Below are 144179 nucleotides of genomic sequence, written 5' to 3'. Positions count from 1 at the left end.
AAAATGCAGCACCTCGCATTTATCTGAATTAGATTAGATTACTTACAGTGTGGAAACAGGCCCTTCGGCCCAACAAGTCCACACCGCCCCGCCAAAGCGCAACCCACCCATACCCCGACATCTACCTCTTACCTAACACTACGGGCAATTTAGCATGGCCAATTCACCTGACCTGCACATCTTTGGAGTGTGGGAGGAAACCGGAGCACCCGGAGGAAACCCACGCAGACACGGGGAGAATGTGCAAACTCCACACAGAGAGTCGCCTGAGGCGGGAATTGAACCCGGATCTCTGGCGGTGTGAGGCAGCAGTGCTAACCACTGTGCCACCGTGCCACCCACGGTGAATTAAACTCCATCTGCCACATCTCAGCCCATTGGCCAATCTGGTCCAGATCCTGTTGTAATCTGAGGTAACCCTCTTCTCTGTCCACTACACCTCCAATTTTGGCCATATGCCTCCTTTGTTTTCCTGACCAAAGCCTCAATTTCTATCGTCATCCAGATTTCCTCCATCTGTTTGACTTGTCCATTTCATGAACAGGAACATACTGTCACTGGACTCTTGTTATCTCATTTTTGTCATTTATATAAATGATTTGGATGGGAGCATAAGGGCTATAATCAGTAAGCTTGGAGATGACACCAATATTGGAGGTGTAGTGGACAGTGAAGAGGGTTACCTCAGATTACAACAGGATCTGGACCAGATGGGCCAATGGGCTGAGAAGTGGCAGATGGAGTTTAAATCAGATAAATGTGGGGTGCTGCATTTTGGGAAAGCAAATCTTAGCAGGACATTTCCACTTAATGGTAAGGTCCTAGGGAGTGTTGCTGAACAAAGAGACCTTGGAGTGTAGGTTCATAGCTCTTTGAAAGTGGAGTTGCAGGTAGATAGGATAGTGAAGAAGGCGTTTGGTATGCTTTCCTTTATTGGTCAGAGTATTGAGTACAGGAGTTTGGAGGTCATGTTGCAGCTGTACAGCACATTGGTTAGGCCACTGTTGGAATATTGCGTGCAATTCTGGTCTCCTTCCAATCGGAAAGATGTTGTGAAACTTGAAAGGGTTCAGAAAAGATTTACAAGGATGTTGCCAGGGTTGGAAGATTTGAGCTAAACAGGGAGAGGCTGAACAGGCTGGGGCTGTTTTCCCTGGAGCATCAGAGGCTGAGGGGTAACCTTATAGAGATTTATAAAATCATGAGGGACATGGATAATGTGAATCATCAAGGTATTCTCCCCAGGATAGGAGGAATCCACAAGTGGAGGGCACGGGTTTAAGATCACAGGGGAATGATTTAAAAGGGATCTAAGGGGCAGCTTTTTCATGCAGAGGGTGGTGTGTGTATGGAATGAGCTGCCAGAGGATGTGGTGGAGGGGCATCTGGATGGGTATACGAATAGGAAAGGTTTGGAGGGATTTGGGCCAAAATTAATTTCAGATATCTGCTCAGCATGGACAAGTTTAAGCAAAGTCTCTGTTTCCATGCTGGAGATAAGGTCACACAGTCCGAGGGGACTATCAGGCTCCTCACATGAGACGGCTCATGCTAGTTTAACCAGAGGGTTCTCACACCTAAGGTGAAGGAAGAGGTTCCGAAGGAGATTTATTTCAGGGTAACCTCAGCTGGTAAACCCACACTGTTGGTTTTAGATTGTATCAGAAAGCAGCCACCTAGCCAATTGAGCTAACCAACTGCCAAACCAAAGGAAAGCACAAGCAGAATGGCTAGTTAGCATAGTATTTCAAAAGACAGAGAGAGAGAGAGAGAGAGAGAGACCATGAGAGGGGAAAAGAGAGAGAGAGAGAGAGAGAGAGACCATGAGAGGGGAAAAGAGATAGACAGAGAGACAGAGAGACAGAGAGAGAGACCATGAGAGGGGAAAAGAGAGAGAGAGAGAGAGACAGAGAGACAGAGAGAGAGACCATGAGAGGGGAAAAGAGAGAGAGAGAGACAGAGAGACAGAGAGAGAGACCATGAGAGGGGAAAAGAGAGAGAGACAGAGAGACAGAGAGAGAGAGCATGAGAGGGGAAAAGAGAGAGACAGAGAGACAGAGAGAGAGAGAGAGAGAGAGAGAGAGAGAGAGGGGTGGGAGTAGGGGTAGTGGTTCAGAGAGGTATGGAGGTTTTCTCATTGCAGTCTGAATGATTCAGCTGTTCTGTCTATTCATAGAACATTGAACAGAGAACATTACAGCACAGTACATGCCCTTGGGCCCTAGATGTTGCGCTGACCTGTGGAACAAATCTGAAGCCCATCTAACCTACACTATTCCATTCTCGTCCATTTGCCTGTCCAATGGCCATTTAAATGCTCTTAAAGTTGGTGAATCTACTACTGTTGCAAGCAGGGCTTTCCATACCCTTACTACTCGCTGAATAAACAAACTACCTCTGACATTTCTACCTCCTGCCCAAAATCCACAAACCAGACTGCCTTGGCCAACCAGACTGTCTCAGCTTACTCCTGCCCCACCGAACTCACCTCTACATACCTCAACACGGTCCTGTCCCCCTTCGTCCAAGAACTCCCCACCTGCGTTCGGGACACTACCCACGCCCTCCACCTCCTCCATGATTTTTGCTTCCCCGGACCCCAACGCCTTATCTTCACCATGGACATCCAATCCCTATACACCTCCATTCCCCCATCACGAAGGAATCAAAGCCCTCCGCTTCTTCCTATCCCACCGAACCAACCAGTACCCTTCCACTGACCCCCTCCTTCGACTGACTGAACTGGTCCTCACTCTGAACAACTTCTCTTTCCAATCCTCCCACTTCCTCCAAACCAAAGTAGTAGCCATGGGCACCCACATGGGCCCCAGCTATGCCTGCCTCTTCGTAGGATATGTGGAACAGTCCATCTTCCGCAGCTACACTGGCACCAACCCCACCTTTTCCTCCGCTACATCGATGACAGTATTGGCGCTACCTCGTGCTCCCACGAGGAGGTTGAACAGTTCACACACTTTACCAACACCTTCCACCCCGACCTCAAATTTACCTGGACCGTCTCAGACTCCTCCCTCCCCTTCCTAGACCTCTCCATCTCTATCTCGGGCGACCGACTCAACACGGACATTTACTATAAACCAACCAACTCCCACAGCTACCTAGACTACACCTCCTCCCACCCTGCCCCCTGTAAAAACGCCATCCCATATTCCCAATTCCTCCGCCTCCGCCGCATCTGCTCCCAGGAGGACCAGTTCCAAAACCGAACAACCCAGATGGCCTCCTTCAAAGACCACAATTTCCCCTCAGACGTGGTTGACGATACTCTCCACCGCATCCCCTCCACTTCCCGCTCCTCCGCCCTTGAACCCCGCCCCTCCAGTCGCCACCAGGACCGAACCCCACTGGTCCTTACCTACCACCCCACCAACCTCCAGATACATCATATCATCCTTCGTCATTTCCGCCACCTCCAAACAGACCCCACCACCAAGGATATATTTTCCTCCCCTCCCCTATCAGCGTTCCAGAAAGACCACTCCCTCCACGACTCCCTCGTCAGGTCCACACCCCTCACCAACCCAACCTCCACTCCCGGCACCTTCCCCTGCAACTGCAAGAAATGCAAAACCTGCGCCCACATCTCTCCCCTTACCTCCCTCCAAGGCCCCAAGGGATCCTTCCGTATCCGTCCCAAATTCACCTGCACCTCCACACACATCATTTACTGCATCCGCTGCACCCGATGTGGCCTCCTAAACATTGGGGAGACAGGCCTACTTGCGGAACGTTTCAGAGAACACCTCTGGGACACCCGCACCAACCAACCCAACTGCCCCGTGACTGAACACTTTAACTCCCCCTTCCACTCCACCAAGGACATGCAGGTCCTTGGCCTCCTCCATCGCCAGACCATGGCAACACGACACCTGGAGGAAGAACGCCTCATCTTCCGCCCAGGAATCCTCCAACCACAAGGGATGAACTCAGATTTCTCCAGCTTCCTCATTTCCCCTCCGCCCACCTTATCTCAGTCCCAACCCTCGAACTCAGCACCACCTTCCTAACCTGTAATCTTCTTCTCGACCTCTCCACCCCCCACTCCCTCTCCGGCCTATCACCCTCACCTTAACATACTTCCACTTATCGCATTCCCAACGCCCCTCCCCCAAGTCCCTCCTCCCTACCTTTTATCTTAGCCTGCTTGGCACACCCTCCTCATTCCTGAAGAAGGGCTTATGCCCGAAATGTTGATTCTCCTTGGATGCTGCCTGACCTGCTACGCTTTTCCAGCAAAACGTTTTTTTACCTCTGACATCTGCCGTATATCTATCACCCCTAAATCTAAACCTATGTTCCTCGTGCTAGCCATCACCATCTGAGGAATAAGGCTCTCCCTGTCCACCCGATCTAACCCTCTGATTATCTTGTATGTCTTAATTAAGTCACCTTTTAGTCTTCTTCTCTCTAGCAAAAACAGCCTCAAATCCCTCAGCCTTTCTTCATAAGACCTTCCCTTCATACCAGGCAACATCTCAGTAAATCTCCTCTGAACCCTTTCCAAAGCTTCCACATCCTTCCTATAATGCGGTGACCAGAACTGTACACAATACTCCAAGTGTGGCCGTACCAGAGCTTTGTACAGCTACAGCGTAACCTTATGGTTCCGGAACACAGTCCCTCTTCCAATAAAAGCTAACACACTGTATGCCTTTTTAACAATCCTATCAACCTGGGTGGCAACTTTCAGGGATCTATGCACATGGACACCGAGATTCTCTGTTCATCTATACTACCAAGAATCTTACCATTAGCCCAGCACTCTTTACTTCTGTTGCTCCTTCCATGGTGAATCAACTCACACTTTTCTGCATTAAACTCCATTTGCCATCTCTTAGCCCAGCTCTGCAGCTTATCTATGTCTCTCTGTAACCTGCAACATCCTTCGTCACTATCCACAACTCCACCAACTTTAGTGTCATCCGCACCCTCAACCAGGCCATTTATAAAAATGACAAACAGCAGTGGCCCCAAAACAGATCCTTGCGGTACACCACTAGTAACTGAACTTCAGGATGAATACTTCCCATCAGCTACCATCTCTGTATTTTGTGCAATAGCCTACTGTGGGGAACCTTATCAAATGCCTTCCTGAAATCCATATACTCCACATCAACCGGTTTACTCTCATCCACCTGTTTGGTCACCTCCTCAAAGAACTCAATAAGGTTTGTGAGGCATGACAAAACTATGTTGGCTATCTCTAATCAAATTATTCCTTTCTTGATGATTATAACTCTTATCTTTTATAACCTTTTCCAACACTTTCCCACAACTGAAGTAAGGCTCCCTGGTCTATAATTACCAGGGATGTCTCTAATCCCCTTCTTGAACAGGGGAACCACATTTGCTATCCTCCAGTCTTCTGGCACTACTCCTGTAGACAATGACAATTTGAAGATCAAAGCCAAAGGCTCGGCAATCTCCTCCCTGGCTTCCCAGAGAATCCTAGGATAAATCCCATCCGGCACACTTTCCAGAAATGCTACTAACCTCCTCCTTGTGAACCTCAATCCCGTGTAGTCTAGTAGCCTGTATTTCATTATTCTTCTTGACAACATTGTCTTTTTCCAGTGTGAAACTGATAAAAAATATTTATTTAGTGCCTCTCCTATCTCCTCTGACTGCACGCACAACTTCCTACTACTGTCCTTGACTGGCCCTAATCTTACTCTCGTCATTCTTTTATTCCTGACATTCCTATAGAAAGCTTTAGGTTTTCCTTGATCCTTCCTGCAAAAGACTTCTCATGTCCCCTCCTGGCTCTTCTTAGCTCCCTCTTTAGGTCTTTCCTGACTAACTTATAACGCTCAATCACCCTAACTGAGCCTTCAAGTCTGATCCTCACATAAGCCTTCTTCTTCCTCTTGACAAAATATTCAACTTCTTTCATAAACCACAGCTCCCTCACTTGACCACTTCCTCCCTGCCTGACAGGTACACACTTATCAGGACTCTCAGTAGCTGTTCCTTGAATAAGCTCCATATTTCAATTGTGCCCATCCCCTGCTTTTTCCTTCCCCATCCTATGCATTGTAAATCTTGCCTAATCGCATCATAATTGCCTTTCCCACAGCTATAACTCTTGCCCTGCGGTATATACCAATTCCTTTCCATCACCAAAGTAAATATAACCGAATTGTGGTCACTATCACCAAAGTGCTCACCTCCCTCCAAATCTAACACCTGGCTGGATTCATTACCCAATACCAAATCTAATGTGGTCTCGTCCCTTGTTGGTCTGTCTACATACTGGGTCAGGAAACCCTCCTGCACACATTGGACAAAAACTGACCCTCCTAAAGTACTTGAGCTACAGCAAGCTACTCAAACCTTCAGAAGGCTTTAACCATCTGGCCAGGAGCCAATCAGGAAGCTGTTGCTGTGCTGAGCACTCCTGAACCCACAGGAACTGGTGCCAATTGAAAGCAAGTGAAATGACTGTTACTGTGTAGAATTACCTGAAAATACATAGAATGCTGATTTGTGTGATCTCTCCCATCACCATTTAAATGAGGTGATGGTGTAGAAACAGCTCACAATGTGTTTCCCAAAAGTTCCTGTCACAATTAGTTCAGTACGCGTTCCTGCTCACTCAATGATCCTGACTCTCCCCAATTACAATGAAGATTTTTTGAGGTGTTGCTCTTTAATGGTCAGGTTGAGCACTTTCCTCATGACACATGGGGAGTGGCCGATAGTTTCCCATACTCTGCCTCTCTCCCTCCCTCCCTTCTTTCTTATCACCTCATTAGCAACCTCCTTGAAGATGCTAGTGAAGTCCACCTGGACCCAGAGACCTGTCAGTCCACAGCTCCACTCGTTTCCATAGGACCACTTCCCTCATGATTGTAGTTTCACTAAGTTCCCATTTCCACTTCCTGACTGACCGTTATGACTGGGATGTTTTGTTTCATTTTTATAAACTCTTCCTTATTCACTTGTGGGATGTAGTCATCACTGGATAGGCCAACACTTATTGCCCAGCGACCCTTCCTCATACCTGCTGAGCTCTGCTAGCAGCTTCTGCTTTTTGTTCCTGATTGACAGCATTCACAGTTCTTTTGGTTTTTATTTGTTTTCATATTGGTTCAGGACCCAAGCTGCAGATTTAACCTTTTCACTCTCTGTGTTAATGAACAATTCTATCATCATAAGGTTGTTTTCACCAACAGACCCCAGATAGCAAGATTGTTCATTAATCCTTTCTCCTTGTACAGTGCCCAGTCTGGGATAGCCTCTATCTTGCTGGTTCTCCAGTGTATTGGTTTAAAAAAAACATTATTACCTACTCTAGGAAGTCTTATTCCACAATACTCTGATGGATTATTTTGTCTAATTTACATACAGGTTAAAGTCACCAATGATTACAGTTACACTCTTATTGCATGGATCTTTAATCTGTTAATTAATGTCTTCACTTACATTTCCATTCCTATTTAGGGACGCGTCAACACCTATCACCAATATTTTCTACCCATTAATATTTCTTAACTTGACCAATACAGATTCCACATTGTTCATTAGTAAAGTGTAGGGTTATGTAGAATCCAACAGTTCCGACAGTGTAGGAACAGGCCCTTCAGCCCAACAAATCCACACCAACCCTCCGAACAGGAACCTACACAGACCCATTCCCTGAACCTATTACTCTACTTAGATTACTAGATTACTTACTTACAGTGTTAAAACAGGCCCTTCGGCCCAACAAGTCCACACCGACCCGCCGAAACTCAACCCACGCAGACCCATACCCCTACATTTATCCCTTCACCTAACACTATAGGCAATTTAGCGTGGCCAATTCACCTAACCTACACATTTTTGGAATGTGGGAGGAAACCCACGCAGACACGGGGAGAATGTGCAAACTCCACACAGTCAGTCACCTGAGGCAGGAATTGAACCCAGGTCTCTGGCGCTGCGAAGCAGCTGTGCTAACCACTGTGCCACCGTGCCACCGTGCCGCCCTACATTTACCCCTAACTAATGCTCCTAACCTACACATCCCTGAACACCATGACCAATTCACCTAACCTGTACATTTTTGGACTGTGGGAGGAAACCAGAGCACCCGGAGGAAACCCACGCAGACACAGGGAGAATGTGCAAACTCCACACAGTCAGTCGCCTGAGGCAGGAATTGAACCCAGGTCTCTGGCGCTGCGAAGCAGCTGTGCTAACCACTGTGCCACCGTGCCACCGTGCCGCCCTACATTTACCCCTAACTAATGCTCCTAACCTACACATCCCTGAACACCATGACCAATTCACCTAACCTGTACATTTTTGGACAGTGAGAGGAAACCAGAGCACCCGGAGGAAACCCACGCAGACACAGGGAGAATGTGCAAACTCCACACAGACAGTTGCCTGAGGCTGGAATCGAACCCAGGTCCCCAGTGCTGTGGGGCAACAGTGTTAACCACTGAACCACTGTGCTGCCCATAGGTTAGTTTGATTTTAGAGTAGGATAAAAGGTTTGCACAACATTGAGGGCCAAAGGGCCTGTATTGTGCTGTACAGTTCTATGCTTATGTAACTATCCAAATCAATGTCCTTCCTTGCAGTTGCCTTGAATTTCCTGCTTTATCAACAAATTTACTCCATCTCCTTTCATAACTTTCTGTCCTTATTTAATAGTAGATTTTCCTGGATGGTCAGTTCCCATCCTTGGCCAACCTGCAGCATGTTTCTGTCATTGCACCTATATCATAAAAATTCATATATATTTGCACTGTTGACACATCTATCTGACTGTGACTGCTCCAATGTGTTATAAGACATGGCTAGCAAGTGGAAACAAATTAGTCTCATTGTCACTGGATTCACAACACAATAACATTAAATCATTTGCTTACACTCACAATCACTCAAATGTTCTTAACCAGACTGTACAATTAATAGATATTGGATGTCAAGTTTATAGCAAGCAAACATTAGCAGAACACAGATGAATTACAAAGTAATCTAAATTAATATCTACAATCTCAGTCCAATGTTCTTGATCACAAGTTCCCACTCCCATACTGACACACGGAGAGATACAATTAAGCAATAATGTTTTTTTAGAAATATAGGAATTGTAAATTGTCAGTTTGATAACTGTTCCAATGATGAATACCAGGCCTTCATGAAACCTTTGGAAAATGGGCTGTATTACAGGCAGATAGGATTGTGTCTCCAGGCAACACAAACAGCTTCCATAGACCTCATAGAACATAGAACAGGACAGCACAGTATAGGCCCTTTGGCCCACAATGTTGTGCTGACCTTTTATCCTGTTCCTGAGACCTTTCTAGATTTCCTGGTAAGGAGAGTTCTTTTCATCAAAATTTTTGACAAGTTGATTAGAACAGAGAACCTTACAGCACAGGAATGGGCCCTTTGACCCATGATGTTGTGTTGAACATGACACCAAATGCCTTTTGCCTGCCTTTTATCCATGTCCCTCCACACCTCAAATGTTCATGTGCTGATCTAAAAGTCCCTTAAATGCCTCTATCGTATCTGTCTCCATCATCAACCCTGGCAGTGTGTTCAGACCCTTACCATTCTCTGTGTAAAAAACCTTGTCCCTCATGTCTCTTTTGAACCTTCTCCCTTTCACCTTAAGTGCATGCCTGCTAGTATTTGACATTTCAACTCTGACTACCAACCCTATCTATGCATCTCAATTTTATAGATTTCGAGCAAGTCTCCCGTCAGCCTCTGCCGCTCCAGGGAAAACAACCTGAGCTTTTCTAGCCTCTCCTTATAGCTCATACCCTCTAATCCAGGCAGCATCCTGGGAAACCTGTTCTGTACCCTCTCCAAAGCCTCCACACCCTCCCTGGAATGTGACGACCAGAATTAATGCAATACTCTTATGTGTGGCCTAACCAAAGTCTTTTAAAGCTGCTACATGAATCCTGACTCTTTTATCAATGCTCCAAACAATAAAGGCAAGCATGCCATACGCCTTCTTTCCCACCCTGTCTACCTGCCTGGCCACTTTCAGGGAGTTATGTACTTAAATCCCAAGATCCCTCTGTACAGCAATGCTGTTCAGGGTCCTGCCATTAACTGTATACTTTTCCTTAACATTTGATCTTCCAAAGTGCAACATCTCATACATACCCAGATTAAACTCCATCTGCCATTTCTCCACCCATATCTACAACTGACCTCTATCCCACTGTTTCCTTTGACAAACTGTCTACAATATCCATAATTCCACTGATCTTTGTATCATCTGCAAGCTTACTAACCCACCCATTTACATTTCCATCCAGATCATTTATATATGTCACAAATAACAGAAGTCTGAAAGCTTGTGCTTCCAAATGAACCTGTTGGGCCAAACCAAAACTGAGAAAAATACAAGTAATGATGGTCTCAGCGCACGCATCAAGACTGAAAACCCTGAGTCATCTTACCTTTATTTTCGACTATGGCACAATTGCTTTTGACTCCTAAATAAAAGCTGTAAGAACTGCAAATGCTGTAAATCAGAAACAAAAACAAAAATTGCTGGAAAAGCTCAGCAGATCTGGCAGCCTCTGTGCAGAGAAATCAGGTTAATGTTTCAGGTCCAGTCACCCTTCCTCAGACCTGGTCCCAGTGACCCAGTCACTGAAATCCTTACTGCCTGCTTGAAGTGCACCTACAGGGGGGTATGAGCACCTGTCTGAATGTGCTATCAGTGACTTTACTCAGCATCCACAGTGAATACTGCACAGTGACTTCACCTCCAGCTCTGAAATGTGGTTGGCCACTTGCTAAGGTGAACAGCAGGGATCTTTTCCCGAGGTTGGGAGAGTTCAAACCTCTAGGGGCATACTTTTATGAGGAGAAAAGTTTAAAAAGGACATAAGGGGCAACGTTTTTATACAGAGAGTGGTCAGTGTTTGAAATGATTTCCAGAGGAAGCGATGGATGCAGGTACAATTACAACATTTAAAGACATTTGAAAAAGTTCATGAACAGGAAAGGTATGGAGGGATGTGACCCAAGTGCAGGCAGTTGTGCCTAGTTTCATTTGGGACCATGGTGAGCATGGATCAGTTGGACCAAAGGGTCTGTTTCCATGCTATATGACTCTCTGACTCCTGCACACATGATCACCAGGAACAACTGAAGTTTCGATGGTTTGCCACATAGTATAGGAGGAACATATCACGAGTGTGAACGGAAAATAGATAGAAGATACCTCCCAGTCTCTTGGCTGTAATGGCACATGGGTCTGGTCACTCTCTGTTTGAGAACTGCCCCTTTCCCTGTGGTGGAGCAAAGACTAATTCTTACACAACAAGATGGTTGAAGGATAATATCAAACACAAACAGACACCTTTCTCCCCACTCAACCACATTCCTGATTGAAGGGATTATCCCCGAAATATCAACTTTCCTGCTCCTTAGATGCTGCCTGACCTGTTGTGCTTTTCCAGCTTTTCAACTAACTCCTGAATGAGCAAACCTCAGAAATGGGTGCTTGCTCTTCAGTAACATTCCCGCATTTGCAGAGCTGCACCAAGCTCCCACGTTTCGATTTGACTCAGACTTGAGCTCAGCTTCGACAATGTCCTATTGGGACGTTTTCCCCAGTTCACAACCAGAACCCACTGCTCCCACAGCCACACCGGCATCTCTCTCAGCTAACCTGCCTTAAACCAGTTTGTACATGACCCCGATAATAAAACAGTAAGTATGACTTTGACGGTTCTGCTGGTTAATTTGATGCTAAGTCATAAAACTGACAGTGCAAAGCCTCCTTCTTTATCCTAACATTGCACCGATGTTTTTCTTATTCCTTCATGGAATGTGGGTATCACTGATGGGCTATCTCTAATTGGCCAGAGGGCAGTTAGGAGTCAACCAGAATACATGTCAGCCAGACCAGATGACGATGACAGATTTCCTTCCTTGAAGGACATTAGTGATTCAGATAGATTTACAGTCATCATTAACTCTTAATTCCAGATTTTTAAAAACATTGAATTTAGATTCCACTGTCTGCTTTGACAGGATTTGAACCCAGCTGCCCAGAATATTACTTTGATGTTGGATTAATAGTCCATTGACAATGACACTCACCATCACCTCCCTAATGGGGTATGATGTCTGGATCCTCCCTCTCCCATTCCAAGTTCCTCTCCAGCCCTTTGCAGATATCCCAAAACCTGGCACTGGAAAGTAAACAACAATACAGAAGATTCCTAACCCTTTAGGTTTATAAGTATGTCCTCATTCTGTTCTAAAGGACCAACCTCTTATCCGGAGAATAAGGTCCTCGTGTTCCAGATTCTTTAATGAGTTACAGTACCCTCTGTCTACTTATCAATTACTTTCTGATTTGGAGATGTCAGTGTTGGACTAGGGTGTACAAAGTTAAAAATCACACACAACACCAGGCTGTAGTCCAACAGGTTTAATTGGAAGCACTAGCTTTCGGAGCGCTGTTCCTTCATCAGGTGGCTGTGGAGGACACAATTGTAAGGCACAGAATTTATAGCAAAAGTTTACAGTGTGATGTAACTGGAATTATACATTGAAAAACACTTTGATTATTTGTTAAATCTCTCATCTGTTATAATGACCATGATAGTTTCACTTCTTTCATATGTAAATCACAAAACGTTTTTTTTAAAAAGTTACATTCTCAGGTTAACTTTAACAATTGGTGTCACCACAGATAATGTGTTAGCCCCCTGTGTGCTGTTGTCTGTGCCATAATGTTTAGACTGATTCTAATCGAAAAAAATGAGTTAACAGAGTCATGCCTGGATTCATGCAGTTTTTGAGCAAAGTACACTGTAACACTGTAAGTACAAATTCACCCCACAAACGTATGTGTGTGTGTGTGTGTGTGTGTGTGTGTTTGTGTGTGTGTGTCTGGGGTGGAGGGTTGTGATTGTCTGTGAGAGAGTATATATGTGTGTGTATGAGTGTAAAGGGGTCTAAGTCTGTACCCATAGGGAGGGCCTCAACCGACCTTGGGTTCATGTCACCCTACAGGTGACCTACCTCTACTCCTGATGAAGGATTTCCCTGCTCCTCAGATGCTGCCTGACCTGCTGGGCTTTTCCAGCACCACTCTAATCTAGACTCTGTTTTCCAGCATCTGCAGTCCTTGTTTTTACCTATTGTTAAAGTTAACCTGAGAATGTAACTTTAAAAAAAAAATTACATATGAAAGAAGTGAAACTAACATGGTCATTCTAACAGATGAGGGATTTAACAAACAATCTCGGTATTTTTCAATGTATAATTTGAGTTACATCACTCTGTAAATTCTGTGCCTTACAATTGTGTCCTCCACAACCACCCGATGAAGGAGCGACGCTCTGAAAGCTAGTGCTCCAAGTAAACCTGTTGGCCTATAGAGGTAAAAACAAGGACTGCAGATGCTGGAAACCAGATTCTGGATTAGTGGTGCTGGAAGAGCACAGCAGTTTAGGCAGCATCCAAGTAGCTTCGAAATCGACGTTTCAGGCAAAAGCCCTTCATCAGGAATAAAGGCAGTGAGCCTGAAGCGTGGAGAGATAAGCTCGAGGAGGGTGGGGTTGGGGAGAAAGTAGCATAGAGTACAATGGGTGAGTGGGGGAGGGGATGAAGGTGATAGGTCAGGGAGGAGAGGGTGGAGTGGATAGGTGGAAAAGGATATAAGCAGGTAGGACAAGTCATGGGGACAGTGCTGAGCTGGTTCACCACATGGTTGAAGAGCTTCAGGGCAGAGGAAATGACCTGGGAGTTGCAGTGGGAGAGGGACTCCCTGAGATTCCTGTAGAGAGAGGAGAAAAACTTCTTCAAAGCAGGCATCGTTGCAAGAGGATTTGCAGTAGGGTTAAAATCAACGAGGTGAAAACAATGACTGCAGATGCTGGAAACCAGATTCTGGATTAGTGGTGCTGGAAGAGCAAGTGTTGTGTGATTTTTAACTAATTATTTTCTGAATCTTGTATATTTTAATCACCTCAGCTCTCAGTGTCTAAGGTAATCAGGACTGAACTTTTCATACTTGGCAGAATATCAGAAATAAATAATTGTTTGTGTCTCCCCTACAGGGATGTGCAGTGTGGAAAAGTCCAGTGTGAAACTGCACAACAACATCCCCTGCAGATGCAAAGAACAGATATCAAAGACATTGAAGTTTCGGTGATGCAAAACGTTTATCGCTGCAAATCGCCAAAGTTAATTATGAATGAATTCAGAACTTCAGATTTAGTTCACGATGGAACCAAGTGTGGAGAACACAGGGTAAACATGCAATCATACAGTACAGAAGATATCCTCTGGTCCATTGAATCTGCATCGAGACAAAACCATTCTAAATCTACATCAGTCCCATTCTCGGGCATGAGGCCTATAGCCTGGAATATTACAACATTTCAAGTGGAGTTTAGAACATAGAACATAGAACATTGCAGAGCAGTACAGGCCCTTCGGCCCTCGATGTTGTGCCGGCCTGTGGAACCAATCTGAAGCCCATCTAACCTACACTATTCCATTCTCATCCATATGCCTGTCCAATGACCATTTAAATGCGTGTAAAGTTGGTAAGTCTACTGCTGTTGCAGGCAGGCCATTCCACGCCCCAACTACGCTGTGAGTGAAGAAACTATCTCTGACATCTGTTCTGTATCTAGTGCGTTGCAGTTTGGTGAAGCAAACCTGGGCGGGACTTACACAGTCAATGGTAGGACCCTGAGGAGTGTTGTACAACAGTGTTATAGATCTAGGGGTACAGGTTCATAGCTCCTTGAAAATAGAGTCTTAGGTAAACAGGGTGGTAATTAAAGCTTTCAGCATGTTTGCTTTCATCAGTCAGAGCATTGAATGTAGAAGATGGGAAGTCTTGTTGCAGCTGTACAAGACATTGGTGAGGCCACATTTGGAGTACTTTGTGCACTTTTGATAGCCTTCCTATAGAAAGGATTCTGGATTAGTGGTGCTGGAAGAGCACAGCAGTTCAAGCAGCATCCAAGGAGCTTCGAAATCGACGTTTCGAGCAAAAGCCCTTCATCAGGAATAAAAAAGTTTCCAACATCTGCAGTCATTGTTTTTACCTTCCTCTAGAAAGGATATTATTAAACTAGAAAGAGTGGGAAAATGATTTACCAGGATGCTACATCGATTGGAAGGTTTTTGTTCTAAGGAGAGGTTGGATAGGCTGGGACTTCTTTCATTGGAGCAGAGAAGACTGAGGGTGACCTTGTGGAGGTCTATAAAATCATGAGTGGCATAGATAAGGTAGATATCAGACAGTTTTTGCACATGGTAGGAGAGTCCACAAGTAGAGGGTATATGTTTAAGGAGAGAGGGGAGAGATGTAGAAGGGACCAGAGGGACACTTCTTTCAAACAGAGGGTGGTTAGTGTCCGGAACTAACTGCCAGAGGTCGTGGTGAAAAGAAATACAATTTCATCATTTCAGAAACACTGGGACAGATACATAGATGGAATAGGTATGGAGGAACATGGACCAAACCCAAGCAAATGGGCTAGATTAAACCGTGAAAACGGGGTGGTGTGGGCCAGTGGGCTGAGGGTGCATTTTCAGGCTCTAAGGGCTCTAGACCTCTATGACTTGATGACCATAAGTAGTCATTCAAGTTCAGTTTAAAACTTGTATGGTTTCCCTACAGACCAGTCAGTCTCATATTGATGGTGGGTAAAGAGTTGGAGAGGATTCTGAGAGAGAGGATTTATTATTACTTGGAAAGCCATAGTTTAATTAGAGATAGTCAACATGATTTTGTGAGGGGCAGGTCATGCCCCACAAACCTAATTGAATTTTTTGAGGATGTGACAAAATACATTGATGAAAGTAGAGCACTGACTGCAGTGTATGTGGATTTATAGAATATCGAACATGGAACAGAGAGCAGTACCATACAGTATAGACCCTTCAGCCCTCGATGTTGGGCCCTTCAGTCCGACTCTAAGATCAGACTAACCTACATATCCTGTATTGTACTATCTTCTGCGTGCATATCCAAGAGTTGCTTAATGCCCATCATGTCTCTGACTCTACTACCACTGCTGGTAGTGCATTCCACACACCCACCACTCTCTGAGTGAAGAACCTACCTCAAACATCTCCCCTAATCCTTTCTCCAATTACCTTAATACACTGCCTCCTCGTTATAGCCATTTCTACCCTGAGAAAAGTTCTCTGCATATACACTCTATCTATGCCTCTCATCATCCTGTACACCTCTATCAAGTCACCTCTCATCCTTCTTTGCTCCAATGAGAAAAGCCTTAGCTCTCTCACTCTTTCTTCATAAGACATGCCCTCCAGTCCAGGCAGCATCCTGATAAATCTCCTCTTCACCCTCTCTAAAACTTCCACATCCTTCCCATAATGAGATGATCAGGACTGAACAAATATTCCAAGTCTGGTCGAACCACATATCGAATGTGGATTTCCCTTCAAACAGCTGCTCCCAAATGACATTCCCCAGCTCCTGCCAAATGTTGGTATCGTTGGCCTTCCCCCAGTTTAGTGCTCTTCCTTTAGGACCACTCTCGTCTTTGTCCATGATTATCCTAAAACTTATGGAGTTTTGATCCCTATTCTCAAAGTAATCCCTTACTGAAACTTCAACCACCTGACTGGGCTCATTCCCCAACACCTGGTCCAGTATGGCCCCTTCCCGAGTAGAACTATTTACATACTGCTCTAGAAAACCCTCCTGGATGCTCTTCACAAATTCTGCTCTATTGAGACCTTTGACACTAAGTGAATCCCAGTCAATATTTGGGAAATTCAAATCTCCCGTCACCACCACCCTGTTGCTCCTACATGTTTCCATAATCTGTTGACATGTTTGTACCTCTATCTCACGCTCGCTGTTGGGAGGCCTGTAGTACAGTCCCAATATTGTTACTGCACCCTTCCTATTTCTGAACTCTGTCCTTATTGCCTCACTGCTCGAGTCCTCCAAGGTGCCCTCCTTCAGCACAGCTGTGATATCCTCTCTGACCAGTAATGCAATTCCACCCCCCCTTTTACCTCCCTCTCTATCCTATGTCCTGGAATATTTAGTTGACACATGCCCTTCCCTCAAGGGGGCAGCATGGTGGGTCAGCACCCAGGACCCGGGTTTGATTCCCACCTCAGGTGACTGTCTGTGTGGTGTTTGAACATCTCCCTGTGTCTGCGTGGGTTTCCTCCAGGTGTTCCGGTTTCCTCCCACAATCCAAACGATGTGCAGATCAGGTGATTAGACCATACTAAATTGCCAAGTCAGGGGTAAATATGGAGTAGGGGAATGGTTCTGGGTGGGTTACTCTTCGGAGGGTCGCTGTGGAATTGCTGGGCTGAGGGTAAGTAATTGTAAGTAGTCTAATCTAATCAAGCAAGTCTCAGTAATAGTAATAACATCACACTCCCAGGTACCAATCCAAGCCCTAAGTTTATCTGCCTTACTGACTATACTCCTCACATTAAAATAAATGCCCCTCAGATCACCAGTCCCTTGCGTTCATCATCTGCTCCCTGTCTCCTCTTCCCCTTAGTCACACTGACTTCATTATCTAGTTCCTTACAGGCTTTAGTCACTACCTCCTTACTGACCTTACGTCCACTAACCTCCGCATTTGGTTCCCATCCCCCTGCCCCATTAGTTGAAACCCTCTGCAACAGCATTAGCAAAAGCACTCCAAGGACATTCGTTCCTGTCTGGTCCAGGTATAAACTGTCTGATTTGTATTCGTCTCAACTCCCCCAGGACCGGTTCCGATGTCCCAAAATCTGAACCCCCTCCCTCCTGCACCATCTCTCATAGAACATAGAACATAGAACATTACAGTGCAGTACAGGCCCTTCGGCCCTCAATGTTGCACCAACCTGTCATACCAATCTGAAGCCCATCCCACCTACTCTATTCCATGTACGTCCATATGCTTGGCCAATGACGACTTGAATGCACTTAAAGTTGGCGAATCTATGACTGTTGCAGGCAAAGCATTTCATACCCTTACTACTCTCTGAGTAAAGAAACTCCCTCTGACATTTGTCCTATATCTATCACCCCTCAATTTAAAGCTATGCCCCCTCGTGCTCACCATCACCATACTTGGAAAAAGGGTCTCCCTGTCCAACTCTATCTAACCCTCTGATTATCTTATATGTCTCTATTAAGTTACCTCTCAACCTTCTTCTCTCTAACGAAAACAGCCTCAAGTCCCTCAGCCTTTCCTTGTAAGACCTTCCCTCCAAACCAGACAACATCCTAGTAAATCTCCTCTGTACCTTTTCCAAAGCTTCCACATCCTTCTTATAATGCGGTGACCAGAACTGTACACAATATTCCAAGTGCAGCCGCACCAGAGTTTTGTACAGCTGTAACTTAAGCTCATGGTTCCAGAATTCAATCCCCCTATTAATAAAAGCTAACACACTGTATGCCTTCTTAACATCCCTGTCAACCTGGGTGGCAACTTTCAAGGATCTGTGCACATGAACACTGAGATCTCTCTGCTCATCTACACCACCAAGAATCTTACCATTAGCCCAGTACTTTGCATTCCGGTTACTCCGACCAAAGTGAATCACCTCACACTTGTCTGCATTAAACTCTATTTCTATTTCTACCTCTTAGCCCAGCTCTGCAGCTTATCTATGTCTCTCTGTAACCTACAACATCCTTCGTCACTATCCACAACTCCACCGACCTTAGTGTTGTCTGCGAATTTACTAACCCACCCTTCTACGTCCTCATGCAGATCGTTTATAAAAATGACGAATAGCAGTGGACCCAACACTGACCCTTGCGGTACCCCACTGGTAACTGGACTCCAGGATGAACATTTCCCATCAACCACCACCCTCTGTCTTCTTTCAGCAAGCCAATTACTGATCCAAACTGCTATGTCTCCCAAAATCCCATTCCTCCGCATATTGTATAATAGCCTACTGTGGTTAACCTTATCGAACGCCTTACTGAAATCCATATACACCACATCAACCGGTTTACTCTCATCTACCTGTTTGGTCACCTTCTCAAAGAACTCAATAAGGTTTGTGAGGCACGACCTACTCTTCACAAAACTATGCTGACTATCCCTAATCAAATTATTCTTTTCTAGATGATTATAAATCCTATCTCTTATAACCATTTCCAACATTTTACCAACAACTGAAGTAAGGGTCCCTGGTCTATAATTACCAGGGTTGTCTCTAATCCCCTTCTTGAACAGGGGAACCACATTTGCTATCCTCCAGTCTTCTGGCACTATTCCTGTAGACAATGACGATTTAAAGATCAATGCCAAAGGCTCGGCAATCTCCTCCCAGGCTTCCCAGAGGATCCTAGGATAAATCCCATCTGGCCCAGGGAACTTATCTATTTTCACACTCTGCAGGATTTCTAACACCTCTTCCTTGTGAACCTCAATCCCACCTCGTCTAGTAGCCTGTATCTCAGTATTCTCCTCGACAACATTGTTGTTTTCTAGAGTGAATACTGTCGAAAAATATTCATTTAGTCCTCTGACTCCACACACAACTTCCCACTACTATCCTTGATTGGCCCAAATCTTACTCTCGTCATTCCTTTATTCCTATAGAAAGCCTTAGGGTTTACCCTGATCCTATCCGCCAACAACTTCCCATGTCTCCTCCTGGCTCTTCTGAGCTCTCTCTTTAGGTCTTTCCTGGCTACCTTGTAACCCTCAAGTGCACTAACTGAGCCTTCACACCTCATCCTAACATAAGCCGCCTTCTTCCTCTTGACCAGAGATTCCACTTCCTTCGTAAACCATGGCTCCCTCGCACTACAGCTTCCTCCCTGCCTGACAGGTATATACTTATCTAGGACACACAGGAGCTTTTCCTTCAATAAGCTCTACATTTCTAATGTGCCCATCCCCTGCAGTTTCCTTCCCCATCCTATGCTACCTAAATCTTGCCTAATCACATCGTAATTGCCTTTCCCCCAGCTGTAACTCTTGCCCAGTGGTATACACCTGTCCCTTTCCTAAAGTAAACCTGACAGAATTGTGATCTCTGTCACCAAAGTGCTCACCTACCTCCAAATCTAACACCTGACCAGCCTCATTACCCAGTCCCAAATCTAAAGTGGCTTCGCCCCTTGTTGGTCTGTCTACATACTGTGTCAGGAAGCCCTCCTGCATACACTGGACAAAAACTGACCCATCGATAGTACTCGTACTATAGTGTTCCCAGTCAATATTTGGAAAGTTGAAGTCCCCCATGACAACTACCCTGTCTCTCTCGCTCCTATCCAGAATCATCTTTGCTATCCTTTCCTCTACATCTCTGGAACTATTCGGAGGCCTATAGAAAACTCCCAACAGAGTGACCTCTCCTTTCCTGTTTCTAACCCCAGCCCATACTACCTCAGTAGACGAGTCCTCAAACATCCTTTCTGCCACCGTAATATTGTCCCTGACTAACAATCCCACACCTCCCCCTCTTTTACCATCTTCTCTGTTATTACTGAAACATCTAAATCCTGGAACCTTCAACACCCATTCCTGCCCCTGCTCTATCCATGTCTCCGAAGTGGCCACAACATCGAAGTCCCAGGTACCAACCCATGCTGCAAGTTCACCCACCTTATTCCAGATGCTCCTGGCGTTGAAGTAGACACACTTCAAACCAACTTCTTGCTTGCTGGTGCCATCTTGCATCCCTGAAACTTGATTTTGGACCTCCCTACTCTCATCGTTTTCTATACTTGAACTACAATTTTGGTTCCCATCCCCCTGCGGGATTAGTTTAAACCCACCCAATAGCCTTAGTGAATCTCACCTCCCTCCCCTCCCCAGGATATTGGTACCCCTCTGGTTCAGATGAAGACCATCCTGCTTGTAGAGGTCCCACCTACCCCAGAAAGAGCCCCAATTATCCAAGAATCCAAAACCCTCCCTCCTGCCCCATTCCTGTAGCCACGTGTTCAACTCCTCTCTCTCCCTATTCCTTGCCTCACTGTCACGTGGCACAGGCAACAAACCAGAGACAACAACTCTGTTCATCCTAGCTCTAAGCTTCCATCCTATCTCCCTGAATTTCTGCCTTAAATCCCCATCTCTCTTCCTACCTATGTCGTTGGTGCCTATGTGGACCATGACTTGGGGATGCCCCCCTCCCCCTTAAGGATCCCCAAAACACGATCAGAGACAGCACAAACCCTGGCCCCTGGGAGGCCACTGTGAGTCTCTCATCCCCACAGAACCTCCTATCTGTCCCCATAACTATGGAGTCCCCAATGACTACTGCTCTGCTCCTCTTCCCCCTTCCCTTCTGAGCAACAGGGACAGACTCTGTGCCAGAGTCAAGCATGCATTCATCCTGAATATTCTATCATTCCTACTCTGACTTGCCTGTGGCACTGGTAGCAATCCTGAGATTATTACCTCTGAGATCCTACTTTTTAACTTGATTCCTAACTCCCTAAATTTTGCTTATATGACCTCATCCCATCTATTACCAATATCATTGGTGCCTGTATGCTGTTCACCCTCCCCCTTCAGAATGTCCTGTAGCCGATATGAGACATCCCTCACCTGAGCACCTGGGAGGAAACATACCACCTGGGAGTCTCGTTTTTGGCCACAGAACCATCTATCTACTCCACTCACAGTTGAATCCCCTATGACTCTAGCCCTTCCTCTCTTTTTCCTGCCCTCTGAACAGCAGTGCCCACCATGGTGCCATGAACCTGGCAACTGCTGCCTTCCCTTGGTGTGCCATCTCCCCCAACAGTATCCAAAATGATATACCTATTTTGGAGGGAGATGACCGCAGGAGACACCTGCACTGCCTAGCTATTCTGCCTCTGCCTTTTGGTCACCCATTCACTGTCTCCCTCAGCAATCTTCATCTGCGGTGTGACCAATTCATTAAACGTGCTATCCACAATCCCCTCAGCATTACGGATGCTCCACAGGTTTTAACTGCATATATTAACAATCTAGATGAAGGAACTGTCTTCCCTATCTAATCCTCTGATCATCTTGTATGTCTCTATCAAATCCCCTGTTAGCCTTCTTCTCTCCAATGAGAACAGACCCAAATCTCTCAGCCTGTCCTCATAAGACCTTCCCTCCAGACCAGGCAACATCTTGGTAAATCTCCTCTGCAACTTTTCCAATGCTTCCACATCCTTCCCAAAATATGGCGACCAGAACTGTACACAATATTCCAAGTCTGGCCGCACTAGCATTTTGTATAGTTGCAGCATGATATTGTGGATCCAGAAGTCAATTCCTCTATGGGATGTTAGGGTGAAGGAACCTTGGATGACAAGGGACTTGAAATGGTTCAGAAAAGATTTACAAGGATGTTGCCAGGATTGGAGGGTTTGAGCTATTGGGAGAGGTTGAGTGGGCTGGGGCTGTTTTCCCTGGAGCATCAGAGGATGAGGGGTGACCTTATGGAGTTTTAGAAAATCATGAAGGGCATGGACGGGATAAATAGACAAAGTTTTTTCCCTGGGGTGGGGGAGTCCAGAACTAGAGGGCAGAGGTTTAGGGTGAGAGGGGAAAGATATAAAAGAGACTGAAGGGGCAACCTTTTCACACAGAGGGTGGTACGTGTATGGAATGAGCTGCCAGAGGAAGTGGTGGAGGCTGGTATAATTGCAACATTTAAAAGGCATTTGGATGGATATATGAATAGGAAGGGTTTGGAGGGATGTGGGCCGGGACTAGATTAGGTTAGGATATCTGGTCAGCATGGACAAGGTGGAATGAAGGGTCTGTTTCAATGCTGTACATCTTGTTGACTCTCTGACATCCACTGCTCTACCTTCATCAATATGTTTTGTCACACTCTCAAAGAATTCAATAAGGTTTGTGAGGCATGACCTGCCCCTCATAAAACATTGCTGATTATCTGTGATCAAACTATGGTTTTCTGAGTAATCATAAATCCTCTCTCTCAGAATCCTCTCCAATACTTTGCCTACCATCAATGTAAGACCGACTGGTCTGTAATTTCCAGGATTATCCCTGTTCCCTTTCTTGAACAAGGGAATAACATATGCCAAACTCCAATCATCTGGCACTACTCCAGTGGACAGTGAGGATGCAAAGATTATCACTAAAGGCGCAGCAATCTCTTCCCTCACTTCCCATACTAACCTTGGCTATATCCCATCTGGTCAAGAGTACTTATCTATCCTCATATTTTTCAAAACTTTCTGCGCATCCTCTTTCTCAACATCAACCTGTTCAATCGTATCAGCCTGTTTCACGTTGTCCTCACAAACGATATAGTCCCTCTCACGAGTGAATACTGAAGCAAAGTATCAATTAAGGACCTCCCCTATCTCGTCCAACTCCAGGCAGACGTTCTCTCCACTATCCCTGATCAGCCCTACCTTCACTCTGGCTATCCTCTTCATCCTCACATTACTGAAGAACACTTGGGGTTTTCCTTAATCCTATCCACGAAAGCTTTCTCACGTCCCCTTCTAATTCTCCTAAGTCCATTCTTCAGTTCCTTGTAACCTTCTGGAGACATGTCTGATCCTTGCCTCCTCAAACTGAAGTAAGCTTCCTTCCTCCTCTTGACAAGATATTCCATATGCCTTGTCATCCAAGGTTCCTTCATCCTAACATCCCATAGAGGAATTGAATTCCGGTGCCACAATATCATGCTGCATCTATACAAAATGCCAGTGCGGCCAGACTTGGAATATTGTGTACAGTACCTGAGGGGCACCAGTATCCTTGGGGGGAGGTTTGCTAGTGCTCTTGGGGGAGGGTTAAACTAATTCTGCAGGGGCATGGGAACCTGGACTGTAGCTTTAGGGTGCAGGACCTGGAGTGTAGGGAAGTTAGGAACATGGCATCAATCTCAAAGGAGGGTGCCTGTAAACAGAAAAGTGGCTTGAAGTGTGTATACTTCAATGCAAGAAGTATACGAAATAAGGTAGGTGAGCTTGCAGCGTGGGTTGGTACCTGGGACTTCGATGTTGTGGCTATTACTGAGACATGGGTAGAGCAGGGACAGGATTGGCTGTTGCAGGTTCCAGGGTTTAAATGTTTTAGTAGGGTCAGAGGTGGGGGTAAAAGAGGGGGAGGTGTGGCATTGCTTGTCAAAGATCGTATTACAGCAGTAGAAAGGGTGATGGAGGAAGACTCGCCATCTGAGGTAGTTTGGGTTGAGGTTAGGAATAGGAGAGGTGAGGTCACCCTGTTAGGAGTTTTCTACAGGCCTCCTAATAGTCCTAGAAATGTAGAAGAAAGGATTGCAAGGATGATTCAGGAGAAGAGTGAAAGTAATAAGGTGGTTGTTATGGGGGCCTTTAACTTTCCAGATATTGACTGGGAAAGCTATAGCTCGATTTAGTTAGATGGGTCGGTGTTTGTCCAATGTGTGCAGGAGGGTTTCCTGACACAATATGTAGACAGGCCAACAAGAGGTGAGGCTATACTGGATTTGGTTCTGGGTAACGAACCAGGCCAGGTGTTAGACTTGGAGGTAGGTGAGCACTTGGGGGACAGTGACCACAATTCGGTGACTTTTACTCTAGTGATGGAGAGGGATAAGTGTGCACGACAGAGCAAGAGTTATAGCTGGGGGCAGGGAAATTATGATGCGGTGAGGCATGACTTAGGATGCGTGGCTTGGAAAAGTAGGCTTCAAGGGAAGGGCGCAATTGATATGTGGAGCTTGTTCAAGGAGCAACTATTGAGTGTCCTTGATAAGTATGTACCAGTCAGGTAGGGAGGAAAGGGTCGTGTGAGGGACCCGTGGTTTAATAAGGAATTGGAATCCCTTGTTAAAGGGAAGAGGGCGGCCTATGTAAAGATGAGGCGTGAAGGTTCAGTTGGGGCAATTGAGAGTTGTAAGGTAGCCAGGAAGGATCTGAAGATAGAGCTAAGAGCAGCAAGGAGGGGACATGAAAGGTCCTTAGTTGGTAGGATTAGGGAAAACCCAAAGGCTTTCTATAGGTATGTCAGGAATAAAAGAATGACTAGGGTAGGAATAGGTCCAGTCAAGGATAGTAGTGGGAAGTTGTGTGTGGAGGCTGAAGAGATTGGGGAGACACTGAATGAATACTTTTCGTCAGTATTCACTCAGGAACAGGACATGGTTGCCGATGTGAATATTGAGTCACAATTAAGTAGAATGGATGGCTTTGAGGTATGTAGGGAAGAGGTGTTGGAAATTCTGGAAAGGGTGAAAATAGATAAGTCCCCTGGGCCGGATGGCATTTATCCTAGGATTCTCTGGGAAGCAAGGGAGGAGATTGCAGAGCCATTGGCCTTGATTTTTATGTCGTCGTTATCTACAGTAATAGTGCCAGAAGACTGGAGGATAGCAAATGTGGTTCCCTTGTTCAAGAAGGGGAGTAGGGACAGCCCTAGTAACTATAGGCCGGTGAGTCTCACTTCTGTTGTGGGCAAAGTCTTAGAGAGAATTGTAAGGGATAGGATTTATGAACATCTGGATAGGAGTAATGTGATCAAGGATAGTCAGCATGGTTTTGTGAAGGGCAGGTCGTGCCTCACAAACCTTATTGAATTCTTTGAGAAGGTGACCAAGGAAGTGGATGAGGGTAAAGCAGTAGATGTGGTGCATATGGATTTTAGTAAGGCATTTGATAAGGTTCCCCACGGTAGGCTACTGCAAGAAATACGGAGGTATGGCATTGAGGGTGAGTTGGAGGTTTGGATTAGGAATTGGCTGGCTGGAAGAAGACAGAGGGTAGTAGTTGATGAGAAAGGTTCATCTTGGAGTGCAGTTGGAGTGTTCCGCAAGGATCTGTTTTGGGACCATTGCTGTTTGTCATTTTTATAAATGACCTGGAGGAGGGGCTTGAAGGCTGGGTGAGCAAGTTTGCAGATGATACAAAAGTCGGTGGAGTTGTTGACAGTGAGGAAGGATGTGTCAGGTTACAGCGGGATATAGATAAGTTGCAGAGCGGGGCAGAAAGGTGGCAAATGGAGTTCAATGTGGTGATTCACTTTGGTATGAGTAACAAAAAAGATGTGGTACTGTGCCAATGGTCGGATACTTGGTAGTGTGGATGAGCAGAGGGATCTTGGTGTCCATGTACACAGATCTCTGAAAGTTGCCACCCAGGTAAATAGTGTGGTGAAGGCGGCATATGGTGTACTGGTTTTTATTGGGAGAGGAATTGAGTTCCGGAGTCCTGAGGTCATGCTGCAGTTGTATAAGACTCTGGTGCGGCCTTATCTGGAGTATTGTGTGCAGTTTTGGTCGCCATACTATAGGAAGGATGTGGAGGCACTGGAACGGGTGCAGAGGAAGTTTACCAGGATGTTGCCTGGTATGGTAGGAAGATCCTATGAGGAAAGGCTGAGGCACTTGGGGCTGTTTTCATTGGAGAAAAGAAGGTTTAGGGGTGACTTGATAGAGGTGTACAAGATGATTAGGGGTTTAGATAGGGTTGACCATGAGAACCTTTTTCCACGTATGGAGTCAGCTATTACAAGGGGGCATAGCTTTAAATTGAGGAGTGGTAGGTATAGGACAGATGTTAGGGGTAGATTCTTTACTCAGCGAGTTGTGAGTTCATGGAGTGCCCTGCCAGTAGCAGTGGTGGACTCTCCCTCTTTATGGGCATTTAAACGGGCATTGGATAGGCATATGGAGGATAGTGTAAAAACAATGACTGCAGATGCTGAAAATCAAATACTGGATTAGTGGTGCTGGAAGAGCACAGCAGTTCAGGCAGCATCCAACAAGCAGCGAAATCAACGTTTCGGGCAAAAGCCCTTCATCAGGAATAAAGGCAGTGAGCCTGAAGCATGGAGAGATAAGCTAGAGGAGGGTGGGGGTGGGGAGAGAGTAGCATAGAGTACAATGGGTGAGTGGGGGAGGAGATGAAGGTGATAGGTCAAGGAGGAGAGGGTGGAGTGGATAGGTGGAAAAGAAGATAGGCAGGTCGGACAAGTCAAGGAGACAGTAACTGAGCTGGAAGTTTGAAACTAGGATGAGGTGGGGGAAGGGGAAATGAGGAAGCTGTTGAAGTCCACATTAATGCCCTGGGGTTGAAGTGTTCCGAGGCGGAAGATGAGGCGTTCTTCCTCCAGGCGTCTGGTGGTGAGGGAGCAGCGGTGAAGGAGGCCCAGGACCTCCATGTCCTCGGCAGAGTGGGAGGGGGAGTTGAAATGTTGGGCCACGGGGCGGTTTGGTTGATTGGTGCGGGTGTCTCGGAGATGTTCCCTAAAGCGCTCTGCTAGGAGGCGCCCAGTCTCCCCAATGTAGAGGAGACCACATCGGGAGCAACGGGTACAATAAATGATATTGGTGGATGTGCAGGTGAAACTTTGATGGATTTGGAAGGCTCCTTTAGGGCCTTGGATAGAGGTGAGGGAGGAGGTGTGGTCACAGGTTTTACAGTTCCTGCGGTGGCAGGGGAAAGTGCCAGAATGGGAGGGTGGGTTGTAGGGGGGTGTGGACCTGACCAGGTAGTCACGGAGGGAACGATCTTTGCGGAAGGCGGAAAGGGGTGGGGAGGGAAATATATCCCTGGTGGTGGGGTCTTTTTGGAGGTGGCGGAAATGTCGGTGGATGATTTGGTTGATGCGAAGGTTTGTAGGGTGGAAGGTGAGCACCAGGGGCGTTCTGTCCTTGTTACGGTTGGACGGGTGGGGTCTGAGGGCGGAGGTGCGGGATGTGGACAAGATGCGTTGGAGGGCATCTTTAACCACGTGGGAAGGGAAATTACGGTCTCTAAAGAAGGAGGCCATCTGGTGTGTCCTATGGTGGAACTGGTCCTCCTGGGAGCAGATACGGCGGAGGCGGAGAAATTGGGAATACGGGATGGCATTTTTGCAAGAGATAGGGTGGGAAGAGGTGTAATCCAGGTAGCTGTGGGAGTCGGTGGGTTTGTAAAAAATGTCAGTGTCAAGTCGGTCGTCATTAATGGAGATGGAGAGGTCCAGGAAGGGGAGCGAGGTGTCAGAGATAGTCCAGGTAAATTTAAGGTCAGGGTGGAATGTGTTGGTGAAGTTGATGAATTGCTCAACCTCCTCACGGGAGCACGAGGTGGCGCCAATGCAGTCATCAATGTAGCGGAGGAAGAGGTTGGGAGTGGTGCCGTTGTAATTACGGAAGATCAACTGCTCTACGTAGCCAACAAAGAGACAGGCATAGCTGGGGCCCATACGTGTGCCCATGGCTACCCCTTTGGTCTGGAGGAAGTGGAAGGATTCAAAGGAGAAATTGTTACGGGTGAGGACTAGTTCGGCCAAACGAATGAGAGTGTCAGTGGAAGGGTACTGTTGGGGACGTCTGGAGAGGAAAAAACAGAGGGCTTGGAGGCCCTGGTCATGGCGGATGGAGGTGTAGAGGGATTGGATATCCATGGTGAAGATGAGGTGTAAGGGGGCCAGGGAAACGGAAGTCTTAGAGGAGGTGGAGGGCGTGGGTGGTGTCTCGAACGTATGTGGGGAGTTCCTGGACTAGGGGGGATAGGACAGTGTCAAGGTAGGTAGAGATGAGTTCACTGGGGCAGGAGCATGCTGAGACAATGGGTTGGCCAGGGTGGTCAGGCTTGTGGATCTTGGGAAGGAGGTAGAACCGGGCAGTGCGGGGTTCCCGGACTACGAGGTTGGAAGCTGTGGGTGGGAGATCTCCTGAGGTGATGAAGTTCTGTATGGTCTGGGAGATGATGGTTTGGTGATGGGGGGTGGGGTCATGGTCGAGGGAGCAGTAGGAAGAGGTGTTCTCGAGTTGGCGTTTGGCTTCAGCGGTGTAGAGGTCAGTGCGCCAGACTACCACTGCGCCCCCTTTATCCGCTGGCTTAATGGTGAGGTTGGGATTGGAGCAGAGGGATTGGAGGGCTGCGTGTTGTGAGGGTGAGAGGTTGGAGTGGGGGAGGGGGGACGACAGGTTGAGGCGGTTAATGTCCCGGCGGCATTTGGAAATGAAGAGGTCGAGGGCAGGTAATAGGCCAGTGCGGGGTGTCCAGGTGGATGCAGTGTGTTGGAGGTGGGCGAAGGGGTCCTCGGAAGGTGGGCGGGAGTCCTGATTGTGAAAGTAAGCTCGGAGGCAGAGGCGGCGGAAGAATTGTTCGATGTCACGGCATGTATTAAATTCATTGATGCGTGGACGGAGGGGGATGAAGGTGAGTCCTTTGCTGAGGACTGATCGTTCGTCCTCAGTGAGTGGGAGGTCTGGAGGGGATGGTGAAAACTCGGCAGGGCCGGGAGCTGGGATCTGGTGCAGGTGTGGAGCTGGGAGTGGGGTCGGAGCCAGTACCTGGAGTGGGTGTGATGGTGGGGGGAATGGGGGTGGAGTCATGAGCTGGGGTAATGTTGCCCTCGGGGTTCTGGGGGGTGGGGATAGTGACAGTGGGGTCTGTGGGGGGCGTGTCAGCAGAATGTAGGTGAGTGGCGCTGGTGGGGGTGGAAGTGGTGGTGATCATGGCAGTAGGGGTAGCGGGAGTCACTGAGCGTGTGGCATCAGCAATGATGTGAGGGCCGGAAGTGGCTGTGGGAGTGGCCATGATGGGGGCGGAAGTGACATCATCACTCAGCGTGGGGGTGGTAGCTGCTTCAGCCGCATGGCTAATGGCGTTTCCGAGCCCAGGGGAATCTTCTGGAATGTTTGAGGAGCGCTGGTTATGGAGGTGGGTGGATAAAAGTTTGTTGTACTTACAGTTTTTGATGTTTGAGATGGAATTGAAATACTGTTTGTTGAGAGTATGAATTCTCCTGAGGATGTAGTACAGAGTGGGTCCTTTGCAATTCTGAGAGAGTGTGGCCCTCAGCTGGGGCAGGGCTGACTGTAGAGAGGTTAGGTGACAGCGCATTGCTGCAAGCGCGGAGCAGAGGATCCTGAAGGAGAACTGTTGCTGGTGTTTTTGAATCTGTAGTCTGTACTGTTTGTCCTGTTCGGGTCCAAACTCTGCTGGTTTAAAGGTGGTCTGGAGTCCGTGTGGGATGTGTTGGTTACGGAGGCAGGCACTGAGGAAGCAAATGTGGCTGTGGTACCGAGTTTGTTTCACAACATGGTTGAAGAGCTTCAGAGCAGAGGAAATGACCTGGGAGTTGCAGTGGGAGAGGGATTCCCTGAGGTTCTTGTAGAGAGAGGAGGAAAACTTCTTCAAGGCAGGCATCCTTGCAAGAGGATTCGCAGTAGGGTTAAAATCAACAAGGTAAAAACAATGACTGCAGATGCTGAAAATCAAATACTGGATTAGTGGTGCTGGAAGAGCACAGCAGTTCAGGCAGCATCCAACGAGCAGCGAAATCAACGTTTCGGGCAAAAGCCCTTCATCAGGAATAAAGGCAGTGAGCCTGAAGCATGGAGAGATAAGCTAGAGGAGGGTAGGGGTGGGGAGAGAGTAGCATAGAGTACAATGGGTGAGTGGGGGAGGAGATGAAGGTGATAGGTCAAGGAGGAGAGGGTGGAGTGGATAGGTGGAAAAGGAGATAGGCAGGTCGGACAAGTCAAGGAGACAGTAACTGAGCTGGAAGTTTGAAACTAGGATGAGGTGGGGGAAGGGGAAATGAGGAAGCTGTTGAAGTCCACATTGATGCCCTGGGATTGAAGTGTTCCGAGGCGGAAGATGAGGCGTTCTTCCTCCAGGCGTCTGGTGGTGAGGGAGCGGCGGTGAAGGAGGCCCAGGACCTCCATGTCCTCGGCAGAGTGGGAGGGGGAGTTGAAATGTTGGGCCACGGGGCGGTTTGGTTGATTGGTGCGGGTGTCTCGAGGATAGTGGGCTAGTGTAGGTTAGGTGGGCTTGGATCGGCGCAACATCGAGGGCCAAAGGGCCTGTACTGCGCTGTATTTTTTCTATGTTCTCGTTCTGGTCGCCATATTTCGGGAAGGATACAGAAGCACTTGAAAAGGTGTAGAGGCGATTTACCAGGATGTTTCCTGGTCTGAGTGAAGGTCTTATGAGGAAAGGCTGAGAGACTTGGGTCTGATCTCTTTGGAGAGAAGAAGGCTAAGAGGGGATTTGATAGAGACATACAAGATGGTCAGAGGATTAGATAGGATAGACAGTGAGAGTCTTTTTCCTAGGATGATGATGACAGTGTGTACGAGGGGGCATAGCTACAAGTTGTGGGGTGATAGATTTAAGACAGATGTCAGAGGCAGGTTCTTTACTCAGAGAGTGGTAAGGGTGTGGAATGCCCTGCCTTCCAATATAATTAATTCAGCCACATGAGGGAGATTTAAATAATCCTTGGATAAGCACATGGATGATGATGGGATAGTGTAGGGGGATGGGCTGAGAATAGTCCACAGGTCAGTGCAACATTAAGGGCTGAAGGGCCTGTTCTGAACTGTATTGTTCTATATTCTACCATCCCTTCCTTGCCTCAGTGGGACAAACCTATCCAGCACGATCAGCAAGTGCTCCCTAAACATCCTCCAAATTTCTGTCACGCATTTCCGGAGAACATCTGCTCCCAATTTATGCTCCAGAGTTCCTGCCTATTAGCATTTTAATTCTCCCTCCCCCAATTAAATGCTTTCCCATATAATCTGCTCCTATCTCTCTCCATTACTTTTGTAAAGGTCCGGGAATTGTGATCACTATCACCGAAATGCTCTCCCACAGAGAGATCTGACACCTGGCATGGTTTGTTGCCAAGCACCAAATCCAATGTAAATGGCATGTTAAAAAAAAGTGGTTAGCACTGCTGTTTCACAGCGCCAGGGACCCAGGTTCGATTCCTGCCTTTGGCGACTGACTGTGTGGAGTTTGCACATTCTCCCCGTGTCTGTGTGGGTTTCCTCCTGGTGCTCTGACTTCCTCCCACAGTCCAAAGATATGCAGAATTGGCCAGCTATATTGCCCATAGTGTTAGGTGTGTTAATCAGGGTTAAATATAGGGTGGGGCAATGGGTATGGGTGGGTTACTCTTCAGAGGGTGGACATGTTGGGCTGAAGGGCCTGTTTCCATACTGTAGGGAATCTAATCAATCTGATCTTCCCTCTAGTCGGCCTATAGACATATTGAGTCCTGAACCTCTCCTGGACACCATCTGCTCCATCCAAACTATTTGACCAAAAGAGGTTCCAAACAATATTCAGGAAGTTAAAATAACCCATGGCAACAACCCTGTTACTTCTTCACCTTTCCAAAATCTGCCTCTCAATCTGCTCCTCTGTGTCTCTGTTGCTGTTGGGGAAATCTGTAGATAACTCCCAATAAAGTGACTGCTCCTTTCCTGTTCCAGACTTCCACCCATACTGACTGTGTCGACAAACCCTCCTCGAAAACCTTCCTTTCTGCAGCTGTGATACTATCCCTGATGAGCAATGCCACTCCTCCACCTCTTTTACCTCCCTCTCTATTCCTTTTGAAACATCTTAACCCTGGAACATCCAACAACCATTCCTGCCCCAGTGAGGTCCAAGTCTCCGTAATGGCCACAACATCATCGTTCCAGGTACTGATCCTTGCTCTAAGTTCATCACCCTTATTCCTGATACTTACTGCATTAAAATAAACACACTTCAACCCATCCCACTGACTGTATCTTTGCCCTGTCAGGTGCCTGTCCCTTCTCACAGACTCTCTGCATGCTGTCTCTGGCTGCTCACTAACCACCCCATCCTCTGATCCATCGCTCAGGTTCCCTCCCCCCCCTCCAATCTAGTTTAACCCCTCCCAAAGAGTTCTCGCAAGCCTCCCACCCAGGGTATTGCTGCCCCTCCTGTTCAGGTGCAACCTGTCCTTCTTGTACAGGTCCCACCTTCCCTAGACCTATCCCAGTGATCCACATTACAGCAGCCCTGCAGCCACGTGTTCATCTGCACTCGCTCTCTATTCCTAGCCTCACTAGCCCGTGGCACTGGTAGCAATCCTGAGATTACTACTCTGCTCGTCCTGCCTTCTAGCTTCCACCCTAACTCCTTTCTATGTCATTTGTACTGATGTGCACCGCAGATTGGATATAAACCCCACTGATCCTGACGGGCTGATATTGACAAATGGGTTCCATGGATACAGTGACAACAATAACCTTCTTTTCTGTCATTTCCAGGCCTGCAAGGATAGAAAATGTGTTGATATAGGCCAGTTTGGTGTCGAACCATGTGAAAGGAGATGTAATGGCAGAGGGGTATGAACATAATTTCACTTTTCAGTCCTGATGGATTCATTGGATGCACAATGTTGTCTGATGATGTTATTAAGTTTCTTCTTAAACTATCTCCCCCCTGGAGGCAGCTCCTTGATGATTATTTGCAGAAGTGTGGGGAAATGGTCTGAATTTTGACCATATTTTCAGTGAGGACACAGTCTCCTTCTCTACTACAGCATGACAAGTGATCAAACATGATGCTATTGGTGTTCATCGAAACCATATGTTACTGGGCATGAGCCCATTGGGAGGTTAAAGCTTTAGAGGTTATTGGTTTTGCCTCTGATGGAGCATGATGTGTAATTCTTGGGCATATCCTTCAATGATGCTGGATTTATCTGACTGACAAAAAACATCAAGGATGTGGCGAGATGGAAGAAACTAGCCCTAGTCTTAATTAGCACAGAGGACATTGAGGGGACGTTGTTCCTAATTTTTACCCAATCCTCAAACTCACTGGTCCATTTCACTTCACTTCTTCCCAAGACATCTCTGTTTTTGTTGTGGGGATTGAGTCATCAAATCATAGAATTCATACAGTGTGGAAGAAAGGCCTTCAAGTCTGCACTGATCCTCTGAGGAGCATCCCTCCTAGACCTAGCCCTTCACTTTATCCCCATAACCTTGCATGACCTGGACATTACATGGCAATTTAGCATGGCCAACCCACCTTAGTATCCACTAATATCCAATTCAGAGCAAGCTCACCTACCTCCTCACAGCCTGTTTCCTGAAAGGTCTTCATTCCATTCTCCCAGTTTCTCTGTCTCTGTTGTGTCTGTTCTGATAGTGTTATCACTCACACCAGCACTTCCCACATTTGTTTTTATTCACTTGTAGAACATGGGCTGGGTCCAGCATTTATTGTCTGTCCCTATTTGCCCCTTGAGAAGGTGGGGTTGAGCTGCCTTCCTGAACCGCTGCAGTATATGTGCTGTGGGTTGACCCATTATGCCATGAGGGAGGGAATTCCAGGATTTTGAACCAATGACAATGAAGGAACGATGATATATTTCCAAGTCAGGACCGTGAGAGGTTTGGAGAGGAGCTTGAAGGGGATGGTGTTCCCATGTAGTGGAAATGGCAGTGAGGTTGGAAGGTGCTACAGTGCATCTTGTAGATGGTACACACTGCTGCTACTGAGCGTTGGTGGTAGAGGGAGTGGATGTTTGTGGATGTGGTGCCAATCAAGTGGGCTATTTTCTCCTGGATTGTATCAAGCTTCTTGAGTGTTGTTGGAGCTGCACTCTTCCGGGCAAGTGGGGAGTGTTCCATCATTCTCCATACTTGTGCCTTGTCGATAGTGGAAAGGTTTTGGGAAGTCAGGAGGTGAGTTATTCTGACCTGCTGTTGGCACCATTGTGTTTATGTCATCGAGTCATACAGATATACAGCACAGAAACAGACCCATTGGTCCAACTCATCTGTGCTGACCAGATATCCTAAATAAATCTAGTCCCATTTGCCAACATCTGGCCCATATCCCTCCAAACCCTTACTATTCATATACCTATTCAGATTCCTTTTAAATGTTGTAATTGCACCAGCCTCCAGCGCTTCCTCTGGTAGCTCATACACAGGAAAAAGTTTCCCCTTAGGTCCCTTTTAAAACTTTCCCCTCTCATCCTAAACCTATGCCGTCTTGTTCTGGACTCCCCGACCCCAGGGAAAAGACTTTGTCTATTTACACTATCCATGCCCCTCATAATTTTGTAAACCTCTATAAGGTCACCCCTCAGCCTCCGACACTCCAGGGAAAACAGCCCCAGCCTGTTCAGCCTCTCCCTATAGCACAGATCCTCCAACCCTGGCAACATCCTTGTAAATATTTTCTGAACCCTTTCAAGTTTCGCAACATCTTTCCAATAGGAAGGAGACCAGAACTGAATGCAATATTCCAAAAGTGGCTTAACCAATGTCTTGTACACCTCCCAATCAATGTATTCAATACACTGACCAATAAAGTTAAAAATCACACAACATCAGGTTATGGATTCTGGAATAGTGGTGCTGGAAGAGCACAGCAGTTCAGGCAGCATCCAAGGAGCAGCGAAATCGACATTTCGGGCAAAGGCCCTTCATCAGGAATAAAGGCAGTGAGCCTGAAGCGTGGAGAGATAAGCTAGAGGAGGGTGGGGGTGGGGAGAAAGTAGCATAGAGTACAATAGGTGAGTGGGGGAGGGGATGAAGGTGATAGGTCAGGGAGGAGAGGGTGGAGTGGATAGGTGGAAAAGGAGATAGGCAGGTAGGACAAGTCCGGACAAGTCATGGGGGTAGTGCTGAGCTGGAAGTTTGGAACTAGGGTGAGGTGGGGGGAGGGGAAATGAGGAAACTGTTGAAGTCCATATTGATGCCCTGGGGTTGAAGTGTTCCGAGGTGGAAGATGAGGCGTTCTTCCTCCAGGCGTCTGGTGGTGAGGGAGCGGCGGTGACCTCCATGTCCTCGGCAGTAAGGTCTAGCTTTTCTAACAATAGGTGACATCTCAGCTCAGACAATGCATGAAGGTGTGAGGTCTGTCTATGTCCAAATGTTAGGTTAGACTGGTTTGATTTCTAAAGTGGGATTTACAGCGTTTTACGTGGATTCATGCAGTTTGTGAGCAAAACAAAATGTAATTCTGCAAAATGAAATTGACTCCATAAACGTAAACGTGTGCGCCTGTAGGAGAGACAGAGTGAGTGTGTGCATGTGTGTGGATGTGATAGAGTGTGTGTGCACATATGTGCATCTATAGGCTTGGTTAAATGTGTGTGTGAGTGATGGAGGGATGGTCATTGATGAAGCAGCTGAAGGTGGTTGGGCCCAGGACACTACCCTGAGGGACTCCTGCTGAGATGTCCTGGAGCTGAGATGACTGACCTTCCACAACCATGACCATCTTCCTATGTGCCAGGTTTGACTCTAACCAGAGGAGTGTTTGCCCCTGATGCCCATCGATTCCAGTTTTGTCCAGGCTCCTTGATGCCACACTCGGTTGAATGCAGCCTTGATGTCAGGGCTGTCCCTCTCCCCTCCCCTCCCCTCCCCTCCCCTCTGGAATCCAGCTCTTTTGTCCATGTTTGACCCAAGGCTGTAATGAGGTCAGGAGCTGAGTGACCCTGGGGGAGCCCAAACTGGGTGTCACTGAGCAGGTTATTGCTGAGCAGGTGCTGCTTGATAGCTCTGTTACTGACCCCTTCCATCACCTTACTGATGATGGAGAGTAAGTAGACTGATGGAGCAGTAATTGACTGGGTTGGATTTGTCCTGCTTTTTATGCACAGGACATATGTGAGCAATCCAAAAGTGGAGTCCCAGGTAGACACGGCAGTGAAAAAGGTTTTTGGTACACTGGCCTTCATCAGTCAGGGCATTGGGTGTAGATGTTGGGGAGTTATGTTGCAGTTATACGGGACGTTGGTGAGGATGCACTTGGAGGATTGTGTTCAGTTTTGGTTATCTTGATATAGGAAGGATGTTATTAAACTGGAAACAGTGCAAAAGAAATTTATATGGATGTTGCCTGGACTCAATGGTCTGAGTTACAGGGAGAGGTTGGACAAGCTGGGTCCTTTTTCTTTCAAGCTTCGGAAACTGAGGAAGGACCTTAAATTCATGTGGAATGAGCTGCCAGTGGAAATGATTGAGGCGGGTACATTAACAACATTGAAAAGGCATTTGGACAAATACATGGATACAAAAGGTTGACAAGGATCTGGGCCAACAGCAGGGAAATGGAGTAAGTGTGGATGGACATTTTGGTTGTCATGGAGCAGTTTAGGCTAAAGGGCCTGTCTCTGTGAATTAGGACCCTATGAGTCTATAACTCTAAGAAAGATTTAAAAGGGATTTGAGGGGGCAATGTTTTCACACAGAGAGTGATTTGTATATGGAATGAAATATCAGAGGAAATGGTGGTTGCAGGTACAATCAGACTTAAAACCTATTTGGATATGAACATAAATGTCAAAGGATTAGAGAGATAGAATGCACCTAAACACCTAAAATACCTCACAAAAGGAGCAGTTCTTACAGCCACAATTTTTCCCATCCTCCATCTTGGATTACCCAGAATCCTTTAATCCCTAGTTTAAATTGGAAAGCTTATTCGGCATAGACGGATTGAATGTAAGAATCTGGTTCCATGCTCCATGACTCTATGGTATGTGTGATGCTGGGGCCCACTGGAGGCAGCAATGACGGACCATTCACACAGCACTTCTGGCTGAAGATTTTTCCTTAACTGAAGCGTCCCTCAACAATGTCTGATTTATTTCACACACCTCTACTCTTCCTCCTTCCTCTCCCTCCCAGAACATGAGAAGGCTCCCCACATTCTCACCTTCAACTGTAACCAGCCACTGCATCTAAAGGATCAGCCTCATACATTTCTGTCACCTCCAGTAGGTTGCCACCAGCAAACCATCTTTCCTTTTCTTTCGCTTTCAGCATTCTGCAGGGTTCGTTCCCTGTCTCGCAATCAAGTTCACTCCTCGATTACCCTTTCCAAAAATTCTGTATCTTCAGCAAGCAATGGAGATAGAGCATAGAACATAGAACAGTACGGGCACTTTGGCCCTCGATGCCGGGCTGAGCATTTATCTTCATCTAAGACCCATCTATCCTACGCACCCCTCAATTTACTGCCGCCTATGTGCCTATCCAAGAGTCACTTAAATATCTCTAATGTCTTTGACTCTACTCCTACCACTGGCAGTGCATTCCACACACCCACCACTCTCTATTAAAGAACCTCCCTCTGACATTTCTCCTATACCTTCCTCCAATCACCTTAAAATTATGACCTGTTATCACAGCCATTTCTGTCCTGAGGAAAAGTCTCTGGCTACCTACTCTATCTATGCCTCTCATTACCTTGTACATCTCTATCAAGAGTGGTGCTGGAAAAGCACAGCAGTTCAGGCAGCATCTGAGGAGCAGAAAATCAACGTTTCGGGCAGAAGCCCTTCATCAGGAATCTGGTTTCCAGCATCTGCAGCCCTTGTTTTTACCCACCTCTATCAAGTCACCTCTCTTCCTTCTTCTCTCTGGTGTGAAAAGCCCTAGCTCCCTCAACCTCTCTTCATGAGACATGTCCCCAATCCAGGCAGCATCTTGGTAAATCTCCTCTACACCCTCTCTTAAGCATCTACACCCTTCCTATAATGAGGTGACCAGAACTAGACACAATGTTCCAAGTGTGGTCTAACCAGGGTTTTGTAGAACTGCAGCATAACCTCACAGTTCTTAAACTCAATCCCCCTGTTAATGAAAGCCAAAACACCATAAGCCTTCTCAACAACCCTATTGACTTGGGTGGCAACTTTGAGAGGTCTGTGTACGTGGACCCCAAGATCCCTCTGTTCCTCCACACTGTCAAGAATCCTAGCTTTAACCCTGTATTCAGCATTCAAATTCAACCTTCTAAAATGAATCACTTCACATTTATCCAGGTTGAACTCCATCTGCCACTTCTCAGCCCAGGTCTGCATCCTGTCAATGTCTTGTTGTCGTCTGCAACAGCCCTCGACACTATCTACAACAACAGTGATCTTTGTGTCATCAGCAAACTTACTAACCCACCCTTCCACTTCCTCATCCAAGTCATAGAGTCATGTACAGCATGGAAACAGACCCTTCTATGTCAACCAGTTATTCTAACCTAACTTAGTCCCATTTGCCAGCACTTGGTCCATATCCCTCTAAACCCTTCCTATTCATATACCCATACACATGCCTTTTAAATGTTGTAATTGTACCAGCCTCCACCACTTCCACTGGCAGCTCATTTCATCTATGCACCACCTTCTGCGTGATATAGTTGCCCCTTAGGTCTCTTTTATGTCTTTCCCCTCTCACCCTAAACCTATGCCCTCTAATTATGGACTCCACCACCCCAGGGAAAAGACCTTGTCTATTTCCCTATCCATGTCCCTCATGATTTTATAAAACTCTATAAGGTCACCCCTCAGCCTCCAATGCTCCAGGAAACAAAGACCCGGCCTATTCATGGAGAACTTTGTCTAATGCCTTATGTAAGTCCATATAGAACTTTCCATCCAGTACCACTCACTGTCTTCTTTTAGCCAGCTTGTTCCGTGTCCAGACAGCCAAATATCTCTGTATTCCATACCTCTTAACTTGCTGAATGAGCTTACCATTCGGAACCTTATCAAATGCCTTACTGAAATCCATACACAGCACATCCCACTGTTCAACCTTTGTCTCGTCTTGTCATATCCTCAAAGAACTCAATAAGGCATGTGAGGCATGACCTACCCCTCACAAAACCATGCTGTCTATTCCAAGTCAAACTATGTTTTTCCAAATAGTCATAAATCCTATCTCTCAGAATCCTTTCCATTACCTTGCTTACCACAGACATAAGACTGACTGGTCTGTAATTCTCAGGGATTTCCCTACTCCCTCTCTTGAACAAAGGAACAACATTTTCCTCCCTCCATCATCCGGTAGTACTCCCGTGGAAAGTGAGGATGCAAAGATCATCACCAGAGGTGCAGCAATTTCACTCCCTCACTTCCTGTAGTAACCTTGGATATATCTGGTCTGGCCCTGGGGACTTGATGCTTCCCAGAATTTCCAGCCCATTCACTTCCTTCACAGCAATCTGTTCAGCTGCCCTGGTTACCTCCAACCTCCTAACTGTCCAAGGTCCCAAACATACCTTACCGCTGTATTCACTGAATCTCATCAACTACACATTCACTGCTGGTCTCCTCTTCAGTGGTAAGACCAACCACAGACTGGGTGAAACTCTCCAGCCCAGGCAAAATCCTGGGAAATCGGCTGTGCACCCTGTCCAGTGTTATGCACCAGATCAGAGACCACCCCACCACCCTCCAAAACATAAGTGATGACTTAAGCCCTAGTTTTTATATAGATGTAAAGGCAAGTGTAAGATGCTGTGTTCCAGATGTGATTTGATTCATCCACCCACTTGGCTTTAATCAAAGCACAGCTTATTCATACAACACAGCTAAATGCAAAGAAAAGGTATCATCTTTACTCCATTGAAATACTTAAGATTTTATAACCACTCATCATTAACAGTTCCAAGATAAGCAGCATTCCACAAACATACCCTTTGGCAAGGCAACTCAGCAAAACAGTTCGGGGATTATCGCATGCTGTCTCTCTCTCTCCGGTCTAAAAGAAAGAAACAATCTGTTTTTTTTGGTTTTGTAGATGATGCCACACTCTCTAATTTGTGAAACGTGAAAGGGTTCAGAAAAGATTTACAAGGATGTTGCCAGGGTTGGAGGGTTTGAGCTACAGGGAGAGGCTGAACAGGCTGGGGCTATTTTCTCTGGAGCGTCGGAGGCTGAAGGGTGACCTTATTGAGGTTTATAAAATCATGAGGAGCTTAGATAATGTAAATCGTCAAAATTTTTTCCCTGGGGTTGGGGAGTCCAGAACTAGAGGGCATAGGTTTAGGGTGAGAGGGGAAAGATATAAAAGGGACCTAAGGGGCAATGTTTTCACTCAGAGGTTGGTGCATGTATGGAATGAGCTGCCAGAGGAAGTGGTGGAGGCTGGTAAGTTATGAATAGTAAGGGGTTTAAAAGGATATGGGCCAAGTGCTGGCAGATGGGACTAGATGAAGTTAGGATATTTCGATGGGATGGATGAGTTGGAGCAAAGGGTTTGTTTCCGTGCTGTACATCTCTGACTCTGTGACTTCACTTTAGAAGTCAGGAAGTCATGCCTTTAGCTCCAACAGCAGCAGCAGAAACCTTCTCACTCACTGAAAACAAAGCTTCAAACCTTCCTGAATACAACAGTGGATGTTCTGGAATTCTTTGAGGATGTAACTCTGAAGATAGATGAGGGAGATCCAGTGGATGTAGTGTACCTGGACTTTCAGAAAGCTTTTGATAAAGTCCCACATATGAGGCTAGTGAGCAAAATTAGGGTGCATGGTATTGGGAGCAAAGTACTGACTTGGATTGAAAGTTGGTTGGCTGACAGGAAACAAAGAGTAGTGATAAACGGCTCCATTTCGGGAATGGCAGGCAGTGACCAGTGGGTTACCGCAGCAATCAGTGCTGGTACCGCAGCTTTTTACAATATAAATGATATAGAAAATGGTATTAGTAATAACATTAACAAGTTTGCTGATGATACTAAGCTGGGTGGCAGGGTGAAATGTGAGGAGGATGTTAGGAGATTACAGGGTGACCTGGTCAGGTTAGGTGAGTGGGCAGATGCATGGCAAATGCAGTTTAATGTGGATAAATGTATGGTTATCCACTTTAGTGGCAAGAACAGGAAGGCAGATTACTACCTCAATGGCATCAATTTAGGTAAAGGGGCAGTACAAATAGATCTGGGTGTTCTTGTACACCAGTCAATGAAGGTAAGCATGCAGGTACAGCAGGTAGTGAAGAAGGCTAATAGCATGCTGGCCTTCATAACAAGAGGGATTGTGTATAGAAGCAAAGAGGTTCTTCTGCAGCTGTACAGGGTCCTGGTGAGACCACACCTGGAGTACTGTGTACAGTTCTGGTCTCCAAATTTGAGGAAAGACCTTCTGGCTATTGAGGGAGTGCAGCGTAGGTTCACGAGGGCAATTCCTGGAATGCCGGGACTACCTTACGCTGAAAGACTGGAGCGACTGGGCTTGTATACCCTTGAGTTTAGAAGACTGAGAGGGGATCTGATTGAGACATATAAGATTATGAAAGGATTGGACACTCTGGCAGCAGGAAACATGTTTCCACTGATGGGTGAGTGCCGAACCAGAGTACACAGCTTAAAAATACAGGGTAGACCATTTAGTACAGAGATGAGGAGAAACTTCTTCACCCAGAGAGTGGTGGCTGTGTGGAATGCTCTGCCCCAGAGGGCAGTGGAGGCCCAGTCTCTGGATTCATTTAAGAAAGAGTTGGATAGAGCTCTCAAAGATAGTGGAATCAAGAGTTATGGAGATAAGACAGGAACAGGATACTGATTAAGGATGATCAGCCATGATCATATTGAATGGCGGTGCAGGCTCAAAGGGCTGAATGGCCTAATCCTGCACCTATTGTCTATTGTTAAAAGTATAAAACAAAACCAGAAATTGCAGGAAAAGCTCAACAGAGCTGGCAGCATCTGTGGAGAAAAGTCTGAGTTAATGTTTTGGATCAAGTGACCCTTCCTCAGAACTGAACCTGCCAACATGATTTTTTAATTTAAAAAGAAGCATCCAAGGAGAACTCTAGGCTGTTTACCAACTGCCTCTCTGATGGAGTTATTCGAGCCTCACTGTGATTTTCCTGCTCCTTGGATGTTGCCTGACCTGCTGTGCTTTTCCAGCCCCACTCTAGCCTTGGCCCCAGTGTGACATCAGCCCTCTGTAGGAGATACAGCACAGAACACGACTCTCTTAAAGGCACTGAACCATCACACCAGTGTAACCGCATCCCTCCTGTAGTGTGGATTACACACAATACACTCGCTGGGGCCTAACCAACCTTTTCTAGTCTGACAGCATCACCTCCCTGCTCTTAAACACTATGCCTCGACTAGTCAAGGCAAGTTGGCTTCTTAACCATTTTGTCCAGCTGTCCTGATACCTGAACATGTCCACCAAGGTCGATCTGATTCCCAGTGCTTCCCAGGCTCCGATCGTTCATTTTGGATTCCCTTGCCTTGTATGACCAGCACGAGTGCATCGTCCCATAATTATCCTGATTGAATTCCATTTGCCACTGATCAATCCATCTGACCAAGCCGTCACAATCCTCTGATCCTTTTCCTGGAGATCTCGTTTCACTTTTTCGAAAGTTTGTCACTGTTTGTTATTCTGTAAATCTACTTAATGTTGCTGAAGGAGTGTTCACTGTTGTGGGTTTTGTTTCAGGTTTGTAACTATTATGATCACTGTCACTGTGAAATGGGCTGGGCTCCTCCATTCTGTGATGTTGAAGGGGCTGCTGGCAGTTTTGAGAGTGGACCATTGGTTGAGATCCCAGGTAAACATTTCAGTTCCTGTGCTCTTTCCCATCTACACGTTCTTCCTGCTGTGTCTATCTCTGCTGTTTCTCTATGTCTGCTCCACTTGTACCATGAAGTATATTTACGAGGTTTCTGAAACACAAGTTAAACAAGCCACTTCAGCAGGATAAATGAAGCAGAAAAGAACTTTAAAAAGAAATTGGGAGAGCTTGAGCAGACCAGAAGATGACCTTGGTAAATAGGATTAAGGAGAATATTAGGAGCATAATAGGAGCCAGAGGGTAGCTAGGGAAAGGGTAGGCTCACTCAGGATAAAGCAGGGAATTATACATGGAGCCAGAGGCAGTGGATGAGATCCTTCATGAATACTTTACATCAGTACTCACCGATAAGAAGGATATGGATAACAGGTTAGGGAGGGAGAGGGAGGGGTACATTGATATTCCAGGGCAGGTTAATATTAAGAAGGAGGAGGTGTTGAAAGGGTGTATTGAAAAGTGTATTTTTAAGGTTGATATGTCCCCAAGGCCTGATGGGCTCTATCCCAGGATACTAAGGAAGGCAAGGGAGGAGATAACTGAGGCCTCAACAAAGTTATTTATATGCTCTTCAGCCTCAGGTAGATCCCAGACAAACGGAGAATAACCAATGTTGTTCCTTTGATTAAAAAAGGATAACATGGATAATCCAGGAAATTACAGTCCAGTGAGCCTTACCTCAGTGGTAGGGAAATAACTGGAAAATGATTTTTAGGGATAGTACTTACTTGTTTTTGGAGAAGACTAGACTTATTTGGGATAGTCAGCATGGCTTTGTGCAGGGGAGGTTATGTCTCAGAAATTTGATTGAATGTTTTGAGGAAATATAAAGATGACTGATGAAGGCAGAGCGATAAATGTCATGTATATGGACGTTGGGAAGGCCTTTGACAAAGTCCCTCATGACAGGCTGATGCAAAGGGGAATTCGCATGGGGTTTGTAGCGAGCTGGTAAGATAGATGAAGAACTGCCTTTGTCATAGAAAACTGTCAGAGGAAGCATGTTTTTCTGAGTGAAGATCTGTGACCCAGTGGTGTTCCATATACAGAGGGAGGTAAGTGCCGGGAATGTACTGCCAGAGGAGCTGGTGGACGCAGATACAATGGCAACATTTTAAGAAACATCTTGAAAAATATATGAATATCTGTGAGGCACTGCTGCCTCACGGCGCCAGGGACCTGGGTTTGATTTCAGTCTCGGGCGTCTGTCTGTGTGGAGTTTATACATTCTCCCTGTGCCTGTGTGGGTTTCCTCCGGGTGCTCTGGTTTCCTCCCACAGTCCAAAGATGTGCAGGTCAGGTGAATTGGCCATGCTAAATTGTCCACAGTGTCCAGGGACATGCACATTAGGTGCATTAGTCAGGGGTAAATGTAAAGTAATAGGATAAAGGAAAGGGTCTGGGAAGGTCATTGTAGACCTGTTGGGCTGAATGGCCTGTTTCCACACTATAGGAATTCTTAAAAAAAAGGCAGGGAATAAAGAGATATGGTCTGTGTGGAGGCAAAAGGCTTTTAGTTCAGAAAGGTATGGGTACAGTCTTGGTGGGCCGAAGGGCCTGTTCCTGTGCTGTACTGTTCTTCGTTCTTTGAATCCACGATGAGTTGGTAATTTTAATACAATAGAAGACAGAGGTTCATCCTAGCGGGATATTTTTCTGACTGAAGACCTGTAACGAAGGGTGTTCCACAAGGATCACTGCTGGGACTCCTGTTGTTTGTAATTTCTATTAAAGATTTGGAAGAAAATTCTGATCAGTTAGTTGGCAGATGATACAAAAATTGGTGGAGTTGTGGATAGTGAAGAAGGTTATTAAATGGTTTTGGTGCCTGGCATGTGCTGTGAGGGGAGGTAGTCGAAGCAGATAGCAACATTTAAAAGGCATTTCGATCATCACATGAACAGGTAGAGAATAGAGGAATATGAACCATGTGGAGAAACATACTGGGAGAAATTTAATCTTCAGCAGAGGAGAACAAAGGGTTTATTTCAGAAAATAGAATATGGAAGTAAGCTTGTGGAAAACATACAAACTGACTGTAAAAGCTTCTGTAGATACATGAAGAGAAAAAGCCTGGTGAAGACAAACGTAGGTCCCTTCCAGTTAGAATCAGGTGAATTCCTAATGACCAACAAAGAGCTGGCAGAGCAGCTGAACAAATAGACAATAGACAATAGGTGCAGGAGTAGGCCATTCAGCCCTTCGAGCCTGCACCACCATTCAATATGATCATGGCTGATCATCCTTAATCAGTATCCTGTTCCTGCCTTCTCTCCATAACCCTTGATTCCACTATCTTTGAGAGCTCTATCCAACTCTTTCTTAAATGAATCCAGAGACTGGGCCTCCACTGCCCTCTGGGGCAGAGCATTCCACATACTTTGGATCTGTCTTCACTGAGAAGGAAACAAATCACCTTCAGGAAATGCCAGAGGACAGAGAGTCAAGCATGAAGGAGGAATCCTTATTAACCAGGAAATGGGATTGGGGAAATTGATGGGATTAAACCCATAAGGCCCCAGAGCCTGCTGCTCTACATCCCAGAATACTCAAGGAATGGTCCTAGAAATAGCGGACACAATGATGATCATTTTCCAGCACTCTGTCATCTCTGGAAGAGTTCCAATGGACTGGAGGGTCGCTAATGTAACCCCACTCTTTAAAAAAGGAAGGAGAGAGAAAACAAGGAGTTATTGGCCAATTAGCCTGAGATCGGTGGTGGGGACAATGCTGGAGACAATTTGCTCCACATCCCTCTAATCCCTTCCCATCCATATACCTAACCAAGTGTTTTGTAAATGTTGCTATTGTTCCTGCCTCCACCACTTTCTCTGGCAGCCCATTCCATATACTCACCACTCTCTGCGTGAAGAAGTTACCCCTCAGGGCCTTCTTAAATCTTTCACCTCTCACCTCAAACCTATGCCCTCGAGTTTACAATTCCCCATCCCTGGGAAAAAGACTGTATCTCTTCATCCTATCCTATGCCCCTCATGGTTTTATACACCTCAATAAGGCCAGCTCTCATTCTCCTACATTCCCAGGAATAAAGTCCTTTCCTGGCCAGCCTCTCCCTATAACTCAGGCCTACTACTCCTGGCGATATCCTTGTAAACCCTCTTTGCACTCTTTCCAGTTTAACTATGGCTTTCCTATAACACGGTGACCAAATCTGGACACAATACTCCAAGTGTGGCCTCACCAATGACTTATACAAGTGTAACATAACGTCCCAACTCCTGATGCCTTGACCGATGAAGACCAGCGTGCTCAATACCTTCTTCACCGCCCTGTCCAGCTGTGACACTGGTTTTAACAAACTGTATACCTGTACTCCTAGGTCCCTCTGTTCTACAAGACACCTCAGGAGTTTACCATTTACTGGACAAGTCCAACCTTGGGTTGATTCTCTAAAGTGCAACACCTCAGACTTATCTGTGTTGAATTGCATTTGCCAATCCTCAGCCCACTTCCCAATCTGATCAAGATCTGTCTGTAAGTTTTGATAACCCTCCTCACTATCAACGATACCTCCTCAATTTGTATCATCCACAAACTTTCTAATCATGCCTTGTACATTCACATCCAGGTCATTTATGTCAATAACAAATAACGAATTATACAATAATTTGGATAGAATAGAATCCCTATTGTGTGGAAACAGGCCATTCGGCCCAACAAGTCCACATTGATTCTCCAAAGAGCATCCCATCCAAACTTACTCCTCCCACCCTATGACCCTGTATTTCTCATGGCTAATCCACCTAACCTACATATCCTTGGACACTAGGGCTAATTTAGCATGGCCAATCCACCCTAGCCTACTCATCTTTGCACTGTGGCAGGAATCTGGAGCACCTGGTGAAATCCACACAGACATGGGGAGAACGTACAAACTCCACACAGTCACCCAGGACTGGAACTGAACCCGGTTCCCTGGCTCTGTGAGGCAGCAATGCTTACCACTGAGTCACTGTGCTGCCCCAAAGGCCAGGCCTATTTTCTGGAGCATAAGAAATTGAGGGTTGAATTTACAGAAGTTTATAACATCATGAGGTTCATAGATAAGGTGAACACCAAAGGTCTTTTCCCAGTGTGGAGGAGGTCAAAACTAGGCGGCATACTTTGAAGGTGAGAAGTTAATGAATTGAAAGGGACCTGAGAGGCAAGTTTTTCATACAGAGGGCGGATCATATGTGGATGAACTGCCAGAGGAAGTTGTAGTTGCAGGTACATTAACAACATTTAAAAGGCATTTGCACAGGGACAATGAATTGGAAAAGATTAGAGGGATTTGGATCAAATGCAGGCAAATGGGACTAGTTTAGTTTGGGAAACTTGGTCGTCATGGATGAGTTGGACCGAAGGGTCTGTTTCGTGTTGTATGACTATCTGTGTCTAAATTCAGCTAATCTGGTGGCTGCCTGGGTTCAAACCCAGGAGTAGGCCATTCAGCCCTTCGAGCCAGCACCACCATTCAATATGATCAAACCCCACCATAAGCAGGCAGTGGAGTTTGAATGAAATAAAAACTCTGGAATTAAGAGTCTGATGATAAACATGTCAATTGTCAGAAAATCCCATCAGGCTCCTTTTAGGGAAGGACATCTATCATCCTGATCTGGTCTGGTCTCCATGTGGCTAAAAACCCATTGCAATTTCTTTGAGTCGTAACTGCCCTCTGGGCAATTAGAGATGGGCAATAAATACTGATCTAGCCAGAGCTGCTTATATCCCGAGAGAACTAAAAAGATTTCAAGAGCAGGGAGAAAAGAGAAATCTCTTTGTAATCAGGGATAGTATAGTCAGGGAATAGACACAGTTCTCTGTGAGCAGGATTGAGAGTCCTGTCTGGTATCAGAGAGGATAGGTTTATTGGTTAGTGATGGGCCTGATTGCCACCAGAAAACCAAAGGGACAGAATGTGTGAATGTCAGGTTGCACCTTAAAAGTGGAGGGACATTCAATACTAGAACAAACTGAAAGGCATTGTGTCTTCATCCTTGAAGGTCTGGATTACTGCAGACCATCACACTGTGCTCTGGTCATCTTTCTTCACCTTTTGTCACCTGACAGGCTGTAGTTACGCAAGGCTGACCTGAGCACTCATCCCAGACCTTACACTTACACAACATCCCAAAGTGTATTACTTTGTAGTTATATATTCATACCCTTCGAGACCTACTGGTCTCACACAAAGAAAGAACACAATGAGGCTAGTAATTCAGAATCCAATTCATGTAGCTGCAGGCCCGATAATGGGCAGAAGAACATTTAGAAGTTCAGTTCTCAAAGGGTTCTTCCTCTATCCCTGGATTTCCAGGCCAAAAGCCTATCCCCTATTGTCTAGAACAGGGAAAAAAACAAACAAGAAACTCTGACAGATTAAGTTTAAGGCAAAAAGAAACAGAAAAAAAAATTCAAAAAGTCATTCAACAAGCCGTCAGCACTTCAGTGGACAGCAGGTCATAATAAGAAAGTGTTGGAACCTTTTCTGCAATGGGGGACAACTCAGGAGAGACCGGCCCAATGAGGAGTTGCTTTGCAGCGATGCGCACTGATAAAAGACTTAATGAGAGGTAAAGCACAGCATAGCACAACATTAAGGACAAGTCACACAACAGCAGCAATGATTCCAATCTTTGCAAACCAAATCCTCCCCCTCCCCCAACCTCCACAGACATGTCTATCCAGTCAAAGAACTGATGACCAGGCTCCACATTTTCCTTCAGCTCTCTTCTTAGATCTCTCAGCTTATCCATTGCCTTAGTAAATAACCCCTCAGGACTAGTGTTATTAGGTATGAAGGTACTGCAATGTTCCCCAAACATGACACAGACACCACCTTTCCTAGACAACAGCCAGTCCATGACCTGCCTAGTTTGCCATGCTATTTTGCTGGTTATATCCAACTGCTCCCCTAATGCTGATAGGGCATTATCAGTGTAATTAATAAATCTCTGCTGGTTAGAGTCAATATAATTAATCCATTCAGCATTCTTGCTAACACCAATGGCAGGGATAAGTGTTCCCCAGCCTACAGTAATCTCGTTTCTGGCCTTGACTTCATTAGGGATGCCCCTTGCCTGCTCTGTACTGTTACTGTGGATCACCGAGTCAGGGATGTAATCTCTCCTGTGGCGATGCAGTATCCGTTGAAGTGGTGTGTCAAACTGAGCCTTCGGGGAGATAATAATTTCCTGTAGTAGTATCCCTCAGGTGCAGGGGAAGTGTTGGCCTCAATCCCCCTTCCATGCCACATAACCGCCAGGTACCTGCTAACGGGATAGGCTGGGCATCGAACGCACCATCTAGGGGTGGGACACCTGCAACAGGCCCTGCACCGAGTGTGATGTCCCATGTCCGGATGCACTTTCCCACAAAGTGGCCAACCAGCACATCAGCACACCGCGTGAAACACTCACAGGCCAAATGGTGATGGAGGCCTTGGGCCTGTACTGGTCTTTGCAGGTAGACCAAGGAGTACTGTCATTACATTCTCAATGAGTTCACTTTGTTCATACTGGGGCATTGCCTGGTACAACAGACGGCAATTTGGGCAATAGGGCATATTGCTACTACTGGATTAGTGGTGCTGGAAGAGCACAGCAGTTCAGGCAGCATCCAAGTAGCTTCGAAATCGACGTTTCGGGCAATAGCCCTTCATCGGGAATAAAGGCAGTGAGCCTGAAGCGTGGAGAGATAAGCTAGAGGAGGTGCTAGTACAGTTGAGCTAACACGGGTCATTTATGAGGCAGTGCTTTCTTCTGCAAGGTGTAATCACATCGGGGCATTGCCCTATCATATTGACTTCTGTACATTTGTTAAAACATTCACAACCATTCCAGCACCTGAATCTTCTGAAGGTGTTGCCTCCACCCATCTACTGAATCTATCAATCACCACCAACATATATCTGTCTCTCACTGTCTTTATCACGTCCACATAGTCAAATCACCGAGTGTTCAAACAGCCCTTCAGGTACTGGTATGTGACCTCTCGGGCTCAGTATTCCCTTTCTAACATTGTTCTGAGCACATACTTCGCATTGTGACAGGATGTAATCTGTTGTCTTGTTCCCAGTCCCAAAGGTGTAATACTGGGGCCTGCCTGTCCCCACTTCCAGAGTCCCCTTGGGAAACAGTTGCTCAACAGTGGTTGCTGGGTGGGCATCTGAGGTAGGTTCTGACCCCAGTGGGTATCCTGCTCCCAATCTACCCTGTCAGGGCTGGCAGATGGCGTTTGGGATCGTGAGGACGCTGGACATAATCAGTTTTACCTGTAACTTGCATCATGGTTTGGTCTGGTTCTGGCCATTCCAATAGAAAACCACTGCTCACCTCATGTGTGACTGGAAACTCCTGGACTAGTTCATACTGTTTGTCCAGATCATGTCAGCGACACCAGGAGGAAAACATTGCAAAAGCATCGGGTTAAACAAAGGTGACCTCAGCAAAGGACTCACCTTCATCCCCCTCCGTCCACGCATCAATGAATTTAATACACGCCGTGACGTCGAATAATTCTTCTGTCGCCTCCGCCTCCGAGCTTACTTTCACAATCAGGACTCCCGCCCACCTTCCGAGGACCCCTTCGCCCACCTCCAACACACTGCATCCACCTGGACACCCCGCGCTGGCCTATTACCTGCCCTCGACCTCTTCATTTCCAACTGCTGCCGGGACATTAACCGCCTCAACCTGTCGACCCCCCTCCCCCACTCCAACCTCTCACCCTCACAACACGCATCCCTCCAATCCCTGTACTCCAATCCCAACCTCACCATCAAGCCAGCGGATAAAGGGGGCGCAATGGTAGTCTGGCGCACTGACCTCTACACCGTTGAAGCCAAAGATCAACTCGAGAACACCTCTTCCTACTGCTCCCTCGACCATGACCCCACCCCCCATCACCAAACCATCATCTCCCAGACCATACAGAACCTCATCACCTCAGGAGATCTCCCACCCACAGCTTCCAACCTCATAGTCTGGGAACCCCGCACTGCCCGGTTCTACCTCCTTCCCAAGATCCACAAGCCTGACCACCCTGGCCGACCCATTGTCTCAGCATGCTCCTGCCCCACTGAACTCATCTCTACCTACCTCAACACTGTCCTATCCCCCCTAGTCCAGGAACTCCCCACATAGGTTCGAGACACCACCCAAGCCCTCCACCTCCTCCAAGACTTCCGTTTCCCTGGCCCCCAATGCTTCATCTTCACCATGGATATCCAATCCCTCTACACCTCCATCCGCCATGACCAGGGCCTCCAAGCCCTCCATTGTTTCCTCCCCAGACGTCCCCAACAGTACCCTTCCACTGACACTCTCATTCGTTTGGCCGAACTGGTCCTCACCCTTAACAATTTCTCGTTTGAATCCTCCCACTTCCTCCAGACCAAAGGGGTAGCCATGGGCACACGTATGGGCCCCAGCTATGCCTGTCTCTTTGTTGGCTACGGAGAGCAGTTGATCTTCCGTAATTACACCGGCACCACTCCCCACCTCTTCCTCCGCTACATTGATGACTGCATTGGCGCCACCTCGTGCTCCCGTGAGGAGGTTGAGCAATTCATCAACTTCACCAACACATTCCACCCTGACCTTAAATTTACCTGGACCATCTCTGACACCTCCCTCCCCTTCCTGGACCTCTCCATCTCCATTAATGACGATCGACTTGACACTGACATTTTTTACAAACCCACCGACTCCCACAGCTACCTGGATTACACCTCTTCCCACCCTATCTCTTGCAAAAATGCCATCCCGTATTCCCAATTCCTACACCTCCACCGGATCTGCTCCCAGGAGGACCAGTTCCACCACAGAACACACCAGATAGCCTCCTTCTTTAGAGACCGCAATTTCCCTTCCCACATGGTTAAAGATGCCCTCCAACGCATCTCGTCTACATCCCGCACCTCCGCCCTCAGACCCCACCCCTCCAACGGTAACAAGGACAGAACGCCCCTGGTGCTCACCTTCCACCCTACCAACCTTCACATAAACCAAATCATCCACCGACATTTCCGCCACCTCCAAACGGACCCCACCACCAGGGATATATTTCCCTCCCCACCCCTTTCTGCTTTCCGCAAAGACCGTTCCCTCCGTGACTACCTGGTCAGGTCCATGCCCCCAAATAACCCACCCTCCAATCTTGGCACTTTCCCCTGCCACCGCAGGAACTGCAAAACCTGCGCCCACACCTCCTCCCTCACCTCCATCCAAGGCCCTAAAGGAGCCTTCCACATCCATCAAAGTTTTAATTGCAGATCCACAAATATCATTTATTGTATCCGTTGCTCCCGATGCGGTCTCCTCTACATTGGGGAGACTGGGCGCCTCCTAGCAGAGCGCTTTAGGGAACATTTCCGGGACATCCGCACCAATCAACCACACCACCCCGTGGCCCAACATTTCAACTCCCCCTCCCACTCTGCCGAGGACATGGAAGTCCTGGGCCTCCTTCACCGCCGCTCCCTCACCACCAGACGCCTGGAGGAAGAACGCCTCATCTTCCGCCTCGGAACACTTCAACCCCAGGGCATCAATGTGGACTTCAACAGTTTCCTCATTTCCCCTTCCCCCACCTCACCCTACTTCTAAACCTCCAGCTCAGTAACTCGATTATTTTTCAATTGTGGGCTGTATACCACTTCCATCAGACAGCTGGCCATTTATTTCAGTCTCACAATACAAGCCATTCTTATTCAGGCCACTCCTAGAATTCTGCTGCCTTTACATCTGTATTGTCCCGTGGACGTTGGAGCAAATTGGGCCAGTTTTTCCTTGTGGTCAGGGGTTTGGTTCATTAACATTACTCTGATTCCCAGGATGGCCCCTGATTTAGGATGGTTCAGGCCATGATATCGGCTCTGAAGCTGTTTACCAGTCCTGAACCCTTCATCTTCAGAGTAAGGGAAGGTTTATAATCAGGGGGGTGTGCTGGGGACTGTCAGGAGATGTTAGGGGCTCAGTGGGTATCCTGGAATAAAACCCCCATCCCTCATCCCTATCAGTGTCATCCCCTCGTCAGTAGGATCTGTATGCCAGATATAGGCTGGGGATTCGGAGTAGAATGTAAGTTCTTTTTATTTTACAGTGTTGTTGCTTTATTCCTCAGCCTTAGTGGTGTTCCACTGTTTCTCCTGTTCCCCATTCACAGTCAGCTTTTAACCTCTCCCATCTGCTGTACATAACCTCTATCCCCCAATCACAGGCAGAATTGCTCCAACTAGCCATTAAGGATTCTTTCCATTTACTATCGGCTTCACCCTTCCATTCTTTAATGAATAATGAATCAATGCAATCACACAGGTCACTGACAATGTATAAAAGTATAAAGCTAATCGATCCTGCCAATTCACTCTGATTTTGTGATTCAGGCTAATACAATTCGTTATTAAAAGAAAACTAATATAATCATTATCTGTAATTCAGAGGTGGAAACTGATTAAGACATTTTAAAAGTCATCAATATAAACTGGAAATTCATTTATTCAAAAATCAATTATAAAATATAAAATTTTATCCATTTTAAGGAACCTAGACCAGTCATTGCTCATTTACAATGCTGTAGGCTGTGAAATAACTGCAGCTGCATTCAAAGGTTTTGTCGACTCACATGGCAACAAAATACTTTGAATGCACAAATAATGGCCGAATCCAAAGAAACAGATGTTAACAATAAGCTTTGTTACATGATTTCCACAACATAATGTTCAACCAAAACTTCAATTCTCAGTGAGGGAGGGAAATTGAAATAGAATACAGCTGTGACTGGCACTCCACCGTCACCGCTGAGATGCAGCTGTCTTCAATGGAAACAAACGAGTCTGAAACTAAAATAAATGAAGTCTACCAGTCTAATTTTCTGAAAGCAATATTGTTTGTTTGGAATATTTTGGATCGATCTTTATACTTTCAATTTTATGAGATTTAACTAAATTCTGTAAAGTCCATATAATTCCTCCACTCAATGAGCAAATGTTAAAGTCTGAGGTGATTTTCCTCAATGTTGGGTTTGAATTATTATTACACAAAAATTGAGCAGAGACCTGCTGAGGCCAGGATTTACAGTGCTACGGCTTTTACTGCCTTTGGTCAATTTGTTTATTAGTCCAACACCTGGGAGTGAAAGGGGTGAAACAAATCTTTGTCAGTAGCATGAACTTATGGGGGATTTGAGAGCAGGTTTATTGTAATATCATCTTCCTCCTCTTCTTCATGTCAACATAAAAAGTGGCTAGTTAGAAATTGACAGTCGGGCAGTCATGGTCTGTAAGGGAAATGAGTGGGTTAATGTTTCATTAATATTACCTTTCTCTTACAAAATTATCTCTCTCTCACTTCGTCTCTCTCTCTTCCTCACACACATACACATATATGAACATTTTCTAGCTTTCTTCCTGTCTCCATTTATAACTTTAGTTTATTCCTTGCTTGTGAGGGTAATGAGGTATTCACATTCCAGAACAGTTAGAGAGTTTAGCCTCATCAATCCTGTCTGTGACACATAGCTGCTGAACCAAGTGGGTGTAATCGAGACACATCTCAGCCGTTCCATTTGCAATTCTAACAATATTTTCAAAGTAAGTTGTTCATGCCTCTGCATTAGCTTGCAGCTGAACTTCAGGAGCCCTGTCCCCTGTAATAGCAGTGCCTTTAAATTTCCCATACCCAACAATAGTCCTGTGGATTGGTCATCAAAGGCTCTAATCCACTTCCCCGCACTTTCATGTATACTGAGCAATAAATTTCCCAGATCTCCCCCCCCACCCCATTTTAAGAGCAGGACTACCATTCTTTTTGCATGTGGGAGCTCTTCCAAGGAGTCCCCTTTCGGACACTGACCCTGATTCCATCCTCATCCAGGGAATCCCCTTTCGGATCCTGACCCTGGTTCCATCCTCATCCAGGGAATCCCCTTTCGGATCCTGACCCTGATTCCATCTTCATCCAGGGAATCCCCTTTCGGATCCTGACCCTGATTCCATCCTCATCCAGGGAATCCCCTTTCGGATCCTGACCCTGATTCCATCTTCATCCAGGGAATCCCATTTCGGATCCTGACCCTGATTCCATCCTCATCCAGGGAATCCCCTTTCGGATCCTGACCCTGATTCCATCTTCATCCAGGGAATCCCCTTTCGGATCCTGACCCTGATTCCATCCTCATCCAGGGAATCCCATTTCGGATCCTGACCCTGATTCCATCTCCAACTCCTCCCAGCTGTCTCCTGCTGGGTCTGGTCAGGTTTTCTTGTGTACATGCTATGCTCCTCCCTTTTTTCCCTTCCATGGGTCACCTTCCCTCGAACCCCCCATTCAATACTCCTTTATAGTTTCAAATGTTCTCAGGCTATTTTTGTATTTGTACTGTCCACAGTAACCTGTGTTCCTCCTCCAAATTCTCCTTTGGTGTTTTTGTTTTTTCTACTTCCTCCGGTAACATTTTTCTTTTGTTCTGCATTTTCTTGATTAACCCCTTCACTTCCTCCCTTCTCTGGTTCAATTTAGCTTTATCGTCATTGTTCTCAACCCGTGCAATTTCTCTTTCTATTTCCTACATTCCCTTTATGAAAGGACACTGCTCAGTGTTTTGTGTTTGAGTAGGGAGGGTCTGTTGAGCCTGGACACAAAGGAAGTTTCTGGATCAGAGTGGTACTGGAAAAGCACAGCAGTTCAGACAGCATCCGAGGAGCAGGAAAATCGATGTTTTGGGCAAAAGCCCTTTACCTTTTTACCTCCAAAGGAAGTTTGTCTTCCGGCCCTTCAGTTTCCACAGGCTGCGTGTGTTGATCCTTGGCAGCTTGCCTGGTCACTACAGGGGCCTGGTACCCTCTTATCAGTTTCTCTCCCTCTTGTCTGAAAAGTTTTAAAATGTCTACCTCCTGTTCCCTTTTCTGATTCCTCTTATTAGAATAATCTTTTGTTTAGTGAGTTTTAATTAATCCCTCCATTTCATCATGAATGTTTATATCAAAGGTGCCTGATTTTGGCCACTTCGTCAATAGGTTCTTTGTTCTTTTTTCCCATTTCTCAGAGATCCTCATGATGTAATGTTTTGATACAGGGAATATTTTACCCAATATTCCAACTACTGTTCCTTTATTCATCCTGATATATATTTTAGTCCAGCTGATCTATTGCCTCTGTTCACACCGTTCACTCCTCTTTACCTTAGAGGTCCAGTAGCACCTCATCAATTATTACAAGTTTACCTATTATTTACTTATTTACTTATCTATGCTACTGAACTCTGTGATCTGCCTGTATTGCTTGTAGGACAAAACTTTTCACTGTGCCTTGGTACACGTGACAATAAATTCAATTTAGTTCAAGTATTCCCTAACTCTACAGCTTGCAATTGTCCCTTATCAATCTGTCAGTTCCTAAACTGTTTCAACTAATTAATAAAGGCAATCTATTCTCATTCATTCTGCCTGAAAATAAATTATCTTAAATTCTCAAAGTGCAAATTAAAATCAAAACACTCCTGGATCTCAAGCTCCAGGGAACAAAATACAAGCAATCAATCACCGACAAGCAAAAGTGCATTCAAAGTCAGACCACAAAGAGTTAAACTCAGAGTCTCTCTCTCTCTCTCTCTCTCTCCCCCCCCCACACACACACACACACACACTGCCCTGTCTGTGTAGACCCTCACGACTGGCGGATAGTATCCATAGGGCCTTACTAACACTACACTGCCCTGCCCGCACAGACCCTCATGACCAGCGGATGGCATCCACAGGGACTCACTAACATTACGCTGCCCTGGCCATGCAGACCCTCGTGACCGGCGACTTGGTATCCACATGGGCTTACTAAAACTACACTGCCCTGTCTACACCAGCCCACACCCCACTCCTTGTACCTTTCCCTACCACCTCAGGAATTGTAAAATCTGCACGCACACCACTCCCCTCACCTCCATCCAAGGTGACAAAGGATCTTTCCACATCAGTCAGAAATTAACTTGTACCTCTACCAATGTCATTTACTGTATCTGTTGCACTCAGTATGGTCTACTCTACACTGGGGAGACAGGGTGCCTTCTTGCAGATTGTTTCAGAGAACATCTCTGGGACACCTACACCCACCAACCCCAAATCCCCGTGGCTGAACACTTCAACTCCCTCTCCCACTCCACCAAGGACATGCAGGTACTGGGCCTCCTCTACCGCCAAACTGTTACCTCCCAACGCCTATAAAGGAAAACCTCATATTCCAGCTTGGAACCCTGCAACTACAGAGGATAAACATGGATTTCACCAGCTTCCTCATTTCCCCTCCCCCACACATTAACCCAGCCCCAAGCATCCAACTCGACATCACCCTCCGGACCTCTCCATCACTCCCCCCTCTGACCTATCACCTTTTTCCTCACCTTCATCCACCTATCCCTTTCTCAGCTACCTCCCCCCCCATCCCCAACACCCCCATTTATCTCTCAGCCCCCTCGGCCCACAAGTCTCATTCCTGAAGAAGGGCTTATGCCTAAAACGTTGATTCTCCTGCTCCTCGGTTGCTGCCTGACGTGCTGTGCTTTCCCAGCCACACACTCTCGACTCTGACCTCACTTTCTCCTATAATTCTTAAGGGGCTTGATAGGGTCAATGCTGAGAGGATGTTTCTCCTGATGGGAGAGTCCAGGGCCAAAGGGCACAGCCTCAGAATAAAGGTGAACCAATTTAAACTGAGATGAGAAGGAATGTTTCTTTCAGAGTGTGGTGAATCTTTGGAATTCCTTGCAGCATAGAGATGTGGGGCAGAGATCTTGTGTATATTTGAGCCTGAGACAGAGAGATTTTCAATCGGTCAGGAATCTAAGCTGACAGGGAAAGTAAACATGAGCAATGTCAGATCAGCCTATTGGGTGGCAAAGCAGGACTGTGGGACTGAACTGCCAATTCTGATGTATTGCAGAAAGTCACAAAAGCAATCTGGTGACAGTGGCTTTGAAACACACAAAGGACAAGGGCAGCAGATACATGGGAACACTATTCACTGCAGGTTCCCTCCAAGCCACTCACTATCCTGACTTAAAATATATCGTACATCATAGAATCACTGCAGTGTGGAAACAGGCCATTTGGCCCAATAAGTCTACACCAAATCTCCAAAGAGTATTCCACCCAGTCCCATTCCCATCCCCTATTACACTACATTTCCCTGTTTCATCCACCTGACCAACACATCTCTGAACACTATGGATTATTAAGCATGGCCAATTCACCTGAGCCGCATCTAAGCTTTAGTCAAAATCCTAGAATATCTAAGAACATGGTAGGTCAACCTATAATGACAATCACAAGGACTGCAGTGATTCAAGAAGGCAGCTCTTCATTACGTGATCAAGGTCACCCATTCCCAGGACCCACTCAACTGGTATCTCAGAAGGTAAGAAAAGCCCCCTGGTGGGGCTGTCGGTTCAGACTCTGCACCAATATCACATACTGGATTAGTGGTGCTGGAAGAGCACAGCAGTTCAGGCAGCATCCTCAGAGCAGAGGAAATGACCTGGGAGTTGCAGTGGGAGAGGGACTCCCTGAGATTCTTGTAGAGAGAGGAGGAAAACTTCTTCAAGGCAGGCATCCTTGCAAGAGGATTCGCAGTAGGGTTAAAATCAACAAGGTAAAAACAATGACTGCAGATGCTGAAAATCAAATACTGGATTAGTGGTGCTGGAAGAGCACAGCAGTTCAGGCAGCATCTGTGCTGTGCTCTTCCAGCACCACTAATCCAGTATTTGATTTTCAGCATCTGCAGTCATTGTTTTTACCAATATCACATAATAGAGTGTCCTTTACGGTCACGTGTACTCAAGGACAGAAAGCCAGGAGAACAGTAAAAGGTTTTACAATTTCACCTCCCTGGAATCATTGGGAGGCAGACTGTTGGAAGGGATTCTGAGGGATAGCATTTACATGGATTTGGAAAGGCACGGACAGATGAGGGAAAGGCTGCATGGCTTTGTGTGTTGAAAATCATGTCTCATGATTTTTTTTTGAAGAGGATTGATGAGGGCAGATTGGTGAATATAATCTTTTATGGACTTCAGCAAGGTTTCTCATGGTAGGCTGGTCAGCAAGGTTAGGTCACATTGAACAGAGAGAGAACTAGCCCTTGGGATACAGAGTTGGCTTGAAGGTAGAACACAAAGTCCCATATTCATTGAGATTGTTTCTATTTGTTATTTTCCAAAAGATACAACAATTATCACCACTACGGCAGTCACAACGGAGCCTCCAACAACTACTGAAGAGACAACAGGTTAGTAATATTCTCCAACAAACCTCTCAAATGTCATATACATTCAGTCAATGGGCTTTGCTGTATGGGGAATGTATGAATGATGCCTTTCCACAGCCAGGGTTGTGTTTTATTCCTGCCCATTGCATGTTGGGATTCTCAGTCTGGGGAATGCTGGGTAATGGCAATGAGACTTTCACAGGGCCCTCTCCACTTCAGACAGATTCAAAACTGGAGTTCAAGCAGAGCACGTGTAATGTTGAAGAGATTGTCCACACAACAACATCTTAGTGCTCACTCAGTGTGTCTGGGTGAGAACCCTGGCTCTCTCTCCCTAACTGCATTGGGGAAACATCCAGACAAGGAGCAGGATTAGGCCATTCGGCCTTTTGAGCCTGCTGTACCATTCAATATCATCATGTCTTGTCCTCAATCAAAATGTTACATTCCCTTTTCGATCCGTAATCCTTGATGACGTTAAAATCAAGAAACCTAATTATCTCTCTGTCTGTATATATTCAGTGCCTTGACTCACATGGCCTTCTGTGACAGAGAATTCCACATTTTCACTGCCCTTTGAGTGAAGAATTCTTTCCTTGTCTCATCCTTAATTGTGGAGGTGCTGGACTGGGGTGAACATGCCTCCACCTGACCAAGGGGCAGTGCTCCAAAAGCTTGTGATTTCACATTAACCTGTTGGAGTATAACCTGGTGTCATGTGACTTCTGACCTCATTCTGAAAATGGTCTCCCCTGCATCCTGGGACTGTGATCCTGGTTCTAGTCTCCCCAATCCAGGGAAACACCCTCCCAGGATCCAGCTCTGTTAGAGTGTTTAAATCAGACTCCACTGAATACAAGGCCAGTTGAAACATTCCCTCCTCATGGGACCATTCTGGCATCCTCAGTATCAGACTAGTGACCCTCCCTGCATCCCTCTACGGCAGGTCTGTCCTCTCATAGCTGGGGGGTCCAACACTGCACACAACCCTCCAGCTGTACTCTCCCCAAGGCCCTGTATAACTGCAGCAAGACATCCTGACCTCTGAACTCAGATCCTCTTGCACTGAAGGCCAATATACAACTTACCTTCCTCAGTGCTTGGCTGTGCCTAGCTGTCTACTGTCATTAACTAGTGCACAAGGACATCCTTTGTACATCTAAACTTCCCAAGTATCATCGAGCTCATGTGCATACATTGTGAATAGCTGGTGCCCTGCAGAGATCCATGTGGTACCCCACTGCTCACTGACTGCCATTCCGAGAAAGACCCAATTATCCAACTCCCTGTTTCCCGTCTGTCAACCAATTCCCAACACATTTCAAAATACTACCCCTATCCCAGGTGCTTTAATTTTACCCACTAGCCCGATATGAGGGACCTTATCAAAAGGGTCCCTCCAGCCAATGGGAGTTCAAGAAGGCAGCTCACCATCACCTTCTCAAGGGCAATTAGGGACAGGCAATAAATGTAGGCCCATCCAGTGACCCCCATATCCCGGGAATGAAGAAAAAGGAGGTGTCAGGAACCTGTGATGTCGTTCAAGTGTTCCATTCCCAACGCCATCTGCACCCAGGAGATTTAAAATTGAGGCCATAGCTGTGATCAGCCTGACCCTCACACTCCCGAGACACCAATGCAGGAACAGAGTCCCACATTCATTGAGATTGTTTCTGTTTGTTCCTTTCCAACAGTTGCCACAACACCCACGACTACAATTCCCACAACAGAGGCTCCGACAACGACTGAAGAGACAACAGGTTAGTCATCTTCTCCAACAAACCTCTCAAATGTCATACACATTCAGTCAATGGGCTTTGCTGTGTGGGGAATGGATGAATGATGTCTTTCCACAGCCAGGGTTATGTTTTATTCCTGCCCATTGCATGTTGGGATTCTCAGTCTGGGGAATGCTGGGTAATGGCAATGAGACTTTCACAGGGCCCTCTCCACTTCAGACAGATTCAAAACTGGAGTTCAAGCAGAGCACGTGTAATGTTGAAGAGATTGTCCACACAACAACATCTCAGTGCTCACTCAGTGTGTCTGGGTGAGAACCCTGGCTCTCTCTCCCTAACTGCATTGGGGAAACATCCAGACAAGGAGCAGGATTAGGCCATTCGGCCTTTCGGGCCTGCTGTATCATTCACTATCATCATGTCTCATCCTCAATCAAATTTTCTCTCCATACTCCTTGAGCCCTTTAAATTTGAGAAACCTCTCTCTGTCTCTTTCTCTCTCTGACGGATATATTCAGGATTTGGAGATATTGGTGTTGGACTGGGTGGTCAAAGTTAAAAATCACACACCAGGTTATAGTTCAACAGGTTTATGTGGAAGAACAAGCTTTCGGAGCATCGCTCCATCATCAGGTGGTTGTGGAGTATAACATTGTAGGGCACAAAATTTTTAACAAAAATTTACAGTGTGATTTAACTAAAATTATATATTGAAAAAGACCTGGATTGTTTGTGAAGTCTCTCATCTCTTAGAATGGGCATGTTGGTTTCAGCTCTGTTATATGTAAGTCACACCATTTTCCTAATGTTACACTCTCAAGTGAATGCGACAGAAGCTTGGGGGCCCAGCGTGCGCATGCACGCGCATGCACACACACACGCAAACACAGACACACACACAGAGTCAAACCCATTCCCCCGTGCACACACACAGACACACTCAAACCCATCCCCCATGCATACACATACACACACACTCAAACCCATCCCCCGTGCAAACTCATACACACACACTCAAACCCATCCCCCGTGCATACACATACACACACACTCAAACCCATCCCCATGCAAAAACAAACACACACACTCAAACCCTTCCCCCTGTGCACAATCACACACTCAAACACATCCCCCATGCACACACAGACACACACACGCAAACCCATCACCCGTGCAAACACAGACACACACACTCAAACCCATCCCCCATGCATACACATACACACACACTCAAACACATCCCCCATGCACACACAGACACACACACGCAAACCCATCCTCCATGCATACTCATACACACACACTCAAACCCATCTCCCCGTGCATACTCATACACACACGCTCAAACCCATCCCCATGCATACACAGACACACTCAAACCCATCCCCCATGCATACACACACACACACTCAAACCCATCCCCCATGCATACACATATACACACACTCAAACCCATCCCCCATGCACACACAGACACACACACGCAAACCCATCCTCCATGCATACACACACACACACTCAAACCCATCCCCCATGCATACTCATACACACACACTCAGACCCATCCCCCCGTGCATACACAGACACACACACTCAAACCCATCTCCCATGACTACACAGACACACACACTCAAACCCATCCCCCATGCATACACACACACACACTCAAACCCATCCCCCATGCATACTCATACACACACTCTCAGACCCATCCCCCCGTGCATACACAGACACACACACTCAAACCCATCCCCCATGCATACACATACACACACACTCAAACCCATCCCCCCGTGCATACACATACACACACACTCAGACCCATCCCCCCGTGCATACACACACACACACACTCAAACCCATCCCCCATGCACACACACAGACACACACACTCAAACCCATCCCCCATGCACACACAGACACACACACTCAAACACATCCCCCGTGCATACACAGACACACACACTCAAAACCATCCCCCGTGCATACACATACACACACACTCAAACCCATCCCCCATGCACACACACAGACACACACACTCAAACCCATCCCCCATGCACACACATACACACATACTCAAACCTATCCCCTGTGCATACACATACACACACACTCAAACCCATCCCCCCATGCACACACATTCACACACACTCAAACCCATCCCCCCCGTGCATACACATACACACACAGTCAAACCCATCCCCCATGCACACGCACAGACACACACACACTTCAATGCAAGGAGTATCAGAAATAAGGTGGGTGAACTTAAGGCGTGGATCGGTACCTGGGACTACGATGTTGTGGCCATCACGGAAACATGGATAGATGAGGGACAGGAATGGCTGTTGGAGGTTCCTGGTTACAGATGTTTCAGTAAGATTAGGGAGGGTGGTAAAAAAGGAGGGGGGGTGGCATTGCTAATTAGAAATGGTATAACGGCTGCAGAAAGGAAGTTTGAGGGGGATCTGCCTCTGGAGGTAGTATGGGCTGAAGTCAGAAATAGGAAAGGTGCAGTCACCTTGTTGGGTGTTTATTATAGGCCCCCCAATAGCAGCAGAGATGTGGAGAAACAGATTGGGAAACAGATTTTGGAAAGGTGCAGAAGCCACAGGATCGTAGTCATGGGCGACTTCAACTTCCCAAATATTGATTGGAAGCTCTTTAGATCAAGTAAATTGGACGGGGCGGTGTTTGTGCAGTGTGTCCAGGAAGCTTTTCTAACGCAGTATGTAGATTGTCCAACCAGAGGGGAGGCCATATTGGATTTGGTACTCGGTAACGAACCGGGACAAGTGGTGGGCTTGTTAGTGGGTGAACATTTTGGTGATGGCGACCACAATTCTGTGACTTTCACCTTGGTTATGGAGAGAGATAGGTGCGCACAACAAGGAAGTTTTTACAATTGGGGGAAGGGAAATTACGATGCTGTAAGACAGGATTTGAGGAGCATACGTTGGGAGCATAGGCTGTCAGGGAAGGATGTGGTGGAAATGTGGGACTTTTTCAAGGAGCAGATACGACGTGTCCTTGATATGTATGTACCGATCAGGCAGGAAAGAAATGGTCGTGTGAGGGAGCCTTGGTTGACGAGGGAGGTTGAATGTCTAGTAAAGAGGAAGAAGGAGGCTTACATAAGGTTGAGGAAACAAGGTTCAGACAGAGCAGTGGAGGGATACAGGATAGCCAGAAGGGACCTGAAGAAAGGGATTAGGAGAGCTAAGAGAGGGCATGAAAAATCCCTGGCGGATAGGATCAAGGATAACCCCAAGGCATTCTATGCGTATGTGAGAAACCTGAGAATGACGAAAACGAGGGTAGGTCCGATCAAGGACAGTGGTGGGAGACTGTGTATTGAGTCGGAAGAGATAGGAGAGGTCTTGAACAAGTACTTCTCTTCAGTATTTACGAACGAGAGGGACCGTATTGTTGAAGAGGAGAGTGTGAAACGGACTGATAAGCTAGAAGAGATACCTGTTAGGAAGGAAGATGTGTTGGACATTTTGAACAACTTGAGGATAGACAAGTCCCCCGGGCCTGATGGGATATATCCTAGGATTATGTGGGAAGCAAGAGAGGAAATTGCAGTACCGTTGGCAATGATCTTCTCGTCTTCACTGGCAACTGGGGTGGTACCAGGGGACTGGAGAGTAGCGAATGTTGTGCCCCTGTTCAAAAAAGGGAATAGGGATAACCCCGGGAATTACAGGCCAGTTAGTCTTACTTCTGTGGTAGGCAAAGTAATGGAAAGGGTACTGAGGGATAGGATTTACGAGTATCTGGAAAGACACTGCTTGATTAGGGACAGCCAGCACGGATTTGTGAAGGGTAGGTCTTGCCTTACAAGTCTTATTGAATTCTTCGAGGAGGTGACCAAGCATGTGGATGAGGGTAGAGCAGTGGATGTAGTGTACATGGATTTTAGTAAGGCATTTGATAAGGTTCCCCATGGTAGGCTTATGTGGAAAGTCAGGAGGCATGGGATAGAGGGAAATTTGGCCAATTGGATAGAAAACTGGCTAACCGGTCGAAGTCAGAGAGTGGTGGTAGATGGTAAATATTCAGCATGGAGTCCAGTTACAAGTGGAGTTCCGCAGGGATCAGTTCTGGGTCCTCTGCTGTTTGTAATTTTTATTAATGACTTAGAGGAGGGAGTCGAAGGATGGGTCAGTAAATTTGCAGATGATACAAAGATAGGTGGAGTTGTGGACAGTGAGGAGGGCTGTTGTCGGCTGCAGAGGGACTTAGATATGATGCAGAGCTGGGCTGAGGAGTGGCAGATGGAGTTCAACCCTGCCAAGTGTGAGGTTGTCCATTTTGGAAGAACAAATAAGAATGCGGAATAGAGGGTTAATGGTAGGGTTCTTGGTCAGGTGGAGGAACAGAGGGATCTTGGGGTCTATGTACGTTGATCTTTGAAGGTTGCCACTCAGGTGGATAGAGTTTGTAAGAAGGCCTATGGTGTATTAGCGTTCATTAGCAGAGGGATTGAATTCAAGAGTCGTGAAGTGATGTTGCAGCTGTACGGGACTTTGGTTAGGCCACAGTTGGAGTACTGTGTGCAGTTCTGGTCGCCTCACTTTAGGAAAGATGTGGAAGCTCTGGAGAGGGTGCAGAGAAGATTTACCAGGATGTTGCCTGGAATGGAGAGTAGGTCGTACGAGGATAGGTTGAGAGTTCTCGGCCTTTTCTCGTTGGAACGGCGAAGGATGAGGGGTGACTTGATAGAGGTTTATAAGATGATCAGAGGAATAGATAGAGTAGACAGTCAGAAACTTTTTCCCCGGGTACAACAGAGTGTTACAAGGGGACATAAATTTAAGGTGAAGGGTGGAAGGTATAGGGGAGATGTCAGGGGTGGGTTCTTTACCCAGAGAGTGGTGGGGGCATGGAATGCGCTGCCCGAGGGAGTGGTCGAGTCAGATTCATTGACGACCTTTAAGCGGCATTTGGATAAGTACATGGATGGGTGCTTAATCTAGGATAGAAGTTCGGCACAACATCGTGGGCCGAAGGGCCTGTTCTGTGCTGTATTGTTCTATGTTCTATGTTCTACTCAAACCCATCCCCCATGCATACACAGACCCACACACACTCAAATCCATCCCCCATGCACACACACAGACACACACATTCAAACCCATCCCCCATGCACACACACAAACACACACACTCAAACACATCCCCCGTGCATACTCAAACACACACACTCAAACCCATCTCCCGTGCATACTCATACACACACACTCAAACCCATCCCCCATGCACACACACAGACACACACACTCAAACCCATCCCCCGTGCATACTCAAACACACACACTCAAACCCATCTCCCGTGCATACTCATGCACACACACTCAAACCTATCCCCCATGCATACACATACACAGACACTCAAACCCATCCCCCGTGCATACGCAGACGCACACACACAAACCCATTCCCCATGCATACACAGACACACACACTCAAACCCATCCCCCGTGCATACTCAAACACACACACTCAAACCCATCTCCCGTGCATACTCATGCACACACACTCAAACCTATCCCCCATGCATACACATACACAGACACTCAAACCCATCCCCCGTGCATACGCAGACGCACACACACAAACCCATTCCCCATGCATACACAGACACACACTCAAACCCATCCCCCATGCATACACAGACACACACACTCAAATGCATCCCCCATGCATACACAGGCACACACACTCAAACCCATCCCCCATGCAGACACTGACACACACACTCTAACCCATCCCCCATGCATCCACATACACACACACTCAAACCCATCCCCCGTGTATACACATACACACACATTCAAACCCATCCCCCATGTATACACATACACACACACTCAAACCCATCCCCCCGTGCATACACATACACACACGCTCAAACCCATCCCCCGTACATACTCATACACACACACTCAAATCCATCCCCCGTGCACACACATACACACACACTCAAACCCATCCCCCATGCATACACATACACACACACTCAAATCCATCCCCCGTGCATACACATACACACACGCTCAAACCCATCCCCCGTACATACTCATACACACACACTCAAACCCATCCCCCATGCAGACACATACACACACAATCAAACCCATCCCCCATGCATACACAGACACACACACTCAAACCCATCCCCCGACATACTCACACACACACTCAAACCCATCCCCCATATATACACATACACACACACTCAAACCCATCCGCCATGCACACGCACAGACACACACACACACCAACCCATCTCCCGTGCATACACATACACACACACTCAAACCCATCTCCCGTGCATACACATTCACACACACTCAAACCCATCCCCCCGTGCATACACATACACACACACTCAAACCAATCCCCCATGCACACGCACAGACACACACACACTCAAACCCATGCCCCATGCATACACACAGACACACACACACTCAAATCCATCCCCCATGCACACACACAGACACACATACTCAAACCCACCCCCCATGCCTACACACACACACACACTCAAACCCATCCCCCATGCATACACGTACACACACACTCAAACACATCCCCCAAGCATACACACACACACTCAAAACCATTCCCCCCGTGCATACATATACACACACACGCAAATCCATCCCCCATGCATACACATATACATACACTCAAACCCATTCCCCCCGTGCATACATATACACACACACTCAACCCCATCCCCCGTGCATACACAGACACACACACTCAAACCCATCCCCCGTGCATACACATACACACACTCAAACCCATCCCCCATGCATACACATATACACAAACTCAAACCCATCCCCCCGTGCACACACACACACTCAAACCCATCCCCCATGCATACACATAGACACACAGTGAAACCCATCCCCCATGCTCACACACAGACACACACACACTCAAACCCATCCCCCATGCATACACAGACACACACACTCAAAACCATCCCCCATGCATACTCATACACACACACTCAAACCCATCCCCCATGCATACACATCCACACACACTCAAATCGATCCCCCATGCATACTCAGACACACACACTCAAACACATCCCCCGTCCATACACAGACACACACACTCAAACCCATCCCCAATGCATACACAGACACCCACTCAAACCCATCCCCCCGTGCCTACACATACACACACACTCAAATCCATCCCCGTGCATACTCATACACACACACTCAAACCCATCCCCCATCCATACACAGACACACACACTCAAACCCATCCTCCCGTGCACACACGCAAACACGCAGACACACGCACACTCAAACCCATCCCCCGTGCACACACACAGGCACACACACGCAGACTCAAACCCATCCCCCCATGCACAAATGCACACACACACAAACACACACACACTCAAACCCGTCCCCCGTGTACACATACACACATGCAGACTCAAACCCATCCCCCCATGCACAAATGCACACACACACAGACACACACACACTCAATCCCATCCCCCGTGCACACACAGACACACACTCAAACCCATCCCCCGTGCACACACATACACACACACACACACATTCAAAACCATCCCCCATGCATACACACACATACTCAAACCCATTCCCCATGCATATACATACACACACACTCAAACCCATCCCCCATGCACACACACAGACACACACACACTCAAACCCATTCCCCGTGCATACACAGACACACACACTCAAACCCATCCCCCGTGCATACACATACACACTCACTCAAACCCATCCCCCATGCATACACATACATACAGACACACACAAATCCATCCCCCCCATGCTCACATGTGCACACAGATACACTCACACACTCAAACCCATCCCTCGTGCACACATATACACACGCACGCACACGCAGACTCAAACCCATCCCCCCATGCACAAATGCACACACACAGACACACACACACTCAATCCCATGCCCCCGTGCATATACATACACACACTCAAATCCATCCCCCCGTGCACACAAACACACACTCAAACCCATCCCCGATGCAGACACATACACACACACTCAAACCCACCCCCCATACATACACATGCACACACACTCAAACCCACCCCCCATACATACACATACACACACACTCATACCCATCCCCCGGACATACTCACACACACACACTCAAACACATCCCCCGTGTAAACACATACACATACACTCAAACCCATCCCCCATGGATACACAGACTCACACGCTCAAACCCATCCCCCATGGATACACAGACACACACACTCAAACCCATCCCCCATGGATACACATACACACTCACTCAAACCCATCCCCCGGACATACTCACACACACACACTCAAACACATCCCCCGTGTAAACACATACACATACACTCAAACCCATCCCCCATGCATACACATATACACACACTCAAACCCATCCCCCCGTGCACACACACACACTCAAACCCATCCACCAATCATACACATACACACACACTCACACCCATCCCCCGTGGTTAATCATACACACACACTCAAACCCATCCCCCATGCATACACATACACACACACTCAAACCCATCCCCCATGCATACAAATACACACACACTCAAACCCATCCCCCATGCATACACAGACACACACACTCAAACCCATCCCCCATGCATACATATACACACACACTCAAACCCATCCCCCGTGCACACACACAGGCACACACACGCAGACTCAAACCCATCCCCCCGTGCACAAATGCACACACACACAAACACACACACACAAATCCGTCCCCCGTGTACACATACACACACGCAGACTCAAACCCATCCCCACATGCACAAACGCACACACACAGACACGCACACACTCAAATCCATGCCCCCGTGAATACACATACACACACTCATATCCATCCCCCCGTGCACACACACACACACACAGACACACACATTCAAGCCCATCCCCCGTTCACACACAGACACACACTCAAACCCATCCCCCGTGCACACACACACACACAATCAAACCAATCTCCCTGTGCATACACGTACACACACGCACTCAAACCTATCCCCCGTGCAAAGACGCACACACACACACACTCAAACCCATCCCCCCGTGCATACACATACACGCACACACACTCAAACCCCTCCCCCATACATATTCATACACACACACTCAAACCCATCCCCCATGCATACACATACACACAGACACACACAAATCCATTCCCCCTTGCACACATGTGCACACAGATACACTCACACACTCAAACCCATCCTCCAGTGCACACACGCAAACACGCAGACATACACACACTCAAACCCATCCCCCGTGCACACACACAGGCACACACACGCAGACTCAAACCCATCCACCCGTGCACAAATGCACACACACACAAACACACACACACTCAAACCCATCCCCCGTGTACACATACACACACGCAGACTCAAACCCATACCCCCATGCACAAATGCACACACACACAGACACACACACACTCAAGCCCATCCCCCGTGCACACACAAACACACACTCAAACCCATCCCCCGTGCACACACACACACAATCAAACCCATCTCCCTCTGCATACACGTACACACACGCACCCAAACCTCTCCCCCGTGCAAAGACGCACACACACACACTCAAACACATCCCCCTGTGCACACACACTAAAACCCATCCCCCGTGCATACACATACACACACACATACACACACTCAAACCCATCCCCCATGCATAAACATACACACACACTCAAACCCATCCCCCATGCATACACATACACACACACTCAAACCCATCCCCCATACATATTCATACACACACACTCAAACCCATCCCCCATGCATACACATACACACAGACACACACAAATCCATCCCCCCCTTGTACACATGTGCACACAGATACACTCACACACTCAAACCCATCCTCCCGTGCACACACGCACACACGCAGACACACACACACTCAAACCCATCCCCCGTGCACACACACACGCAGACTCAAACCCATCCACCCGTGCACAAATGCACACACACACAAACACACACACACTCAAACCCGTCCCCCGTGTAGACATACACACACGCAGACTCCAACCCGTCCCCCCCATGCACAAATGCACACACACACAGACACATACACACTCAAACCCATCCCTCGTGCACACACACACACACGTGCAGACTCAAACCCATCCCCCCATGCACAAATGCACACACACAGACACACACACTCAAACCCATGCCCCCGTGCATACACATACACACACTCAAATCCATCCCCCCGCGCACACACACACACACACAAACACACACACTCAAACCCGTCCCCCGTGCACACACACACACTCAAACCCATCCCCCGTACACACACACACACAAACAAACCCATCTCCCTGTGCATACACGTACACACACGCACTCAAACCTATCCCCCGTGCAAAGACGCACACACACACTCAAACCCATCCCCCTGTGCACACACACACTCAAACCCATCCCCCTGTGCACACACACACTAAAACCCATCCCCCGTGCATACTCATACACACACACACACACACTCAAACCCATCCCCCATGCATACACACACACACTCAAACCCATCCCCCATGCATACACAGACACACACACTCAAACCCATCCCCCATGCATACACAGACACACACACTCAAACCCATCCCCCGTGCATACACATACACACACACTCAAACCCATCCCCCGTGCATACACAGACACACACACTCAAACCCATTCCCCAAGCACACACAGACAAACACACTCAAACCCATCCCCCGTGCATACACATACACACACACTCAAACCCATCCCCCATACATACACTGACACACACACTCAAACCCATTCCCCAAGCACACACAGACACACACACTCAAACCCATCCCCCATGCATACACATACACACACACACTCAAACCCATTCCCCCCGTGCACACACAAACACACACACTCAAACCCATCCCCTGTGCATACACATATACACACACTCAAACCCATTCCCCATGCATACACATACACACACACACTCAAACCCATTCCCCCCGTGCATACACAAACACACACACTCAAACCCATCCCCCATGCATACATAGACACACACTCAAACCCATCCCCCATGCATACACATACACACACACTCAAACCCATCCCCCATGGATACACAGACACACACTCAAACCCATTCCCCCATGCATACACATACACACACACTCAAACCCATCCCCCATGCATACACAACACACACTCAAACCCATCCCCCATGCATACACATGCACACACACTCAACCCCATCCCCCATGCACACACATACACACAGACACACACAAATCCATCCCCCCCGTGCTCACATGTGCACACAGATACACTCACACACTCAAACCCATCCTACCACGCACACACGCAGACACACACACACTCAAACCCATCCCCCACGCATACACATGCACACACACTCAAACCTATCCTCCATGCACACACATACACACAGACACACACAAATCCATCCCTCCCGTGCTCACATGTGCACACAGATGCACTCACACACTCAAACCCATCCCCCGTGCACACACACACAGGCACACACACGCAGACTCAAACCCATCCCCCCGTGTATAGACACACACTCAAACCCATCCCCCATGCACACACAGACACACACACTCAAACCCATCCCCCATGCATACACATACACACACACTCAAACCCATCCCCCATGCATACACAGACACACACACTCAAACCCATCCCCCATGCATACACAGACACACAGGCACACATAAATCCATCCCCCCCGTGCACACATGTGCACACAGATACACTCACACACTCAAACCCATCCTACCGTGCACACACGCACACACACTGACACACACACACTGACACACACACACACTCAAACCCATCCTCCGTGCACACACACAGGCACACACACGCAGACTCAAACCCATCCCCCCGTGCACAAAAGGACACACACACAAAAACACACACACACAAACCCGTCCCCCGTGTACACATACACACACGCAGACTCAAACCCATGCCCCCAAGCACAAATGCACACACACAGACACATACACACTCAAATCCATCCCTCGTGCACACATACACACATACACATACACACACACACACGCGCAGACTCAAACCCATCCCCCATGCATACACATACACACAGACACACACAAATCCATCCCCCCGTGCACACATGCGCACACAGATACACTCACACACTCAAACCCATCCGACCGTGCACACACGCACACACGCAGACACACACACACTCAAACCCATCCCCTGTGCACACACACAGGCACACACACGCAGACTCAAACCCATCCCCCCATGCACAAATGCACACACACAGACACACACACACTCAAACCCATGCCCCCGTGCATACACATACACACACTCAAATCCATCCCCCCGTGCACACACACACACGCAGACACACACACACTCAAACCCATCCCCCGTGCACACACAGACACACACGCACACACTCAAACCCATACCCCCGTGCACTCACAGACACACATGCGCACACTCAAACCCATTCGCCCATGCACACATACATACACACTCAAACCCATCACCCCGTGCATACACATACACACACAGACACAGTCACACACACACACTCCAACCCATTCCCCCGTGTATACACATATACACACAGACACAGTCACACACACACACTCAAACCCATCACCCCGTGCATACACATACACACACAGACACAGTCACACACACACACTCCAACCCATTCCCCCGTGCATACACATACACACACAGACACAGTCACACACACACACTCCAACCCATTCCCCCGTGCATACACATACACACACAGACACAGTCACACACACACACTCCAACCCATTCCCCCGTGCATACACATAAACACACAGACACAGTCACACACACACACTCAAACCCATTCCCCCGTGCATACACATACACACACAGACACACACACTCAAACCCTTCCCCGTGTGCACACACACAGACACACACACACTCAAACACATACCCCCGTGCACACACGCACACGCACTCAAACCCATCTCCCTGTGCACACACGCACACAGACACACAGACACACACACTCAAACCCATACCCCTGTGCACACACACACACATGCACACACTCAAACCCATCCCCCGTGCACACACACAGACACACAGTCACAGACACACGCACACACTCAAACTCATCCCCCGTGGACACATACACACACACACACACGCAGACACGCACCCAAACCCATCCCCCGTGCACACATACACACACACTCAAACCATTCCCCCGTGCATACACAGATAAACACACAGACACAGACACACACACACACACACACACTCAAACACATGCCCCGTGCACACACACACGCGCAGAGACACACACACTCAAACCAATCCCCTCCTGCACACACGCACACACACGCAGACACACACACAAACACTCAAGCCTATCCCCCCCGTGCACACACATACACAAACACACACATATACACACACACACACAGCCACACTCTGTCACAGACACTCAAACCCATCCTGCACACGCACTCACCCCATGCAACACATACACACACACACACGCAGACACGCACTCAAACCCATCACCCCGTGCATACACATACACACACACACAGACACACACACACACTCAAACCCATCCCCCCGTGCACACACACAGACACACACACACTCAAACCCGGCCCCCCGTGCATGCATGCACACACAATCAAACCTATCCCCCCATGCATACGCACAGAGACAGACAGACACACACACACTCAAACCCATCCCCCATGCATACACAGACACACACACTCAAACCCATCCCCCGTGCACGCACACAGTCACAGACACACATGCACACTCAAACCTATCCCCCGTGGACACATACACACACACTCAAACCCACCCCCCGTGCATACACATACACACACACAGACACACACACTCAAAAACATCCCCCGTGCACACACGCAAACACACACACACTCAAACCAATCCCCTCCTGCACACACGCACACACACGCAGACACCCACACACACTCAAACCCATCCCCGTGCGCACATACACACACACTCAAACCCATCCCCCTGTGCATACATGCACACACACGCAGACACACACACACACTCAAACCCATCCCCATGCACACATACACACACACAGTCACACACACACTCAAACCCATCCCCCCGTGCTCACACATACACGCACACACACAGCCACACTCTGTCACAGCCACTCAAACCCATCCTGCACACACTCACAGACACTCAAACCCATCCCCCCATGCACACACGCACACTCACTCAAACCCATTCCCCCGTGCACACACACACACATACACACACACACACTCAAGCCTATCCCCCCCGTGCACACACACACTCAAACCCATCCCCCCGTGCACACACACACACACACACTCAAGCCTATCCCCCCGTGCGCACACACACACTCAAATCCATCCCCCTGTGCATGCACGCACACAGACACACACTAAAACCCATCCCCCGTGCACACAGACACACACTGAAATCCATCCCCTTGTGCATGCACACACACACACACACACACACACACACACACACACACACTCAAACCCATCCCCCTGTGCACACACACACACACACACTCAAGCCTATCCCCCCCGTGCACACACACACACTCAAATCCATCCCCCTGTGCATGCATGCACACACACACACACACACACACACACACACACTCAAACCCATCCCCCCTTGCGCACACACACACACACACACACTCAAGCCAATGCCCCCCGTGCACACACACACACACACACATACTCAAACCCATCCCCCTGTGCACACGCACACACACTCAAACCCATCCCCCCGTGCACACACACACACACACACACTCAAGCCAATGCCCCCCGTGCACACACACACACACACTTAAATCCATCCCCCTGTGCATGTACGCACACAGACGCACACAGAGACACACACACACAGACCCTCAAACCCATCCCCCCGTGCACACAGACACACACTCAAACCCATCCCCCTATGCACGTACACAGAGACACACACACACACATATACAAGTTTGTGGGGCGAATTTGTCCTTGCAGAATTATATTTTATTTTGCTAAAAAAAACTGCATGATTCCATGTCAGATTCTGTAAATCCCTTTTTTAGATTAGAATCAGTCTGAACATTGGGACACAGACAGCCTCACACAGGGCACCTCACACCTTCAATACATTATCTGGGCCAACATGGCACCAATTGTTAAAGTTCACTTGAGAATGTAACTTTAAGAATGTTCTGTGATTTACATATGACAGAACTGAAACCATTCCAAAAGGCGAGAGACTTTAAATAAATAATCCAGGTCTTTTTCAATATCCCATTTCAGTAAATATTTGCTATAAATTCTGTGTCCTACGATCTTATACTCTTTCCTTGTCTCATCCTTAATTGTGGAGGTGCTGGACTGGGGTGAACATGCCTCCACCTGACCAAGGGGCAGTGCTCCAAAAGCTTGTGATTTCACATTAACCTGTTGGGGTATAATCTGGTGTCATGTGACTTCTGACCTCATTCTGAAAATGGTCTCCCCTGTTTCCTGGGACTGTAACCCTGATTCTCATCTCCCTCATCCAGGGAAACACCCTCCCGGTATCCAGACTGTCCAGCTCTGTCAGAGAGTTTAAATCCAAACTCCACTGAATACAAGGGCAGTTGAACCATTTCCTCCTCAGTATCAGCCTAGTGACCCTCCCTGCACTCCCTCTATGGCAGGTCTGTCCCCCTCATAGTGGGGGGGGGGAGGGAAACCAACCCTGCACACAACCCTCCAGCTGTGCTCTCCTCAAGGCCCAGTATAACTGCAGCAAGACATCCCGACCTCTGAACCCAGATCCTCTTGCACTGAAGGACAATATACAACTTACCTTCCTCATTAAATAAATGCAAATTACTGCGGATGCTGGAATCTGAAACCAAAAGAGAAAATGCTGGAAAATCTCAACAAGTCTGGCAACATCTGTAAGGAGAGAAAAGGGTCAGTTAGACTCGAAACGTCAGCTCTTTTCTCTCCTTACAGATGCTGCTAGACCTGCTGAGATTTTCCAGCATTTTCTCTTTTGGTGACCTTCCTCATTGCTTGGCTGTGCCTAACTGTGCATGAGGATCCCTACATGCTTTTGTGCTGCAGCTTTCTGCAGTTTTTTCCCCACTTAAGGAATATTGAGCTCCTCTATTCTTCCTGCCAAAATATGTAACCTCATATTTTCTAAGATTACATTTCATCTGCTGCGATTTTGTCCCTTGACTCCCTCTGCAGACTCTTTATGTCATCTTTACCACTGGCATCCTTACTACTGACCTGTGAAAATAATCTGATGCTCATCTAACCTACACCATTCCATTATTATCCATATAACACTGCTGCCTCACAGCGCCAGGGACCCAGGTTCGATTCCAGCCTCGGGCAACTGTCTGTGTGGAGTTTGCACATTCTTCCCCAGTCTGTGCGGGTTTCCTCCAGGTGCTCTGGTTTCCGCCCGCAGGCCAGGTTGAATTGACCATGCTAAATTGCCCATAGTGTGAGGTGCATTAGTCAGGGGAAATATAGGAAAGGGGAATGGGTCTGGGTGGATTACTCTTTGGAGGGTCACTGTGGACTTGTTGGACCAAATAGCCTGTTGCCATACTATAGGGGATCTAATCTAAATGCCCTTAATGTTGGTGCATCCGCTACTGTTGCAGGAAGGCTGTTCCATGCCTCTTCTACTCTCTGAGTGAAGAAACTACACCTAACACCTGTCCTAAATCTATCACCCCTCAATTTAAAGCTATGCCCCCTCATGTTAGCCATCACCATCTGAGGAAAAAGGCTCTCACTGTCCACCCGATCTAACCCTCTGATTATCTTACACGCCTCAACCTTTTCTCCAATGAAAACAGCCTCAAGTCCCTCAGCCTTTCCTCATAAGACCTTCCCTCCATACCAGGTAAAATCCTAGTAAATCTTCTCTGAACCCTTTCCAAAGCTTCCACGTCCTTCCTATTATGCAGTGACCAGAACTGTACACAATACTCCAGGTGTGGCCACACCAGTGTCTTGTACAGCTGAAGCATGACCTCGTGGCTCTGAAACTCAATCCCTCTACCAATAAATGCCAACACACCATATGCCTTCTTAACAACCCTATCATCTTGTTGTGGGCCCTATTGTGGGCGGCACAGTGGCACAGTGGTTAGCCCTGCTGCCTCACAGCGCCAGAGACCCGGGTTCAATTCCCGACTCAGGTGACTCTCTGTGTGGAGTTTGCACATTCTCCCCGTGTCTGCGTGGGTTTCCTCCGGGTGCTCCAGTTTCCTCCCACAGTCCAAAGATGTGCAGGTCAGGTGAATTGGCCAAGCTAAATCCCCTGTAGTGTTAGGTGAAAGGGTAAATGTAAGGGAATGAGGTCTGGGTGGGTTACGCTTCGGCAGGTCGGTATGGACTTGTTGGGCCGAAGGACCTGTTTCCACACTGTAAGTAATCTGATCAACCTGACTGGCAAATTTCAGGGATTTATACACTTAGACACGAAGATCTCTCTGTTTATCTACACTGCCAAAGAATTTACCATTAACCCAGTATTCTACATTTCTGTTACTTCTTCCGAAATGAACTACCTCACACTTTTCCACATTAAACTCCATTTACCACTTCTCTGCCCAGCTCTGCATCTTATCTATGTCCCTCTGTAACTCACAACATCCTTTGGCACTATCCACAACTCCACCGACTTTAGTGTCATCTACAAAGTTACTAACACAACCTTCTACATCGACATCCAGGTCATTTATAAAAATGACAAACAGCAGTGGTCCCAAAACAGATCCTTGCGGTACACCACAAGTAACTAAACTCCAGGATGAACATTTCCCATCAACCACCATCCACGGTCTTCTTTCAGCTCGCCAATTTCTGATCCAAACCACTAAATCATGTTCAATCCAATGCCCTTGTGCAACAAGGTAAAAACAATGACTGCAGATGGTGAAAACCAAATACTGGATTAGTGGTGCTGGAAGAGCACAGCAGTTCAGGCAGCATCCAACGAGCAGCGAAATCGACGTTTCGGGCAAAAGCCCTTCATCAGGAAGAGCTTTTGCCCGAAACGTCGATTTCGCTGCTCGTTGGATGCTGCCTGAACTGCTGTGCTCTTCCAGCACCACTAATCCAGCCCTTGCGCAATAGCCTACCGTGGGGAACCTTATCAAACACCTTACTGAAATCCATATACACCACATCAACCGCTTCACCCTCATCCACCTGTTTTGTCACCTTCTTGAAGAACTCAATAAGGTTTGTGAGGCACGACCTACCCTTCACAAAACCATGTTGACTATCCGTAATCACATTATTCCTTTCTAGATGATTATAAATCGTATCTCTTATAACTTTTCCCAACTCTTCACCCACAACTGAAGTAAAGCTCCCTGATCTATAATTACCAAGGTTGTCTCGACTCCCCTCCTTGAACAAGGGGACAACATTTGCTGTCCTCCAGTCTTCTGGCACTATTCCTGTCGACAATGACAACATAAAGATCAAAGCCAAAGGCTCTGCAAACTGGCTTCCCAGAGAATCTGAGGACAAATTCCATCCGACCCAGAGGTCTTATCTATTTTCATATTAGATTAGATTAGATTAGATGACTTACAGTGTGGAAACAGGCCCTTCGGCCCAACAAGTCCACACCGCCCCGCCGAAGCGCAACCCACCCATACCCCTACCTTTACCCATTACCTAACACTACGGGCAATTTAGCATGGCCAATTAACCTGACCTGCACATCTTTGGACTGTGGGAGGAAACCAGAGCACCCGGAGGAAACCCACGCAGACACGGGGAGAATGTGCAAACTCCACACAGTTAGTCGCCTGAGGTGAGAATTGAACCCGGATCTCTGGCGCTGTGAGGCAGCAGTGCTAACCACTGTGCCACCGTGCCGCCCACAAATATCTTTCAGAATTGCTAAAACCTCCTCTTTGTCAATCTCAATCCCATCTAATCTTGTAGCCTGTATCTCCGTATTCTTGCTAACATTGCTCTTTTCGAATGTGAGTACTGATATACCTGTGGAAGGCCTTATGGTTTTCCTTGATCCTATCCGCCAACAACTTCTTGTGTCCCCTTCTGGCTCTTCTTAGCCCTCTCTTTTGATCTTTTCTGGCTAATTTATAACTCTCATGCCCCCTATCTGAGCGTTCATGCCTCATCCTCACATAAGCCTTCTTTTTCGTCGAGACAAGACCTTCAGCTTCTTTAGTAAACCACAGCTCCCTCTCTCGACAACTACCTCCCTGCCTGACAGGTACATACTTATCAAGGACCCACAGTAGCTGTTCCTTGAATAAGCTCCACATTTCAAGTGTGTCCATCCCCTGCAGTTTCCCTCCCCAGCCTATGCATCCTAAATCTTGCTGAATCACATCATAATTGCCTTTCCCTCAGTTATAACTCTTGCTCTGCAGTATATACCTCTCCCTGCCCATTGCTAAAGTAAACATAACTGAATTGTGGTCACTATCACCAAAGTGCTCACCTGCCTCCAAATCTAACACCTGGCTGGGTTCATTCCCCAGTACCAAATCCAATGGCCTGTCTACATTCTGGGTCAGGAAACCCTCCTGCACACATTGGACACAAACTGACCTATCTAAAGTACTCAAACTATTCCCAGTCAATATTGGAGAAGTTAAAGTCTCCCATAACAACTACCCAGCTCCTCAAAGTTTGTGAGAAGATTTGTAGCTCGGGTGCTCGTTGTTGTGGTTCTGTTCGCCGAGCTGGGAATTTGTGTCACAGACGTTTCGTCCCCTGTCTAGGTGACATCCTCAGTGCTTGGGAGCCTCCTGTGAAGCGCTTCTGTGATCTTTTCTCCGGCATTTGTAGTGGTTTGAATCTGCCACTGCCGGTTGTCAGTTCCAGCTGTCCGCTGCAGTGGCCGGTATATTGGGTCCAGGTCGATGTGTTTATTGATTGAATCTGTGGATGAGTGCCATGCCTCTAGGAATTCCCTGGCTGTTCTCTGTTTGGCTTGTCCTATAATAGTAGTGTTGTCCCAGTCGAACTCATGTTGCTTGTCATCTGTGTGTGTGGCTACTAAGGATAGCTGGTTGTGTCGTTTCGTGGCTAGTTGGTGTTCATGGATGCGGATCATTAGCTGTTTTCCTGTTTGTCCCATGTAGTGTTTTGTGCAGCCCTTGCATGGGATTTTGTACACTATGCTGGTTTTTCTCATACTGGGTATCGGGTCCTTTGTCCTGGTGAGTTGTTGTCTGAGAGAGGCTGTTGGTTTGTGTGCTGTTATGAGTCCTCGTGGTCGCAGTAGTCTGGCTGTCAGTTCAGAAATGTTCTTGATATATGGTAACGTGGCTAGTCCTTTGGGTTGTGGCATGTCCTCATTCCGTTGTCTTTCCCTTAGGCATCTGTTGATGAAATTGCGGGGGTATCCGTTTTTGGCGAATACATTGTATAGGTGTTCCTCTTCCTCTTTTTGTAGTTCTGGTGTGCTGCAGTGTGTTGTGGCTCTTTTGAATAGTTTCTTGATGCAACTTTGTTTGTGTGTGTTGGGGTGGTTGCTTTCGTAGTTCAGGACTTGGTCTGTGTGTGTGCCTTTCCTGTGTCCCTTTGTGGTGAATTCTCCGTTCGGTGTTCTCTGTCCCATCACATCTAGGAATGGGAGTTGGTTGTCCTTTTCTTCCTCTCTAGTGAATCGGATTCCTGTGAGTGTGGCATTGATGATCCGGTGTGTGTTCTCCATTTGTGTGTTTTTAATGATTACAAAGGTGTCATCTACATATCTGACCCAGAGTTTGGGTTGAATTTGTGGTCAGACTGTTTGTTTTAATCTTTGCATTACTGTTTCTGCTATGAGTCCAGAGATGGGTGAGCCCATTGGTGTTCCATTGATTTGTTCATATATTTGGTTGTTGAATGTGAAGTGTGTTGTGAGGCACATGTCCAGTAGTTTGAGTATGCTGTGTTTGTAGATAGGTTCCCTGTCTTGTTGTCTGTTCTGTATGTCCAGCAGGTTGGCTATTGTTTCTCTGGCGAGGATTTAGTTGATAGAGGTGAACAGTGCCGTTACATCGAATGAGACCACAGTTTCTTCCTTGTCTATGTGTATATTTCTGATGATGTCCAAGAATTCCTGTGTCGATTGTATAAATTGTCTGGGTCCGCTGATCAGGTGTTTCAGTTTCTGCTGTAGTTCTTTGGCCAGTTTGTGTGATGGTGTCCCTGGTAATGATACTATGGGTCTGAGTGGGATGTTTGGTTTGTGCACTTTGGGTAGTCCATAGAATCTGGGGGTGTTGTTGCTTTCAGGTTTCATTCTTTGTAGGTCAGACCTGGTTATCTGTCCGTTTTTTTGTAGATTCCTCAGTGTGTTGTTTATCCTATTGGTGAGCTGTGGGGTGGGGTCAAACTCCCTCTTTTGGTAGGTGTTGGTATCTGTAAGTAGTTGTTGTGCTTTTTGGATGTACTCTGCTTTGTCCAGGATGACCGTCATTCTGCCTTTGTCTGCTGGTAGTATAATTATGTTCTTATCGTTTCTTAGTGATTTTAGTGCTTCCCTCTCCTTGGTGTTGAGGTTATGTGTTTGTCTTTTTCTTGTTATCAGCGGTACGATAGTTTGTCTCGCAGTTTGTTGTGTCGCTTCTGTCAGTCCATTGTTCCTGAGTGTGCATTCTAGTGCTGCTCGGACGTCTGCTGTCTTGGCGTCCCTGTGGTTGTAGTTGAGTCCCTTGGCCAGTATTGTTCTTTCCGTGTCTGTGAACTGTCTGTGGGAGAGGTTTTTAACCCAGGTGTGTGTTGTGGTGTCCTCTTCTTTGTGTGTTAGTTTGGCTATTTTTTCATTTAGTGCCGTTTTTTTTGCGGTGTGTGGTCCTGTTCTGTCCTATGGTGACGGCCTGTTCTATGGTCCAGATCCATTCCTGATCCTAGCAGCACTAGAATGCACACTCAGGAACAATGGACTGACAGAAGAGACACAACAAACAGTGAGACAAAGTATCGTACCCCTGATAACAAGGAAAAGACAAACACATAACCTCAACACCAAGGAGAGGGAAGCACTAAAATCACTAAGAAACGATAACATAATTATACTACCAGCAGACAAAGGCAGAATGACGGTCATCCTGGACAAAGCAGAGTACATCCAAAAAGCACAACAACTACTTACAGATACCAACACCTACCAAAAGAGGGAGTTTGACCCCACCCCACAGCTCACCAATAGGATAAACAACACACTGAGGAATCTACAAAAAAACAGACAGATAACCAGGTCTGACCTACAGAGAATGAAACCTGAAAGCAACAACACCCCCAGATTCTATGGACTACCCAAAGTGCACAAACCAAACATCCCACTCAGACCCATAGTATCATTACCAGGGACACCATCACACAAACTGGCCAAAGAACTACAGCAGAAACTGAAACACCTGATCAGCGGACCCAGACAATCTATACAATCGACACAGGAATTCTTGGACATCATCAGAAATATACACATAGACAAGGAAGAAACTGTGGTCTCATTCGATGTAACGGCACTGTTCACCTCTATCAACTAAATCCTCGCCAGAGAAACAATAGCCAACCTGCTGGACATACAGAACAGACAACAAGAAGGGGAACCTATCTACAAACACAGCATACTCAAACTACTGGACTTGTGCCTCACAACACACTTCACATTCAACAACCAAATATATGAACAAATCAATGGAACACCCATGGGCTCACCCATCTCTGGACTCATAGCAGAAACAGTAATGCAAACAAACAGTCTTACCACAAATTCAACCCAAACTCTGGGTCAGATATGTAGATGACACCTTTGTAATAATTAAAAACACAGAAATAGAGAACACACACCGGATCATCAACGCCACACTCACAGGAATCCGATTCACTAGAGAGGAAGAAAAGGACAACCAACTCCCATTCCTAGATGTGATGGGACAGAGAACACCGAACGGAGAATTCACCACAAAGGGACACAGGAAAGACACACACACAGACCAAGTCCTGAACTACGAAAGCAACCACCCCAACACACACAAACAAAGTTGCATCAAGACACTGTTCAAAAGGGCCACGACACACTGCAGTACACCAGAACTGCAAAAAGAGGAAGAGGAACACCTATACAATGTATTCGCCAAAAACGGATACCCCCGCAATTTCATCAACAGATGCCTAAGGGAAAGACAACGGAATGAGGACATGCCACAACCCAAAGGACTAGCCACGTTACCATATATCAAGAACATTTCTGAACTGACAGCCAGACTACTGCGACCACTAGGACTCATAACAGCACACAAACCAACAGCCTCTCTCAGACAACAACTCACCAGGACAAAGGACCCGATACCCAGCATGAGCAAGACCAGCATAGTGTACAAAATCCCATGCAATGGCTGCACAAAACACTACATAGGACAAACAGGAAGACAGCTAACAATCCGTATCCACGAACACCAACTAGCCACAGAACGACACGACCAGTTATCCTTAGTAGCCACACACTCAGATGACAAGCAACATGAGTTCGACTGGGACAACATTATTATTATAGGACAAGCCAAACAGAGAACAGCCAGGGAATTCCTAGAGGCATGGCACTCATCCACAGATTCAATCAACAAACACATCGACCTGGACCCAATATACCGACCACTGCAGCGGACAGCTGGAACTGACAACCGGAAGCGGCAGATTCAAACCACTACAAATGCCGGAGGAAAGATCACAGAAGTGCTTCACAGGAGGCTCCCAAGCACTGAGGATGTCACCTAGCCAGGGGACAAAACATCTGTGACACAAATTCCCAGCTCGGTGAAAAGAACCACAACAACCCTGTTACTCTTGTTCCTATTGAGAATCATCTTTACTATCCTTTCCTCTGCATCCCTGGAACTATTCAGAGGCCAAAAGAAAACTCCCAACAGGGTGATCTCTCCTTTCCTGTTTCTAACCTTAGCCCAAACTACCTCAATGGGTGAGTTCTCAAGCATTCTCTCAGCTGCTGTAATACTACCCTTGATTAACAATGGCACCCTTTTACCATCTTCTCTGTTCTTGCTGAAATATCTAACTGCCTTTATTTTTGTGTCAGCATTAAGTTTGGTTCTAGTACATTCACTTCCCTTATTCATTAATATATATTGGGAGTAATTGTGACCCAAGCACTGATCCCTGTGACACTCCACCGGTTGCCATCCTGAAAATGCCCCCTTTATCCTAATTTCCTGTCTTCTATTAGTTAGCCAAGTCTTTATCCAGTCTAATATACTTCACTAAACACCATTTGGAGATGCCAATGTTGGACTAGGCTGTAAAAACTTAAAAATGACACAACACCGGGTTATAGTCCAACAGGTTTAATTGGAAGCACACTAGCTTTCGGAGCGACGCTCCTTCGTCAAGTCGTTGTGGAGGACACAATTGTAAGGCACAGAATTTATAGCTCCAAAAGCTTGTGCTTCCAATTAAACCTGTTGGACTATAACCTGGTGTTGTGTGATTTTTAGCTCACTAAACATCACAAGCTCTAATGAAGTAGTTTATGTGTGATATCTGCTCAAAAACCTTTTGGAAATCCAAATGTAACATCTCGTTCCACTTTATCTGTCCTACTTTTTACATCCTCAAAGAACTCTCATTAAGTTGCCAGGCAACTTATGAAGACATGTTGACTCTGTTTGGTTATGTTGCGAATTTCTAAATGCTTCACTGTTCCATTCTATATCATGGAACTGTCACATTTTCTCAATGACATCATTAGTCAAGAACTGCAATGTCATCCAGCAATTGCCATTTATCAAAACCAGCAGACACACATTCCAGCTCAACTGAAGTACCTGCAAGATAATGTCCTATATTCAGTAAAGTTATGGAGTGGCACAGTGGCTCAGTAACTAGCAATGCAGTCTCACAGCGCCAGAGACCTGGGGTTTGATTCCACTATCGCGTGACTGTCTGTGTGGGTTTTATCCAGGTGCTCCAGTTTCCTCCCACAGTCCAAAGATGTGCAGAGCAGGTGGATTAGCCATGCAAAATTGTCCATAGTGTTGGGTGTGTTAGTGAGAGGGAAAATGAGTCTGGGTGGGATACTATCTGGGAGGTTGAAGTGCACTTGTTGGGCCAAGTTGCCTGTTTCCACACTGTAGGGAATTTAATCTGTCTACTTTCTTTAACTGGTGCACAAAGATACACTTTGTACATCCAAACTTCTCAATTATCATCCAGATCATGTACATATATAGGGAAGAGCTGGTGAAAAGCAGAGATCGATGTGGTACCCCACTGGTCACTGGCTGCCATTCTGAGAAAGACATATATATGACAGCTCCATTTCCTGACAGTCAACCAATTCCCAACACGTGTCAATATATTACCCCTATCCCAGGTGCTTTAATTTTACCCACGAGCCTGTTCTGTGGGACCTTATCAAAAGGGTCCCTCCAGCCAATGGGAGTTCAAGAGGCAAGCTCACCATCACCTTCTCAAGGGCAATTAGGGACAGGCAATAAATGTAGGCCCATCCAGTGACCCCCATATCGCGGGAATGAATAAAAAGAAGGCATCAGGAACCACTGATGCTGTTCAAGTGTTCCATTCCCAAGGTCATCTGCACCCAGGAGATTTAAGATTCAGGCCATAGCTGCGATCAGCCTGACCCTCACACTCCCGAGACACCAATGCAGGAACAGAGTCCCACATTCATTGAGATTGTTTCTGTTTGTTCCTTTCCAACAGTTGCCACAACACCCACTACTACAATTCCCACAACAGAGGCTCCGACAACGACTGAAGAGACAACAGGTTAGTCATCTTCTCCAACAAACCTCTCAAATGTCACACACATTCACTCAATGGGCTTTGCTGTATGGGGAATGTATGAATGATGTCTTTCCACAGCCAGGGTTATGTTTTATTCCTGCCCATTGCATGTTGGGATTCTCAGTCTGGGGAATGCTGGGTAATGGCAATGAGACTTTCACAGGGCCCTCTCCACTTCAGACAGATTCAAAACTGGAGTTCAAGCAGAGCACGTGTAATGTTGAAGAGATTGTCCACACAACAACATCTCAGTGCTCACTCAGTGTGTCTGGGTGAGAACCCTGGCTCTCTCTCCCTAACTGCATTGGGGAAACATCCAGACAAGGAGCAGGAGTAGGCCATTCGGCCTTTCGGGCCTGCTGTATCATTCACTATCATCATGTCTCATCCTCAATAAAAATGTCACATTCACTTTTCTATCCACACTCTTTGAAGCCTTATAATCGCAGACATTTCTCACTCTCCCTCACTCCCTTTCAGTCCTCTGTATATTTTCACTTCATCTATCCTGAGACTGTGACCCTGGTTCTAGGATGGAAACAATGTCCCAGTATCCAGTCTATCCAGCCCTGTTCGAGAGTTTAAATCGGACTCCACTGAATTAAGGTGTATTGAAACAATATCTCCTCGTGACCCAGGGCTGCCATCCTCAGTATCAGATGAGTGACCCTCACTGCATTCCCTCTATCGCAGGTCTGTTCTCTCATAGCTGGGAGGACCAACCCTACACACAACCCTCTAGCTGTGCTCTCCCCAAGGTCCTGTATAACTGCAGCAAGACATCCCGACCTTTGAACTGAGATCCTCATGCACTGAAGGCCAATATGCAACTTACCTTCCTCGGTGTTTGGCTGTGCCTAGCTGGCTACTGTCATTAATTGGTGCACAAGGGCATTCTTCGTCCATCCAAACTTCCCAAGTATCATCCAGATCCTGTGCATATATTGTGAATAGCTGGTGCCCAGCAGAAATCCATGTGGTACCCCACTGCTCACTGACTGCCACTCCGAGAACGACCAAAGTATTAAAACTCCCTGTTTGCTGTCGATCAGCCAATTCCCAACACGTGCCAATATATTGCTCCCTATCCCAGGTGCTTTAATTTTACCCATGAGCCTGTTCTGAGGGACCTTATCAAAAGGGTCCCTCCAGCCAATGGGAGTTCAAGAAGGCAGCTCACCATCACCTTCTCAAGGGCAATTAGGGACAGGCAATAAATGTAGGCCCATCCAGTGACCCCCCATATCCCGGGAATGAAGAAAAAGGAGGTGTCAGGAACCAGTGATGTCGTTCAAGTGTTCCATTCCCAAGGCCATCTGCACCCAGGAGATTTAAAATTGAGTCCATAGCTGTGATCAGCCTGACCCTCACACTCCCGAGGCACCAATGCAGGAACAGAGTCCCACATTCATTGAGATTGTTTCTGTTTGTTCCTTTCCAACAGTTGCTACAACACCCACTACTACAATTCCCACAACAGAGGCTCCGACAACGACTGAAGAGACAACAGGTTAGTAATCTTCTCCAACAAACCTCTCAAATGTGTTCATATACATTCAGTCAATGGGCTTTGCCGTATGGAGAATATATGAATGATGTCTTTCCACACCCAGGGTTGTGTTTTATTCCTGCCCATTGCATGTTGGGATTCTCAGTCTGGGGAATGATGGGTAATGGTAATGAGACTTTCACAGGGCCCTCTCCACTTCAGACAGATTCAAAACTGGAGTTCAAGCAGAGCACGTGTAATGTTGAAGAGATTGTCCACACAACAACATCTCAGTGCTCACTCAGTGTGTCTGGGTGAGAACCCTGGCTCTCTCTCCCTAACTGCATTGGGCTAACATCCAGACAAGGAGCAGGATTAGGCCATTCGGCCTTTCAAGCCTGCTGTAACATTCACGATCATCATGTCTCATCCTCAATCAAAATGCCACATTCCCTTTTCGATCCACACTCTTTGAAGCCTCATAATCGAGGAAATTTCTCACTCTCCCTCACTCCCTCTCAGTCCCCTGTATATTTTCACTGCCTCTTTCCTGAGACTGTGACTCTGGTTCTAGTATCCCCACCGGTGGAAACATCCTCAAAGTATCCAGTCTGTTCAGCCCTGTTCGAGAGTTTAAATCAGACTCCACTGAATACAGGTCTAATTCAACTAATATTTCCTCATGGGACAGTCCTGCCATCCACAGGATCAGTCTAGTGACCCTCCCTGCACTCCCTCTACGGCAGGTCTGTCCCCTCATAGCTGGGGGGGGGGGGGTCCAACACTGAACAGAACCCTCCAGCTGTGCTCTCCCCAAGGCCCTGTATACCTGCAGCAAGACATCCTGACCTCTGAACCCAGATCCTCTTGCACTGAAGGCCAATATACAACTTACCTTCCTCAGTGTTTGGCTGTGCCTGTAGCTGTCTACTGTCATTAAGTGGTGCACAAGGACACCCTTCGTTCATCCAAACTTCCCAAGTATCATCGAGCTCATGTGCATATATTGTGAATAGCTGGTGCACAACAGAAATCCATGTGGTACCCCACTAGTCACTGGCTGCCATTTTGAGAAAGACCCAATTATTCCAACTCCCTGTTTCCAGTCTGGCAGCCATTTCCCAAAACGTGTCACTATATTATCCCCTACCCCAGGTGCTTTAATTTTACGCACTAGCTTCTTATGAGAGACCTTATCAAAGGGTCCCTCGAGCCAATGGGAGTTAAAGAAGGCAGCTCACCATCACCTTCTCAAGGGCAATTAGGGACAGGCAATAAATGCAGTCCCATCCAGTGACCCCCATATCCTGGGAATGAATAAAAAGAAGGCATCAGGAACCAGTGATTCTGTTCACATGTTCCATTCCCAAGGCCACCTGAACCCAGGAGATTTAAAATTGAGCCCATAGCTGTGATCAGCCTGACCCTCACACTCCCGAGACACCAATGCAGGAACAGAGTCCTACATTCATTGAGATTGTTTCTGTTTGTTCCTTTCCAACAGTTGCCACAACACCCACGACTACAATTCCCACAACAGAGGCTCCGACAACGACTGAAGAGACAACAGGTTGGTAATCCTTTCCAACAAACCTCTCAAATGTCACACACATTCAGTCAATGGTCTTTGCTGTGTGGGGAATGGATGAATGATGTCTTTCCACACCCAGGGTTATGTTTTATTCCTGCCCATTGCATGTTGGGATTCTCAGGCTGGGGAATGCTGGGTAATGGCAATGAGACTTTCACAGGGCACTCTCCACTTCAGACAGATTCAAAACTGGAGTTCAAGCAGAGCACGTGTAATGTTGAAGAGATTGTCCACACAACAACATCTCAGTGCTCACTCAGTGTGTCTGGGTGAGAACCCTGGCTCTCTCTCCCTAACTGCATTGGGGAAACATCCAGACAAGGAGCAGGATTAGGCCATTCGGCCTTTCGGGCCTGCTGTACCATTCAATATCATCATGTCTCATCCTCAATCAAAATGTCACATTCACTTTTCGATCCACACTCTTTGAAGCCTCATAATCGAGGAAATTTCTCACTCTCCCTCACTCCCTCTCAGTCCTCTGTATATTTTCACTTCATCTATCCTGAGACTGTGACCCTGGTTCTAGTCTCCCCCGCCAATGGAAACAATGTCCCAGTATCCAGTCTGTCCAGCCCTGTTCGAGAGTTTAAATCGGACTCCACTGAGTTAAGGTCTATTGGAACAATATCTCCTCGTGATCCAGGGCTGCCATTCTCAGTATCAGACTAGTGACCCTCTATGAAGGCTTGTCCTCTCCCTATAGCACAAATCCTCCAACCCTGGGCCATGGGCGGCACGGTGGCTCAGTGGTTAGCCCTACTACCTTACAACACCCAGGTCCCAGGCTCAATTCCAGTCTCAGACGACTGACTGTGTGGAGTTTGTACATTCTCCCTGTGCTTGTGTCGGTTTTCTCCCAAAGTCCGAAGATGTGTAGGTCAGTTAAATTGGCCATGCAACGTTGCCCATAGTGTTAGAGGGGAAATTTGACTGAGTGGGTTACTCTTGGGAGGGTCGATGTGGACTTGCTGGGCCAAAGGACTGGTTTCCTCACTGTAGGAAATCTAACCTTATTGGATGCGAACATAAGAGGTACAGTTAATAAGTTTGCAGATGACACCAAAATTGGAGGTTACTTCAGATTACAACAGGATCTGGACCAGATTGGCCAATGGGCTGAGAAGTGGCAGATGGAGTTTAATTCAGATGAATACGAGGTGCTGCATTTTGGGAAAGCAAATCTTAGCAGGATTATCCACTTAATGGTAAGGTCCTAGGGAGTGTTGCTGAACAAAGAGGCCTTGGAGTGAAGGTTCATAGCTCCTTGAAAGTGGAGTTGCAGGTAGATAGGATAGTGAAGAAGGTGTTTGGTATGCTTTCCTTTATTGGTCAGAGTATTGAGTACAGGGGTTGGGAGGTCATGTTGCGGCTGTACAGGACATTGGTTAGGCCACTGTTGGAATATTGCATGTAATTCTGGTCTCCTTCCTATTGGAAAGATGTTGTGAAACTTGAAAGGGTTCAGAAAAGATTTACAAGGATGTTGCCAGGGTTAGAGGATTTGAGCTATAGGGAGAGGCTGAACAGGCTGGGGCTGTTTTCCCTGGAGTGTCGGAGGCTGAGGGGAGACCTTACAGAGGTTTACAAAATTATGATTGTCATGGATAGGATAAATAGACAAAGTCTTTTCCCTGGGGTCGGGGAATCCAGAACTAGAGGGCATTGGTTTAGGGTGAGAGGAGAAAGATATAAGTGAGACCTAAGGGGCAACTTTTCCCGCAGAGGGTGGTACATGTATGGAATGAGCTGCCAGAGGAAGTGGTGGAGGCTGGTACAATTGCAACATTTCAGAGGCATTTGGATGGGTACATGAATAAGGAAGGTTTGGAGGGATATGGGCCAGGTGCTGGCAGGTGGGACTAGATTGGCTTGGGATATCTGGTCGGCATGGACGGGTTAGACCGAAGGGTCAGTTTCCATGCTGTACATCTCTATGACTCTATGACCAACCCCGGACACAACACTCCACCTCTGCTCTTCCCAAGGTCCTGTATAACTGCAGCAAGACATCCTGACCTTTGAACTCAGGTCCTCTTGCCCTGAAGATATGCAACTTACCTTCCTCGGTGTTTGGCTGTGCCTAGCTGTCTACTGTCATTAATTGGTGCAAAAGGGCATTCTCTGTCCAGCCAAACTTCCCAAGTATCATCCAGATCCTGTGCATATATTGTGAATAGCTGGTGCCCAGCAGAAATCCATGTGGTACCCCACTGCTCACTGACTGCCACTCCGAGAACGACCAAAGTATTAAAAATCCCTGTTTGCTGTCGATCAGCCAATTCCCAACACGTGCCAATATATTGCTCCCTGTCCCAGGTGCTTTAATTTTACCCATGAGCCTGTTCTGAGGGACCTTATCAAAAGGGTCCCTCCAGCCAATGGGAGTTCAAGAAGGCAGCTCACCATCACCTTCTCAAGGGCAATTAGGGACAGGCAATAAATGTAGGCCCATCCAGTGACCCCCATATCCCGGGAATGAAGAAAAAGGAGGTGTCAGGAACCAGTGATGTCGTTCAAGTGTTCCATTCCCAAGGCCATCTGCACCCAGGAGATTTAAAATTGAGTCCATAGCTGTGATCAGCCTGACCCTCACACTCCCGAGACACCAATGCAGGAACAGAGTCCCACATTCATTGAGATTGTTTCTGTTTGTTCCTTTCCAACAGTTGCTACAACACCCACTACTACAATTCCCACAACAGAGGCTCCGACAACGACTGAAGAGACAACAGGTCAGTAATCTTCCCCAACAAACCTCTCAAATGTCATCACACACATTCAGTCAATGGGCTTTGCTGTGTGGGGAATGTATGAATGATGTCTTTCCACACCCAGGGTTATGTTTTATTCCTGCCCATTGCATGTTGGGATTCTCAGTCTGGGGAATGCTGGGTAATGGCAATGAGACTTTCACAGGGCCCTCTCCACTTCAGACAAATTCAAAACTGGAGTTCAAGCAGAGCACATGTAATGTTGAAGAGATTGTCCACACAACAACATCTTAGTGCTCACTCAGTGTGTCTGGGTGAGAACCCTGGCTCTCTCTCCCTAACTGTATTGGGGAAGCATCCAGACAAGGAGCAGGAGTAGGCCATTCAGCCTTTCGGGCCTGCTGTATCATTCACGATCATCATGTGTCGTCCTCAATCAAAATGTCACATTCCCTTTTCGATCCACACTCTTTGAATCCTCATACTCGAGGAAATTTCTCACTCTCCCTCACTCCCTCTCAGTCCCCTGTATATTTTCACTGCCTCTTTCCTGAGACTGTGACTCTGGTTCTCGTCTCCCCCACCAGTGGAAACATCCGAGAAAGACCCAATTATTCCAACTCCCTGTTTTCAGTCTGTCAGCCATTTCACAAAACGTGTCACTATATTATCCCCTATCCCAGGTGCTATAATTTTACCCACTAGCTTCTTATGTGTGACCTTATCAAAGGGGTTCTTCCAGCCAATGGGAGTTCAAGAAGGCAGTTCACCATCACCTTCTCAAGGTCAATTAGGGACAGGCAATAAATGCAGTCCCATCCAGTGACCCCCATATCCTGGGAATGAATAAAAAGAAGGCGTCATGAACCAGTGATGTCGTTCAAGTGTTCCATTCCCAAGGCCACCTGCACCCAGGAGATTTAAAATTGAGGCCATAGCTGTGATCAGCCTGACCCTCACACTCCCGAGACACCAATGCAGGAACAGGGTCCCACATTCATTGAGATTGTTTCTGTTTGTTCCTTTCCAACAGTTGCTACAACACCCACTACTACAATTCCCACAACAGAGGCTCCGACAACGACTGAAGAGACAACAGGTTAGTAATCTTCTCCAACAAACCTCTCAAATGTCATACACATTCAGTCAATGGGCTTTGCCGTATGGAGAATATATGAATGATGTCTTTCCACAGCCAGGGTTATGTTTTATTCCTGCCCATTGCATGTTGGGATTCTCAGTCTGGGGAATGCTGGGTAATGGCAATGAGACTTTCACAGGGCCCTCTCCACTTCAGACAGATTCAAAACTGGAGTTCAAGCAGAGCACGTGTAATGTTGAAGAGATTGTCCACACAACAACATCTTAGTGCTCACTCAGTGTGTCTGGGTGAGAACCCTGGCTCTCTCTCCCTAACTGCATTGGGGTAACATCCAGACAAGGAGCAGGATTAGGCCATTCGGCCTTTCAAGCCTTCTGTATCATTCACTATCATCATGTGTCGTCCTCAAAAAAAATGTCACTTTCCCTTTTCGATCCACACTCTTTGAAGCCTCATAATCGAGGAAATTTCTCACTCTCCCTCACTCCCTCTCAGTCCTCTGTACATTTTCACTTCATCTATCCTGACACTGTGACCCTGGTTCTAGTCTCCCCCGCCAATGGAAACAATGTCCCAGTATCCAGTCTGTCCAGCCCTGTTCGAGAGTTTAAATCGGACTCCACTGAGTTAAGGTCTATTGGAACAATATCTCCTCGTGATCCAGGGCTGCCATTCTCAGTATCAGACTAGTGACCCTCTATGAAGGCTTGTCCTCTCCCTATAGCACAAATCCTCCAACCCTGGGCCATGGGCGGCACGGTGGCTCAGTGGTTAGCCCTACTACCTTACAACACCCAGGTCCCAGGCTCAATTCCAGTCTCAGACGACTGACTGTGTGGAGTTTGTACATTCTCCCTGTGCTTGTGTCGGTTTTCTCCCAAAGTCCGAAGATGTGTAGGTCAGTTGAATTGGCCATGCAACGTTGCCCATAGTGTTAGAGGGGAAATTTGACTGAGTGGGTTACTCTTGGGAGGATCGGTGTGGACTTGCTGGGCCAAAGGACTGGTTTCCTCACTGTAGGAAATCTAACCTTATTGGATGCGAACATAAGAGGTACAGTTAATAAGTTTGCAGATGACACCAAAATTGGATGTTACTTCAGATTACAACAGGATCTGGACCAGATGGGCCAATGGGCTGAGAAGTGGCAGATGGAGTTTAATTCAGATGAATACGAGGTGCTGCATTTTGGGAAAGCAAATCTTAGCAGGATTATCCACTTAATGGTAAGGTCCTAGGGAGTGTTGCTGAACAAAGAGACCTTGGAGAGCAGGTTCATAGCTCCTTGAAAGTGGAGTCGCAGGTAGATAGGATAGTGAAGAAGGTGTTTGGTATGCTTTCCTTTATTGGTCAGAGTATTGAGTACAGGAGTTTGGAGGTCATGTTGCAGCTGAACAGGACATTGGTTAGGCCACTGTTGGAATATTGCATGTAATTCTGGTCTCCTTCCTATCGGAAAGATGTTGTGAAACTTGAAAGGGTTCAGAAAAGATTTACAAGGATGTTGGCAGGGTTAGAGGATTTGAGCTACAGGGTGAGGCTGAACAGGCTGGGGCTGTTTTCTCTGGAGTGTCAGAGGCTGAGGGGTGACCTTGTAGAGGTTTATAAAATTATGATTGTCATGGATAGGATAAATAGACAAAATCTTTTCCCTGGGGTCGGAGAGTCCAGAACTAGAGGGCATAGATTTAGGGTGAGAGGGGAAAGATATAAAAGAGACCTAAGGGGCAACTTTTTCACGCAGAGGGTGGTAGGTGTATGGAATGAGCTGCCAGAAGAAGTGGTGGAGACTGGTACAATTGCAACATTTAAGAGGCATTTGGATGGTTACATGAATAGGAAGGGTTTGGAGAGATATGGGCTGGGCGCTGGCAGGTGGGACTAGATTGGGTTGGGATAGCTGGTCGGCATGGACGGGTTGGACCGAAGGGTCAGTTTCCATGCTGTACATCTCTATGACTCTATGACCAACCCTACACACAACCCTCCAGCTCTGCTCTCCCCAAGGTCCTGTATAACTGCAGCAAGACATCCTGACCTTTGAACCCAGATCCTCTTGCACTGAAGGACAATATACAACTTACCTTCCTCAGTGTTTGGCTGTGCCTGTAGCTGTCTACTGTCATTAAGTGGTGCACAAGGACACCCTTCGTTCATCCAAACTCCCCAAGTATCATCGAGCTCATGTGCATATATTGTGAATAGCTGGTGCACAACAGAAATCCAGGTGGTACCCCACTAGTCACTGGCTGGCATTCTGAGAAAGACCCAATTATTCCAACTCCCTGTTTCCAGTCTGGCAGCCATTTCCCAAAACGTGTCACTATATTATCCCCTACCCCAGGTGCTATAATTTTACCCACTATCTTCTTATTTGGGACTTTATCAAAGGGGTTCTTCCAGCCAATGGGAGTTCAAGAAGGCAGCTCACCATCACCTTCTCAAGGGCAATTAGGGACAGGCAATAAATGCAGTCCCATCCAGTGACCCCCATATCCTGGGAATGAATAAAAAGGAGGTGTTAGGAACTAGTGATTCTGTTCAAGTGTTCCATTCCCAAGGCCACCTGCACCCAGGAGATTTAAAATTGAGGCCATAGCTGTGATCAGCCTGACCCTCACACTCCCGAGGCACCAATGCAGGAACAGGGTCCCACATTCATTGAGATTGTTTCTGTTTGTTCCTTTCCAACAGTTGCCACAACACCCACGACTACAATTCCCACAACAGAGGCTCCGACAACGACTGAAGAGACAACAGGTTAGTAATCTTCTCCAACAAACCTCTCAAATGTCACACACATTCAGTCAATGGTCTTTGCTGTGTGGGGAATGGATGAATGATGTCTTTCCACACCCAGGGTTGTGTTTTATTCCTGCCCATTGCATGTTGGGATTCTCAGTCTGGGGAATGCTGGGTAATGGCAATGAGACTTTCACACGGCCCTCTCCACTTCAGACAGATTCAAAACTGGAGTTCAAGCAGAGCGCGTGTAATGTTGAAGAGATTGTCCACACAACAACATCTCAGTGCTCACTCAGTGTGTCTGGGTGAGAACCCTGGCTCTCTCTCCCTAACTGCATTGGGCTAACATCCAGACAAGGAGCAGGAGTAGGCCATTCGGCCTTTCAAGCCTGCTGTATCATTCACGATCATCATGTGTCGTCCTCAATCAAAATGTCACTTTCCCTTTTCGATCCACACTCTTTGAAGCCTCATAATCGAGGAAATTTCTCACTCTCCCTCACTCCCTCTCAGTCCTCTGTATATTTTCACTTCATCTATCCTGAGACTGTGACCCTGGTTCTAGTCTCCCCCGCCAATGGAAACAATGTCCCAGTATCCAGTCTGTCCAGCCCTGTTCGAGAGTTTAAATCGGACTCCACTGAGTTAAGGTCTATTGGAACAATATCTCCTCGTGATCCAGGGCTGCCATTCTCAGTATCAGACTAGTGACCCTCTATGAAGGCTTGTCCTCTCCCTATAGCACAAATCCTCCAACCCTGGGCCATGGGCGGCACGGTGGCTCAGTGGTTAGCCCTACTACCTTACAACACCCAGGTCCCAGGCTCAATTCCAGTCTCAGACGACTGACTGTGTGGAGTTTGTACATTCTCCCTGTGCTTGTGTCGGTTTTCTCCCAAAGTCCGAAGATGTGTAGGTCAGTTGAATTGGCCATGCAACGTTGCCCATAGTGTTAGAGGGGATATTTGCCTGGGTAGGTTACTCTTGGGAGGATCGGTGTGGACTTGCTGGGCCAAAGGACTGGTTTCCTCACTGTAGGAAATCTAACCTTATTGGATGCGAGCATAAGAGTTACAGTTAATAAGTTTGCAGATGACACCAAAATTGGAGGTGTAGTGGACAGCGAAGAGGGTTACCTCAGATTACAACAGGATCTGGACCAGATGGGCCAATGGGCTGAGAAGTGGCAGATGGAGTTTAATTCAGATAAATGCGAGGTGCTGCATTTTGGGAAAGCAAATCTTAGCAGGACTTATGCACTTAATGGTAAAGTCCGAGGGAGTGTTCCTGAACAAAGAGACCTTGGAGTGCAGGTTCATAGCTCCTTGAAAGTGGAGTCGCAGGTAGTTAGGATAGTGAAGAAGGTGTTTGGTATGCTTTCCTTTATTGGTCAGAGTATTGAGTACGGGAGTTGGGAGGTCATGTTACAGCTGAACAGGACATTGGTTAGGCCACTGTTGGAATATTGCGTGCAATTCTGGTCTCCTTCCTATCGGAAAGATGTTGTGAAACGTGAATTGGTTCAGAAAGGATTTACAAGGATGTTGGCAGGGCTGGAGGATTTGAGCTATCGGGAGAGACTGAACAGGCTGGGGCTGTTTTCCCTGGAGCATCGGAGGCCGAGGGGTGACCTTATAGAGGTTTACAAAATTATGGTGGGCATGGATAGGATAAATAGACAAAGTCTTTTCCCTGGGGTCGGGGAGTCCAGAACTAGAGGGCATAGGTTTAGGGTGAGAGGGGAAAGATATAAAAGAGATCTAAGGGGCAACTTTTTCATGCAGAGGGTGGTACGTGTATGGAATAAGCTGCCAGAGGAGGTGGTGGATGCTGGTACAACTGCAACATTTAAGAGGCATTTGGATGGGTGTATGAATAGGGAGGGTTTGGAGGGAGATGGGCCGGGTGCTGGCAGGTGGGACGAGATTGGGTTGGGATAACTGGTCAGCATGGATGGGTTAGACCGAAGGGTCAGTTTCCATGCTGTACAACCCTATGAGTCTATGACCAACCCTACACACAACCCTCCAGCTCTGCTCTCCCCAAGGTCCTGTTTAACTGCAGCAAGACATCCTGACCTTTGAACCCAGGTTCTCTTGCCCTGAAGGCCAATATGCAACTTACCTTCCTCGGTGTTTGGCTGTGCCTAGCTGGCTACTGTCATTAATTGGTGCACAAGGGCATTCTTCGTCCATCCAAACTTCCCAAGTATCATCCAGATCCTGTGCATATATTGTGAATAGCTGGTGCCCAGCAGAAATCCATGTGGTACCCCACTGCTCACTGACTGCCACTCCGAGAATGACCAAAGTATTAAAAATCCCTGTTTGCTGTCGATCAGCCAATTCCCAACACGTGCCAATATATTGCTCCCTGTCCCAGGTGCTTTAATTTTACCCATGAGCCTGTTCTGAGGGACCTTATCAAAAGGGTCCCTCCAGCCAATGGGAGTTCAAGAAGGCAGCTCACCATCACCTTCTCAAGGGCAATTAGGGACAGGCAATAAATGTAGGCCCATCCAGTGACCCCCATATCCCGGGAATGAAGAAAAAGGAGGTGTCAGGAACCAGTGATGTCGTTCAAGTGTTCCATTCCCAAGGCCATCTGCACCCAGGAGATTTAAAATTGAGTCCATAGCTGTGATCAGCCTGACCCTCACACTCCCGAGACACCAATGCAGGAACAGGGTCCCACATTCATTGAGATTGTTTCTGTTTGTTCCTTTCCAACAGTTGCCACAACACCCACTACTACAATTCCCACAACAGAGGCTCCGACAACGACTGAAGAGACAACAGGTTAGTAATCTTCTCCAACAAACCTCTCAAATGTGTTCATATACATTCAGTCAATGGGCTTTGCCGTATGGGGAATGGATGAATGATGTCTTTCCACACCCAGGGTTATGTTTTATTCCTGCCCATTGCATGTTGGGATTCTCAGTCTGGGGAATGCTGGGTAATGGCAATGAGACTTTCACAGGGCACTCTCCACTTCAGACAGATTCAAAACTGGAGTTCAAGCAGAGCACGTGTAATGTTGAAGAGATTGTCCACACAACAACATCTCAGTGCTCACTCAGTGTGCCTGGGTGAAATCCCTGGCTCTCTCTCCCTAACTGCATTGGGGTAACATCCAGACAAGGAGCAGGATTAGGCCATTCGGCCTTTCAAGCCTGCTGTATCATTCACTATCATCATGTGTCGTCCTCAATCAAAATGTCACATTCCCTTTTCGATCCACACTCTTTGAATCCTCATAATCGAGGAAATTTCTCACTCTCCCTCATTCCCTCTCAGTTCTCTGTATATTTTCACTTGTCTTTCCTGAGACTGTGACCCTGGTTCTCGTCTCCCCCACCAGTGGAAACATCTTCAAAGTCCCCACTCTGTCCAACCCTGTTCGAGAGTTTAAATCAGACCCCACTGAATACAGGTCTAATTCAACTAATATTTCCTCATGGGACCATCCTGCCATCCTCACGATCAGTCTAGTGACCCTCCCTGAACTCCCTCTATAGCAGGTCTGTCTTCTCACAGCTGAGGGGACCAACCCTGCACACAACCCTCCAGCTGTGCTCTCCCCAAGTCCCAGTATAACTGCAGCAAGACATCCTGACCTCTGAACTCTGGTCAGCCATGTTCATATTGAATGGTGGTGCAGGCTCGAAGGGCAGTATGGCCTTCTCCTGCACCTATTATCTATTGTCTATATAACTCAGATCCTCTTGCACTGAAGCTCAATATAAACTTACCTTCCTCAGTGCTTGGCTGGACCAAAACCTTTCTACTGTCATTAGGTGATGCACAAGAACACATCTTTCTACATCCAGACTAGCCAAGTATCATCCAGATCATGTGCATATATTGTGAATAGCTGGTGCCCTGCATAGATCCATGTTGTACCCCACTGCTCACTGACTGCCATTCCGAGAAAGACCCATTGATCCAACTCCCTGTTTCCCGTCTGTCAACCAATTCCCAAAACGTGTCAATATATTACCTCCTATCCCAGGTGACTTAATTTTACCCATGACCCTATAATAAGGGACCTTATCAAAGGGGTCCCTCCAGCCAATGGGAGATCAAGAAGGCAGCTCGCCATCACCTTCTCAAGGGCTTTTGCCCGAAACATCGATTTCGAAGCTACTTGGATGCTGCCTGAACTGCTGTGCTCTTCCAGCACCACTAATCCAGAATCATCCAGTGACCCCCCATATCCCGGGAATGAATAAAAAGACGGTGTCAGGAACCAGTGATTCTGTTCAAGTGTTCCATTCCAAAGGCCATCTGCTCCCAGGAGATTTAAAATTGAGGCCATAGCTGTGATCAGCCTGACCCTCACACTCCCGAGACACCAATGCAGGAACAGCGTCCCACATTCATTGAGATTGCTTCTGTTTGTTCCTTTCCAACAGTTGCCACAACACCCACTACTACAATTCCCACAACAGAGGCTCCGACAACGACTGAAGAGACAACAGGTTAGTAATCTTCTCCAACAAACCTCTCAAATGTCATATACATTCAGTCAATGGGCTTTGCTGTATGGGAAATGTATGAATGATGTCTTTCCACACCCAGGGTTGTGTTTTATTCCTGCCCATTGCATGTTGGGATTCTCAGTCTGGGGAATGCTGGGTAATGGCAATGAGACTTTCACAGGGCCCTCTCCACTTCAGACAGATTCAAAACTGGAGTTCAAGCAGAGCACGTGTAATGTTGAAGAGATTGTCCACACAACAACATCTCAGTGCTCACTCAGTGTGTCTGGGTGAGAACCCTGGCTCTCTCTCCCTAACTGCATTGGGGAAACATCCAGACAAGGAGCAGGATTAGGCCATTCGGCCTTTCGGGCCTGCTGTACCATTCAATATCATCATGTCTCATCCTCAATCAAAATGTCACATTCACTTTTCGATCCACACTCTTTGAAGCCTCATAATCGAGGAAATTTCTCACTCTTCCTCATTCCCTCTCAGTCCTCTGTATATTTTCACTTCATCTATCCTGAGACTGTGACCCTGGTTCTAGGATGGAAACAATGTCCCAGTATCCAGTCTATCCAGCCCTGTTCGAGAGTTTAAATCAGACTCCACTGTGTTAAGGTCTATTGGAACAATATCTCCTCGTGATCCAGGGGTGCCATCCTCAGTATCAGACGAGTGACCCTCACTGCATTCCCTCTATAGCAGGTCTGTTCTCTCATAGCTGGGAGGACCAACCCTACACACAACCCTCCAGCTGTGCTCTCCCCAAGGTCCTGTATAACTGCAGCAAGACATCCCGACCTTTGAACTGAGATCCTCTTGCACTGAAGGCCAATATGCAACTTACCTTCCTCGGTGTTTGGCTGTGCCTAGCTGTCTACTGTCATTAACTGGTGCACAAGGACACCCTTCATACATCCAAACTTCCCAAGTATCATCCAGATCCTGTGCATATATTGTGAATAGCTGGTGCCCAGCAGAAATCCATGTGGTACCCCACTGCTCACTGACTGCCACTCCGAGAACGACCAAAGTATTAAAACTCCCTGTTTGCTGTCGATCAGCCAATTCCCAACACGTGCCAATATATTGCTCCCTATCCCAGGTGCTTTAATTTTACCCATGAGCCTGTTCTGAGGGACCTTATCAAAAGGGTCCCTCCAGCCAATGGGAGTTCAAGAAGGCAGCTCACCATCACCTTCTCAAGGGCAATTAGGGACAGGCAATAAATGTAGGCCCATCCAGTGACCCCCATATCCCGGGAATGAAGAAAAAGGAGGTGTCAGGAACCTGTGATGTCGTTCAAGTGTTCCATTCCCAAGGCCATCTGCACCCAGGAGATTTAAAATTGAGGCCATAGCTGTGATCAGCCTGACCCTCACACTCCCGAGACACCAATGCAGGAACAGAGTCCCACATTCATTGAGATTGTTTCTGTTTGTTCCTTTCCAACAGTTGCCACAACACCCACTACTACAATTCCCACAACAGAGGCTCCGACAACGACTGAAGAGACAACAGGTTAGTCATCTTCTCCAACAAACCTCTCAAATGTCACACACATTCAGTCAATGGGCTTTGCTGTGTGGGGAATGGATGAATGATGTCTTTCCACACCCAGGGTCATATTTTATTCCTGCCCATTGCATGTTGGGATTCTCAATCTGAGGAATGATGGGTAATGGCACTGAGACTTTCACAGGGCCCTCTCCACTTCAGACAGATTCAAAACTGGAGTTCAAGCAGAGCACGTGTAATGTTGAAGAGATTGTCCACACAACAACATCTCAGTGCTCACTCAGTGTGTCTGGGTGAGAACCCTGGCTCTCTCTCCCTAACTGCATTGGGGAAACATCCAGACAAGGAGCACGAGTAGGCCATTCAATATCATCGTGCCTGGTCCTCAATTAAAATGTCACATTCCTTTTTCACCCCGTATTACTTGAATCCTTTAAAATCAAGAAATCTCTCTCACTTTCTCTCTCACACTCCCTCTCTCTGTATATATTCAGTGCCTTGTCTCACATGGCCTTCTGTGACAGAGAATTCCACATTTTCACTGCCCTTTGAGTGAAGAATTCTTTCCTTGTCTCATCCTTAATTGTGGAGGTGCTGGACTGGGGTGAACATGTCTCCACCTGACCAAGGGGCAGTGCTCTGAAAGCTTGTGATTTCACATTAACCTGTTGGAGTATAACCTGGTGTCATGTGACATCTGACCTCATTCTGAAAATTACCTTATATGATGAGACTGTGACCCTGGTTCTAGTCTCCCTAAACAGGGAAACACTCTCCAATCTTTCCAGCCCTGTTAGACAGTTTAAATCAGACTCCACAGAATACAGGTCTAATTGAACAAATATCTCCTTGTGACCCACTGCTGCCATCCTCAGGATCAGTCGAGTGACCCTCCCTGTACTCCCTCTATGGCAGGTCTGTCCTCTCCAAGCTGGGGTGGGGGTCCAACCCTGCACACAACCCTCCAGCTGTGCTCTCCCAAAGGCCCTGTATAATTGCAGCAAGACACCCCGACCTCTGAACTCTGATCCTCTCGCACTGAAGGCCAAAATACAACTTACCTTCCTCAGTGCTTGGCTGTGCTTCACTGTCTACTGTCATTACATGGTGTGCAAGGAAACCCTTTGTACATCCAAACTTCCCAAGTATCATCGAGGTCATGTGCATATATTGTGAATAGCTGGTGCCCTGCAGAGATCCATGTGGTACCCCACTTGTCAATTCATTACCCCTACCCCAGGTGCTTTAATTTTACCCACTAGCTTCTTATTTGGGAATTTATCAAAGCGGTTCTTCCAGCCATGGGAGCTCACCATCACCTTCTCAAGGGCAATTAGGGACAGGCAATAAATGTAGGCCCATCCAGTGACCCCCATATCCCAGGAATGAAGAAAAAGGAGGTGTCATGAACCAGTGATTCTGTTCAAGTGTTCCATTCCCAAGGCCATCTGCACCCAGGAGATTTAAAATTGAGCCCATAGCTGCGATCAGCCTGACCCTCACACTCCCGAGACACCAATGCAGGAACAGAGTCCCACATTCATTGAGATTGTTTCTGTTTGTTCCTTTCCAACAGTTGCCACAACACCCACGACTACAATTCCCACAACAGAGGCTCCGACAACGACTGAAGAGACAACAGGTTAGTAATCTTCCCCAACAAACCTCTCAAATGTCATCACACATTCAGTCAATGGGCTTTGCCGTATGGAGAATATATGAATGATGTTTTTCCACAGCCAGGGTTATGGTTTATTCCTGCCCATTGCATGTTGGGATTCTCAGTCTGGGGAATGATGGGTAATGGTAATGAGACTTTCACAGGGCCCTCTCCACTTCAGACAGATTCAAAACTGGAGTTCAAGCAGAGCACGTGTAATGTTGAAGAGATTGTGCACACAACAACATCTCAGTGCTCACTCAGTGTGTCTGGGTGAGAACCCTGGCTCTCTCTCCCTCACTGTGTTGGGGAAACATCCAGACAAGGAGCAGGATTAGGCCATTCGGCTCATCGAGCCTGCTGTACCATTCAATATCATCATGTCTCGTCCTCAATCAAAATGTCACATTCCCTTTTCGCCCCGTACTTCTTTAAAATCAAGAAATTTCACACACACACACACATCCACACACACACACACACATACACACATATACACACACTCAAACCCATCCCCCCTGCATGCACACACATTTAAGCCCATTCCCCCATGCATCCACAGACACACACACTCAAACCGATCCCCCATGCATACACATATAAACACTCAAACCCATCCCCATGCATACACAGACACACACACTCAAACCCGTCCCCCATGCATACACATACACACACACTCAAACCCATCCCCCATGCATACACATACACACACACTCAAACCCATCCCCCATGCATACACATACACACACACTCAAACCCATCCCCATGCATACACATACACACACACTCAAACCCATCCCCCATGCATACACATACACACACACTCAAACCCATCCCCCATGCATACACATATACACACACTCAAACCTATGCCCCATGCACACACACACATTTAAACCCATTCCCCCATGCATCCATAGACACACACACTCAAACCGATCCCCCATGCATACACAGACACACACACTCAAACCCATCCCCCGTGCATACACAGACACACACACTCAAACCCATCCCCCCGTGCATACACACACACTCAAAACCATCCCCCCGTGCATACACAGACACACATACTCAAACCCATCCACCCGTGCATACACACACACTCAAACCTATCCCCCGTAAATACACATATACACACACTCAAACCCATTCCCCCATGCATACACAGACACACATACTCAAACCCATCCAACCGTGCATACACACACACTCAAACCTATCCCCCGTACATACACATACACTCAAACCCATCCCCCATGCATACACATACACACACTCAAACACATCCCCCATGCATACACATACACACACACTCAAACCCATCCCCCATGCCTACACAGACACACACAGTCAAACCCATCCCCCGTGCATACACATACACACACACTCAAACCCATCCCCCATGCATACACAGACACACACAGTCAAACCCATCCCCCGTGCATACACACACACACACTCAAACCCATCCCCCATGCATACACAAACACACACACTCAAACACATCCCCCGGGCATACACATACACACACACTCAAACCCATCCCCCATACATACACAGACATACACACTCACACCTATCCCCCATACATACACATACACTCAAACCCATTCCCCCTTGCATACACAGACACATACACTCAAACCTATCCCCTGTGCATACACATACACACATACTCAAATCCATCCCACCCCGCATACACACACACTGAAACCTATCCCCCATGCACACACACACATTTAAACCCATCCCCCGTGCATACATAGGCACACACACTCACACCAATCCCCCCGTGCATACACATACACACACTCAAACCCATCCCCCCCTGCATGCACACACATTTAAACCCATTCCCCCATGCATCCACAGACACACACACTCAAACCGATCCCCCATGCATACACATATACACACTCAAACCCATCCCCATGCAAACACAGACACACATACTCAAACCCGTCCCCCATGCATACACATACACACACACTCAAACCCATCCCCCATGCATACACATACACACACACTCAAACCCATCCCCATGCATACACATACACACACACTCAAACCCATGCCCCATGCATACACAGACACACACACACAAACCCATCCCGCCGTGCATACCCAGACACATACACTCAAACCCATCCCACCATGCATACACAGACACACACACTCAAACCCATCCCACGTGCACACACAGACACACACACTCAAAACCATCCCACGTGCACACACATACACACACACTCAAACACATCACCCATGCATACACAGACACACCCACACAAAACCATCCCCCGTGCATACACACACACACACACTCAAACCCATCCCCCATGCATACACAGACACACACACACTCAAACCCATCCCCCATGCATACACATACACACACACTCAAAGCCATCCCCCATGCATACACATACACACACACTCAAACCCATCCTTCGTGCATACACAAACACACACACTCAAACCCATCCCCCATGCATACACAGACACACACACACACTCAAACCCATCCCCCATGCATACACATACACACACACTCAAACCCATCCCCCGTGCATACTCATACACACACACTCAAACCCATCCCCCATTCATACACAGACACACACACACAAACCCATCCCGCCGTGCATACCCAGACACATACACTCAAACCCATCCCCCCATGCATACACAGACACACACACTCAAACCCATCCCACGTGCACACACAGACACACACACTCAAAACCATCCCACGTGCACACACATACACACACACTCAAACCCATCACCCATGCATACACAGACACACCCACACAAAACCATCCCCCGTGCATACACGCACACACACACACTCAAACCCATCCCCCATGCATACACATACACACACACTCAAACCCATCCTTCGTGCATACACAAACACACACACTCAAACCCATCCCCATGCATACACAGACACACACACACTCAAACCCATCCCCCATGCATACACATACACACACACTCAAACCCATCCCCCGTGCATACTCATACACACACACTCAAACCGATCCCCCGTGCATACACAGACACACACTCAAACCCGTCCCCCATGCATACACAGACACACACACTCAAACCCATCCCCCATGCATACACATACACACACACTCACACCTATCCCCGCGTGCATACACAAACACACACACTCAAACCCATCCCTCGTGCATACACAGACATACACACTCAAACCCATCCCCCATGCATACAAAGACACACACACTCAAACCCATCCCACGTGCACACACACACACACACACTCAAACCCATCACCCATGCATACACAGACACACACACACAAAACCATCCCCAATGCATACACACACACACACACTCAAACCCATCCACCATGCATACACATACACACACACTCAAGCCCATCCCTCGTGCCTACACAAACACACACACTCAAACCCATCCCCCATGCATACACAGACACACACTCAAACCCATCCCCCATGCATACACATACACACACACTCACACCTATCCCCGCGTGCATACACAAACACACACACTCAAACCCATCCCCCCATGCATACACAGACACACACACTCAAATCCATCCCCCATGCATACACATACACACACACTCACACCTATCCCCCCGTGCATACACATACACACACACTCAAACCCATCCCCCGTGCATACACATGCACACACACTCAAACCCATCCCCCCGTGCATACTCATACACACACACTCAAACCCATCCCCCGTGCATACACAGACACACACACTCAAACCCATCCCCCATGCATACACATACACACACACTCAAACACATCCCCCATGCATACACAGACACACACACTCAAACCCATCCCACGTGCACACACATACACACACACACAAAACCATCCCCCGTGCATACACACACACACACTCAAACCCATCCCCCATGCATACACATACACACACACTCAAACCCATCCCCCATGCATACACATACACACATACTCAAACCCATCCCCCATGCATACACAGACACACACACAAACCCATCCCCCATGCATACACATACACACACACTCAAACCCATCCCCCATGCATACACATACACACATACTCAAACCCATCCCCCATGCATACACAGACACACACACACAAACCCATCCCGCCGTGCATACCCAGACACATACACTCAAACCCATCCCCCCATGCATACACAGACACACACACTCAAACCCATCCCACGTGCACACACAGACACACACACTCAAAACCATCCCACGTGCACACACATACACACACACTCAAACACATCACCCATGCATACACAGACACACCCACACAAAACCATCCCCCGTGCATACACACACACACTCAAACTCATCCCCCATGCATACACATACACACACACTCAAACCCATCCCTCGTGCATACACAAACAGACACACTCAAACCCATCCCCCATGCATACACATACACACACACACTCAAACCCATCCCCCATGCATACACATACACACACACTCAAACCCATCCTTCGTGCATACACAAACACACACACTCAAACCCATCCCCCATGCATACACAGACACACACACACTCAAACCCATCCCCCATGCATACACATACACACACACTCAAACCAATCCCCCTTGCACACACAGACACGCACACTCAAACCCAGCCCCCCGCGCATACACAGACACACACACTCAAACCCATCCCTCGTGCATAAACAGACACACACACTCAAACCCATTCCCCCTTGCATACACAGACACACACACTCAAACCTATCCCCTGTGCATACACATACACACATACTCAAATCCATCCCCCATGCATACACATACACACACACTCAAACCCATCCCCCGTGCATACACAGACACACACACTCAAACCTATCCCCTGTGCATACACATACACACATACTCAAATCCATCCCCCATGCATACACATACACACATACTCAAATCCATCCCCCATGCATACACATACACACACACTCAAACCTATCCCCTGTGCATACACATACAAACACACTCAAACCCATCCCCCGTGCATACACAGACACACACACTCAAACCCATCCCCCGTGCATACACAGACACACACACTCAAACCGAACCCCCCCCTGCATACACACACACTGAAACCTATCCCCCATGCACACACACACTTTTAAACCCATCCCCCGTGCATACATAGGCACACACACTCAAACCAATCCCCCCGTGCATACATAGACACACACACTCAAAACCATCCCACGTGCACACACATACACACACACTCAAACCCATCCCCCGTGCATTCACATACACACACACTCAAACCCATCCCCCGTGCATACACATACACACACACTCAAACCCATCCCCCCGTGCATACACAGACACACACACTCAAACCCATCCCCCATGCATACTCACACACACACACTCAAACCTATCCCCCGTGCATACACATACACCCAAACCCATCCCCCATGCATACACATACACACACACTCAAACCCATCCCCCGTGCATACACACAGACACACACACTCAAACCCTTCCCCATGCATACACATACACACACACTCACACCTATCCCCGCGTGCATACACAAACACACACACTCAAACCCATCCCTCGTGCATACACAGACACACACACTCAAACCCATCCCCCATGCATACAAAGACACACACACTCAAACCCATCCCACGTGCACACACACACACACTCAAACCCATCACCCATGCATACACAGACACACACACACAAAACCATCCCCAATGCATACACACACACACACACTCAAACCCATCCCCCATGCATACACATACACACACACTCAAACCCATCCCTCGTGCCTACACAAACACACACACTCAAACCCATCCCCCATGCATACACAGACACACACACTCAAACCCATCCCCCATGCATACACATACACACACACTCACACCTATCCCCGCGTGCATACACAAACACACACACTCAAACCCATCCCCCATGCATACACAGACACACACACTCAAATCCATCCCCCATGCATACACATACACACACACTCACACCTATCCCCCCGTGCATACACATACACACACACTCAAACCAATCCCCCGTGCATACACATGCACACACACTCAAACCCATCCCCCCGTGCATACTCATACACACACACTCAAACCCATCCCCCGTGCATACACACACACACACACTCAAACCCATCCCCCATGCATACACAGACACACACACTCAAACCCATTCCCCATGCGTACACATACACACACACTCAAACCCATCCCCCGTGCATACACAGACACACACACTCAAACCCATCCCACGTGCACACACATACACACACACTCAAACCCATCACCCATGCATACACAGGCACACACACACAAACCCATCCCCCGTGCATACGCACACACACACACACTCAAACCCATCTCCCATGCATACACAAACACACACACTCAAACCCATCCCCCATGCATCCACAGACACACACACTCAAACCCATCCCACGTGCACACACATACACACACACTCAAACCCATCCCCCATGCATACACAGACACATACACACAAACCCATCCCGCTGTGCATACCCAGACACATACACTCAAACCCATCCCCCATGCATACACATACACACACACTCAAACCCATCCCTCCTGCATACACAAACACACACACTCAAACCCATCACCCATGCATACACACACACACACACTCAAACCCATCCCCCATGCATACACACACACACACTCAAACCCATCCCCCCCTGCATACACACACACTCAAACCTATATCCCATGCACACACACACATTTAAACCCATCCCCTGTGCATACATAAGCACACACACTCAAACCCACCCCCGTGCATACCCAGACACATACACTCAAACCCATCCCCCCGTGCATACAGAGACACACACACTCAAACCCATCCCCCCGTGCATGCACAGACACACACACTCAAAACCATCCCTCGTGCATACACATACACACACATTTAAACCCATCCCCCGTGCATACACAAACACACACACTCAAACCCATCCCTCGTGCATACACATACACACACATTTAAACCCATCCCCCATGCATACACAGACACACACACTCAAACCCATCCCCCGTGCATGTACATACATACACACTCAAATCCATCCCCCATGCATACACAAACACACACACTCAAACCCATCCCCCATGCATACACATACACACACACTCAAACCAATCCCCCTTGCACACACAGACACACACACTCAAACCCATCCCTCGTGCATACACATACACACACACTCAAACCCATCCCCCGTGCATACACAGACACACACACTCAAACCGAACCCCCCCCTGCATACACACACACTGAAACCTATCCCCCATGCACACACACACTTTTAAACCCATCCCCCGTGCATACATAGGCACACACACTCAAACCAATCCCCCCGTGCATACATAGACACACACACTCACACCTGTCCCCCCATGCATACACATACACACACACTCAAACCCATCCCCCGTGCATTCACATACACACACACTCAAACCCATCCCCCGTGCATACACATACACACACACTCAAACCCAGCCCCCGGGCATACACAGACACACACACTCAAACCCATCCCCCATGCATACTCACACACACACACTCAAACCTATCCCCCGTGCATACACATACACCCAAACCCATCCCCCATGCATACACATACACACACACTCAAACCCATCCCACATGCATACACATACACACACACTCAAACCCATCCCCCATGCATACACAGACACACACACACAAACCCATCCCGCCGTGCATACCCAGACACATACACTCAAACCCATCCCCCCATGCATACACACACACACACACTCAAACCCATCCCCCCATGCATACACAGACACACACACTCAAACCCATCCCCCATGCATACACATACACACACACTCAAACCCATCCCCCATGCATACACAGACACACACACACAAACCCATCCCGCCGTGCATACCCAGACACATACACTCAAACCCATCCCCCCATGCATACACAGACACACACACTCAAACCCATCCCACGTGCACACACAGACACACTCACTCAAAACCATCCCCCGTGCATACACACACACACTCAAACCCATCCCCCATGCATACACATACACACACACTCAAACCCATCCTTCGTGCATACACAAACACACACACTCAAACCCATCCCCCATGCGTACACACACACACACACACACTCAAACCCATCCCCCATGCATACACATACACACACACTCAAACCCATCCCCCGTGCATACTCATACACACACACTCAAACCCATCCCCCGTGCATACACAGACACACACTCAAACCCATCCCCCATGCATACACAGACACACACACTCAAACCCATCCCCTATGCATACACATACACACACTCACACCTATCCCCGCGTGCATACACAGACACACACACACAAATCCATCCCCCATGCATACACATACACACACACTCACTCCTATCCCCCCGTGCATACACATACAGACACACTCAAACCCATCACCCGTGCATACACATGCACACACACTCAAACCCATCCCCCCGTACATACTCATACACACACACTCAAACCCATCCCCCGTGCATACACAGACACACACACTCAAACCCATCCCCCATGCATACACATACACACACACTCAAACCCATCCCCCATGCATACACAGACACACACACTCAAACCCATCCCACGTGCACACACATACACACACACTCAAACCCATCACCCATGCATACACAGGCACACACACACAAACCCATCCCCCGTGCATACACACACACACACACACACTCAAACCCATCCCCCATGCATACACAAACACACACACTCAAACCCATCCCCCATGCATCCACAGACACACACACTCAAACCCATCCCACGTGCACACACATACACACACACTCAAACCCATCACCCATGCATACACAGACACACACACACAAAACCATGCCCCGTGCATACACACACACACACACACTCAAACCCATCCCCCATGCATACACATACACACACTCTCAAAGCCATCCCACGTGCATACACAAACACACACACTCAAACCCATCCCCCATGCATACACACACACACACACTCAAACCCATCCCCCGTGCATACACACACACACACTCAAACCCATCCCCCCCTGCATACACGCACACTCAAACCTATGTCCCATGCACACACACACATTTAAACCCATCCCCTGTGCATACATAAGCACACACACTCAAACCCACCCCCGTGCATACCCAGACACATACACTCAAACCCATCCCCCCGTGCATACACAGACACACACACTCAAACCCATTCCCCCGTGCATGCACAGACACACACACTCAAACCCATCCCTCGTGCATACACATACACACACATTTAAACCCATCCCCGTGCATACACAGACACACACACTCAAACCCATCCCCCGTGCATATACATACATACACACTAAAATCCATCCCCCATGCATACACAAACACACACACTCAAACCCATCCCCCATGCATACACATACACACACACTCAAACCAATCCCCCGTGCATACACAGACACGCACACTCAAACCCATCCCCCGTGCATACACAGACACACACACTCAAACCTATCCCCTGTGCATACACATACACACATACTCAAATCCATCCCCCATGCATACACATACACACACACTCAAACCCATCCCCCATGCATACACAGACACACACACACAAACCCATCCCGCTGTGCATACCCAGACACATACACTCAAACCCATCCCCCCATGCATACACAGACACACACACTCAAACCCATCCCCCATGCATACACAGACACACACACTCAAACCCATCCCACGTGCACACACATACACACACAGTCAAACCCATCACCCATGCATACACAGACACACACACACAAAACCATGCCCCGTGCATACACACACACACACACACTCAAACCCATCCCCCATGCATACACATACACACACACTCAAACCCATCCCACGTGCATACACAAACACACACACTCAAACCCATCCCCCATGCATACACACACACACACACTCAAACCCATCCCCCGTGCATACACACACACACACTCAAACCCATCCCCCCCTGCATACACACACACTCAAACCTATGTCCCATGCACACACACACATTTAAACCCATCCCCTGTGCATACATAAGCACACACACTCAAACCCACCCCCGTGCATACCCAGACACATACACTCAAACCCATCCCCCCGTGCATACAGAGACACACACACTCAAACACATCCCTCGTGCATACACATACACACACATTAAAACCCATCCCCCGTGCATACACAGACACACACACTCAAACCCATCCCCCGTGCATGTACATACATACACACTCAAATCCATCCCCCATGCATACACAAACACACACACTCAAACCCATCCCCCATGCATACACATACACACACACTCAAACCAATCCCCCTTGCACACACAGACACGCACACTCAAACCCATCCCCCCGCGCATACACAGACACACACACTCAAACCCATCCCTCGTGCATAAACAGACACACACACTCAAACCCATTCCCCCTTGCATACACAGACACACACACTCAAACCTATCCCCTGTGCATACACATACACACATACTCAAATCCATCCACCATGCATACACATACACACACCCTCAAACCCATCCCCCGTGCATACACAGACACACACACTCAAACCGAACCCCCCCCTGCATACACACACACTCAAACCTATCCCCCATGCACACACACACTTTTAAACCCATCCCCCGTGCATACATAGACACACACACTCACACCTGTCCCCCCATGCATACACATACACACACACTCAAACCCATCCCCCGTGCATTCACATACACACACACTCAAACCCATCCCCCGTGCATACACATACACACACACTCAAACCCATCCCCCCGTGCATACACAGACACACACACTCAAACCCATCCCCCATGCATACTCACACACACACACTCAAACCTATCCCCCGTGCATACACATACACCCAAACCCATCCCCCATGCATACACATACACACACACTCAAACCCATCCCCCATGCATACACACACACTCAAACCCATCCCCCATGCATACACATACACACACACTCAAACCCATCCCCCATGCATACACAGACACACACACTCAAACCCATCCCGCCGTGCATACCCAGACACATACACTCAAACCCATCCCCCCATGCATACACAGACACACACACTCAAACCCATCCCACGTGCACACACAGACACACTCACTCAAAACCATCCCACGTGCACACACATACATACACACTCAAACCCATCACCCATGCATACACAGACACACACACACAAAACCATCCCCCGTGCATACACACACACACTCAAACCCATCCCCCATGCATACACATAAACACACACTCAAACCCATCCTTCGTGCATACACAAACACACACACTCAAACCCATCCCCCATGCATACACAGACACACACACACACTCAAACCCATCCCCCATGCATACACATACACACACACTCAAACCCATCCCCCATGCATACACAGACACACACACTCAAACCCATCCCCCATGCATACACAGACACACACACACACTCAAACCCATCCCCCATGCATACACATACACACACACTCAAACCCATCCCACGTGCACACACATACACACACACTCAAACCCATCACCCATGCATACACAGACACACACACACAAACCCATCCCGCTGTGCATACCCAGACACATACACTCAAACCCACCCCCGTGCATACACAGACACACACACTCAAACCCATCCCCCATGCATACACAGACACACACACTCAAACCCATCCCACGTGCACACACATACACACACAGTCAAACCCATCACCCATGCATACACAGACACACACACTCAAACCCATCCCACGTGCATACACAAACACACACACTCAAACCCATCCCCCATGCATACACACACACACACACTCAAACCCATCCCCCGTGCATACACACACACACACTCAAACCCATCCCCCCCTGCATACACGCACACTCAAACCTATGTCCCATGCACACACACACATTTAAACCCATCCCCTGTGCATACATAAGCACACACACTCAAACCCACCCCCGTGCATACCCAGACACATACACTCAAACCCATCCCCCCGTGCATACACAGACACACACACTCAAACCCATCCCACGTGCATACACACACACACACACACTCAAACCCATCCCCCGTGCATACACATACACACACACTCAAACCCATCCCACGTGCATACACAAACACACACACTCAAACCCATCCCCCATGCATACACACACACACACACTCAAACCCATCCCCCGTGCATACACACACACACACTCAAACCCATCCCCCCCTGCATACACGCACACTCAAACCTATGTCCCATGCACACACACACATTTAAACCCATCCCCTGTGCATACATAAGCACACACACTCAAACCCACCCCCGTGCATACCCAGACACATACACTCAAACCCATCCCCCCGTGCATACACAGACACACACACTCAAACCCATTCCCCCGTGCATGCACAGACACACACACTCAAACCCATCCCTCGTGCATACACATACACACACATTTAAACCCATCCCCCGTGCATACACAGACACACACACTCAAACCCATCCCCCGTGCATATACATACATACACACTAAAATCCATCCCCCATGCATACACAAACACACACACTCAAACCCATCCCCCATGCATACACATACACACACACTCAAACCAATCCCCCGTGCATACACAGACACGCACACTCAAACCCATCCCCCGTGCATACACAGACACACACACTCAAACCTATCCCCTGTGCATACACATACACACATACTCAAATCCATCCCCCATGCATACACAGACACACACACACAAACCCATCCCGCTGTGCATACCCAGACACATACACTCAAACCCACTCCCATGCATACACCTACACACACACTCAAACCCATCCCCCATGCATCCACAGACACACACACTCAAACCCATCCCACGTGCACACACATACACACACACTCAAACCCATCACCCATGCATACACAGACACACACACACAAACCCATCCCGCTGTGCATACCCAGACACATACACTCAAACCCATCCCCCCATGCATACACAGACACACACACTCAAACCCATCCCCCATGCATACACAGACACACACACTCAAACCCATCCCACGTGCACACACATACACACACAGTCAAACCCATCACCCATGCATACACAGACACACACACACAAAACCATGCCCCGTGCATACACACACACACACACACTCAAACCCATCCCCCATGCATACACATACACACACACTCAAACCCATCCCACGTGCATACACAAACACACACACTCAAACCCATCCCCCATGCATACACACACACACACACTCAAACCCATCCCCCGTGCATACACACACACACACTCAAACCCATCCCCCCCTGCATACACGCACACTCAAACCTATGTCCCATGCACACACACACATTTAAACCCATCCCCTGTGCATACATAAGCACACACACTCAAACCCACCCCCGTGCATACCCAGACACATACACTCAAACCCATCCCCCCGTGCATACACAGACACACACACTCAAACCCATTCCCCCGTGCATGCACAGACACACACACTCAAACCCATCCCTCGTGCATACACATACACACACATTTAAACCCATCCCCCGTGCATACACAGACACACACACTCAAACCCATCCCCCGTGCATACACATACATACACACTAAAATCCATCCCCCATGCATACACAAACACACACACTCAAACCCATCCACCATGCATACACATACACACACACTCAAACCCATCCCCCGTGCATACACAGACACGCACACTCAAACCCATCCCCCGTGCATACACAGACACACACACTCAAACCCATCCCCCATGCATACACAGACACGCACACTCAAACCCATCCCCCGTGCATACACAGACACACACACTCAAACCCATCCCCCATGCATACACATACACACACACTCAAACCCATCCCCCGTGCATACACAGACACACACACTCAAACCGAACCCCCCCCTGCATACACACACACTGAAACCTATTCCCCATGCACACACACACTTGAAAACCCATCCCCCGTGCATACATAGGCACACACACTCAAACCCATCCCCCATGCATACACAGACACACACACACAAACCCATCCCGCTGTGCATACCCAGACACATACACTCAAACCCATCCCCCATGCATACACCTACACACACACTCAAACCCATCCCTCGTGCATACACAAACACACACACTCAAACCCATCCCCCATGCATACACACACACACACTCAAACCCATCCCCCATGCATACACACACACACACTCAAACCCATCCCCCCCTGCATACACACACACTCAAACCTATGTCCCATGCACACACACACATTTAAACCCATCCCCTGTGCATACATAAGCACACACACTCAAACCCACCCCCGTGCATACCCAGACACATACACTCAAACCCATCCCCCCGTGCATACAGAGACACACACACTCAAACACACCCCTCGTGCATACACATACACACACATTTAAACCCATCCCCCGTGCATACACAGACACACACACTCAAACCCATCCCCCGTGCATGTACATACATACACACTCAAATCCATCCCCCATGCATACACAAACACACACACTCAAACCCATCCCCCATGCATACACATACACACACACTCAAACCAATCCCCCTTGCACACACAGACACGCACACTCAAACCCATCCCCCCGCGCATACACAGACACACACACTCAAACCCATCCATCGTGCATAAACAGACACACACACTCAAACCCATTCCCCCTTGCATACACAGACACACACACTCAAACCTATCCCCTGTGCATACACATACACACATACTCAAATCCATCCCCCATGCATACACATACACACACCCTCAAACCCATCCCCCGTGCATACACAGACACACACACTCAAACCGAACACATACATACACACTAAAATCCATCCCCCATGCATACACAAACACACACACTCAAACCCATCCACCATGCATACACATACACACACACTCAAACCAATCCCCCTTGCACACACAAACACGCACACTCAAACCCATCCCCCCGCGCATACACAGACACACACACTCAAACCGAACCCCCCCCTGCATACACACACACTGAAACCTATCCCCCATGCACACACACACTTTTAAACCCATCCCCCGTGCATACATAGGCACACACACTCAAACCAATCCCCCCGTGCATACATAGACACACACACTCACACCTGTCCCCCCATGCATACACAGACACACACACTCAAACCCATCCCACGTGCATTCACATACACACACACCCAAACCCATCCCCCATGCATACACATACACACACTCAAACCCATCCCCCATGCATACACATACACACACACTCAAACCCATCCCCCATGCATACACATACACACACACTCAAACCCATCCCCCATGCATACACAGACACACACACACAAACCCATCCCGCCGTGCATACCCAGACACATACACTCAAACCCATCCCCCCATGCAAACACAGACACACACACTCAAACCCATCCCACGTGCACACACAGACACACTCACTCAAAACCATCCCACGTGCACACACATACACACACACTCAAACCCATCACCCATGCATACACAGACACACACACACAAAACCATCCCCCGTGCATACACACACACACTCAAACCCATCCCCCATGCATACACATACACACACACTCAAACCCATCCTTCGTGCATACACAAACACACACACTCAAACCCATCCCCCATGCATACACAGACACACACACACACTCAAACCCATCCACCATGCATACACATACACACACACTCAAACCCATCCCCCGTGCATACTCATACACACACACTCATACCCATCCCCCGTGCATACACAGACACACACTCAAACCCATCCCCCATGCATACACAGACACACACACTCAAACCCATCCCCCATGCATACACATACACACACACTCACACCTATCCCCGCGTGCATACACAGACACACACACACAAATCCATCCCCCATGCATACACATACACACACACTCACTCCTATCCCCCCGTGCATACACATACACACACACTCAAACCCATCCCCCGTGCATACACATGCACACACACTCAAACCCATCCCCCCGTACATACTCATACACACACACTCAAACCCATCCCCCGTGCATACACAGACACACACACTCAAACCCATCCCCCATGCATACACATACACACACACTCAAACCCATCCCCCATGCATACACAGACTCACACACTCAAACCCATCCCACGTGCACACACATACACACACACTCAAACCCATCACCCATGCATACACAGGCACACACACACAAACCCATCCCCTGTGCATACACACACACACACACACTCAAACCCATCCCCCATGCATACACAAACACACACACTCAAACCCATCCCCCATGCATCCACAGACACACACACTCAAACCCATCCCACGTGCACACACATACACACACACTCAAACCCATCACCCATGCATACACAGACACACACACACAAACCCATCCCGCTGTGCATACCCAGACACACACACTCAAACCCATCACCCATGCATACACAGGCACACACACACAAACCCATCCCCTGTGCATACACACACACACACACACTCAAACCCATCCCCCATGCATACACAAACACACACACTCAAACCCATCCCCCATGCATCCACAGACACACACACTCAAACCCATCCCACGTGCACACACATACACACACACTCAAACCCATCACCCATGCATACACATACACACACACTCAAACCCATCCCCCGTGCATACACATGCACACACACTCAAACCCATCCCCACGTGCACACACATACACACACACTCAAACCCATCACCCATGCATACACAGGCACACACACACAAACCCATCCCCTGTGCATACACACACACACACACACTCAAACCCATCCCCCATGCATACACAAACACACACACTCAAACCCATCCCCCATGCATCCACAGACACACACACTCAAACCCATCCCACGTGCACACACATACACACACACTCAAACCCATCACCCATGCATACACATACACACACACTCAAACCCATCCCCCGTGCATACACATGCACACACACTCAAACCCATCCCCCCGTACATACTCATACACACACACTCAAACCCATCCCCCGTGCATACACAGACACACACACTCAAACCCATCCCCCATGCATACACATACACACACACTCAAACCCATCCCCCATGCATACACAGACTCACACACTCAAACCCATCCCACGTGCACACACATACACACACACTCAAACCCATCACCCATGCATACACAGGCACACACACACAAACCCATCCCCTGTGCATACACACACACACACACACTCAAACCCATCCCCCATGCATACACAAACACACACACTCAAACCCATCCCCCATGCATCCACAGACACACACACTCAAACCCATCCCACGTGCACACACATACACACACACTCAAACCCATCACCCATGCATACACAGACACACACACACAAACCCATCCCGCTGTGCATACCCAGACACACACAGTCAAACCCATCACCCATGCATACACAGACACACACACACAAAACCATCCCCCGTGCATACACGCACACACACACACACAAACCCATCCCCCATGCATACACATACACACACACTCAAACCCATCCCTCGTGCATACACAAACACACACACTCAAACCCATCCCCCATGCATACACACACACACACACTCAAACCCATCCCCCGTGCATACACACACACACACTCAAACCCATCCCCCCCTGCATACACACACACTCAAACCTATGTCCCATGCACACACACACATTTAAACCCATCCCCTGTGCATACATAAGCACACACACTCAAAACCACCCCCGTGCATACCCAGACACATACACTCAAACCCATCCCCCCATGCATACACAGACACACACACTCAAACCCATTCCCCCGTGCATGCACAGACACACACACTCAAACCCATCCCTCGTGCATACACATACGCACACATATAAACCCATCCCCCGTGCATACACAGACACACACACTCAAACCCATCACCCGTGCATATACATACATACACACTCAAATCCATCCCCCATGCATACACAAACACACACACTCAAACCCATCCCCCATCCATACACATACACACACACTCAAACCAATCCCCCATGCACACACAGACACGCACACTCAAACCCACCCCCCCGCGCATACACAGACACACACACTCAAACCTATCCCCTGTGCATACACATACACACATACTCAAATCCATCCCCCATGCATACACATACACACACACTCAAACCCATCCCCCATGCATACACAGACACACACACTCAAACCTATCCCCTGTGCATACACATACACACATACTCAAATCCATCCCCCATGCATACACAGACACACACACTCAAACCTATCCCCTGTGCATACACATACACACACACTCAAATCCATCCCCCGTGCATACACAGACACACACACTCAAACCGAACCCCCCCCTGCATACACACACACTGAAACCTATTCCCCATGCACACATACACTTTTAAACCCATCCCTCGTGCATACATAGGCACACACACTCAAACCAATCCCCCCGTGCATACATAGACACACACACTCACACCAATCCCCCCGTGCATACACAGACACACACACTCAAACCCATCCCCCGTGCATAAACAGACACACACACTCAAACCCATCCCCCATGCATACACATACACACACACTCAAACCTATCCCCTGTGCATACACATACACACATACTCAAATCCATCCCCCATGCATACACATACACACACACTCAAACCCATCCCCCATGCATACACAGACACACACACTCAAACCTATCCCCTGTGCATACACAGACACACACACTGAAACCTATCCCCTGTGCATACACAGACACACACACTCAAACCGAACCCCCCCCTGCATACACACACACTGAAACCTATCCCCCATGCACACACACACTTTTAAACCCATCCCCCGTGCATACATAGGCACACACACTCAAACCAATCCCCCCGTGCATACATAGACACACACACTCACACCTGTCCCCCCATGCATACACAGACACACACACTCAAACCCATCCCACGTGCATTCACATACACACACACCCAAACCCATCCCCCATGCATACACATACACACACACTCAAACCCATCCCCCATGCATACACATACACACACACTCAAACCCATCCCACGTGCATTCACATACACACACACCCAAACCCATCCCCCATGCATACACATACACACACACTCAAACCCATCCCCCATGCATACACATACACACACACTCAAACCCATCCCCCATGCATACACAGACACACACACACAAACCCATCCCGCCGTGCATACCCAGACACATACACTCAAACCCATCCCCCCATGCAAACACAGACACACACACTCAAACCCATCCCACGTGCACACACAGACACACTCACTCAAAACCATCCCACGTGCACACACATACACACACACTCAAACCCATCACCCATGCATACACATACACACACACTCAAACCCATCCTTCGTGCATACACAAACACACACACTCAAACCCATCCCCCATGCATACACAGACACACACACTCAAACCCATCCTTCGTGCATACACATACACACACACTCAAACCCTTCCCCCGTGCATATACAGACACACACACTCACACCTATCCCCCCGTGCATTCACATACACACACACTCAAACCCATCCCCCGTGCATACACATACACACACACTCAAACCCGTCCCCCCGTGCATACACAGACACACACACTCAAACCCATCCCCCATGCATACTCACACACACACACTCAAACCCATCCCCCATGCATACACATACACACACACTCAAACCCATCCCCCATGCATGCACAGACACACACACTCAAACCTATTCCCCCATGCATTCTCACGCACTCAAACCCATCCCCCATGCATGCACAGACACAAACACTCAAACCCATCCCCCGTGCATACACATACACACATAATCAAACCCATCCCCCCGTGCATACACAGACACACAAACTCAAACCCATCCCCCATGCATACACAGACACACACACTCAAACCCATCCCACGTGCACACACATACACACACAGTCAAACCCATCACCCATGCATACACAGACACACACACAAAACCATCCCCCGTGCATACACACACACACACACACTCAAACCCATCCCCCATGCATACACATACACACACACTCAAACCCATCCCTCGTGCATACACAAACACACACACTCAAACCCATCCCCCATGCATACACACACACACACTCAAACCCATCCCCCGTGCATACACACACACACACACTCAAACCCATCCCCCCCTGCATACACACACACTCAAACCCATCCCCCCCTGCATACACACACACTCAAACCTATGTCCCATGCACACACACACATTTAAACCCATCCCCTGTGCATACATAAGCACACACACTCAAACCCACCCCCGTGCATACCCAGACACATACACTCAAACCCATCCCCCCATGCATACACAGACACACACACTCAAACCCATTCCCCCGTGCATGCACAGACACACACACTCAAACCCATCCCTCGTGCATACACATACACACACATTTAAACCCATCCCCCGTGCATACACAGACACACACACTCAAACCCATCCCCCGTGCATACACATACATACACACTAAAATCCATCCCCCATGCATACACAAACACACACACTCAAACCCATCCCACATGCATACACATACACACACACTCAAACCAATCCCCCATGCACACACAGACACGCACACTCAAACCCATCCCCCCGCGCATACACAGACACACACACTCAAACCCATCCCCATGCATACACAGACACACACACTCAAACCCATCCCCCGTGCATACATAGACACACACACTCAAACCCATCCCTCGTGCATACATAGACACACACACTCACACCTGTCCCCCCATGCATACACATACACACACACTCAAACCCATCCCCCGTGCATACACAGACACACACACTCAAACCCTTCCCCCGTGCATATACAGACACACACACTCACACCTATCCCCCCGTGCATTCACATACACACACACTCACACCCATCCCCCGTGCATACACATACACACACACTCAAACCCGTCCCCCCGTGCATACACAGACACACACACTCAAACCCATCCCCCATGCATACTCACACACACACACTCAAACCTATCCCCCGTGCATACACATACACCCAAACCCATCCCCCATGCATACACATACACACACACTCAAACCCATCCCCCCGTGCATACACACACACTCAAACCCATCCCCCATGCATACACATACACACACACTCAAACCCATCCCCCATGCATGCACAGACACACACACTCAAACCTATTCCCCCGTGCATACACATACACACATAATCAAACCCATCCCCCCGTGCATACTCACACACTCAAACCCATCCCCCATGCATGCACAGACACAAACACTCAAACCCATCCCCCGTGCATACACATACACACATAATCAAACCCATCCCCCCGTGCATACACAGACATACAAACTCAAACCCATCCCCCATGCATACACAGACACACACAGTCAAACCCATCCCCCATGCATACACAGACACACACAGTCAAACCCATCCCCCATGCATACACAGACACACACACTCAAACTCATCCCCTATGCATACACAGACACAGACACTCAAACCCATCCCCCTGTGCATACACACACACTCAAACCCATCCCCCATGCACACACAAACATTTAAACCCATCCCCCAAGCACACACACACACACACACACACACACACACGCAGACACACACATACTCAAACCCATCCCCCCGTGCACACACACACAGACACACACACACTCAAACCCATCCCCCTGTGCATACACATACACACACACTCAAACCCATCCCCCATGCGCACACACACATTTAAACCCATCCCCCGTGCACTCACATACCCACACGCAGACACACGCAGACACACACACACTCAAACCTATCCCGCCATGCACACACACGCATGCACACATACACACTCAAACCCATCCCTGTGCACGCACACACACACACTGACACACACACACTCCGACCCATCCCCCATGCACACGTACACACACACTGAAACACACACACACTCAAACCCATCCCCCCGTGCATACACATACACACACACTTAAACCCATCCCCCATGCATACACAGACACACACACTCAAACCCATCCCCCCGTGCATACACACACACACACTCAAACCCATCCCCATGCATACACAAACACACACACTCAAACCCATCCCCCATGCATACACATACACACACACTCAAACCCATCCCCCGTGCATACACATACGCACACACTCAACCCCATCCCCCATGCATACACATACACACACACTCAAACCCATCCCCCATGCATACACAGACACACACACTCAAACCCATCCCCCATGCATACACATTCACACACACTCAAACCCATCCCCCGTGCATACACATACGCACACACTCAACCCCATCCCCCATGCATACACATACACACACACTCAAACCCATCCCCTATGCATACACAGACACACACACTCAAACCCATCCCACGTGCACACACATACACACACACTCAAACCCATCACCCATGCATACACAGACACACACACACAAAACCATCCCCCGTGCATACACACACACACACACTCAAACCCATCCCCCATGCATACACATACACACACACTCAAACCCATCCCTCGTGCATACACAAACACACACACTCAAACCCATCCCCCATGCATACACACACACACACACTCAAACCCATCCCCCGTGCATACACACACACACACTCAAACCCATTCCCCCCTGCATACACACACACTCAAACCTATGTCCCATGCACACACACACATTTAAACCCATCCCCTGTGCATACATAAGCACACACACTCAAACCCACCCCCGTGCATACCCAGACATGTACACTCAAACCCATCCCCCCGTGCATACACAGACACATACACTCAAACCCATTCCCCCGTGCATGCACAGACACACACACTCAAACCCATCCCTCGTGCATACACATACACACACATTTAAACCCATCCCCCGTGCATACACAGACACACACACTCAAACCCATCCCCCGTGCATATACATACATACACACTCAAATCCATCCCCCATGCATACACAAACACACACACTCAAACCCATCCCCCATGCATACACATACACACACACTCAAACCCATCCCCCATGCATACACAGACACACACACTCAAACCCATCCCCCCCATGCATACACATACACACACACTCAAACCCATTCCCCGTGCATACACATACGCACACACTCAACCCCATCCCCCATGCATACACATACGCACACACTCAAACCCATCCCCCATGCATACACATACACACACACTCAAACCCAACCCCCCCCTGCATACACACACACTGAAACCTATCCCCCATGCACACACACACTTTTAAACCCATCCCCTGTGCATACATAGGCACACACACTCACACCAATCCCCCCGTGCATACATAGACACACACACTCACACCTGTCCCCCCGTGCATACACATACACACACACTCAAACCCAGCCCCCCGTGCATACACAGACACACACACTCAAACCCTTCCCCCGTGCATACACAGACACACACACTCACACCTATCCCCCCGTGCATTCACATACACACACACTCAAACCCATCCCCCGTGCATACACATACACACACACTCAAACCCGTCCCCCCGTGCATACACAGACACACACACTCAAACCCATCCCCCATGCATACTCACACACACACACACTCAAACCTATCCCCCGTGCATACACATACACACACACTCAAACCCATCCCCCCGTGCATACACACACACTCAAACCCATCCCCCATGCGTACACATACTCACACACTCAAACCCATCCCCCGTGCATACACATACACACATAATCAAACCCATCCCCCGTGCATACACAGACACACACATTCAAACCCATCCCCCATGCATACACAGACACACACAGTCAAACCCATCCCCCATGCATACACAGACACACACACTCAAACTCATCCCCTATGCATACACAGACACAGACACTCAAACCCATCCCCCTGTGCATACACACACACTCAAACCCATCCCCCATGCACACACAAACATTTAAACCCATCCCCCATGCACACACACACTCAAACCTATGCCCCCGTGCATACTCACACACTCAAACCCATCCCCCTGTGCATACACATACACACATAATCAAACCCATCCCCCCGTGCATACACAGACACACACACTCAAACCCATCCCCCATGCATACACATACACACACACACTCAAACCCATCCCCCATGCATACACATACACACACACTCAAACCCATCCCCCATGCATACACATACACACACACTCAAACCCATCCCCCATGCATACACATACACACACACACTCAAACCCATCCCCCCCTGCATACACATACACACACACTCAAACCCATCCCCCAAGCATACACATACACACATATACTCAAACCCATCCCCCCCTGCATACACACACACTCAAACCTGTCCCCCATGCACACACACACATTTAAACCCATCCCCCGTACATACATAGACCCACACACTCACACCTATCCCCCCGTGCATACATAGACACACACACTCAAACCCACCCCCCCGTGCTCACACACACACACACACACACACACACAGACACACACACACACACACACACATATACAAGTTTGTGGGGCGAATTTGTCCTTGCAGAATTATATTTTATTTTGCTAAAAAAAACTGCATGATTCCATGTCAGATTCTGTAAATCCCTTTTTTAGATTAGAATCAGTCTGAACATTGGGACACAGACAGCCTCACACAGGGCACCTCACACCTTCAATACATTATCTGGGCCAACATGGCACCAATTGTTAAAGTTCACTTGAGAATGTAACTTTAAGAATGTTCTGTGATTTACATATGACAGAACTGAAACCATTCCAAAAGGCGAGAGACTTTAAATAAATAATCCAGGTCTTTTTCAATATCCCATTTCAGTAAATATTTGCTATAAATTCTGTGTCCTACGATCTTATACTCCACAACAATTTGATGAAGGAGCAGCACTCTGAAAGCTAGTACTTCCAAATAGACCTGTTGGACTATTACTTGGTGCTCTATATATTCAGTGCCTTGACTCACATGGCCTTCTGTGACAGAGAATTCCACATTTTCACTGCCCTTTGAGTGAAGAATTCTTTCCTTGTCTCATCCTTAATTGTGGAGGTGCTGGACTGGGGTGAACATGCCTCCACCTGACCAAGGGGCAGTGCTCCAAAAGCTTGTGATTTCACATTAACCTGTTGGAGTATAACCTGGTGTCATGTGACTTCTGACCTCATTCTGAAAATGGTCTTCCCTGTATCCTGGGACTGTGATCCTGGTTCTAGTCTCCCCAATCCAGGGAAACACCCTCCCAGGATCCAGCTCTGTTAGAGTGTTTAAATCAGACTCCACTGAATACAAGGCCAGTTGAAACATTCCCTCCTCATGGGACCATTCTGGCATCCTCAGTATCAGACTAGTGACCCTCCCTGCATCCCTCTACGGCAGGTCTGTCCTCTCATAGCTGGGGGGTCCAACACTGCACACAACCCTCCAGCTGTACTCTCCCCAAGGCCCTGTATAACTGCAGCAAGACATCCTGACCTCTGAACTCAGATCCTCTTGCACTGAAGGCCAATATACAACTTACCTTCCTCAGTGCTTGGCTGTGCCTAGCTGTCTACTGTCATTAACTAGTGCACAAGGACATCCTTTGTACATCTAAACTTCCCAAGTATCATCGAGCTCATGTGCATACATTGTGAATAGCTGGTGCCCTGCAGAGATCCATGTGGTACCCCACTAGTCACTGGATGCCATTCCGAGAAAGACCCAATTATTCTAACTCCCTGTTTCCAGTCTGTCAACCCTTTCCCAAACACGTGTCAATTTATTGCTCCCTCTCCCAGATGCTTTAATTTTACCTACTAGCCCATTATGAGGGACCTTATCAAAAGGGTCCCTCCAGCCAATGGGAGTTCAAGAAGGCAGCTCACCATCACATTCACAAGGGACAGTTAGGGACAGGCAATAAATGCAGGCCCATCCAGTGACCCCCATATCCTGGGAATGAATAAAAAGAAGGCATTAGGAACCAGTGATACCTTTTAAGTGTTCCATTCCCAAGGCCATCTGCACCCAGGAGATTTAAAATTGAGCCCATAGCTGCGATCAGCCTGACCCTCACACCCTGGTTCTCGAAGGATCAAAACGCCATGTTGCCTTTTCTCTCCATACTCCAAATGACTTTAAAATTGAGAAATCTCACTCTCTCTCTGTATATATTCAGAGCCTTGTCTCACATGGTCTTCTGTGACAGAGAATTCCACATTTTCACTGCTATTTGTGTGAAAAATGCCTTCCTCGTTTCATTCTGAATTGTTTTGATTGTGGACTGGGGTGAACATGACTCCACCTGACCAAGGGGCATTGGTTCGAATGCTTGTGATTTACATAAACCTGTTGGAGTATAACCTGGTGTCATGTGACATCTGACCTCATTCTGAAAATGGTCTCGCCTGTATCCTGGGACTGTGACCCTGGTGCTAGTCTCCTCAGCCAAAGAGAACAAACTCCCTGTATCCAGTCTGTCCAACCCTGTTAAAGAGTTTAAATCAAACTCCACTGAATACAGGGTGAGTACAACCAACCTCTCCACCTGGGACAGTCCTGCCATTGTCCGTACCATTGAACATCACACATTACAGTGCAGTCCAGGGCCTTTGTCCCTCGGTTTTGTGCCGATATGTGAAACGAGTTGGAAGCCCATCTAATCTACACTCTTCCATTATCATTGACATATTTATCCAATGACTATTTAAATACCCTTAAAGTTGGGCGTCTACTACTGTTACAGGCAGAGCATTCCATGCCCTTACTATCTCTGAGTGAAGAACATAACTGTGATATCTGTCCTGTATCAATCACCTCTTAATTTAAAACTATGTCCCCTCATACTATCCATCACCATCTGAGGAAAGAACGCTCTCACTGTCCACCCTATCTAACCCTCTGATTATCTTCTATGTCTCTCTAGGTCACATCTCAACCTTTTTCTCTCCATTGAAAACGACTTCAAGTCCCCTCAGCCTTTCCTCATAAGACTTTCCCTCCGTACCAGGCAACATCTGAGTAAATCTCCTCTGAACCCTTTCCAAAGCTTCCACATCCTCCCTGTAATATGGTAACCTAACTGTACGCAATACTCCAGGTACAGCTGTAACAGAGTATTTTACAGCTGCAGCCTGATCTCGTGGCTTGAATAAACGGCAACACACCGTAGGCATTCTTGACAACCCTATCAACCTGGGTGCAAATTTCAGGGATCAATGTACATGGACACCGAGATCTCTCTGCTCATCTACAGGACCAAGAATCATTACCATGAGCCCAGGATACTTTATTCCTGTTACTCCTTCCAAAGTGAATCACCTCACACTTTTCCACATTGAGCACTATTTTCCACCTCTCAGCCCAGTGCTTCAGCTTACCTAAACCCATCTGAAATCCATAACATTGTTCCACACTGTCCGCGCCTCCACCGATCTTAGTGTCATCGGCTGATTTACAAACTCATCCATGTATGCACTTATCATGGTCATTTATAAAATTCAATCTAGTGACTCTCCCTGTACTCCCTCTATGGCAGGTCTGTCCTCTCATAGCTGGGGGGGGGGGAACCAACCCTGCACACAACCCTCCAGCTGTGCTCTCCCCAAGGTCCTGCATAACTGCAGCAAGAAACCCCGACCTCTGAACTCAGATCCTCTTGCACTGAAGGCCAATATACAGGTCAATATACAACTTACCTTCCTCAGTGTTTGGCTGTGCCTGTAGCTGTCTACTGTCATTAAGTGGTGCACAAGGACACCCTTCATACATCCAAACTCCCCAAGTATCATCGAGCACATTTGCATATATTGTGATTAGCTGGTGCCCTCCAGAGATCCATGTGGTACCCCACTAGTCACTGGCTGCCATTTTGAGAAAGACCCAATTATTCCAACTCCCTGTATCCAGTCTGTCAGCCACTTCCCAACACATTTCAAAATATTACCCCTGTCCCAGGTGCTTTAATTTTACCCATGAGCCTGTTCTGTGGGACTTTATCAAAGGGGTCCCTCCAGCCAATGGGAGTTGAAGAAGGCAGCTCACCATCATTGGACAATTCAAGGGGCAGTTAGGGACAGGCTCATTCAGTGACCCCCATATCCCAGGAATGAATAAAAAGAAGGCGTCATGAATCAGTGATGCCATTGAAGTGTTCCATTCCCAAGGCCTTCTGCACCCAGGAGATTTAAAATTGAGGCCATAGCTGTGATCAGCCTGACCCTCACACTCCCGAGACACCAATGCAGGAACAGAGTCCCACATTCATTGAGATTGTTTCTGTTTGTTCCTTTCCAACAGTTGCCACAACACCCACTACTACAATTCCCACAACAGAGGCTCCGACAACGACTGAAGAGACAACAGGTTAGTCATCTTCTCCAACAAACCTCTCAAATGTCATACACATTCAGTCAATGGGCTTTGCTGTATGGGGAATGTATGAATGATGTCTTTCCACAGCCAGGGTTATGGTTTATTCCTGCCCATTGCATGTTGGGATTCTCAGTCTGGGGAATGCTGGGTAATGGCAATGAGACTTTCACAGGGCACTCTCCACTTCAGACAGATTCAAAACTGGAGTTCAAGCAGAGCACGTGTAATGTTGAAGAGATTGTCCACACAACAACATCTCAGTGCTCACTCAGTGTGTCTGGGTGAGGACCCTGACTCTCTCTCCCTAACTACATTGGGGTAACATCCAGACAAGGAGCAGGAATCGGCCATCGACCTTCCAGGCCTGCTGTACCATTCACTATCATCATGCCTGGTCCTCGAAGGATCAAGAGTGCAATGTTGCCTTTTCTCTCGGTACTTTTTGTTGACTTTAATATCAAGAAACCTCACTCTCTCACATACTCTCTCTCTGTATATATTCAGTGCCTTGTCTCACATGGCCTTCTTTAACAGAGAATTCCACAGTTTCACTGCCCTTTGAGTGAAGAATTCTTTCCTTGTCTCATCCTTAATTGTGGAGGTGCTGGACTGGGGTGAACATGCCTCCACCTGACCAAGGGGCAGTGCTCCAAAAGCTTGTGATTTCACATTAACCTGTTGGAGTATAACCTGGTGTCATGTGACTTCTGACCTCATTTTGAAAGTTTCCTGAGACTCTGACCCTGGTTCTAGTCTGCCCAACCATAGGCGACAACCTCTCAGCATCGATCTGTCCAGCTTTGTTGGATTATTTATATCAGACCCCACTGAATACAGGGACAGTTGACCCAATGTCTCCATATGGGACTGTCCTGCCATCCTCAGTGTCAGACTAGTGACCCTCCCTGAACTCCCTCTACAGCAGGTCTGTCCCATCATAGCTTGGGGGTCCAACCCTGCACACAACCCTCCAGCTGTGCTCTCCCCACGGCCCTGTATAACTGCAGCAAGACATCCTGACCTCTGAACCCACATCCATGTGGTACCCCACCAGTCACTGACTGCCACTCAGAGAAAGATTGGTTCATTCCAACTTCCTGTGTCCTTTGTTACAACACTGGGTAAACCCTCTTGCTTAATTTAAAACCAGCCAAACCAAAAAGATTTATCCCTTTTGGCAATTTGTAAAAATCAAGTGGCCAAGAACTATTTCAAGTAAAAATTAACAACTTTAATCCTTAAAGTATAACAGAGAATAATTAACTAACCACTATTTATAATTTCTTCCTCTAACCTATCTTTTCGATTCCCTTCTATAATACTAATCTGATAAAACTCCTGATTAAAATTTACAAAATAACACTTCTTATCTCAAAACCAGGTAGGTGTAGGTTCTTGTGTTTGGATCTTCCTGTGTCTTATTTTCTCCTTGTTAGGACTTTCTGTGCTCCAGGTTACTGATCAAAAAGGCACTTTTAACAGAAAGCCATTTTCAAGCAGTCTCTTCCATGCTAGGACACGGCAGATCTCCTCTCAACTGTTCAATTTTCCCCAGTCTTGTACTCCCGAGCATCGGATTGTGTCATTGGCTTTTAAGATTGTCAATATACTTAATTCAAAGTGGATTGGAATTTGATATGTTTTGGGTATAATTGAAACTGACTGGGTGAATTCAAAGTTGTTTTTGGCTTCAAGTAACAAACTAATCGAGTGGTTCGACCCACTGTTACAGTGTTACATTTTTAAGTACACTTGGTGCTAGGTGTGGTAGTTCTGCTGCTTTTAACTCTCTTAAAAGTACACCCACATCTTCCTCACACTTTGCTGTCAACCAATTCTCAACATATTTCAATATAACTCCAGCCTCCCCACTACTTTTGATCCACTTCAATTTGTCTATCAGACCAACACATCCATGTCAGATGCCATATCACTTGCCCTTTACGCCTCCCCAGAAAATCTTGCCAGCAAGAACAGCTACGTAAGAATCCCACTCATTGACTACAGTTCAGCCTTTAGCACTATTATCCCCTCGAGACTGATTACTAAACTCAGTGATCTTGGACTAAGTCTCACTCTCTGCAACTGGCTCCTCAGTTTCCTGACCCACAGGCCTCAATCAGTGAAGATTGGGGATAATATTTCATCCTCACTAACACTCAAGACTGGAGCCCCCCAGGGGTGCGTACTTACCCTCCTATTGTACCCACTGTATACCCAAGACTGTGTCGCCAAATACCAGACTAATGCCATTTACAAGTTCGCTGATGACACCACCATAGTCGGTCGAATCTCAGATGGTGGCGAAACAGACAAATGGGAGGTGGAAGAGCTGGAAAAACCTCGCTCTCAATGTTGGCAAAACCAAGGATCTCATGATTGACTTTCGGTGGGATGTTACTCATGTGCCCCCCCTACACATTAACAGCACAGAGGTGGAATGAGTAGAGAGTGTCAAGCTCCTGGGAGTGGTCATCCACAACAAGCTTTCTTGGACTCTTCATGTGGACACACTGGTTACAAAGGCTCAACAACGTCTCTTCTTCCTCAGGCAGCTGAGGAAATTTGGGATGACGGTGAATACCCTTACCGACTTTTATAGGTGCACCACTAAGAGCATTCTGTCTGGATGTATCACTACCTGGTATGGCAACTGTACCATTCAAGATTGGAGACAGTTACAGAGAATGGTGAACTCAGCCTGGACAATCACAAAGACCAACCTCCCATCTATAGAATCCATCTACCAGGCCCACTGTCAAAGAAAGGCCGCCAGCATTCTCAAAGATCCATCCCACCCTGGCAATGTTTTTCTCCAACCTCTACCATCAGGGAGAAGGTACAGAAACCTGAACACACGCACCAACCGATTTCGAAATAGTTCCTACCCTACTCTTGTTAGAATGTTGAATGGACTCACAAACTCTTAGCATTTGCCTGTGCCTGTGTTTTTGTTTTTGCCGCTGTTTACCTATCAGTTACTGATCAATGCTACTTAACTCAGTGATCTGCCTGCATTACTCACAAGACAAAGCTTTTCACTGTGCCTCAGTACATGTGACAATAAATTCAACTCCCAATCCCAGTTGCTTGGATTTTACCCACTGGACTATTATCAAAGGGGTCCCTCCAGCAGTATGTCAATACTCCCTCGAGACAAGGGGCCATATTGGACCTGGTACTGTGGAATGAGCCAGGACAAGTGGTAGAAGTTGCAGTGGGGGATTTCTTTGGGAAGAGTGACCACAACTCTGTAAGTTTTAGGATACTCGTAGATAAAGAAGAGAGTGGTCCTAAGGGAACAGTATTAATCTGGGCCAAGGCCAAATATATCAAAATTAGGCAGGAGCTGGGAAATGTGGATTGGGGGCAGCTATTTGAAGGGAAGGCCACATTTGAGATGTGGGAGGCTTTCAAAGATAGTGCAGGATAGGCATGTCCCATTGAAGGCAAAGGATAGGAAGGGCAAGATTCGTGAACCGTGGATGACGGGAGAAATTGTATGACTAGCCAAGAGGAAAAGGGAAGCGTACATAAGGTCCAGGCAGCTAAGAACAGAACGGGTCCTGAAGAATATCAGAAGAGTAGGACCAGTCTTAAACGAGGAATCAAGCGGCTAAAAGGGATCATGTAATAACTTTAGCAAGCAGAATTAAGGAAAATCCCAACGCATTTTATTCTTATATAAGAAGCAAGCGGGTAACTAGAGAAAGGATTGGTCCCACTAAAGGATAATGAAGGAAGGCTGTGTGTCGAACCTGAGAGAATGGGTGAGATTCTGAATGATTACTTTGTGTCAGTGTTCACTGAGGAGAGGGACATGATGAATGTTGAGATTAGAGATAGAAGTTTGATTAGTCTGGATCACGTTGACTTAAGGAGGGAAGATGAGTTGGGTAGGCAAGAGGTTATTAAGGTGGACAAATCCCCAGGACCAGATGGGATCAATCCCAGGTTGCTGAGGGAGGCTGGGGCCCTGACAGATATCTTTGTAGCATCCTTAAACACAGGTGAGGTGCTGGAGGGTTGCTTATGTTGCCCCCCTGTACAAGAAGGGTAGTTGGGATATTCCGGGTAACTATAGACCAGTGAGCCTGATGTCGGTGGTGGGAAAGTTGCTGGAGAAGGTACTGAGAAAAGAATGGGCTTATCAGTGATTAGCAACATGGTTGTGTGTGGGGGAGATCATGCCTTACCAACTTCATAGAGTTCTTCGAGGAAGTAACCAAGTCGATAGATGAAGGAAGGGCTGTTGATGTCATATACACGGACTTTAGTAAGGTGTTTGATAAGGTTCCCCATTGTAGACTAATGGAGAAAGTGAAGTCACATGGTATGCAGGGTGTTCTAGCAGGTGGATAAAGAACTGGTTGAGCAACAGGAGACAGAGAGTAGTAGTTGAAGGGAGTTTCTCGAAATAGAACATAGAAGAATACAGCGCAGTACAGGCCCTTCGGCCCTCGATGTTGCGCCGATCCAAGCCCACCTAACCTACACTAACCCACTATCCTCCATATACCTATCCAATGCCCGCTTAAATACCCATAAAGAGGGAGAGTCCACTACTGATACTGGCAGGGCATTCCATGAACTCACGACTCACTGAGTGAAGAACCTACCCCGAACATCAGTCCTATATCTACCCCCCCTTAATTTAAAGCTATGTCCCCTCATAATAGCTGACTCCATACGTGGAAAAAGGTTCTCATGGTCAACCCTATCTAAACCCCCTAATCATCTTGTACACCTCTATCAAGTCACCCCTAAACCTTCTTTTCTCCAATGAAGGAGAAAGTGAGGACTGCAGATGCTGGAGATCAGAGTTGAAAATGTGTTGCTGGAAAAGCGCAGCAGATCAGGCAGCATCCGAGGAACAGGAGAATCGACGTTTCGGGCATAAGCCCTTCTTCAGGGCTGAAGAAGGGCTGATGCCCGAAACGTCGATTCTCCTGTTCCTTGGATGCTGCCTGACTTGCTGCGCTTTTCCAGCAACACATTTTCAACTTTTCTCCAATGAAAACAGCCCCAAGTGCCTCAGCCTTTCCTCATACGATCTTCCTACCATACCAGGCAACATCCTGGTAAACCGCCTCTGCACCCGTTCCAGTGCCTCCACATCCTTCCTATAGTATGGCGACCAAAACTGCACACAATACTCCAGATGCGGCCGCACCAGAATCTTATACAACTGCAACATGACCTCAGGACTCCGGAACTCAATTCCTCTCCCAATAAAAGCCAGTACGCCATATGCCTCCTTCACCACACTATTTACCTGGGTGGCAACTTTCAGAGATCTGTGTACATGGACACCAAGATCCCTCTGCTCTTCCACATTACCAAGTATCCGACCATTAGCCCAGTACCCCATCTTTTTGTTACTCATACCAAAGTGTTCACCTCACACTTACCCACATTGAACTGCATTTGCCACCATTCTGCCCCGCTCTGCAGCTTATCTATATCCCGCTGTAACCTGACACATCCTTCCTCACTGTCAACAACTCCACCGACTTTCGTATCTTCCGCAAACTTGCTCACCCAACCTTCTAGCCCCTCCTCCAGGTCATTTATAAAAATGACAAACAGCAATGGTCCCAAAACAGATCCTTGCGGAACACCGCTAGTAACTGCACTCCAAGATGAACCTTTACCATGAACTACTACCCTCTGTCTTCTTCCAGCCAGCCAATTCCTAATCCAAACCTCCAATTCACCCTCAATGCCATACCTCTGTATTTTTTGCAGTAGCCTACCATGGGGAACTTTATCAAATGCCTTACTAAAATCCATATACACCACATCTACCGCTTTACCCTCGTCCACCTCCTTAGTCACCTTCTCAAAGAATTCAATAAGGTTTGTGAGGCACGACCTGCCCTTCACAAAACCATGCTGACTATCCTTGATCACATTACTCCTATCCAGATGTTCATAAATCCTATCCCTTACAATTCTCTCTAAGACTTTGCCCACAACAGAAGTGAGACTCAGAAATGGAGAAAGGTGACCAGTGGTGTTCCACAGGGACCAGTGCTGGGGCCACTGTTGTTTGTGTTATACATAAATGATCTGGAAGAGGGCACTGTTGGTATGATCAGCAAGTTTGCAGATGACACGAAGATTGGTGGAATAGCAGAAAACATAAGGGACTGTCAGAGAATACAGGAGGATATAGATAGACTGGAGAGTTGGGCGGGGAAGGGGCAGATAGCTTTCAATCCAGACAAATGTGAGGTGATTCATTTAGGCAAGACTAATTCTAGAGCGAATTATACAGTGAACGGAAGAGCCTTGGGAAAAGTTGATGAGCAGAGAGATCTGGGAGTGCAGGTCCATTGTACCCTGAAGGTTGCTGCACAGGTGGATAGAGTGGTCAAGAAGGCGTATAGTATGGTTGTCTTCATTGGACGGGGTATTGAGTATAAGAGCTGGCAAGTCATGTTAACATTGTACAAGACATTGGTTCAGCCACATTTAGAATACTGTGTACAGTTCTGGTCACCACATTACCAAAAGGATGTGGACGCTTTGGAGAGGGTGCAGAGAAGGTTTACGAGGATGTTGCCTGGAATGGAAGGTGCTAACTATGAAGAGAGGTTGAGTAGGTTAGGTTTATTTTCACTAGAAAAACGGAGAGTGAGAGAGGATCTGATTGAAGTATACAAAATCATGAAGGGTATAGACAGGGTGGATAGAGACAAGCTTTTTCCCAGGGTGAAGGATTCAATATCGAGAGGTCACGCTTTCAAGGTGAGAGGTGGAAAGTTTAAGGGGGATACAGGCGGCAAGTACTTCACACAGAGGGTGGTGGGTGTTTGGAACGTGATACCAGCAGAGGTGGGAGAGGCAGGCACGGGAGATTCATTTAAGGTGCATCTGGACAGATGGTGGGGAGCAGAGAGATACAGATGGTTAGGAATTGGGCGACAGGTTTAGACAGTGGATTTGGATCGGCTCAGGCTTAGAGGGCCGAAGGGCCTGTTCCTGGGCTGTACATTTTCTTTGTTCTTTGTTTTTTGAAACGTGGGTTCAAGAAGGCAGCTCACCATCACCTTCTCAACGGCCGTTAGGGACAGGCAGTAAATGCAGGCCCATCTAGTGACCCCCATATCCCGGGAATGAATAAAAAGGTGTCAGGAACCAGTGATTCTGTTCAAGTGTTCCATTCCCAAGGCCATCTGCACCCAGGAGATTTAAAATTGAGCCCATAGCTGTGATCAGCCTGACCCTCACACTCCCGAGACACAATGCAGGAACAGGGTCCCACATTCATTGAGATTGTTTCTGTTTGTTCCTTTCCAACAGTTGCCACAACACCCACTACTACAATTCCCACAACAGAGGCTCCGACAACGACTGAAGAGACAACAGGTTAGTAATCTTCTCCAAAAAACCTCTCAAATGTGTTCATACACATTCACTCAATGGGCTTTGCCGTATGGAGAATATATGAATAATGTCTTTCCACACCCAGGGTTGTGTTTTATTCCTGCCCATTGCATGTTGGGATTCTCAGTCTGGGGAATGCTGGGTAATGGCAATGAGACTTTCACAGGGCCCTCTCCACTTCAGACAGATTCAAAACTGGAGTTCAAGCAGAGCACGTGTAATGTTGAAGAGATTGTCCACACAACAACATCTTAGTGCTCACTCAGTGTGTCTGGGTGAGAACCCTGGCTCTCTCTCCCTAACTGCATTGGGCTAACATCCAGACAAGGAGCAGGATTAGGCCATTCGGCCTTTCGGGCCTGCTGTATCATTCACTATCATCATGTCTGGTTCTCGAAGGGTCAAAATGTCTTGTTGTCTCTACTCTACTAATCTTTGATGACCTTAAAATCGAGAAATCTCTCTTTCCCTCTCTCTCTCTCTCTCTCTCTCTCCCTCTCTCTCTGTATATATTCAGAGCCTTGTCTCACATGGTCTTCTGTGACAGAGAATTCCACATTTTCACTGCTATTTGTGTGAAAAATGCCTTCCTCGTTTCATTCTGAATTGTTTTGATTGTGGACTGGGGTGAACATGACTCCACCTGACCAAGGGGCATTGGTTCGAATGCTTGTGATTTACATAAACCTGTTGGAGTATAACCTGGTGTCATGTGACATCTGACCTCATTCTGAAAATGGTCTCGCCTGTATCCTGGGACTGTGACCCTGGTGCTAGTCTCCTCAGCCAAAGAGAACAAACTCCCTGTATCCAGTCTGTCCAACCCTGTTAAAGAGTTTAAATCAAACTCCACTGAATACAGGGTGAGTACAACCAACCTCTCCACCTGGGACAGTCCTGCCATTGTCCGTACCATTGAACATCACACATTACAGTGCAGTCCAGGGCCTTTGTCCCTCGGTTTTGTGCCGATATGTGAAACGAGTTGGAAGCCCATCTAATCTACACTCTTCCATTATCATTGACATATTTATCCAATGACTATTTAAATACCCTTAAAGTTGGGAGTCTACTACTGTTACAGGCAGAGCATTCCATGCCCTTACTATCTCTGAGTGAAGAACATAACTGTGATATCTGTCCTGTATCAATCACCTCTTAATTTAAAACTATGTCCCCTCATACTATCCATCACCATCTGAGGAAAGAACGCTCTCACTGTCCACCCTATCTAACCCTCTGATTATCTTCTATGTCTCTCTAGGTCACATCTCAACCTTTTTCTCTCCATTGAAAACGACCTCAAGTCCCCTCAGCCTTTCCTCATAAGACTTTCCCTCCGTACCAGGCAACATCTGAGTAAATCTCCTCTGAACCATTTCCAAAGCCTCACGATAATTTGGTAACCAAACTGCAAGCAACACTCCAAGTGCAGCCACACCAGAGTTTTGTACAGCTGCAACATGACCTCGTTGCTCCGAAACTCACTCCCTCTACCCATAAAAGAAAACACACGTTTACCTTCTTAACAACCCTATGAACCTGGGTGGCCAGCTCAGGGCTGTATACCTGGACACTGAGATCTCTCTGCTCACCTACACGATCAGGAATCTTACCATTGACACAGTACTCTGTATTCCTTTTACTCCTTCCAAACTGAATCACCTCACACTTTAAACTTCATTTGCCACCTCTCAGCCCAGGTCTGCAGCTAATCTAAGTCCCTCTATAACCTACACCATTCTTTTGCACTGTCCACAACTCCACTGATCTTAGTGTCATCGATAAAAGGTAAGGTGTCACCCGCACCAACCAACCCAACCGCCCAGGGGCTGAACACTTCAACTCTCCCTCCCAATCCGCCAAGGACATGCAGGTCCTTGGACTCCTCCATCACCAGACCATAGCAACACGACACCTGGAGGAAGAGCACCTCATCTTCCGCCTGGGAACCCTCCAACCACAAGGGATAAACTCAGATTTCTCCAGCTTCCTCATTTCCCCTTCCCCCACCTTATCTTAGTCCCAACCCTCGGACTTAGCACCACTTTCTTGACCTGCAATCCTCTTCCTGACCTCTCCGCCCCCACTCCCTCTCCGGCCTATCACCCTCACTTTAACCTCCTTCCACCTATCACATTTCCAACGTGCCTCCCCCAAGTCCCTCCTCCCTACCTTTTATCTTAGCCTGCTTGGCACACCCTCCTCATTCCTGAAGAAGGGCTTATGCCCGAAATGTCGATTCTCCTCCTCCTTGGATGCTGCCTGACCTGCTGCGCTTTTCCAGCAACACATTTTTCAGCCCTGTATAAGTAAAGCAAAACATCCCGACCTCTAAACTCAGATCCTCTTGCACTGAAGGCCAATATACAATTTACCTTCCTCAGTGCTTCGCTGTGCCTATAGCTGTCTACTGTCATTAATTGGTGCAAAAGGACACCCTTCGTCCATCCAAACTTCCCAAGTATCATCCAGATCCTGTGCATATATTGTGAATAGCTGGTGCCCTGCAGAGATCCATGTGGTACCCCACTGCTCACTGACTGCCATTCCGAGAAAGACCCATTTATCCAACTCCCTTTTTCCCATCTGTCAACCAATTCTCAACATGTGTTGATATGTTACCTCTGATTTCAGATGCTTTAATTTTACCCACTAGCCTGTTATGAGGGACCGAATCAAAGAAGGCAGCTCACCATCACCTTCTCAAGGGACAATTAGGGACAGGCAATAAATGCAGTCCCATCCAGTGACCCCCATATCCTGGGAATGAAGAAAAAGAAGGCATCAGGAACCAGAGATGCTGTTCACATGTTCCATTCCCAAGGCCATCTGCACCCAGGAGATTTAAAATTGAGCCCATAGCTCCGATCAGCCTGACCCTCACACTCCCGAGACACCAATGCAGGAACAGAGTCCCACATTCATTGAGATTGTTTCTGTTTGTTCCTTTCCAACAGTTGCCACAACACCCACTACTACAATTCCCACAACAGAGGCTCCGACAACGACTGAAGAGACAACAGGTTAGTAATCTTCTCCAACAAACCTCTCAAATGTCATACACATGTCATATGTCCCCTCATACTATCCATCACCATCTGAGGAAAGAACGCTCTCACTGTACACCCTATCTAACCCTCTGATTATCTTCTATGTCTTTATTAGGTCACATCTCAACCTTTTTCTCTCCATTGAAAACGACCTCAAGTCTCCTCAGCCTTTCCTCATAAGACTTTCCCTCCGTACCAGGCAACATCTGAGTAAATCTCCTCTGAACCCTTTCCAAAGCTTCCACATCCTCCCTGTAATATGGTAACCTAACTGTACGCAATACTCCAGGTACAGCTGTAACAGAGTATTTTACAGCTGCAGCCTGATCTCGTGGCTTGAATAAACGGCAACACACCGTAGGCATTCTTGACAACCCTATCAACCTGGGTGCAAATTTCAGGGATCAATGTACATGGACACCGAGATCTCTCTGCTCATCTACAGGACCAAGAATCATTACCATGAGCCCAGGATACTTTATTCCTGTTACTCCTTCCA

General features: G+C 47.5%; 2 protein-coding genes and 1 long non-coding RNA gene across 3 annotated transcripts in view; all 3 read left to right on the top strand.

The window, feature by feature from the left end:
* Positions 1–29506: 29506 nt before the first annotated feature.
* Positions 29507–99779, top strand: LOC140480740 (uncharacterized). Its single transcript, XM_072576035.1, has 12 exons — positions 29507–29587; positions 32965–33042; positions 42908–43019; positions 59261–59326; positions 61000–61065; positions 85002–85150; positions 90037–90102; positions 92793–92858; positions 93871–93936; positions 96634–96699; positions 99417–99482; positions 99684–99779. The coding sequence occupies exons 1-12, from the start codon at positions 29582–29584 to the stop codon at positions 99777–99779; spliced, it is 903 nt and encodes a 300-aa protein (XP_072432136.1). The 5' UTR covers positions 29507–29581.
* A 1323-nt stretch (positions 99780–101102) lies between these two features.
* Positions 101103–104326, top strand: LOC140482802 (uncharacterized). The gene is made up of 3 exons (XR_011961792.1): positions 101103–101167; positions 102629–102694; positions 104268–104326. It is a non-coding gene; the product is annotated as an uncharacterized lncRNA (long non-coding RNA).
* A 28776-nt stretch (positions 104327–133102) lies between these two features.
* LOC140480733 (uncharacterized) overlaps positions 133103–144179 on the top strand; it is a 510142-nt gene continuing 499065 nt past the window's right edge. Inside the window, exons 1-3 of the mRNA XM_072576020.1 lie at positions 133103–133226; positions 140544–140609; positions 143588–143653. Coding sequence (XP_072432121.1) covers positions 133103–133226; positions 140544–140609; positions 143588–143653 — 256 coding nt within the window. The remainder of the gene's footprint in view (positions 133227–140543; positions 140610–143587; positions 143654–144179) is intronic.

Source organism: Chiloscyllium punctatum, chromosome 1, assembly GCF_047496795.1.
Source record: "Chiloscyllium punctatum isolate Juve2018m chromosome 1, sChiPun1.3, whole genome shotgun sequence".
Classification (NCBI taxonomy): Eukaryota; Metazoa; Chordata; class Chondrichthyes; order Orectolobiformes; family Hemiscylliidae; genus Chiloscyllium; species Chiloscyllium punctatum.
Note: the sequence above shows the minus strand (reverse complement) of the source record. Positions and strands in the feature narration are given on the sequence as shown.

Coding starts and splice junctions, on each gene's coding strand:
- LOC140480740 (XM_072576035.1), top strand. Junction 85,151..90,036: donor AAAAGAAAACTCCCAACAGG/GTGATCTCTCCT, acceptor CCTTTCCAACAG/TTGCCACAACACCCACGACT. Junction 99,483..99,683: donor AACGACTGAAGAGACAACAG/GTTAGTAATCTT, acceptor TCTCCACTTCAG/ACAGATTCAAAACTGGAGTT.